Source organism: Poecile atricapillus, chromosome 4 (genome assembly GCF_030490865.1).
Source record: "Poecile atricapillus isolate bPoeAtr1 chromosome 4, bPoeAtr1.hap1, whole genome shotgun sequence".
Taxonomy (NCBI): Eukaryota; Metazoa; Chordata; class Aves; order Passeriformes; family Paridae; genus Poecile; species Poecile atricapillus.
In genome coordinates, this window is record NC_081252.1 from 53,315,552 (window position 1) to 53,429,554 (window position 114,003).

Below are 114,003 nucleotides of genomic sequence, written 5' to 3' on the forward strand. Positions count from 1 at the left end.
CTGAAACCTCAATGGCAACAATTTCTACAACTGATTGTTGAGGCTGCTTTCATCCCATCTCAGCTCTTGATAGATTCAGCATTTGGTGGTCAAGAAAAGATTTTCCTGAATTGCTACTGTCATTTGTGCTGAGAAAGTGCACTTAAGGAGCAACCTGGCAACATTACCTGTTATTTGATCTGGAATCTGTGAATCAGAATAAAGCACAAGCGATAAATAGTAGAGGTTTTCCACTATTGTTTTGCTGGCAGATGAGAAATGCAAAAATTGCTTTCCTCACCAAAGTCTGGAAGTCCATGAAATGGTTGTGAGCAGATGTGTCATGATTATCCCTACACCTGCAGGAGCATGCAGACAGAGGTGGTACCTTGCAGTCTCACCTGGGTCCATGGAAAGTGTCTCCTCACACAGAGGTGAGAAATAAGGAGTAGTTTAATTGCTGGATGAGCCACTGCCAGGCATTAGCTCTAACCAGACACCCCTAGTGCTGCCACACACTTCACCTGCAGCTGAACTGAACTAAGAAGTCAAACTCTTTCCTATCTTTGGTATCTTCCGAGGAAACCTGTTTGCATCCTGCACCAGAAAGGCATGAACTGCCTTTCAGAGACAAGACCCACAAGCACATGTGAAGAGTCAGTAGAACAGGCAGAGCTGCACTTTTAGCAGCATACCTTCAGATAATTGACTTTACCACACTGGTGCAACCGTGGCTTTTGGTAGTATACCTGTGTTCTGGACATGCAGGATAATGCACTCACATGTCTTTCCGTTTTCTGTACTATTTGTTATATTACAGAGACACTCATTTAGGAGTAACCTGTACATGTTGGCAGGGAACAACTTCTACCACTAATGCCAGTTTGCTCCTCTAAATGGAGCAAATGGAGCATAGGTTCTCTGCCTGAGATGGATTGCCTGAGAACTTTATTGGCAAACTTATCAGATGAGGACACTATGGGAAAGCCTCCCTTTGGGCAAATGGGTCATGAGTTTAAAGAAGAGTACTATAGAATACTAGAGAGGTTTTTGTACCATGAAACCCCTCCTTATTTACTATTCTGGACTATTTTTTCTTAAAGAATTCAACTGCAAAATATTTGCTGCTAATGCTGAATTCCCATTTTAATTCAAGTACTTTACGAAAATTTTTCCCATGATTATTTGCTCATTAACGCAGTTAAGTTCTGAAAGACTATTTTTATTCTTGATGCATTTGCTCAAACTAGAATCACATGCTTTTATCAACTTTTGAATTGTGATAGTTTGGAGAGAACACACTGATAACTTGAACTTTGCAACATTTAACTCAGCTTTACATATTATACCAATATAATATATTATATTATAAGTTTGATTCATCGGTTTCTGCCTGCAGCAAAATCCTATTAGGGAGTGAATGTGGATTTGCTTAGGTAAAACCTGTGAGATTTTTCTATACTTGAAAAAGAATACAATTAGAAAAATTATTGTTTAGAAGGACAAACTTCTACCCACCTCTAAACAAATATTTTAAAAATTAAGAATTAAGAAGAATTCTTAATTAAGAATTGCTAAGAATTAATTAAGAATAAAAAAAATTTAAAATTAGGAAGAATTATGAAAATCAACTTATTTCACTGTTTTTGAGCTCTAATATTATTATTATTTATTCTTTAAAGATTTAACTTGCAGAACTTCTAATCTGCTGTTGGGGGCTTGAACAGTCCAGTTATCCTAGATGAAGATCCTCTGTCTACTCACCAATTACAGATGTTAATTGGGGTGAGGGTCATGATACTAATCAGTTGCACAAATGACCTACATGGGGAAACAGATAGATGAATAATACCTCCAGATCACTACTAGTGGTAAACATTGCTCTGTTAAATATTTGCATATACATGATGGAACATTGCTTATTTGTTTGGGCATTTTGGTTGGTTAGTTGTTTGGGTTGGGTTTTTGCCCTCCAGAAAAAAACAAAACAAAACAAACAAAAAACACCCCCCCCCCAAAAAAAAAAACAACAAACCAACAACCTCCTGCATTTGAACAAACGTGATTGAAGGGAGAAGCAAAACCTTTTATTTTTTTTCTTTTTCCTTTTTCTGTTTCATGACAATGCTAGCAGGAATTACTACTTTAAAAAAAAAAAATAATCTGCTGGTGTGTGCTTCCTGTTCCAGTTTGTTTAGTCATAAGTCTGAGTTAGATCTCTCTGTTGGTTAGTTTCATTTACTATAAACAGGTCTTGTGCTTTGTCTCAATACATCAAAGCCCATATCCAGGCACAGACAGGTAAGGTAAAAGGGAATAAGAAAGTTTACAGTCTTGCTCCATTGTTTCTTTAAGCGTTCCAGACAACGGTCAGAGGGATCACACGGAGTTTAAAAGAAGGCTTGGTTATTGTTTTTTTCTATATAAACTGGTTTCTCTTTTGTTCCTTTTCTAGAAACCACATGTAACTTTAGGTCAGAAAAGTGTAAAATGTGGCACTTCTCAAACCAGCGTTACCGCTGCCTTGGGGTAACTGGATCAGGCAAAGGTGCAGGCTCCTCTCCCTGCTGTGCTGATGCCTGCTGCTGTCCTTCAGGTGAGTACCAGAGGTTTATTTTCTTTTCAAATATCCATCCACCTGAAGGAGGCAGATGGCTGAGAAGCATCTTTTCTCATGACTGACACTGCCAAAAAAGAAAAAGTTACTGTTTTAGCCCTTCAGAGATAAATGCGCATCACTCCCTCCCACAGTATTTTTAGTAAAACTGCTCTAAAAGTTTACTTCCTTCCAGCCCTCGCATCTTTCCAGGTTTTCTTCTCTGTTTTTTCTTTCCCCCCCCCCCCCCCCCACTTTTTTTTGTTTGGTTTTTTCGTGTTTTTCTTTTTTATTTTTGGGGGTTTTGTGTGTTTGGGGTTAGGTTTTTGTTTGTGGGATGTTGCTGGTGGTGTTTTTGAGGGGTTTTTGTTTGTTTTGTTTTTGTTTTTTTTTAATCTGCCTTCTTAAAACAACAGGAATGTTGGCTGGCCCTCAGCCAGCCAGAACTCAGCAAGCAGGGTAAAATTTCAGTTCAGATTTACGGGAAGGTGTTGGGAGTAAAAATCTGGTTTGGTGAGTTTAAGGCAGGGAGTAGTCCAGAGACAACCTTGCTACTGTGAGTGTGGAGAGAAAGAGAGGAGGGGGGGAGGAGGATAATAAAAACCACCCAGGCTGGAGATTAGAGCCCAATTTTTCCCCTGTCCGAGTTTCAGTGCGTGTTGCCGAGCTCCTGCAGCCTTATCGAGTTTGGGGGCAGAGAGCCGGGTCTGGGGGTGGAAGAGCTGCGCGGTGCCGGCAAAGAGCTCAGCGCCCCGCTCAGCGCCCTGGAATGTGCGGCTTAGGGCAGGGGCGAGCAGGGGCTTTGGCTTAGCTGGTACTAATTGCAAGTTTTAGTGCTGAAAAACTCTGTTAAAAAAAAAAAAAAAAAAAAAAAAGCGGCAAAGAAGCGAAGAGCCAAGAGAGGGGGTTAAGACTGGGAGAGCTGTTGCTCCAAGCAGCAGTGCAAGGAGTTGCTCAACTCTCACTTAGCAGTGCGGTAGGAAGGACAATGCATTAAGGTCGCTGCCCCAAAACGCTGCCGTGTCTGCGAATGGTGCTGGGCGCTGAGGTGGGCTCCAGGTAGGTAAAGTCGCTCTTCGGTTTGCTCTGCGCTTCCTGCGTCCTTCGCTGCGGATTGGGTTGTACTTACTCCTCTGTGATTGGGTTGACAATATAAGCGGCCAGAAGTTCACTCTGAAAATACATTTTAAAATATTTTTTACGTGGGAAAGGCAAACTGAGAGGACTTCAGAGGTTTTCGGTGGAGTTTTGATGACTCTTTCCAGATGGCAGATTTCTGATGATTCTGAAGAAAGATGACAGATGAGAGGCAGAGGCAGGTACTAAACAAGGACAGATTCAGAAGTGATTTGCAGATCTGAGAGTTTTAATTTAAAATACGTGTTTGTCCATGTCAAAGAAAAAGCACAGCGTGACTTGCCTAGTGCCTTTGGAGTCAATTTCGGAAGGAGTGTTTTGTTTTATGTCTGTTTCTTCTTTTTGAACACTTAAAATACTGTAGTTTGTACAGACCACAGAGCCGTGGCACAAGTGACAGGGAGGTGACAAGAGGGCTCTGAGTCTGCTGTCTGCCAATCTGTTATAGACATTAGCATAAGAATGGGATCTTATCTGTGAAAAGTTTCTGAAGACCGTGTAAAATACATGTATCCATCAGGAGGTCAAGCATCTTCTTCATGCTGAGATAAGCGTGATGAGATGAGAAATACTAGGGTCTCTTTATTCATGTTAAAAGAAAGAGCAGATTTTAAAAAATTTTTAGAGGTAAGGCTACACAGCTCATTTCTTCTTAGGAATTTAAAATAAAACTTTGAGCTAAAGCCAATCTATTATAATGGTTAAAGGTGGGCTGGGACCTTACAGGTCGCAAAATCCCTACTAAATTTTGTCGGCTCAACTGGGCTGACCTGGCAGAAGGCAGGAGCATTAGACGGGGCTGAAATGAGCCGCCTGAGGCTAACGCAAGCTGAGTATCGGTGCCCTTATGTGCCTCCCAGACTTCTCACACGATAATTTGGACAAGCCTGCAATTATTCTCCAGCAGCCGGGCCGAGCTCACATGATGCGAGCGGGGAGCCGCGCGTTTGGCGCAGGTGCCGGGCCCTGGGGCCAGAGGTCGCCCGCGGTGTTAAGCGGAGCCTGGTATACAGCTGGAAACTGGGAGGCAGCGCTCCCGGAGCTGGAGATAACGCCAGGAATGGGCCGCTGCTCGGTGTCCGGCAGGCTGGAGGCTGTCTGAGAGATAAACGGAGAGACAGACACTCCTTCTGCACATTCGTTCTCTGTCCCGCCACTCCCCTGCACATTCCCGTCCTGAGAGAGGCTGAAATCCTGGCTTGTTTCAAAGCTGTGCATCCTGCCCAGAGCTGAGGGCAGCTGTTCCCACCTCCTGAGCCCAGCTCCTTCTTCTGCTTTTGGGTTCCGACCTCTTCTGAGACAGGCTCCGGGCCCTAAGTGTTGTTAGGGAAATATTTGGAGGTGGCTGGCTTGTAAATAGGGTTGCTAATAATTTCCAAGTGTCCCTTCTGCAGCTAAGGGTGCAAAATCTTTGTTTGAAGTTTAAGAAAATAAAAGAATGTGCTGCCTTCGATACAACAGATTATTTAAAAGTTGAAAACATTGTAATAAAAATATTTAATATAAGCAGTGGAGATGCTAGAGCCTTCGGGGAGTACTGTTTCTATGTCAGTTTGGTCTGAACCCTTGATCTTGCCTCAGCAGAGCTATCCCTGGCACTGGGGTCTGCTTTTGCAGCTCCCCACATTTTGGAGTCTTGGCTTCCTCCACATGGCAGAGCCCCCTCACTTTGCTACCACTCTGTGAAATGCTACACCCTCTTCTGTGAAAGCTGTGACAACACCCAGCTAGAGAAGAGCAGGGGTTACTCTGGAGTGGTGTGAGAGTTCCAGTTGGGTTACCACAGGAGCTCACAGCACTGCTAGGGTGACAAACTCCAGCAGATGTTACACCACATTTATGGGTGAAACAAAAATGTAATCTTGGCTTTTTCATTCAAATGGCCCTGATCAATTGTGTGTAGTTTCCTGAATCAATATTGCTCTGATTTATTGAGAAATTTAGTAGGGGCAAGTATGTGCTCTTTGTGAAGAAACATTGTCAGATCCTGCTCCTGTTAAAAAAGTAAATCAATGATGAACATAAAGGTGAACATAAAGATCAGCAAACCTGTGCTTTGTAGCAAGGAAGCAGATCAAACAAATTAACTATAAAGAGACTATCTCTCATATGCATGCCTGCATATGGCTGTGTGTAATTGCCTGTTTTGTCATGAAGTTGAAATCTCCAAATTACTGGTGTTGTTAAACCAACAAGTCCTTCCTTATATTGTAGTCACTTTGAAATTTGTTTCATAAGGGGATTTTTACGTGAGATTTTGAAGTTTGTTAAATGGATCCTGTGAACAGGATATTTTTGTCTGCTCCCTTAGCAGAGGGAAGGACTCTGACCTTTATCTTTCCAGTATGAGGCCTAAAATAATATTTCTTTCTGCTGTAGTAATTTTTTTTTCAATAAAATGCTTCTGGGTACACCTAGCTCTTGCCAAGATCAGGAACATCTCAGTAGCCTTGCTGAGACAATGCAGGCTTTGTATAGCTATGGCTGGTAGAGCTTTGGTGACACAGTAAACTCAACAGAGGAAAGCAACTTTTTTAGTAACTGCAGAGCTGACTACCTGATACTTGAGGGCATTTTTGTCCTTTCCAGGCTTTCATTTGCCCTGATCCCAAGTAAGATTTTATTTGAAAAGAAGAAAGAGGTTTCTGATATTTTAAAGTGTGTTGTACAAAATATGCTTAGAGTCTGGATGTTATCTTTTGTTCAGATAGATCATAAAGCTGAGACTGAGTCAGCACAGATGGGCTTATTTGCTGTGAGATGGAAAGAAACTACAAAGGCATGAGAATCCTCAACCAACAATAACGTGACAACAGTAACTTTCATGTATTTCCAAAGGGGAACAGCTTAACTAGGCACTAGCAACTGAGAGGCTTTCTATCCTATTTGCCAACGTGAGAGCCATTGGGAGGTTTGCTCTGGAGAAGCTACACCCCAAGTGATGTAGCTCAGAGTTTGCATTCATGTTTTGGCCTTCTGAGTACCCAGTGGATGGGCTGGAGTTGTGCCTTAGAAATAAACTGAGATACTGCTTCTGCCTTTTTGTCTTTTATCAGAGAAACTTAGTAAACTCCACCACAAGTCAGGGTGTAGGCTGAGTTTCAGCAAGATGAGTTCCCAGTAACATTCAAGATGTCATTTGTGATTGCTGTGTCACAGACCTGGGATTCCTGACCTGGGTGTTTCTGCTGTGTGGAGCTGCTCATGCAGGCGGAGCGGAAGGGCTGTCACTGCCATGTGGGGTTTATGCATGAAATAGCTGGTGAGAGGCAAGAGATGGGATAGATGCAGGTGGAGCACGAGGAAATGGTGAGGGGTCAGCTGGGTACATAGTGAGAACAGCATGCCAGCAGACTGGCTGCTGTTGTACTGTCTCAGCAGCAAGGGAGAGATTTTAGAAGGAATTTAGGAGAGGTGAGCAAAGTTCATCCACAGTTGTGACCAGGGAGGTAGTCCCAGTGAGGAATTATGAAGGAAAACAGAAGGGCATATGATGGGAAGCATAAAGTGAGTGTTCATAAGCTGCAAAAGACGCCTGTTGTGCTATTCAGCTCTGCCTGCCTGAGCAAGTGTTGTGCATAAGGACACCTTTTATTTGATTTGTTAGAAGATGGAAAGAGGATCAACAGGAACACAGAAAATGCATTGCACATTCAAAGCTATGAAAATGACTCTTGAAGTAATATTTGGAAGATGAAACAGTGGATCAAGATTGTAGATCAGTAGTGGATCAAATTATGAAAGAGCAAAAAGGAATGTCACCATTAATGAGCTAATGTGAGGACAAGACTCCAGGGAAGTATTTACATTTTAAGGGCAGATATAATAGCCAATGTCTATGACATGCATGCAGAAAACATCAACAGGTCTTAGCTGTACCTTGAAAGAAAGGCTGCCCAAATAAAAACTGTGCCCTGCCTGCAAACAGAGCAGTAATGGACACTGTGGAAAGGAGAGAAAAGAGACTTTGGGTATTCCTTGAGAGAGGAGTAGTGTTAGAGACTCTGCTTTATCCACATATAACTGGAAGTGATGGCTGGGCTTTCAGCAGTCTTTCAACCTTTCTAGCAGAAGAAAGAACTGAGGGGTGTTAGTTGGGCTGGATATTATGGGGAAGAAAATCGAAGGAAATTGAAATGTAGGGAGAATTTTTCAATTTAACTTGGTATGGAGATAAGGGCTAAAAGCAAAGGAGAAGTCATGAGGGTTGATGGAGCAGAAATTGCAAAAAGGCTGAATAGTGGACATAATGGAGGAGGTTAATGGATGGTGTTGAATGGGACCACTTGTAGTTCAGTGCACCAAAAATACAGCCGTAGGTAGCCTCTGGACAGAGGCCGAATAAACAGTCTTTTTTAATGAGGAAAAGAAAAGGATCAGGGCAGCAGAGGAACAGAATTGGTAAAATGTACACAGCATGACAAAAGGGTGATACAGGTCATCAGCATAAATCAGCAACAATAAGAAGAGAAAAATGGAAAATCAAAACTCAAGGAGGAAGGTGATGGACTTGGGTGAAGGGGAGGCATTTGCAGGGCTGGGACGACAAGGAAAGGGAGAAAATGAGAAATGAGCAATCCTTGGAAAGAGGAGGAGGAGGAAGAGGAGGAGGAGGAAGAGGAGGAGGAGGAGGAGGAGGAGGAGGAGGAGGAGGAGGAGGAGGAGGAAGGAGACAGGGGAGGAAAAGGTCAGCTCACTGAGTCTGATCCCAATCGGGGAAATGCTGAGACAGAGGTGCTTCATTAGGGTTTGAAAGCTGTGCTCAAGATTTCAGGACCTGTAAGGGTGGAATTATGAAGAGACTGTGGTTAACAGATCTTTAAAGCTGGAAGTTGTGCTGGGTTGACAAACAGAGAGTATGAGGTCTGAGCAGTAAGCAGGGTACAACTGTGGGAGCTCTTATGTCTGGGGAGGGAGGAAGAGACAGAGCTGGGAAAAAAGCATGAAAGGCAAGGAGAGAAGATGGAGTCAAACACGATCATGCATGCAGAAACATGTCCTCTAGATGTTTTTGAACAAAAGAGCACGTTCCACTCACCTCAATTAAATATTAACATTGTTACCATGACTTAAGGCCATGTTTCTTGCAGTAAAATTTCTGTTGACTGTGTATGCTGAAATTTCACCACAGTTCATACACCACTCACATCCTAATGTGAGTGCTAGTCCCCACAGGAAGCATTTCACTGTCATTAGCATTTTCATTAAAAGCAGCACTAATATGGTACCTGAAGCTCACCAGAGCACAGTCACAGGTAAAGCTCCAAGCAAACCTAGACTTAATTGGTGAGTGTATTCAAACTTCTGGGACTGCAGTACGTTCTGTGGCTTTTGAAGATGGATTCTGCCTTTGGTTTCTTGGCCTCATGAAGCAGGCAAGAAAAGACACTACTTATCTGACTTACTGAGTGCACACATTCAATGAATGTGGAGGTGCCTCTGGCTCAGTCAGGAGATCTGAATGTGCTTGCTGCTGCTGCCATTTGTGGTGTCTTAGCCAGTGTTTACAAAGTAAATGGGATGAGAAGATGCTACTGACAAAGTCGTCTGCTCACCCTGGGCACCCAGGCCAATGGGTGGCTGCAGATGTACCCAGCGGCATTGCACAACCCCAGGGCCCAGAAGCAAGCTTCAACCTGGGCAGGGCTCAAACAGGCCACAGTTGTCCTGCATGGAAGGAAAAACATGTGATTTATATAGAGGATAATTGTATTGAGCAACAATAAACAAAAAGGCTTTTACGTGCTTCGTCCACGTATTGAAGTCCCAAGTCTCAACTTACCTATGTGAGCCACAGGTCAGACTGTATGCGTGCAGAATAAATCTTCCTAAGCACCACAGGGGTGGCAAGAGGTGTCTGGGATGTCAGCACAGTGCCCTGCCTCCTGCAGTGTGTAATCAGTGGGAACAGGGTCTGAGACAGGCAACAGCTCCTGACCACACCTGTCTGTGCTGCTCTGCTCCTCTCTGCCTTCCAGCCAGGAACCCTCCCTGATATTTTAAGGTCTGTTCTCTGGGCTGTGTTTTACCACAGGTGTTCGCAGGTCCTTGCTGGAGGTGCTGAGAAGATATCTTCCCATGGTCACTCTTTATTTCTCTTGGAAAGATCTGGTTTTTTGCAGGGAGTTGTCTGCAAGCTTACATTTTTGGTAGGCATCAAGACTGACTGGCAAACAATTTTAGTTTTCAATGTTTGCTAACCTTATGAGTAAGAAAATTCCCATGCAAATTCCTGCACAAATTCCTGGCCATTCCCATGGCCACCTGCCTCGGGGAAAGTTTATCAGGTACAATGTCTGGTTGATATACAGGGCACTGTATAAAACCTACAACTCTGAGGAATGTGGAATGAACTTCCAGGAGCCCTGAGTAAATACATCAAGTAGGCACTGGTGGCCTTGTCTGTTGGCTTTCGCATCAGAATGAGAAAAGCCCAGCAAGCATTTTGCTTACAGAAGAGTTTCAGGGCTCTTTTTCCATCCTCTGTCATTATCTGGAGTTTCAACAGTGGCTTTTTGATTCCTGTCATCTCCCAAAGATGGGTTTGTGGTGGTGTTCCAGTGGGAAGAAAGGCACCATTAAAAAACATCAGGGATTTGAGAGGTGTTACTAGTGATCCTGCTAGTCCCTGGGCTGTGGGGCTGCTGAGAGCAGGTTGTGGTGTCCATCCCATTGGCCTTTACCAAGGAGATTGAAATCTGAGTCAAATCCTAGCATTTCCATCTGTAGATCACTGAGGTTTTGGGTTGTTTGTTTTCAAAAGGAAAATACATTATTTATTTTTGTATATTTATATATATATATTTATATACATATATATATATATAAACAACATGTGCAGTGAAGGTATCAACACAAATCAGCCTCAGTGTTGGATTTTTAATTCCTAAAGCACTTTCAGTTACCATCTTTATCTCTGTTTTAGGGAGATGATCTTATGGGATCATTTTACCCACTGTGTCATATTTTTTTCCCTCTTCCTATATACCAGAAATACACTCTTGAGTGCCATAAGAGATGAGCTGTTAAAGAGTATACTACATATATAAAAGAGGTGAAGTATAAAACATCTCTGCCTCTGCATTTTCCAGCAGATACAAAGGGTTTTTTTAATAAGTAAGTTGTGTAAAAAATACAGGCTCTCTGAAGGAAATTTAAGCAAAATTGCTGACAATGTGGTCTACTTACCCATGGGCAGTGTAAGAATTTTATGGAAAATGCCATGTATTGTAAGGTGAAGTTCTCAATAAAGCTTCATGCTGCTAATAATGAAAATCAATTGAAGACCTCAACCCTCAGTGCATGCTGCCAGTACATGACATGGGCTGAACAGGGGGTTTGTAAGCTGTGGTATAAGTTTAAAGTATCTTTGGATGCACTTTCATGTTTTTAACACATAGGCAACTGTATGTTCTCTTTTTGGCTGTACTCCAAAGTAACCGAAAAGCATCCTGCTGCAGTTTGGGAGCTGTAGTTGTGTTACCACAGGTTGGATACAAGGTTATCTGTCCCCCGTGCCCTAGGAATACCCACAGGCAGGTCGGACAAACCCTTTGCAGGGCTGAGGCTGGTGCAAAGAGGATTAGATAAGCTTGTTGTTGTTGCTGTTGTTATGCAAGTTACTTTCAGAGTTCTGTTGTTCAAAGCTGGCTCACTGGTTACCCATCTTCAGAGGCTCACTTTTGCCTTCTGCCACTGGTGCCAGTTCCTGGGGCCTCCATGCTCTCCACATGCTCTGTCTGTGCCAGTCAGTGAGGCTGGCACTGTGGCCACAAGTCCTGGCACAGCATACGTGCTCTGAACTGGCTGGTGTGTGCCCTGGTGCTCCATAGAACACCCACTCTGCATCCTTGCAAACACTGGATGTAGAGATGTTGGAACCATGGAAAAGCAAAAGGGGTGAACCCCCTTCTGGCCAACATCAGGAGCTTTGAATAACAGGCAAGGTGGATGAACCAGACTTTCCTTTTCACTGTATTACAACATTGTTTGAATGTGAGTTTCAGCCACAATACCAAGACACTGAAAGGGCGTAGCTTCTGCCTGAGCTCTGATGAGGGGACACTGCTTTTGTGTCTTCTAAATCAAGCACCATAATATGAACAGTGTGAGATGAACGTAATTTTATCGGTCCTTCTGTAGGTCCAAACCACTATATCACATTTCCTCTTCATTTCTTTTGTGTTGCAATCCTTGCTGTGCTTCCCTATTTCCAAACCAAAGCACAATCTTTCTGAAAAAAACGCCTGAAAGCTGCCACCATTTTGAAACGTGGCCTTTTTCAAACAAAGAACATCAGGTAGTGGTTAAGACATTGGTTTGTTAATCCTTACCTGGAAAGTAACTGGTGCCAAAATCATTGCATTCTTAAAGCTCCTGCAAATGTCAATCACTATTAAATAAAGGTTTCTTCTGAGTTCGCACGTACTATTGTATGCATATGTGCAACAGGGTGTAGAACAAGCCAGGCAAGGAGCGAAAACTATACAAATGACTGGTTTTGCAGGAAAAGCACCAGTATAAAGCTGAGGAAACCTGGGTTCATGTCCCTGCCTTGCCATAGAAAATGGTATGCATGAGTTAACAACGGGACAGTCAAGTGGTTTTTGCAGATATCTGTTTTGTGGTTACTGGTCTCTGCTGGTAAAGCTGAACATCCCACCAGCTTGGGAGGTCTACTATGGCAAATCCATGGGGAATTCAGCAAATCTCAGGGATTTTTCTGTGTTTGGCTTATGCCTCCATTTTGATAGGGTTGGGCCGTTGTGCTGTGGAAGTCCTGGGGAAGGATGAGGGAAGGTGCCAATCACAGCTGGACACCTAACCCGAACCTCTGGCAGCCCCTGGGCTCCTTCCCTCAACTCCCCTTCAGCCCCGCAGCCCTGCGATGAGGGGGACTCCATGAAGCACTGCAATGGCACAAGTTGTCAAGGGATGGGAGGGGGCACTGCCAGCAGGCTGCATTTCATGATCCAGCTGTGTCCCCGTGAAGTGAGAGCAAGGTCCTGTTGACAGAGCAGTGAGCAACACTTGCTTTGGAACTCCGGAGACAAGAGAGAGCTGGGAGTCCCCAGGATGCTGGTGGGACAGGTCCCAGGTTTCTGCTTCAGATCACTGGTTTTGGAAAAGCAGTTTGAAATGTACTGCTAAAGTGCCTGTAGTTTTAGTGTTGATAAATAGATATAACTGTTGTAGCCCACTCTGGAAAAAGTGTACACACGATATAACCTACAGAGATCTGGGACAGTAACTGCTTCAAGTGCATGACATTTTGCACCAAAAGTTTCCATTGTACAAGCAGATGTAAAAGGAAGAAGACAGAACAACTCTGGTTAATAAGGATGTCCTGCATTTTCTATTAGGAGACTATTTTTATTTGCTCATAATTTTGCAAAGCTTTGCATTGCGTGGCAAGATGCCTGGGGCCTGTGAATTGCTCTGCATTTACCTGTATAGAGACCCAAGAGTCACTAGACTAAAAGTATTTGGCAATTTCTGAAAATCAAAGCTAGAGAATTTGGTTTTTTTCAAACTTTTGCAACTTCTTCCCAAGGTTTCCTAAGTACTTGACCTCAAGCAAGGAAGTGGCTCTTGTGCAGGGTCAAAGTAGGATATAAACCTTTGAAAACAGTTTCCATGTGTTTAGTGGAAACTTCAAGTTTTAACTTCCAAGTCCCCAAACCCACCGTTGACACTGCCTATGCCCTGTGAAAAACTTGAGTCAAAGTTCTAGCATGAGCCTGCTGGGTTCTCTGCCCTGAGTTCAAGAGCAGTCTATAGGACATCTAAAGATAAAAAAAAGCCAAGAAACAGGTACTGGGGCGTGGGGCTCCTGAAGAACAGGTTGAACCTAGCGGGAAGGGAAGAAAGAGAGAGATAAAGAGGAAGGAGAGGAAGACCACTGCCTGCCTTGAAAAGCCGATGAAGAGTCAGAAGGCTGATGGAGAAGGGGATTTGGTAACTCAAACAGAAATAACTGAGAAGTGGTGGCTGGGCAGGAAGACAGCACATTTGGGGACAAGGTCTGACATGGGGGGCCACAATCAGAGCCAGCCAGGCAGGGGTTCTCAGGGCTAGAGACAATGGCAGGAGGAAGGAAATGTGAGACTTTGAGGCACTGCTATTGGACAAGGGCAGGAGCAGAAGAAAGGGCAAGTCATCCAAGGAGACAACACAGCCCAAGCCAGAGCACTTCGGGATGTGAATCCAAGGGTTTTCACCAGCCCAACTTTTCCTCAAGAAGCTGTAAGGAGTCCCCCGCTCCTGTCTCTTCCCTTTTTCTCTGCTGCTGCCCTGCCTTTGTCATTTACTGTTCCTTTGTGAAAAAGAAGTCCAAGCTGTAAATATCATGTGCTACCCCTCTGGTGACACACGCGTCAGTAGGATGCCTCATGATGGAATTTGGGGTTGGGTTTCAGGTTGCATAAAAAAAAAAATACAGGGACGCTTAGGAAACCATGCACAGATACATCCTACTCATAAAAAATATGAAGTGCCAGATTTATAGTCTGCACAATCCTAGTTTGCCTTCTGTTATATACATTACTATAGTATGCTCCTGGTTTTTCCACACATTCAGTGCTGATGAGGTTTTTTGAAGGAGCCTTGCCATATGCCATCCATAAAAATAAGGGTAGACAATGAACTAACTTTAAATATTTAATGGGTTTTTTTCTCCTGCTGTTTGGGATGTAAATGGTTCATGCTCTTGAATTCCTTTGCTCTGAAGAGAGATTTATTACTCTTTGGCTTTTTAGTGGTGCTCCTTGCTATAACATTTAAATACTTACAAACAGTAATGAGATGATCTGCATAACAACCATTTGATATTTATTTACTAAAAAATAAGGACACAGGATATAAATTTAGAAGTTTGCCATAGTTTTGATTATACAGCTTAGGATGTTCACCATGCACAGGTGAACTTGCTTGGTTTAAGGTCATCTTCACTGAACAGTGTACTTGAGGGTAAACAAGCTATAGATATAGGCTTATGTCAAGAGGTTATTTTGGGTGATCAGAAATACATGTACACAAATAAGTTGAAGTGTTATTCCCATGTTTTCAAAATTATGAAATCACTTCTTTGTTTTTTTGCTTTAGAGTGAAATTTTATTTAGAAAATGTCACCAAATTTAACAATAGGAATGGGGTAAAGAATTCAGAAATTAAATGTTTGCCTTGAGGCAAAACAAATTGTCTCCTTTTCTTGTTTTATTTGCCCTTCAGCTACTAATGTAAGTCTAATATAACACTGCTCGCCTCATGACTCTACTTTCCAGAAAACTTAATTTTGCTTAAGATCCACATTTTCAAAATGCATTTCCCAAACAGTTCCCTTGCAGCTCTAAATGCTCATTGCTTCTGCAAGCAAATTGAAGTCCAGAAAATGTTCCCATCTGAAAACAAGGAACATGCCACTGGTCACCATCTGTACAAAGCTTGGTTTAAATGACTTGGCCAGTGATACACAGGATTCATGGGCAGACCAAAGGCAGAAAACTGTAATCAAGAACCTCTTTTTTTGCCTCAGTTGTGGATTCCCCTTTCCCGCAGTACATCAGGTGCTGTCACCTCCATTGTCACTGGCAGAATGGTGGGGACAGCTGCCCCCGTTGGTGTCTGAGCCCAGCTTCTCTTCAGGAGCAAGGCAGCCCTCTCTACTGCATGTCAAGCAGTGGAGGCCAGTGTCTCCTATGAGGGTCCAGAGCACTATAAGATCAAATTTTCAGCACCCACATTCCAAATATGAGGTTCTCCAGGGCAGCAGCACGTTGCACCACTCACTCCCCCATGCATGTATCTGCAAGATCCACCCAGACCCAGGCTGGCACCTTCACTTGGTGAAACATGGCAGTGAGGGAAATGGTACCACTTGTCAGGTTGGAGGGCACCCAAGGAAAGCCCTGCGATGCTTTTGTCCCTCCTGGGCTGTAGAGCTGTTTTGGAGTACACCAGAAATAAGTGGCTGAGCTGGGGAGATGCCAGCCCCCTGCCACTGCATAGTCAGGGACTATAGTCCACAGTCAATCACTTCTCCTGTGGGGCCAGGAGGAGTCACAAGTAGAGGTATCCTCATCACCAAGGGCTAATTAGGTATTGAGCTGGGAAAGGGGGATCCTGGGTAGTCATTTCTGTGCCATGGCCCCTTGCTGTGTTTTATCCACATCCCTGCATATTTGTGGGGTAAAAGAGGGAGGAACAAACTGTGGCTTCTCATGGGTGGGAGTCACTCACAGTCTGAAGTGTGCTGGCTTAGGGGCTGGTTTGAGGATGCAGTGGTCCCACATGGATCCTTCCTGGTCAGCTGGAGATCTGCTGAGACTGGCCAAGCAGGACAAGGACCAAAACCTTGCAGGGGGAGCCTCTTTCACTTACAGCATTGCAGCTGTAAAAATAGCTGGTAACATAAAAGAGGCTGATGTTCTCTGCATGGTAAGAAAAGATAGGAGGATAAAGAAGGAAGACATTATGGAAGACAAATAGTGAGGAGCATACTGAGGACTGGGATATTACACCATAATAGGTGTACTAGGGTTAGACACTTCCTTGCTTAGGGAATATGTTCAGCATGGCTCTGGCCACCACAGTGCCCCTCTTCTAGAGATCTGTTTATTAAAGTGGCCCGTAAAGTGGCAGAAGTCAAATGTAGCAATCCACACTGTGCTGTTGGGATGTTTTACTGTCTTTTTCCTGGTGGATAACAGTTACAAGTGGTAGCTGCTTGAAGTTAAGCTGTTTTCAGGTGAGGAACAGGAGACTGGTCAAAGACTGAGGTGCTGAGACTGTGGACTCAGGGTTGCCCACCGCACAGGGCGTGTTTCTGCTTTGCACCTCGCCTTTAGGCAGACTAGGGCTGAGGCACATCTGTACAATGGAGCTGCTTTCCCTCCCATCAAACCATCCCAGAAGCAGCTGTGACTCAAGAAAGGTGCAGGATCAGAGCAAGAATACATTATATTTCCTAGCCAGTGACTACTGGCAAAGCTTTGGTTCTTTTTAAAGCAGAAATGGACAACTGAGAAACGCTTGTTGTGATAGGTACCACAGATACCAGAGGGAAGGCTTCCTCTGGTCGACCAGCTTGAAATCCAGTCAGAAATTGAGAACGCAGGGCAACCTTCCTCATTCAGCAAATGGCTGAAGATAAGGATAAAAACTTCTGTCCTGGGTGGCCTGCAACATAGCAGATCATGCTACAGCTTTCATTGAGCAACCTGAGGTGTGAACATGTTTGTGGAAACTAATGGGTGAATGATTCACAAAGAGAGAAAAGGACCTCCCAAAGAAATAGAAGAATATGCACCTCTAATAGGGGACAAAGCAATTAAGCTCTTCTCCTAACCGTGGTGGTAGCAGCACACTCCCTTTCATGCACTTGTGCTCATCTGCACTTCCTTTGTTCTTCTGCAAGGCCACAGGCTCTGATGAGGACCTGCAATCCCTGGTGATTGCTTTGTAACACTATAGTAACTATCCAAAAGGTGCAGGACTGACATTATCATTTAATGTCTGTCCATTCCTCTGTTCATTTAATAGAATGATCATAGAGAATGCAAACCACCCTCTTTCCAAAGCTTTTTTTACAGGTCTGTAGGCTGGCCCAGCTGTGTTGGACAGATCATATGTAGTTCCTTCTTACCCTTCTTCTGTGTACTTCAGCCTTGCTTTCTCACACTGACAGTACTAGGGGCCATACTTGACCACCATACTAGGAAATGTTCCTCATCTACTGGCCAGATTTTACCTCTCTAGGCTGTATGTGAAGTGTGCTGATACAACAGAGGGAAAACACAGCCTGAACTCTGTGTGAGCCCAGGTAGCCTGCTGTAGTGACCATCAAGCAGCAGCTCACAGCTACCTGGACAGTCTAAGGCTAGCAAGGAGAGCCTGTGTCTGCACAGGTTATGCACACTTACTTGAAACTGGTGCAAATCAACATGTGGTTTTCTGTCTTTCAAAGCTGAATTTTTTTGTCAACCCCCCTGGAGATAACATGCATTATTACTGTTGTACTTGAGTGGGGTGGTTGGTTTTGTCGGTTTCTTTCCTTTGTATTCCCGCTCTATTCAGATTTTGATTTAATATTCCTTCTCTCACTCTGTTTTGGTTACTTTGTGTCTTAGAGCTTAGAGCTTTTCTGCCCGTATATTGAAAGTTTTTAATGAAGAATTTCAGCAACACTCTGAGTTACCAGTAAAAGCCCTCTGCAGATTTTGACAGAAGGAGTTATATGAAATTACTTCTAATCTCTTTATCCTTGTCACACCACTCTGCTATGCAGTAATACACCAAAGAATTTCCAGAAAGTGAAGGCTGGCAACTTACAATACCTACCCACTTGGTTGAAAAAATAATTAATAAAGGAATTGGGAGGTGAATTCAATCTACTGCTTTGTTAGCTGGGAGACAAAAGAGGGGGAAAATGGGGGGAGAAGACTGGAAAAAGTAAAGGTTTTCCCAGTTTATTTTTTTTTCCAAATAAAAACTTGAGGCCAAGCAAGCCATTTCCTTCAAAAGTTTAGATCATGTTCTGGAAGCTAAAAAATTAAGTGTTTTGGTTGACTTTATCATGGCAGCTATCAATGGCACGTGGTTAATCCCTGCTAGGTGCCAAAGCTGCAAAACAAGTAACATTATGTCCTTGAGTGCACCAGTTCTGTGCCTGACAGGTTTTCATTTTTCCCCCCGTTGCATAATGCTGGCACACACATCCGACACGTAGTGTATGAAACTGTCTAAGGAGGATTTGGTCCTGCCTCCATTCAAGTCAAGGCCAATACTCTTCCAATTCTCAACAGAGGCAAGGTCATGGCATGCGCTGGAGCTGACAGCAGCCCGATGGGGAAGCCATGCAGAAATATTTTGTAATAGGTCACCTGTCTCCTACTCTAGTCCAATTTTACCTGCACTTCTGTTAGGACTTAGTATTTGAAATTCCATGGCAGCCAAAGACTTTCTTAGCTTGTTTTCTCAGATTTATTTCTATGAAAACAAAAACAAGACAAAAGGGGGGAAATCCCCAGATATAATTTCCTCCTGAAATACACACGTACAGAAAACAACATTGATTTTCTTGTAGTTGGTGTCTGTCAATCTTAGCCAAACATTGTGTGTAGGTGTAATGTGATTAAAAAAAATAAGATGAAATGTGGGTGGGACTGAAAATGCAGTTGCTATTATTCATCTGTTTATGCCATCACACACATGTGATCAGGCTGTGATCCTGTGCAGCAGCCTAGGAACCTACAGATTGTTTGAATCATCTTCTGTAAGAGAGCCAGGAGATTTGTTATTTAATACTTCTGCTAGATCAGCAAGATCTGTACATATTACATTTGTATTTCATAGCTACGGCCAGCCTCAGCCCACACATGTGATGAAACATCACCATAGAAATCCATACCCATACTTTTTTTCCTCACAATATGCAAGCTCATCAGGATTCCAGCTAGGATAAAATTACGTGTAAACGGCTTACATACCTTTCAAAAGTGAAGATTTTGTAAAAATAAAACTATTTGTAAGTTTGGGTTGAGTTTGCAAAACAGACTGATCTGTATAAAAATTAAAATTCCAAGGAAAATATTTCCAGTTTTCAATTGTGACCACTTTATGTGGAAATTGAAGGAACCTCTAAAGTGCTGGGGAAAAAATTGACCTGAATTTGATTTTTTTATTTGGTTGAGAAAAGCAAGTAAAAAGAATTTTTCTTATTGCTGTTTCTGGGGTCAAATTGTGATATTAAAAAAAAAAAAAAAAAAGGCCACTTTGTTGTTTCTTCACCTTTAGTTTTGATACACCTCCTCAGAAGGAGTAAAAATGTGGCACTGGCACTTGCGTGCCAAGCCATCCTCAGCTGGATAGTGTAGGGATTTTTTCCATGGGAGTCCAGTCCTCAATGCTCCTTCAGCTCTTTGGAAACTTACCTGTGACGTATGCAGATCATCCAAAAATCTTAGGTACAGATCCCTTATCACGTTTTTTCAGGCTCAACCACATTCCTGCTTCCACAGAGAGCAGTTCTTCTAGCTGCAGGCAGTACAAACTTGCAGTGCTAATTATTTGATCATCTGCCTCAGTATTTCCAGATGTAAAAGATTTCTTTATTTTGCTTGTTAAATAAGGAGTTTGGTTTTCTATCTCTGTTCCCCATTAGCTGCATCTCTGCTAGTAAATCAAACGCGCCAGAATCGCTCTGTGGCACACAGGCTGGTTGCCTCCAGAGGAGGATGCTGTGTCACCTGCCAAAACCAAATGACTGCACCCACGCTGTGTGTAAGGTACAATCCAGAGCTCGCTCTGACCCTCGTTCTGTGCCTGGGAGAGTGATGATCTGCCCTCTGGTTTGGGCAAGTAACATTGAAATGACATGGCTTCAAAGTGTGTCAGCTGTTCTACACCTTAAAAGGTGCAATTAGTTTCCATTCCAGCACCCAGGAATGCTCACTGACGTGGTTTGACTCCACTTACTTCTGTGGAGGTAGTTCTTACATCTCTCTCCTCCTCACTGGCACTGATCAGATCAACAGGCTTCTTTCAGAGGCTCCAAAATCAGATGTATACTTATTATATCCCCAAGCAAACTACTTACATTCAAATAAAAGTATAATTAGTGCTATCAGCTTTAGCAGGTGTTCTAGAATGAGGCTGGTAGGGGAGAATGAAGCCATCAAGATAAAAACCTGGGATCCATGGGATGTCTGCCCAGGAAGGAGTGAAACAAGGCAAAATGACAGGTAGCAGCAGATGCTGATGGAGAGGGCTGCTGGCTGCTGGTGAATTGAACAGTTTCACTGGGAATAAAGTCAAGAACTTCTAAGCAAGCATAAGACATGAGTCTGTTTGCAGAGAGGGAGAAGGAGGAGTCTGGAGGCTCTAATGGCCTAGGTTTTTTGGTGGGGAGGAACCATTTGTTCAGCACAAATATGCTGTGGATCCAAGTTCAATTTTCCCTAATCTATTCATACTGGGGATGCAATTGCAGGCAGTTCCCTACTGGAAGAAAAAAACAGTTGACATCTGATTCCTATGAAAATGTAAAAGAAGCTGATTCTTTTTAACTGAGACCCCCCCTGGAAGGACAGGGTAGAAAGTCTTTGAGAGGCACTGACTTCCCAGCTGGTCAGTACAACAGGACTCGTCCAGTTTTTCAGTGTAGTAGCAGACTTTCTGGTCAAAGAGCAGAGCTGTGTTGTGCTTAACCAGCTCCTGGGGTTATTTGACCAGTTTAGTCGATGGGCTACAGTAGTAAACCTATAGAATAAAAGAAAATACCTACATGTCCTTTGCAAGAAGAATACAGACCAATTTTACTAAAGCTGGTTTTGCCACCTGTATGTAGAATAAATATATTCCCATTACATCGCAATATTGAATTTAAGGAAGCACTTTTTCTGATTGGATATACCTGTTATTTGAGACTTTTGTTTCACCTATTAATTTTGTTATCCACTCCTTTCACCCACACACAGTGGGGCAGCATTTTTAAGAATTAACAGCAGCAACTTTGTTTTCTCAGTTATGTCTAGTTTAACTAACATCTAATCTTCTTAGCTCTTATACCCTCACAAACAGGGATTTGTTTGGCTAAAAACTTTTAATTAGCCCAATCACATGGAGCAGGTATTTAACAACCCCAAGGCAAGCCCATTTCAGATATCAGAGGTGTCTCACCACCAGATTGGGAGAGCTAATTCTAGGAGCCTTTTGCTGCAGGCTGCAGAACTTGAATAACAGGGCTGGTGAGCGGCTGGCACCCAGTTTTTCTACATAAGTGGGCAGCATTCTTTAGTGGCAATTTGCTGGCCCCAAACAGCATTTCATGATCCTTCACTAACTCCTCATCTCTGCCCTCCCCTCAAAGCAGCCCCTCAAGTTTGCGCTTGCACAAGTCAAGCCAGCTCTGAGGAAAGGCAAGGATCTTCTCATGTCATTGTTAAGATCTGTGAAGACCTGGCAAGCTACTGGAACAAATAAACACATAAACAGACTGACTGAGGATAGAACCTGCTGAACTTTTGATCTTAGTAATTTGAATCCAGGAGAAACATAGCTTGAGCAGTATACAGGTCCTAACCCAGGAAGCACAGGGTCACTGCTGCAGGGCAGGCAAGGCTGGAGGGAGAATGCTGATGCCAATGGGACCTGTGCTCCTGTGGTGCGTGAAATCAGTGAGAAAAGGAGTGGCTATCACAAAGCAGAAGAATGGATACTTGTGAAAAAGCAGGAATAAATGCTTGCATAATATGCTAAACGTGCAGTTACTAACTTGAGACTAGTTCTGCCACAGAACCAGGGCCCTGGCTGTGCAAAGCCCACCCATGAGCCCATCCATTAGTGATTCTCAGGTCCAAGCTGTTCCTCCAGCAGTCTCTCTCAGCGGGACCCTGAGGGGCTATGAGAAGTATTTAGCAGGGCTCCTCCAGCAGGTCCCTTGGGAAACTAAAGCAACATTGTGATGGTTGAGAATGGAGGGAAAGACCATGAGTGGTGACTCACAGGGGTATCACTTCATTGCACTTTTGCAGCAGTATTGTCTTCCTCTGCTGTGTGTGCTGCCACTGTGGTGTTTTTGAAACACCTGTGCCAGTAGAAGTGATGCTGATCAAGTCACCCCCATTGAGTGTGCTTCCATGGGGTTATTTCTGGTTTATACTATCACCTTAAATTTGCTTTCAAAAATCACTAAACATAGTAAACATAAGTAAGTAAATAAGTGAATAATAATATCAGCATTGTCTACTTAAAGTTGCAGAGATGTAAGCTCTCTATATCTAGCACTTTCAGCCCTGAGTTTGCAATCTCATGAAAGCTTTCCTAGGCATTGGCTTTAATTGATTTGATACATTTGTCCTACAATTCTCCACATATTTGTTACTGGCTCCAGCTGCTCTTCTTTAGGATGCCAGTACCTACTCTCAGGGTGGCCCTGCTTCAGCAGGGGTGATGCCTGGAAGGTCTGCATAGTGAGCAGGACAGGATATGCTTTTGGGATGCTTCACAGACCTGTGAGGAATATGACTGCCCAAGCTGATTTTTACAGATGTGGCTATGATGAGCCGCTCCTATTGTAAATAATTTAAAATGCACTCCTGCCCCAGTATGGGAGGTAAACTAGGTAGCCATATGGTGCACATGTAAACATGGGGTACCCAGTTTAAACATATTTGCTTGTGTTCTAGTTAGACATAAAATCAGTTTTTAAAGCAAATTATTGTGATGAATGGATGTAAAATCAATTGAAGGTATGTTGCCTGAACAAGATCTGCTTGATCAGGCCAGATTTTCATTCCAACCCACTTAGAGAAGTTCAAATAGCAAAAACATGAAGCAGTAGAAATTGTACCTTAGAAAGCCAGCTTTTAAAAAACTGACTGAGCTCATTTTTGAATTTTTGAATTTTTGACTTCAGAGGCCAATTGAAAAACTTAGTAGCATCACATGCAGATATTTGCAGGCAGTGGTAAATACATGAGTTCTTGGAGTGTTGATGAATATTAAAAGTTCTGTTTTCTGGCTTACTTACAGCTAACTGAAAGAAAGCCATAGGCAAATCAAAATGTGGCAGAATGATGTGATGGAAGGGAAAAATTATGTCAGGTAATATAATTAAAAGCTACTGAGTGCACCTAAGTAATGAGGGAATCTTAGCTTTAATATCTCAGACTTAATACACCAGGTAAAGCAAAATCTTTGGTACTTTGCAGAGTACCATGAAGAGAACAATTCAGCTCTCACACTGGCAATTAAATATTTGAGACCAGTGGCCCACATCAAGCTTTACATGGCTCTTGTGCTCTGCATGCTCGATGTCCAACCAGTGGGTGAGGGAAGAAGTGTTGCCACAAGGATGTGCAGAGACCCTGGGCAACAAGAACATTTTAGTAAATTCACTAATCTCTTGGAAAAAAGCAGCCAAAAAACATGTGATAGTCAGCCTCTGGCTGAGTAGGCTCAGGCTCAGACAGAGACCACCACAGGGCTTTCTTTGATTCAGGTCTATAAAACCCAGGGTGGTGTGAAGTGGGTGGTTTGGGGTGAGCTGTTCAGTCTCTCACAATGCAAGGGGTAGTGACTGTTAGACAAAGATTTAGGAGCCAATATCAGAATAATAGAAAATATTTCTTCATGCAGCAAATACTGGATTGGTGAAACTCTTTACTGAAGGATATGACAGTTGCAGCAATTTTTTTCAGATACTAAAGGAAAGACTGGGAAAGTACTTGGAACAGAGGTCCACCACTGGGCAATCTAAGTCAGGCTGGAGGAGTCCCCTGAGCTGAAAATGGTTGGAGGCTGGGAGATGACTTGTAGAAAAGATCAGTTATGTTCATCCTATTGTTGCTTTTCTTCAGGGGCCTTTCGTCACTGCTGCAGACAGGTGACTGGGCTACATGAGTCCCAAAAATCTGAAATAATAACACTGTTCTTATATTTTCATTTGAATTGTGAGCCAATTGTATATCAGTTGCCTGATGCGTAGATGAATTTAAGGTGCTCTGTCTTCCCATCTGTGCCTGAGCTGGAGGGGAGAGCACTGCAGGGAGCAGTGGTGCCCCAGCACCTGTGGGAAGCAGGTCGTTCTGCCAGCTACACCATGGCTATAGGTACATGGGGACACACAGGAGTAGGGCTCAGTGGCACGGGCAGCACTGCATGATAGTGTATTTTGTCTGGGGTCCAGTAAGTTGCAGGCTATGCTTTGTGAAGCCATGTGTTATAGTGCTCCCATTTATTTACACTAGGATGGTATTTTAACCCTGTTAAACTAGCCTGACAAGATTGACCTAGACAAGAAGACCTTCTTCTCTGTCTCTTTTGTCCCACTTTCTCCCTTTTTTTGTGCATAGAAAGAACTGATATATGTGCTTTCTTTTATGAAACTAAAATAATTTTTGAAAAGTTTGTGGATTAACAAATGACCCCAAGTTCTTCCTTTGTCCTCTAAATAAGCAAAACAGACATCACAGCAATACAGCAAAACTTGGATTGCCCTTGTTCTTGAGAACATATAGCAAGAAACATCATACTCAGTAGTTTAAATTAACTTGCTTATCTTCAGACTACCAGAAAAAAAGAAGTATTATTTATCGCCTTCTCTTATACTGCAGCAAAGATAAGTACTTCGTTAAAATCATCAGTGCAATTCCATTGCCTTTAAGTCTGAAGCTGTGAGGAGGGGAAGCTCTGACAAGCTATTTCTGGCCCATTGTGTTTTGTGGGTTTATCATCTGAGTGTCAATGTGGCAAAATAAAACCATTATGTATTATGCAGAAAAAACCCCACTCTGATATTCCTATGGTTTAGTAATTGTAAAAACTTATTTAAAAAAATATTCTAAAAATGTTTAAATTATAATAAATGTTTTTATTTACAAATACTTTTTTTAAGAAGGATTACTGCCATTTTTGTGCACACATATATACACACAGAATCATGAGAATTGTGTCAAATGTGTGCATAGATGCAGGTTGTCACAAGATGGGAGCTTTTCTGTAGCTGCAGGGAGCTAAGGCATCTTTTTACATGGGCTTTTTTTTGTCATATGTACATATCTGTACTGCCTGGAATACAGGCTTTCATAAAATTTTTGTAAATTATTTATGCATTATTTAAGGTTTTATAAAAGCATTAACTGTTATAACACTTCCAGGTTATGTTTCAGAGGGGATAAAGCAACTTATTCCTGATATTATTCACATTGCTTGAAACTTTGTTGTGAAGCCCTCTGAAACAGTACCACTGTTTCCTTGACTCTAGTGGAACTGTACTAATTTGTTTCAATGAATGCAGACTCACTAGATTAAAAGAAGTTCTGTCAGCCCATGATCTGACTGACACATGATGAGCTGACTGACACGTGGCTGAGCATGGTTTTTTTATTCAGGTTAGAAATGCAGACATTTAACTTGAATACTCCTTCAATATCTTATTCACAAGGCAAAAAGGATCTTGGAGACACAGGTTTCTAAAAGAATGTCACCAAAATATGATAGGGCTGAAGCCTCTTTTTGAGTGACTGCCACTGCCCCACCTTTTCCTTCTTCACTCAACTGGAATGAAATAAATAGAAAATTTAGTTGCTAGAAATCAGTATCCCAGGAATGTGTTTTTGGATATTCCTCCCAGGAATGAGGCCATGAGAATTCCTCTCACCTGCTCCTTTATCATTTTTCTTTCTTTCCTTCCTTGCATATTCCACTTCACTTAGGCCTGCAGGTGGCAAGGGAGGGATTTTAGCAGAACTAAGACAATACATCCCCCTTGTCTCCATTTCCAGTTACTGTATAGAAGGAACAGAACTCTAGACATGGATTCCCTGTGTTGGCTTATCCCATACAACACTCAAGGGATGCTAACCCAGGGCATGGGGCATGCTAGACTGTTTTCTCACTAGAAATCAATTCCCACAGAATACTCACCAGCATCTCTAATGGCTGCAGAAGTCCAGAAGCTTGCAGGGCTCCTGACAGTCAGCAACATCATGAGTAGTGCAGAGATGGAGTGAGCTTTGTTTTAACAGTGGCAATTCCTTGGTACAGCTCTGGGGTTATAAATCCATCTCTCCTTTGCTTCTCCCCTCAGAGATACAGCATCACAGGTGAGAGATCTGCACTCCAAAGGAGCTACACACTACCATTTTATTTACTGTTCCTTAACAAAGAAAGCAATCAACAAGATGCTAACACCCAAAACATTGACCAACACACTGATGAGAATGAAGTTTTGACAAGACTTACTCCATATTTGTTTAAAGGATCACTAGAGGCTCTGCCACACAGTCCACAGACTGACTCACAGTCTGGAATTTCAGGCTCATACACAGCGTGATCCCACAAGCTTGTATTCATCGATGCCTTGTTCATGTTTTTAGTGGGTTTAGCACTGCAAGAAAATAAAGATTTTTACTGATGATTTACTTAACCACAAGCAAATGAAATTATATTCAACCTATCAATAAATTGACATCAGTGAAGAAGAAGACATGGCCTCAGTAACTTGGATTCCAGCAATAACCGAACCATGGCATGCATTGTAATAACATTAAAGTGTCAAATGTGCACGTGAAGAATAGCAGCAAATCCAAAAGCTGCAATTTTTCCTCCCTCTGTGCTTCTATTTGTTTATTTAGATTGGCTGAGTTGCCCTCACTTGTTTGTATCGAGGAGTGACGGTGTTCCAACACGCCGTCGCCTTCGTTCCTGAGAGGCCTCTTGTGAAGAAACACCTTACCTTTCCCCTGGATGTGCTGGGGTTACACCTCAGCCCAGGTGGGGTGGCGGGCACTCCCCAGCCCTGGCTGCTCTCCCAGCATCCTCGTGGCCGTGCTGGGAGCGAATGCCGGGGTGGAGGGAGGATCACAGGAGATCTGCCTGGCAGCAGGCTCTCAGGTCCAGCTCTTGAACCAGTGCCCCAGCCTAGAAGTGAGCTTGCAAAGAGGAGTGAGGCTGTTCAGAGCTGGGAGGGCAGGCTCACGCTGGCTACGTGCCGTATCTCTGCAAAGGATGCTCCAATGGCAGTTCTTACCTTGGATCAACCAGATTCAGTGTCTAGCAAGAAATAATCTATTTCTTCTAATAAAGCAAATAAAAGTGGCAAATAGGAAATTTTTAGCAGCCTTGGCTGGCCCCCAAAAAAACCACAGCAGAGATATTGCTCCTTATTGTGTTGGACTTGTTCTCGTGCTCTGCAATTCTCCGCTTTTGAGCACTCTGGTGTTCCCACTGCCAGCCCAAGCAATGGCTGAAGGTATGGAAACATTTTTCATGACCTGGAGCCACTTTCAGTTTTAATAACTAAATAGATGAGAGCATTCTGACTTTTCCTATGATGAATGGTGCTGGTACGTTTTGTCTGGAGACAGTATTGTCCTTCAGTAAGAAGAAAATATTTAGAAGTGGCTGAGACACTCAGTTTCCCAACCCTACATTTTTAACCAGTATCTGACTGACATGTGAGATCAGATAAATGGCTAGCTTATCACTCAAAATGGTCACAGTAAGGTTAGTGAAACTAATATTATGGTTAATTTAAATAATTTAATTTCTGACTTTAATAATTTCAGTGTTCTCCTTCAGAACTGACGGTATATTAAAGGAGCTGAAAGCACCATGTGAAAAACAAGTGAGCTGGGATTCCTTCAAGGGAAAGGCCAAGGAAATTTACACCATTAAGAGGATTTGAAAGCCCACAAGTACATAGCTGTAGCATGAAATACCAACTATCACTGCAGAATACTTCAGGATTATTCCAAACTACCAATCAAGTTTCAGTCTAGATTCAGGTGATAAATCACAAAAAAAAAAAAAGGAAAGTACAATCAATCATAAAAGAACCCCTTCTAACAGGTTTGTAGCACTGACCTCACACTTGGGGACAGGACACTAACAGTTTGGGTTCAGAATTTGATATTTTGATAGTAATAAATTTATTGACTTAGACTCTGCCTAGCAGTCTTTACTAAGGCATCTTCTAAGACCTTTCTCACAATCTGGTGGTGCTTGGAGTCTTAGTAATAATTAAAATATGATTAATCATCTCCCTTCTATGGGTCTATGGTCTATGATATTAGAATAGGATTAGGACTCTATGTATGTTATTTCTGAACAGCTGTTTTCATACATCTATTCTGTTGTTTAAAAAAGAGGAAAAAAATGTAGCTTGCCATGACTGATGTGAAACACCATAAAAATAACCATGCTAGGAGTCCACAACACAGGCAAAATTTCAGTGCTGGTCCTGGTGGAACAAATGGAGTTGTGTTGAGTCAAATTATATAATTTCAGGTGTTGAAATCCTCATTGCTTAGGGGACTGTTTTTAAAGCAAAAGGCAAAGAGTGCACTCTCAGCATATTTGCAGATGGCGCCAAGCTGAGTCACACAGTTCATATGCCTGAGGGATGGGATGCCATCCCTAGGGACCAGGATGAGCTCCAGAAGTGGGCCCATGGGAACCTCAGGAGGCACAGAAAGGCTAAGTGCAAGTGCTGCACCTGGGTAAGCCAGAGAAGCCCCTGGTATCAGGACAGGCTGGGGGATGAAGGAATTGAGAATGGCTCAGTGGAGAAGGGCTTGGGGGTGCTGGTGGGTGAGGGATTGGACATGAGCCAGCAATGTCCTCTCAAAGACCAACTACAGGCTGAGCTGCATCAAGAAATGTGGTCAACAGGCCAAGGGAGGTGATTCTCCCTCTCTACTCCACTCCTGTGAAACCACACCTGGAGTGCTTTGTTCAGCTCTGGAGGTCTCAGCACAGGAAGGACATGAACCTGTTGGAGCAAGTCCAGAGGAAGGCCATGAAAATGATCAGAGGGCTGGATCACCTCTCTGATGAGGAAAATCTGAGAGTTCAGGTTTTTGAGCCAGGAGAAGGTTCTGGGGAGGTCTTATAGCACCTTCCAGTAGCTAAAGGGAGAAAGATGTGGGCAGTTTTTTAGCAGGGGCTGTTGCAATAGGACAAGGGAAATGGTTTAAAGAGGGTAAATAAATATATCCATATCTACAGATACAATATGCAGAGTAGATATAAAGAAGAAATTTTTTTATGATGGTGGTGGTAAAATGCTGGAACATGTTAACAGAGAGACGTTAGATGCTTCACCCCTGCAAGTGTTCAAGTTAAGGTTGAACAGGGATCTGACTAACGTGATCAAACTGATGTATCTGTTCACTGAAGGGGCTGGACTAGATGTCCTTTAAAGGTCCCTTCCAACACTAATCATTCTATAATTCTATAATTCTAGTATCATAAGATCTTGACATAATACAGATGAAACTAAACTCAAATGCAAACTGGTATCCTCTGAGAAGGTTTGTCCTAAGCAGAAGACTTGCAAGAACAAGCTGGTCCTGAGAGTCCCTCCATCTTGTGTAAAGATTAGTGAGAGCACAATGTGTAATTCCAGTTCTAATATAAATTAAGTCCAAGCCTCAAATCTGAATTGTAGCCTGCAGCTAAGCTAGACTGAGACCCAGCCAACCACAAATATCTGTGACTGTGCTTATAAGTAGATAGCATATTTTTCACTGAAATACATGTACAGAATGGCTCCTGATTTCATAGTAGTAAGTAGAGCAGGGTTCTGTATGTCAGCTCTCAAAACACATCATCTGTCTAAGATGAAATATTATAAAGTGAATTTTGCATAATCTGGTGAAAGGTTTTTAAATTCTAAAATCTTAAGCAGGAACAAGATGAATTTTGTAACTTGGGAGTTTGAGTCATGATTTTCTCACTAGCCATGCTGTTTGCCTCAGGACAGCCAGATTGAAGATCTGAGCTTAGAAAATGCAACAATGTGCTTGCCAGAGTAGGCATTACAAACTTGCTTTTAAACAATTTCTTTGCATGGAAAAAGAAATCCACTTTCACTGTTACTGGAAGATTTAAAAAATAGAAATACCATAAAATTACTCTGGGGAACCGACAGATCGGCTAAATGCTGCAGTTTTCTGGTACAAAACATTGTGTTACTCAGCACATGTATGGGAACTCTACAAGCATAAATCATTACTGGTTGTTTGTGCATAGGAGTAAATGATATCTGGTTTTAGTCCTTACATAGAAAAAAAAAAAAAAAAACAAGTTTAACAACATATTTTGTTTGCACATGTGATGTAGCTATTGTAGAGAGGGCATCGCTGGTTCTCCTAGGCATGTTTTATATGAGTATTTTTAATTACTACGAAAATCTGCTTGAGGGTATTTTTATCATAAACAGGAAAATGATTCATTTTACATTTTTCTTCCTCAACTGTTACCCCTCCAGTTCCTGCTCCTCCTTTCACCCTGGCAGCAGGCAGACCTGCCCTTCCAAGCCCTCCCTGCTGCCTTGGCGGTGGCCCATCCCCAGCAGCAGCAGCCTCAGCCACAGTGCCCGCCCATTTCTGACACTGCACCACTGATTGTCTGCAAGGGTTAACAAGCTCAGGTCCCTGCAGCTTGCACCCAGCACTGCCTCTCTTTCCTCCCCCTGGTCAACCACCTGCAGACACACTGCTCCCCCTTGTTTTCCTCCCAAAATTTTGCACCTCAGGCTCTCTCCAGCTGCCTTGAAGATCTTTGATTTCTCAGCACAGTGATCATCATTCAGTGTCCCACGTCCCTGTTAGACTTCTACCTTCTCAGCCTCACTGCTTTGCTTGACTTTATGAAAGTGAAGCAAGACTTCACCCTGGTCACAAAAATGCTCCCTAACTGATCAGATCCCCATAGGCAGTTTGTTTTCTGATCTTTAAACCCCTGAGTGCTCATCACTTTGGTTTTCCCACCAGTCTCTCTTGAATAGTTTGCATCCTTCCAGCTTCACCACACAAGGAATTTTGTCCCTAATATCCCTGTTTTAATGTGGTTGGGCTCTGTTGCACTGCCTCCTCTGACCCTTTTCCATTTCTCTCTATAGATGGACTCCATTTCTTCAACTTATGAGCAGTATGGCTTCCAGCACCCCGCACAGTGGTGCCAGATGCATGGCTTGAAAGCACAATACCCACCAATTCTTCCTTCACTCAGGGATTAGATGTCCTTTTGGTTATGTTCTTCCAGTACACTATTATTTTACCTGACTCACAGGCACTCCTTCAGAGCCATCATCTGCACATCCTGTATTTACTGCTTCCTCTTTCCAATTCAGCTCTCATTTTCTCCCTTCTCACAAGCATTGCTATGTCTCATCAGCTGTCCCCCCAAAACAACATATTTCACTCTTGCAGCTGGGTTGCCCCATCCTATTTTTTTCCCTTCAGAAATGGTGGATTTCCTCTTATCTCTTCTACCCTCAAGATGCCTTCCAGCTCTATCCCACTTCCTCTGCATCTATCACTCACCATGTAAGCAGCTCCCAATATCCTGTTCCTCATGAACCTTGTCCGCTAATCTCCGTGATTTTCTCTTAACTTCCTTTCAGACCATTACCAAGCCACTCATTCTATCCTTGGCATCCTCAACTAACTCGTGTTTGTGTGGTAACCCATCTACCTCCAGCTGTGTGTTAGCCATTCTGCTATTTCTAGGTAGGAGCTCTTCATTGGGTTCCACCAAAAGAGAGAAGTGAGAGGCAGCCAGACACCTCCAGGCAGATGATAGGAAAACCACAAAGCAAGAGGCCCACAGTGTGGGTTCCAGCCTTCAGATCTTCATCCCACCCATCTACAAATGTTTTTACTTGTGCCTTGAATTTGATGATGAGGTGGATGCGCTGCAAAAGGCATCTGTGTAGTGAAGCTTTGGGATGTTTTGGGCTGCATGGAAATAATTAAGTAAATAATAGCTTCCAAATACGTAAGTACAGTCCTTAGGAACTGGCCTCACAGAGATCTGTATCAGTATCTCCTCTGAGATTTTGAGTAAAGCAAATAAGAATAAAAATATTTCATTCATCATCTTGGCAGTATGTTCTGGAAAGGCTGATTCAGACCCATTCTTTTCCATTCAGCTATAAAATCTCTGTATGTACTATCTTCTTAAGTGTTATTTTAAATTAGAAACATTATTTGTCTCCTGGGGTTAGTTCAAGGCAACTAGCTGCACCTGTGGAGTCTAATGAAGGTGCTTCATGTCATCAAATATTAGGAACTGAATTTGAGAGCAAATATTTGCCCAAATTTAACCTAAGGTGCTAAGAACAGTGTAAGAAGAATGCTCAATGCTAAAATGGCTACAGGCTAGTTCCAATTCCAATGTTAATGCCCAAGAAAGCAGGATTAAGGTATTGCTAGCAACACATGTATTCTCTTTTATTAGAAATTCTAACTTTCTAGAGCTTCACATGTCCAGTCAGCTCTTACAAAGCATTTTAAAACCTAATGTATCTTAACATAAGCACAGATAATAGATAATAAGTAAATTGATGTCATGGTCCCTACACACCAATGCCCCACAGACTTTGGGGCAGCCAGTGCCATCCCAGTGGCTGCCAGGGCAGGTGTGCCTGCCAGGCAGTCCTGGTGCCACAGGTGCTCCTGAAGGTGCCTCCTCCAGACCTGCCCATTTGCTCCTCTGCACCTGGTCTCCACAACTGGATACCAGGGTCCAGGGATAAGATGAGAACACTGTTAAAGTATCCAGACCACAAATTCCCCTCCCAGCTGTCCAGTGAGGATCCTAACTAAATCAACACCACCAAAGCCTGAGCCTGAGATTCTCCCTGTTTCCATAAAATTGCCCCATCAGCAAATCCCAGAAGCAGCTTAGCTGAGAGACTTTTGCATTAAAACCAAACCCATGGGGTATGTGCAGCTCTGATTTTAAAACATCAAGTTTCCCAAATCCTTTCCTAAGAGTGACTGTGGGCGGCATCACAAAATGCAGCAATACATGTAAAAGTGGTTTAACAGCTGTGTGTTCAGAGAAGGGAATATTTTGAAATACTTGTCCATGGTGTGAAGTTGCCAAATCACTAATGTAGTGTGGTCTTACAAAACAAGATGGAGTAAAAATAGGCAATAGTTCCTGAAAGCTTTGGATGATAATGTTTTGTAATACTATTTTTGGAAAAAAAAGCTGCAAATAAGGAAGTGAACAAGAAAGGTGGGATATTTTGGCTTGTTTTTTGGGAAAAAGCCTCTTTTTGTAGGGTGTTTTCTAGCCTGACATATGATTTTGTATCAGTGTTGCCCATTCTTTGCTAGGAGCTCTACAGAAACTGCTTGCAAATGTTCCTTCCCATCAACATTCGGTTTCTCTGTGAATCACAAGCAAGTTTTCTTACGCATCTTGTGTATATTGCAAGGTCTGCTCCCTCTAAGGGAATAGTGAGGACTGAAACTCCTATCCAGTGAAACCACAAGCCAAACAGCTCTGGGATCAGCTAGCAGCAATGTTTCAGTTTCCTTACCATCTCTTTTATCATCCAGAGGAGTACTTTGTCAAGTGCTGAGGACTCATTCTCCAACAGATTAATATCTACAGGGCATTTTGCTCCGAAAGCTCAGCACAAGATACTAAATTATGGACCAAAAGGATGAGTAGGTAGGGCAAGACTGTAGATCTTGCACTGCTGGCATGTCCAGGTAGGATTTCCAAAAGCCCAGACACCCAGTCAAACCCACAGCTGGAGAGGTGTCCTCACGTCCAGCATTCAGGCCACTGTTGAAAGCATTCTCAATTCATACTTCAGGTTCCTGCTGTTTTACTGTGATAAAGATCTTCTACAGCTCACAGCAATTATTTTTCCCCTCCCACCTGTTTTTTAGCAGCAGGTAGTTGCTAGTCCTTCTGCTCCAGAGAAGGGGATGTAGCTCCTGTCAGAGGAGATCAGTGCTGTACCAGTATTTCCTGGGGAGGTGGTTTCGACACGTTGCTTAGGGATGAGTCTAAACATATTCCTAATAGCCCCATGTGCTCAGATGCAGGCTCTTTATTGGGAATGGAAAGTTTTCAAAGCCTCTGCAGTAGCCCCTCTGGATCTGCCTATATTCTTTTCCAAAATAAGTGTTGCCCTGCAGGATGAAATAAAAATGCATCTGTTGAAAGAGAACTGGAACAAAATTAAACCTTATTTAAGATTCACAGAAATTTCCCCTCTGTTACTTGATACCCATATTTTAGTTTTATTGTTTGGTCTCTGTGTTGCCAAGGTTGTTAACAATTTGTAAGTAAATTGGTGCTTCACTGAAAGAGTTTTGTGAATTTTAGGTGCTTTCTCACTTTTAATATCCCTATGTATTAGTTGCTCCCAAGCCAGTATGAAGTTATAAGATGTCTGTATTAAATTAATGTTTGACTTTACAGTCTGTAAGCTGTCCAACCCAGCACCTCCTCCATTCACAGTAGGTAAATATGCAAGTGTTACATTGCCCTTGAAACCTGTGCTCTGTGACAAAGGTTAAGTGCTGAAAAGCGACTGAAATGCCAAGTCTCCACGGGCCCCAGTCCCTTCTGTGAGCCGTGTGTTAATCAGAAGCCCAGCCCCAGTGATCTGCAGTGCAACACACTTTATGTCACACTTTTGTGACACCAGGGCAGGCTTCACCGCCTCAGAAGCATCCACCTCTCTCTGAGCCCGTAGAAACTTCATCTCTGTGAGAGGAAAATGTGTGAATAAAAGAATGAGCTTTCTCAAGGTGATGGCTATACAGGGAAGGCATTTTTTTTATTTCTTGTGCAACAATGAAAAAAAAAAAGGTCTGGTTTCTGTTGCTTTACATCAGCTAATCTACAAGGGCAGATTTTGGGGAAGGACCCACCAAATTTTCCACTGCTCTGTTTGCCCAGGAGGACATGATACAACTTTAGATGTGCTGTAATAGAGACATCATTTTTCTGTGGCAGTTAAAACTGATAACTGAGTTTCTTCAAAGTCTTCTGGACTCCGAGTGTCAATACTACACACTATTCGACTCTCTTAGGCTTGTACCAGGCTAACATGATTTTTAGAAGTGTTAGTACTGTGGAAAATTGAGTATTTGTACGACCTTCCCGTAACAGGCAGTAACCTTGTCTATGCTGCCAGGCAAACTAAGTTTGAGCTGGCTCCATAACCCAAGTATCAGTGTGTTGCTCTTCTACTTCCAAATCTCACCACTGCAGCCTCAGTTTTCTACTTACCAAAGCCCAGACCATGGAACACATCAGTGACAAAAGCTATATCTGATGAAGATGTATGGCCAGGTCTCCTCCAGATCTTCTGCTGAAATGCTACTGCAACCAGGAAGCATCAAACTGACAGGAAAAAAAAAAAAAAAAAAAAAAAAAAAGAGCAAATCTTTTCACAGAAGCATGATCTTTTCCAATCAGGCTTTGTTGGGAAAATCTGAGACATCTTGAATGGGCTCCTTATCCAAAGTGCAGAGTGATACAGCTTGGCTGGACCTCTCCCCTTGCCTATCTAGTGCACCTCTCTGAGAGCAGCATTGGTTACCAGGTGGAGCAAGACTGCCCTGAGAAGTTCCTGCTCCCTGATTCTGGTTAGGCAGGGTCTTAAGCCCAGATAAGATCTTTCAGATAAATCCCCTCCTTCTGCCTGAGGGGTCTCAGAGGTGACAGCCACAGCTAATACTCCAAGCAGCTCTGTGGAATGGCAGGGTGTTCTTCCTTCTACTGGGGTATCAGCAAGGCACAAAGAGGCTAACATGGTGTGGCTTACAAGCGTGAGAAACTGCAGAAAAAGTGGGGTCTCTCCCTCCCCTGGACAATTACCACACTTTTCCTCACAGGCTGGGAGCAGATGCTGTAAAGCAGCTGTGGGGGATTTTCATCCAGCGGGTACAACAATTGATGTTGAGAATTCAGGAGGTTTATGCAAAAAATAAATTTATCAGTCTTGCAGGTTGTCCTACAGCAGCAGGATTGTGTCTAGCAGCTGTAAGGAAGTCCATGTGCCTTTTCTAATCATGCCAGTGTCCTGCCCATTCCCAGTAAAGAGCCATCCTAGCAGGCAGCTGCAGGCTGCTGCCATGGTGGCACAGTACCAAGTGCATGAGACATTCCCCTTCTGCTTCTCCTTTCCCAGGCAAAAGGGGAGGGGAGGTGAATGCAGACCGGCAGGAGGGAGCAACACACCTGAAAACACATAGAACAAATGGACCTTGGAGAGATGAGCAGACTTTTGTGTGCTGGCACACTGGGCATGTGGTATAGGCTGCAGCCACAGGGCCTGTGTTGCTGCAGCAAGTGCCCATGCATCAGCCCCTGCAGGCTTACCCTGGGCCCTGGGGACTCCTGGCTCGGGGAAGGTGCTCCCGATTCCAGTGACACATCCGCTCACGTCAAGCCACAACCCATTGCTGAAGCAACAGTGTCACATGTGCTCGCAAGCTGTTGGGCTGGATGGAGCTGTGCTGCTGGCCACCTGTGAATACACACACAGCAGTGCACCCAGCAGGCAGAGAGTGCCTCTCCAACCTGGCTGGACTCAGCTGGTGTCCCTCAGCCCAGCATCACTGGGTATGGACATCCCCTGCCCTGTGTAAGACTATACAGGATCCAGATCAGCAGCAACCCCATCACATGGACCCCATTACAATGATCATTGTTGCACCATGTAACAGGTCTTAGCAGCTAATCTGACTAGCTGGAGCAGCTGTGGTGTAGATTTGCTCCTTAACCTGTACATTAAAATGCATACTGTTCAAGTTTGGGGTCCCAATTAGACAAAATTAATTGCTCTTCCCCAGACCAGGATTGAAATCCCGTGACAGACAAGGCAGTATCACAAAAGCAGAACACACAACATACCCTAGATTTCCCCAGTGTTCCTCCATCTGTGTACCAGGTCCAGAAAATGTCTCCCACGTTGGGAGCAGCCACTCCATGTTGAGTGCCAGCCTCTGGGTGCTTCCCAAGTTCAGCAGCTACACTTTCCTCCTCAGGGAGCAGCAGTGTCACCTTATCAGTGCTGTGCTCAGTTGCCAGCCCATTTCGTCTGCCCTCTGCTTGTAATTGTTAACTTCCTGAGAACAGGAAACCTCTGTTTAGAACAGGTAGGGCTTTAACTCTGAGGCACTCCTCAAAAACCAAGACACAGGAGTAGAGCAAGGTGCTGCAGATTGCTTTGGCCATTTCTTTACCCTGTCTCCATGTTTAGGTTCCCTTTGCGTTATTTTGCAGTTCAGGTCTTTTCTTCATGATTTTGGAGTTTTAGCTGTCATTTAAATGAGCACTCTCTTATGCCAAAGGTTTACTTGCAAATTTATGTACTCCCACGAATTAAGCATTCCCTCTCAGCTCTCGGCAAGGCACGCCTAGGCTTGCCTGCAACCTTAGAACAATACAGAGAAAGGTTATCATGACTTACCTGCCACAAATTATCTATTAATAGCACCACTTGTCTACCTTTTTTTTTTTTTAGCCTTCATGACATGCATTCCCTTGATCCCCCTCTCAGCAGGTTTCCCTTTTCTTGAGTGTTTTGTTTTTCCCTGTGGAGAACAGGGCAGGTAGAAGAGGAGCGACCTTTCCAACGCTGGCTCTGCCTCCGTGGCCCCGGCACTGCCTTCTCCCGCAGATGTTTGCCAGGAGGGTGGGACAGAGCCTGGTAAAACATTGACCAGAGCAGGCAGACGAGGTGGTGGAAGCACAGGGCTGCCCAGGCAGGCAGGCAGGCAGCGAGAGCCCCACGGGAGCACACCAGCACCCACGGGAGCACACCAGCTTCTCCCCAGGTACCGTTCTCCACTTTCATTTTCCCAGCCTTGGCAGGCAGGAGGGTTATGGTGCTGGGGTACAGGGTTTGCCAAAGCTTGTCTCCCTGGAAGCAGGAACAGGAGTTAGCCCTGTTATTTTGCAGTTTGCTTTTATCGACTGTAGTTGGCTGAATGGTGTCATCTAGAGCACGGGTTGATTAACTCACGCTTGATCAACTAGTTGTTTGGATTTTGTTGTGTCTTCAAATAAACAAAATTAGTGCATAATTGCATTTGAAAACTTCGTTGTCTTCTAATAAAACTCAAACCTGGCTTCTGCTCATCTTCTAGATGAAGAGCAGGAACAAGAGTTGGAGTTTTTAATGAAAATGTGTAATCCAATTATTGCAACGGGGATGTGGGTAGTGACTCATGCTGAAAAATACTTGCTTATTTTTGACCAAGCTTAGCAAAAATAGGCAAAGTGACTAATTTTTTCAAGATTATTTCCATGTTCCTTGGAACATGGAACATGGACAGTAGACACAGAAAAAATACCAGGATTTAAGTTCCTAGTATGCATATGCCACTCAGAGAGGTGAAGATGAATAGATTCAAATAATTGTTTCAATTGTGTTCAGTGACTGAAAGTTTCTGCCAGCCAGTGGAAACTGACTCATTCATGCAGGAACAATCCTCCATGTGTGCTTTACTGGTCTGGATGTGTCTTTATAAAAGTACCTATCGTGACTCCTCAAAAAGTACTTTTTGCACCCCAGGCAACTGTCAAATAATCCTGAAGAGGGCTCAGTGTGAAGTGAATGACATGTTGTTCTTATTCATGATTTATTGTCAGCATGTTTTGTGTGCTAAACGAAATGCAAGAGATTCTTTTTTAAAAAAACTGTTGAACTGTTGCTTCAAGTTTATTAGTGTCTGGCCCTAACTGTGCTTCCTTCATGTTTAAATCCTCTGTGATGTGAGAGAGATTTTCTTGATGTGTTTGCTAACTGCGCTTGCACACAACATGATGTTAATGCTCAGTACATGCTCCGTGGTGTTAAGTTGCAGTGAAGTGTAGTAACACATTTACTTTATTAAAAGTAGTCTAACTGTGGCTCCAACTCCTAGCAGTACTAAAACTTCTAGTGCAAAGTGCAAGGAAAAGTTGCTGGAGAACAAAGCAACTGGATTCCCACAAATGGCTGCTTTAAAGGATTGACATATGATTCAATAAAAATTTTGGTAAAGGCTGCATCATAATTTCAGTCTGTTGGTGAATTTGTAGACATAAAGCATGACTATGATTAAGACCTGTGATTTTCATCTGTGTCACAGTGTTGTGGGATTCTTGTCCTCTCCTCCCAGGAACAGTGTTTGACAGTGAATTGTATATTCCAGTATCTGACTGTAAATTGGACTGATGTAAAAATTTCTTTTGCAGTAAAAAAAAAAAAAAAAGAAAAAAAAGAAAAAAAAAGTGGTAAAATCTTATCTGAGAGTTCAGAGATATTGAATTTTAAAAAATAAATATCTAAAACAAAAGACAGTGATGATAAAATTATCCTGTCTGGTTTCACACAAAGATAGGGTTCTAGCTGGTGACTATAAGGGAGTTTACTTGGCTTAAATGGAAGGGATAAGGATGTTGACAAAATCTGTTCAGTCTTTAAGGCCTGTTTGAGACAGCTTTCAGGATAAGGGAGCCATAACAATCTGTAAATTATGAACATTTTAAATTGTTTCAGTAAATAGTAGCATTCAGTAATAGTATCATTGCATGCTGAAATGAAGCAAACCGGTTTCATCCCCTGTGCTTGGTTTTCAGTGCAGCTGTTTACCAAGTTTCAGTTGGTTAAACCTGTGTACATAGACTGCAAGGAGAAAGGCTGCACAGGGATCACGAGAACAATCTGGTCTGCAAAATCTTTTTTTGGATATACAAGGCAAAAAAGACTGAGACTGGCGTTTAGACTGGTCTAGTTATAGAGTTGCAAGTCAAAAACAAGTCTCTCTGCACCCTGAAAGACAATTCCTGTGACACAGGCATGAATGCTAAACCTCTATGAAAAAAAATGTCCTGGATCCCACAAAGTTCACATAGTGATGCTCTTTTAAATTTTCAATTTATATTTGAACAAGAAATTACCATATTAAAGGGGTATATTAAATGGGAATGATCTCTTCAGATATTTTGGGAGTGATCCTATCAATGTAAGGGCCAGATATTCGAATAGCAAAAAAAGAAACCCTGACAAACAGAAACCCTCATGCAACCAGGATTGCAGAATGGGCATTGCAAAACTCCTGCTGTCTCCTCCCCGGAAAGTGTCAGGATTTCCCAGCTTGCCCATGCTTGCCAGGGCCTCACAAGGTGAGCAGTGCCCTTTTGGAGGTTGGAATAGCCTCGGTCCCTGCTCTCTGTGGGTGAGTGACAGGGCTGTCACTGGGAGGGTGCCAAGAGGAGCATCTGGGCCCTGTTTTCAGTGACCTCCTGCACTCGAGCACTCATTCCAGTGGCTTACATCTGCTTACTCTATTTGTTTGTGTAGCAGCTCTCACACCACTAGTGAGATTCCCCATTACAAAGATGTTGACAGCAAATCACCCAGATCAGATGGGTAACTTGTGTCTTGCTGTGCTGGACCTCTTTATTTAAGAACCTACCCCAAATGAGAACTTCATAGTTACTATTTTTACCCCTGACAGCCACATGGCCACTGATTGTGGCCATTGGGCTTTGGGCTTGAGGCAGAAGAGCAAGAGCTCCGTAGTCTCTTGCAGAAGACTCATTCCTTCTATGAAGAAAAGCTACTGGCTTTTCTTTCTAGGTATTGGACAATCTTTTCTATAGAAGTCTACTTGTACATCACCCACACGACCAGAAAAACTCTTTGTGTCACTTTGGGAACAATTTAAAACACTGGCACTTCAGTAGTTTATTTCCTGAAGGCAGAAGTGTAAATCTTAATGGGGGACACTTTCTTTTATAGGAGTAAGAGTTTTCTGAAGGAAGCTATTTACTTTTTCAGAGCCAATTGAAGAAGCATATTTTTGAGACAATAAGCTGACTTTCCTCTTTCTGTTGCAGTGAATTAAGTTATCAGGTAAAATACAAACATTAAAAGACATTGTGATTAGAGACAAGCAAACTTACACATTTCTACCTGAGCAGAAGTACTAGTGATGCATTGAAACCCCAGCTTTTCAATTTTGCTAAAATAACACAAAGTTAACCTATAAATTGCAGCTGAATGTGAAATATAATTTCCATAAAATTAAGTAACTTTAATTATTTTAATTGCAAAAATTATTTTGTGCTGTATGCATGTATATGTGGTTCCCAATGGTGCCAAAGAGAAATGAGTGCTTAGATCTTGATTTAGTTTTTCCGTCTTTGCAATGTGTACTTTCAGTGATAATATTTCTTTATGTATTTTGTGCTTCCTGTAATAACTTTCAGAACTTTTATTTTCTCTGAAGTCAGATGTTGCACAGGTCAGAGTGCAGTATATAGTTGATGATTAAGCATATCTATCCAGATGAATGGCAGTTCTGCCTTCCCCTCCCCGATGCTGGGTCACAATGTTTCCCTTTAATTGCAGCATTAAACAACTGTCAATATCAAACACCATTTGCTTGTACATTAGAAGGCAGAAGTAGAAGTAATAACAAAAAATTGTGCATAGATGGTTTTTAATGGTTGGACTAAACAAACACTTACTTCTCATACCACAGTATTCTGACTTGCAGATTTACCGCTCCTCTTCCCTGCAACTCCCAGGCCACGAGACTTAAAAGCAAAAAGACACTAAGCAGAAGTGCCATAGTGCCATTGAACCTTTGTATTTAGAAAGAAACAAGTTTGAGAGGTCAGCATATTGTATCTCTTGCATCTAATGAGTATTTAGATAAAAATGAAAACGCATTGTTCAAACCAGATCTTTTTGGTTTTTTGAATGAAGAGTCAGCCTCTACCAACTTCTCATCCCTTTTGAAGAACTGCAGAAACAGTCATTATTCCAGTCCTTCCTACCTCCTGCAAAGATATTATCAGATAAAATGCTGTGGTACTATAGCAACAATGTAGTTTTTAATGGTCTCCAGAAAAAATTGCACATCTTGCTCCTATCTTCTTTCCTCTGGGAAGTCTCTGTTACTGCAAGTGGAAGCAGCCCCCAAAACAGCCCTTGAACAAACTGTTAGCTGGGATCATGCTAAGCTTTGCTGAACAGAATGCTTTCCCCTGAAAAATTTGAGATGCTTGAAAAGGAACATTGCTATGTAAACATTCTGTAATGCACAGAAACAGCTTTTGACACACTGCTAATGCTTCTCCAAGTCATGGCCACTCTATCATGAAGCTCTTCCTTGAATGGCTCCCAGAGATGATCAAACCACACCTGTAGTTAGCTCTTTGTGGGCAGACAATTTTATAAACTTGAAACCAAGGGCTTTACAATAGAAAATTGGTGGATAGGCATCTTCAGGATGAATTTAACAGGATTACTTGGTCCATTGGTGTTAATCAACGGGAATAATAGATAAATTCTTGATTCTGCAAACCTTCCTCTATCTGGTAGCAGGTTTGTACCTGTTAATTTTATCCTGGGGGCCTACATTGCAATTGCATCCTACATAATGAAGGGGCTGTGGTTAGGAGTAAATCTGAAAGGGTTTGCCTTGCCTGGGTCACTGTATGGACATAATATCAAGGATACCTCTGAATGGATTTCCAGGGAAAAACAAGCTATATTACCAAAAAATCTGTAGTATGTGGCTATGGATCCCATTCCATATATTCCTATATTTTCATCTCCACAACATTTTTATTAAACCTTCTTGTCAATCAGTATAGCAGCGCAAAGGTTAACTCTGTGTCAGCAGTCACGTGGGAATCTCTCAACAGAGGGGACGCTGTTTGAAATTAAATAATGCTGTTGTTACCATATCACAGTGCCTGCAAAACCAGTATCATAGGGGAGAGTGGGAGATGACCAAGTACATCTATCAAATGAGCACCACTGATCCCAGAGATCTCTGTGGAGAACACTTGATACGGTGGTGGGCATGGGGGAACCCTGCTGCCCTTGGTTGTGAGAAGGCTGAAAGGCAGGAAAGGGGCTCTGGATGCCTGGTGTATCAGGACAACATTGAGAAAAATTCCATGGAAAGGAGCAATGTCACAGAAACAAACAGGGAGAGTGGTAGGAGAAGGGAACTGTAAGATGGGCTGCCTGGAGTGCAGAAGAGCTGCCTGTTTCAGTGGTGTATCACACCCCACAGCAGAAAGGTGTCATTTGGCTGGAAATCCAGGACTAGAATGCTGAGGAGCAATATAAAGTGCCTAAACAAGCCTGTCTTCTAGACAGCAGGCAACAGGGTCCTCCTTTTCACAATCTGGAGATAAGGGGAATAGTCAGTACATCCAGTGGAATTCTATTTTGACAGGCTCAACAGGCTACTGTCCTCTTCCTCAAAGCCGTGATGGGGTTTCGCCCTGAACTAAAGCCAACAAAGACCTTCCTGATCCATTTTGTGTTGTGTGGTTGCTCCAATAAGGCTAAAGAAAATTTCTTTCTGATCAGCCAGAGTGAAAACCACCACTGTGATTCTGTACTACCACCATAACTACAGGTAGCTGACAAAGCTAGAGTCATGTACAGCTGTTGAATATGGTACTGTTCTGTATGCTAAGTTTTTCACTCTAGTAGTACTCTATTTTGTGCTGCAGACTATTTTGATGTAAATGGGAAATTAGTGTTAATGTTGGATACAAATGCTATGATTTTTACTAACCAGAATAATGTACATGTTTGCAACTGAGCATTTTTCAAAGTGACTGCTTTCTGAACAGGTGTAAAGCATATATTTCAATGAAGAATGTGTTTCTTTTTAGTTGTTCTTAAAAATGGCAAATGGAAAGGTGAGCAGCCCTCTGAAAATAGAAATGGGATACATAGATTTATTTTAAACTTCATGATGACACATCTTCCCAACAGAAGAAAAGAGGGAAGGCATGAAAATTAAATCTGGTTAAGGCATTTCAATTTATGTTCATTCAACACTGTGGGCTCAGCTCTGCTCTTCATTTGCATTTAAACAAGGAAGTTTCAATAAAGGAATTGTTGAATTACTTGGGAGTGTCTTTAGGGTAGTGTGAAAAGACAGTGAAAACTCTTCTGTTCATTAACCACAGTGGTAGGAAGTTTACTGAGACTTCTGAGTGCATTTTGGGAGAGCAGGGAAGGTCCACCCCCAACGGCACATGTGTAGTTTTAGACACAGTTTAAAATTAATTGTGTTAGTTTTAAGGTGTGATGAGTTTTAAACTTCTTTCACTTGCTTAGATATTTTGCTGCATCAGGAGTCTAATCAGATTTTTGTTTTGTGGAAAACTAGAGAACTAGGTTAAAAACAGGTCAAGAAGGAATTACCTCAAAAGCATGCAAAATAATCATTCTTAGTCAAATTCTAGAACTTCTGATGGACAATGGCAAAACTAGTAAACTGGTTAATTTTTCCCTCTGTTTCTTTATGGTGATGAGCAGTCTTCTTAAACTCCTACCTAATGAAGTGAAGGGATTCTGTGCTAGCACCATGTAACAGAGCTTCACAGTGCAGATCTCCATTAGCCCTGGGTATGTAGGACACTCCAACGACCTCACTAGACTTTGTGTCCAGAGTCCATGATTGTTCTCCTTGGCAAGTTATTAACAGGCACTTAATTTTATAATAGTGCTGAACTTTGAGGCCTGATTGTTTTGTTCTGAGTATACCATAAAGTTATGTTTAAAAAAAAAAAAAAAAAAAAGTGGGGTGGGGAGGAGGAAGGTTATTTTCAAGAACTCACAACATTTTTACAAGTTTTTTAGTAAGTAAATTTTTGGAATACAGTTGTGCTAACATGCCAGGCTATGAGAGATAGGATCTGTGCCTTCTCTTTTTTCTTTTTTTTTTTTTTTCTGCTTGTCCAATCCAGTTCTAGGAATTTTACTGTTTTGTTTAAATTCAGGTTTTCCAGAGTTGTTATTATGTAAATCACTTAATGTTATGTTTTTGTGAGTGAACTACAAGCAGTTTAAAAAAGGCTTAGTGTGTCTTGTAGATTAGTTTCTGTGTCAAGACAGCAGAAACTGGGAACATCTCTGGTTTGAATCCTTCAGGCTGTTAGCAAGCAAGATCTGCAAGTTTTTGTGAGGGGGGCACACTCAAAGACCTGACAAATAGATGTGCAAGCAAGTTCCTCTACTCCTCCTTTTTAATCCCTCTGATATCCTTGACTCTGGAAGGCAGTTAATATTCAATACTCCTATAGCTACAGGTGGAGTTTTGGTATTTAGAGACGATGGCAATTCCTAACAGAAAAGTGATTGCACATAGTTCAGCAGCTGGCATTTGACCATTCCAGATCTAACCTTCACCTGATCAAAAAAGAAAAGAAATGCTTTTTTTTTTTTTTTAATTAAGCAACTTTGCAAATGTTTTTAGCTATGAGGGCAGCTTTTTGAGACTTCAGATTAGCGTATTACATTGGTGGTTTTCTTACATGCAATAGATTTTCCTGTTTGCTTATAACAATATCTGGGACTGGCAGTTTTTAGTCATAATTAATTCAAAATTCAGTTAATTCATAGTGTCTATAAGTCTCCTGTCAGTTCTATCAGTAAGAGATCAATAGGGTCATATATTTGGGTTTTGCTGCGGGTTCTTTTGAAAATTAATGTGGGATTGAGCAAAGAAGCTGGGAGGTGGTTTTTTTTTGAAAACCATGACCAAAACAAATGTGCCCACTTGGATCATCTCTTCAGCTTTCAAATAGGATTTATTTCTGATTCCTGAACATGGTCTATTTCTCATTTATTCTTCTGCTGCTCATGTGAAAAAGAACAGACACAAATGCCAGAAAGATGAGACCCCTTCCCCATCCATAAAAGCAAGGAATATACACAGGAAAGGACAGGAGAGCTGCAGCCCAGGTCACAGTCCCAGCTGCCTGGGGGGGCATGTGCATGGTGACTCCATACCCTGGCCCATGACCAGATAGATCCAGCGAGGAGAGAGCAGTTTTGCCTTGCTGTGGAGGACACAATGCACACCCATGCTGAATGCTGACTGGGCAGGTACTGAAGGGGGAAGACGTTCAACCCTTTTCAGCTTCTCAGATTGTTATACAGCGATTAAAATAGATCCCCCCATGTAAAAACATGCCATCAGATAACAGGACACTCTGACTCATTAAATGGACCCTTGCCAAAATTGCTTCTGGAGTGTTCCAGTTTCTTGCTTGGGTCATGATATTAAATCATTACTTGCACTCAAGTTCTATAAGCCAGCCACTTGCTGGTTGAATAGACTCATAAACACAGCTGTACTGGCAGCTACATTTTAAAAGATTTTCTCCAAGCATTGGGCTTGACTTTTAAAAATAGCCTGTTTCTTTTGCACAGCCTCTCACCTTCAAAGTATGACCCCCTTGCTGAAATCTGGTTGTGAAATACGACTTTCCCATTCACCTGCTAGCAGTGGGATGCTTTCTGTGCAAGCTGGGTGTAATGGCACAATATTTCATTCCTGTTTGGTGATTTAAGGCTCTCAGCAGCAGGCTGTGCTATGATGTGCCCCTCTCTCCTCTGCTTGCCTGTCTCTTCCCAGGGGAAGATGCTGTTTCCATTTGTGTACGGGTTTTTTTAACCACTTGTACTGCAAATGCCTGTGAGAAGGGGGCAGACATAGAGATGTTTGCAGCATCCTCAAAGTGGTCCAGTGATAGGTGCATATTTCTGCACATTTGTAAATGAAATAACCTTTTTTTTATAGGCCATTTAGACATTTCATAAAACTACTCCACTTCTGAGAAACCAGAAGAAAAATAAATTTTGCCTCACCTGACCCCAGGATAGGTTTCTTCTGGCAGATTTCAGTAGAATCACAGAAAGTCATTTGGAGATATGACACCAAACATGTGCAGCTTGCACCTCGGACTTCCGAATTTATTTTGCCTACTAGAAACTGTTTTTGTTTAGAATAACTTTTGTAACAAGCAGTTTTTATTTATATTTACTAAGTATGTTGTATTGCTTAAGGAAAATAAAAGTAGGTATCAGAAAGTTTATTAATTTAAATGAATATAAATTTAATATCTGTATCAGAAGCTGGGGGTGGCCTGCTAACCCCTCTGGAGCAGGCTGGCTCATCCATACAACAGGTGTCCCCTTTTGTGATGACCCTCCTAGTTCTGAGGCATAATAATAATTTCTCATATGCTTTTTGTTTGCTGTCAGCTACTGAAGTATAGTATATAGAGGGGTGTCATGAAACTGAAGGTGTGCATTTGACCAGAGCATAGGATCACCTGGGAGTGCAACAATATTCTTAGAAGATTCTGCTGCATCAGCCCAGGCAACCATTCCTGGCGCTAGCTGATCCATTTTGTCTGTCCCTGAAGCCACATTTGGACTTTGGTCAGGAAGAATTGGCAGTTTCCCTCAAAAAGAGGACCCAAAAGAGAGCAGAGGGTTTCAATGGCTGGGAATGGACAGGACACATCCCCTGCTGTCTCACAGGTCAAATGGAGGTGAAGCACAGGCAGTGGGCCAGTCCTTCCTCCACCAGGAATCTCCTCCTAGAAGTAAGTGATCCTTGTTCTGAGCGGAATTTCTGCAGCTCCTCCTCAAGAGATGAGAGCTAAATCCAGGTGATGTGCTTGTGCTATGGCCTGTTGAGATTTTTTTTAAGCTAAACAGTTTTTGTGCAGAGCATACATGATAAGAACCAAAAATGTTCTTTTAAGAACTCAGTTGCAATTGAACTTTCATGTCCAGAATGTAATTTATGGGCCAAACCAAGAGAAAGAAGTGCTGAAAAGCAGGGCAGAGAATCTATCTGAGTTGTAAGACCCCAGAAGTAACCTCTATCCCAGCTACAAAAGTTGGGGCTCTTGTGTGCCACTCTGCCCTGAAATGCAACACATTCCTCCATGCCACATCTCCAGTTGTTGGTTCCTTTTTCTGAGCTAGGAATTGACACCGAGTTTTATAAAACATTATTATCCCAGCTTGACAGGCACTTAGAGAAACTCCTAACAGGTTTTGATGCTATCATAAATTTGCCCCGCTTTCACACTGTTCCTTATTTTCCTTGATAATCCCAGTCTAAGTGTATAATAATATTCATTCTGGCTGTGCAGCTGAGGAAGCACTGACTTCCCTGTTCAGATGAGAAACAAGAGTATTGTTTGATATTAAACAGTGTGTTGTTTTGGTGCTTTTGCTGCTTTTGAGTGTAAGGACATCAGAAACAAAGCCCTATAATGGGATAATAAATAAACTGTGTTTTCCCTTTGCTGAAATAAAGGCACAGTAGTGTGCAGTACATTAGCTGTCACAGGTTTCCAAACCAACAGGCAGACAAGCAGTGGGATTGTTCCCTTATACATGCTTATCAGAAGATACCCTCTACTCTTCAGATTTCTACCTGTCCTCGGTGTTTCTTCCTTGTTTCATTATAAGGTCAGCTCTTCCGGAGTATGTTTCTCTAAGTCTAGTTTAATTTTAAAATGAAATAAAGTACAGCATAGTCTCAGAAAATTTTACTCAGGGTTAGAATGTAACTGTGTACTTTTTTTAACAAAGTTAGTGTGACCTGGGCAATATAGTGATTAAAGTTTGTGTTTGAAAGACAGAACTATTTTATGGGGTTTTTTATGTTTTTATGTGTTGTTGCTTTAAGACATGAGTAATTAAAGTCAGACTTCCCAAGCCCAGTATCTAGGCACCCATACAGTCTTCAAAGGCTCTTGAGCATGCTTAGTTCCTACTTATCTCAGTGTGAATTTGACAGACAAGGACTGGAGGATTTAAAATCATTGTAGCAGGCTGATCTATGACTAATACAACTTAGTACGTCTGCTTTCCTACAATACCACTATGGGAATTTAGAGCAATTCCAGCTTTAGTCCAGGTTCTCAGCAATTCCTATCCTGCCAGCCTTTGCCCTTCTCCCATGCCCCTCTCTGCAGCCTGTCCTGCAGGCTGTGTGGCTGCTGAGAGCCATGGATGCCACCAGCTGCATGTACAGCCCTGCTGGCCACTGCTTCCCCAAACAGCACTGGGGAAAAGCTCAGCTCTGGCTGCTTCTCCCTCAGCTTGTAATCTCAGAGTTAGTCCTGGCTTTCCCAAGGCTGCATGAGCTCTCTAAGACCTCTCTCCACCTGAGAGAGGTTTGACTGCACCTGGTGCAGAGATCCACAAGTGGGAATGTGGAGGTGAAGGACTGGCACACGTGTCACAAGTTTCTAGTCCCTGCAGGGGTAGAGTGTGTGACCATTTGTAGGAAACCAGGATGGGAACACCACATACTCAGCAAAAAGGAAGAGCATGCAAGTGCTAGGATGTGCAAACAGGGAAATTAACTCAGGCAAAGACAATGAGTCTATTATTGCCTGTTTGCTCAGTTACAGCAGCAAACATTGTTTGTCTTCTGTGCCAAAATGCGTTCTCTCCTCTTCCAAATTTTACAGTAGTTTCTATGTGTGTGCTTTCAGTGTCACAGCAGCTTTACTGCTAGAGCACCTGCCATTAGTCAGAGTGACTTTAGCCTTTTAACCATGAACTATTGCTGGACTTTGTTCGCTTTGACATGCTAACCTTTGGCCAGCTGAAGTAGGAGAGAAGCTGGCCACTCTGGCGAAGCACGGTCACAGTGTACCCAGGGAGGAACCTTTTGTAAAGTGCCCTTTAATCAGCTCCAGTCATCATTAGGGGTTGTAATGATTTAGGTTTCGTTGACAGTCTCAGGAGAAGAGCATCTGAAAGCACAAGGTCTGTCCTGCTGCTTCTCTGTGACCTCCTAAGTCCCTGGCTGAGGTCTCGAAGCAGTGGACGGCTGGGTGCTGGGGACGCAGCGCTGACGGAGGCACTGGGTGTGTGACGGCTTAGCAGGGCACGATCCTCCTTCTGCCAGCCAGCTGAGGAACGACCAATAGGTTAGTAACCATACCCCATGGCAATGTTGTGGTCATGGCTATATTTCCTGTGGTATTTAGAAGAGATTCAGGCTGTGTCAAAGGGAGCCTGGACAGTGAGAGACGTGTTTCAGTCTCTTGGGAAGTAGTACATGCCCTAAAACGCAATTTGCATTGAGGAGGTGGTTATGGAAAATCTTGTTTCAGAAATCTGTCTTCTTGGCCACTAAATGCAAGAGACTGTCTTATGCTTTAGGTAGGAAAGTCGATCCTTTGTGAAGCTAACTATGCTCTGAGCATGACTGAGAATCCCTGTTAGAAACAGGCAGTCATTGCAGAGGCTCCTGCTCTTCCAGATCACCAGTGTCCTGTGCCACAGCATGTACAGCAACTCTCATGCTGTGCTCCCCAAGTGATCTTTTAATGTTATGTTTCATCTTCTAAGGTGATCAATAGCACACCAAAAGTAAACTTTTCAAGTGTATAAAATGGTCTTTTCTGGAGTAAATACACAAAGACAAAATATTACATTTTTTCCTCTCTGAAATTATATAGCTCAGTAACTGCATAAAGAAATTACTTTTCCTTTGTTGGTTTCATCGAGGCAATTTTAATCCACTTACATACATTTCATTTCTAGAAATAATTGTTTCTAAAAGAATTGAGAGTTTCCAAAGAAAAGCAGTTTAAAGCCTCAGGATAACCTTATTACTCTTCATCGGTCTTATGATACATCTTCAGAAAATAACTTTGCTTCACTTTTCAAAGGCCAGACATTAGAACAAGGCAAACCTCACCATTTGATAGCTTTATTTGCATTTTCTGGAATGTCCTCTCTTGTACATACCACCACTTTCATACCATGAAACATGTAAGAAGTCAAATTAAAACCCTAATGTAACATAGTTCATGTCAAGCATGATGATGTGGCACCAAGAGTGTATTGGCTTCATTCAGATAAACTTATACACTGACAAAATTTCAACCACCTCTTCACATACACCCCTAAATATAAAGAGAACCAATACTTTCTTCTGCAGATAGAAAATTCAAACCTCAGAGGTCATGTGAAAGTCTAAGTATTTGGACAGATGACAATCTGGTGGTTGCCACATTAATCTATGTGCTAGATAGTAATATATTACATTTTACATTACATATTATAATATATTGCACTAATCTTTTGGAATATTCTCCAGTGAGGTAGACAGAAAGACAATGTCTTCCTCCTTTGGTTCTCTGAAGGTAGCACACAGCCCTACAAAGGTCACATTTCAACCATTTTAGCTTGTATGGAGACTGTCACAGCTCTTTCTCTGGATATATGGTAAAATGCTTACTTTGAAGATGTAACCTACACATATTCCCTCCAATTAAATGTGATTCCTTTAGGAGTGAGTTTACCTTGCTTGTTTTTAGGAAGGGCAAAATCACTGACCTTTTAAAGTTCCTGAGAAGATTTTTAATTTTTTTTTCCAAAGAAGTGGAGTATCTCTGCATACTTACTGCCATTTGTCACTCATTTAACACACTGACAAGCTGCAATTTCCTGTTTAATTGCAGATGCATCCTTGCAAACAGCTCATATCTCAGGTGCATGGTGAGCATTATTTCTGTCCCACAGCTGAGAACAGTTGATCACATAGGTTATAGGTTATATCTCTTCTAATAAATAAACAAATAAATGCTGGGGTGTTTTCCCTGAACCCAAAGACAACCTTTTAGATGAAGTCTTCTCCTTCCCCCCCAAAACAAGGTGGCCTCAACCACAGGGCAACACACAGCTTAGGCAGTCCAAGTGTCTACATCCACCCTGCAGAACAGAAGAAATCTGAGAGAGAAACACAGCAGAGCTGAGAGTGCAGATACTGCTCAGAAGAACTCATATTGTGGCTCCAGCCCCTCCTTTAGCCAAAGTAAAAGCATCTCCCTATCTCAGGACCATTTCATGTAGCTTCCAAGTCTGAACTTAAGGATTTAGTTACTGCCGATTTGGAAATGTCCTCTTGAAAATACAAACCTTCTCTTAGAGGTAGGAAGTGTGAGGCTTAGGTTCTTCCTGAATGAGACACATCTCCTGTTTAGGTGTTGTCAATGGCTCAAGAGTGGCAGATCCTGGATCATTGTAGAGATATTTTCTTTACTGAGAAAGGGAAAGAGCAATTTAGCTAGTGGCTTTAATAATTACAGCCATTCAGGCCGTTCTTTTCATTCCTAAGTATTTCAGCAATTATGGTCCTTGAAATCATAGACACTTTGCCCAGTTTGTCTTGTCAGATATCTATTGAGGTAAGTTATGTCAACAGCACTCTGAGATTTTTCTTTGAGAAAGAAGCATTTTATAGCAGAAGTGTAGTTCTGTAAAAAAAAATCACCTCCGTGTGGTTATTCAGAGCTGCCCATTAACACAGCCTTTGAGCACTTTCAAGTTTAATTAGGTGGGCTCTACCCCGCAGGGTGACCTGGGCAACTGTGGCAGAGAGGGGATGATGCTTGAGAGTCCCACACCAGCAGTGGGCCCCAGCTCAGGTGCAGCTGCAGAAGTGAAAGTGCCCTTTTACTATTTAAACATGTTTGGTTAAGGTGAGTGTTTTCACCACAAGGTTGCAAAGTTCCTATCAAGAGTCGCTTATGTTACACTTCTGTTTGTGTGCCATGCAAGTGGCTTGATATGGAAATAGCTCTAGGACTTGCCAGCGCTGTAGATAATGTTTGGTGGAACAACAAGCAAATCCATCCTGTTTCCTACACTGCAGAAGCACATCTTAGACTGGCAACATAGTTCAAGTCACCCCAAAACAGTATCTCAGGAACAGCATGCCTGCAGCTCGTTTCTGGAACAATGTTGGCTGCTGAGAAGAAAGCTCAGCTGGAGGCAGGTTTGCAGCCCCAGTCCTGCCTGCCCACAGGGAAGGTCAGCAGTGGAGAGGAGTAGACAGGATGCAGACACTGGCAGAGGAGGAGCCAGAATGCTGGGCTGAGGTTAGGTAAAGCAAGGGCATGTGACAGCATTGGTAAATCTGTGCTGGACCACATGGACAAAGTCTGCCTTGCGATGGGCCAAGAGGTGTGACCCCACTCCTGTCTCGTGGCAGCACCCACCACTGATGGGTGACTCGCTCATAACAAATTCTTTCCTTGTGAAATCCCATCACAGGTGTTCTAACAAGCATGGGGCCGGTATAAAGCTCAGTCTGCTTAATGCAGTCCTCTCTGGTAGTGATGCCTTTGCTGCACATGCCAGTTCAAACTCTGCCAACATCATCAAAGCTGCTTTTTATAATCCTGATAGTAAATCAGTTTTCTGAGAAATGGAAATTGTGGACATGTAGTAAAATATAAGAGATGCTGGAGTTAATGGATATTGTAAATTCCCCAGCAGATCATTCAGTCTCCTGAATGATTCAGTCTAAAATTTTCCTTCACGTTACTGGGAGGCAGAAAAATTAATTTGCCTTCCTAAAGGAAACTCTGTCAGTTTCCTTATTGGATAACCTCTTTTTATACACAATTTCCATGTGATGCTTATTGTTTCATTTTCAATAAAACATTAAGAATGAAAATAGAAAGGATTTTGCCCTGAACAAATATGATGTCAGTTGGCTGGAGGAAGAGTTCTTCCCTTAATATACTTATATTCTACTGCGAGCTGTAAAAAAGCAGAGCAATTACTGGAAGAGACTGTGTGTGCTAACCACACTCATTTTCATACCCTGATTCTGAAAGTCAGCTGTAAATATATGCTTGGAGACCTTTATTCTCCTTCTTGTGAACATGTATCACAAAACCCTGTGGTTTTCTTTGTAAAAAGGCCCTGGAAGGAACCAGCAAGAATGTTGTTTGCCAGTGACCTTTTGATTATCAAAACTGGTTGGTACATAGTTGGCTTGTGCTGGCTGGATATCCCTGCTAGCCACAGGAGGTGGCCACTGGGTGCTGTTCAGTGACCTATTGAGCTCACACTACTGTGCTGCCCCGCCTTCCTTGATTCCTCTGGGACCTTCAGCCTCTCAATAGCTGCATCTCATAGTGCTAAAATTCACCAGCTGCATACAAAGTTATAAAGACTTGCAATTTGCTACTCTGCTCTCTGGTCTCCCTGGTTCAGTGAGCTCATTGGTGTTACAGAAAGGCTGCCATTTACCCCACTGTGGAATCTCGCTGGCCTCCTCAGAGGAGGAGCTGTGCTGTGAAACTGGATTCAGCAGGTTTTAAATGAAGCCCTTCCCCTGTTTTCCCGTGCATTTGCTCAATGCTGGTGACCCGACAAATGCTTTAAGCCAGCAATGCTGGCAGAGGAACAGGTCCCACCTTCTTTTACCCCTCTGCCAGCACAGGTGGTGTGGGTGGGTGCATGGTGCAGCTGCACAAACGCTTGTGGCAGCACATGCAGAGGCTGCAGGAGGGATGGAGTGGGACCCTGCGTAGACAGCACCAGTTTAACACACTGGTGAAGCTGTGGTGTCTAAAAGTGGTCTGGAGCAGCCATATCAGGCCAGTGAGGGCAAAACCTTTTTCCTATGGAGTGTTTTATTTACCCTAGGACTGAAAGGCAATTATCATATTAACCTCCCTTGTAGATATGTCTATCCAGAACCCACCCTGTATTTATTTTAATGGAAAGCAAACATGCCACAGAAGTGTAATGGCTATGGCTATATAAAAAAACCCCAACTTTGTGTTTTGCTGGTTTCCTTCTGGTTTGTGTGCTAATTAAAATCTATTGCACTCCATGGGTTTGTTCGTTATCTGTTTCCTTACATTTTGGAACCTAAAGTCTGCTTTCAAGTTTAAATGAAAGCACAAAATTATACATGGGGAAACTGAGCCTGCTTGTTACAGTGATCCTCTGTGCTGACTTTCATTGCAGAATGACAGTAAAATAGATTTTTGCTAAAAATGGAACAAAACTTTTGCCTAGTGACCATAAAGGTTTTTATAGCAAATCCCACTGCCCATGAACCAAAGAAGCCTAAGACTAAAAAACAAAACAGGAAAGTCCAAGGTGTCCTTGGCCAAATTTCCCCCTGTTGCTAGGCACTCCACCATCAGGTGTGTGAGTTTGTCCTCTCCGTGGTGGGATAAAGCATGTGGCTGGCTGGCAGAGCAGATGGGGAGTCCATCTTTAAAAAGGCAATTCTCTGTGATGTGGCAAGGTAAGGATCAAAACACTGGCACAGGTTATGTGTAGAAGAAGTTTGGGTGTGAGAGAACTTGGAAAGCTGTGCCTGTAACAGAGTTTATGTTCTCTAAAGGATCTCCCCAGGTTTTGGTCTGCAATAGCTTAGGAAAGTCAGGAAATGACAAAATCTGCTGTATTAACTCACATTGTATAAGAACAAGTGTAAAATAACATGTTATTAATTTAAATAAAGTGGTGTTGTCCCTTTAAACATTCAAATAGGCAATAAAATTGTTCTATAAACATGGGGGAACCTGTTCTACCAAATACAGAGTGGCTTTGTTAAAAAGAGAAGGAAATGATAGAAAAGGAAAAAATATGCTGAAAAAAATTGTTACATTATGAGATCCCAATTTTTGTGGCTGAATTGTGACTGGGTTTATGTGTGAATATACTGATCAAGGCTTTCTGAGATTAAGATTAGAGACCTTGCCAGTCACTCTCAGATTCATGTGTCCTTTCAGTGAAATATTTTATGTGGTACATTCCCTTCTCATTGTACTGCAGTCTCTCAGTAGTTTTTGAAGACCAAATAAAAACATAAAGGCAAACCCATTGCTCACTCCTTACTCTCGCTTCTCATTTCACTTGCTCATGTGTTTGCACTGTCACATAATGCTAAGTTTCCATCATGAAATATCTCCTGAAAACCTATTTACTACCATAATCATCAAAAATACTCACTCTTATCTGGACAATGACATCTCTCCAATAAAATGATGAGCCTGTCGTCAGCCTCTGGATCTCCCAAAGCATTTGGGTTTGATCTTTCTAAAAATCTCAGAAAGCAGATACAGTGCTTCATTAGTGTTTGTCATCACACTGAGGAGCCTGGTGCACTCCATCTGTAAAGGCCAGTTGATTACCTACTTGTGGAAGAGAGACAGCTGAGGGGAAGCACACCAAATTGCTGGAAGTCTTTTCTGCACCAGGGAGAAGATCCCCATTCACAGGCATTACCTTATTCCAATGAATATCCCTTTTTTCTTTCAAATTTCCAGCCTTTTTATCACTATATTCAGGGTAATAACTATTTAGGAAAAATCTTTCCCCTGCAATTCCACTACAGGAAAGAATAAAAGGCAATAGAAGGTTTAAGGAAAACCTGGGCATGGATTGGTCTGGACTGTTCCCTTTCACATCACTTAGGATTTACTCCTGCTTCACTGTCAATAATTAAAATTAAATTAAATCAAAACAAAACAACTAAATATGTATGTTATTATTGTAACAGTGGGTGGGCTTTACTCATTGTAGCCAGCTGTACATTAGGAAAGAAGTGCTTATATTTTTACCCCAGAGCAATGGATGCTGTATGAAGAGAGGAATGTGTGGTGTATATACAGTCCATCCTCCTTGCTGCTTACCTGGCTCTGTCCTTAACACTTTTCCACTCTTCCTTATGTGCCATTATAAAGAGGTATATAAAGAGTGCAATCATTATGAATGCAGTGGTTTTGAAGTCAAAGGAAGCTAGGTGTCTAATGTCAGGGGAAGCTGGGAGACACGCTGCAGAATTCTGTCCAAACTTCTGAAGTTCCTTATAAAAGTACAGCCTGCAGGAAAAATTAATATGTTTTTTAATTCTGCCACTGGGAATGGTAACACCTCAAAATACCCTGCAACAGATGATCTGTTGATGATCCTTGTTTTAAACAATAATGGGAAAATAACTTGGAAACTAACAACAGGATGCAGCTAAATGAAATAGAAATTAATATGAAATATGAAATTAATATTTCATTTTCATATTAAATGAAAGGCTAAGGGTTCAAGAAGCCTCCCTACATGATCCTAACTGATACAGCATTTGAACAGCCTTCTAAAAATGAGCCCATCAACTCACTGGCTTTTACACTTACACCAGAATAGTCTTCTCTGGGCATTCAAGTACACACACAATTGTAGTTGATAGGATTCACTTTACAATACTTTTAGCTATAAGTTTGGTTTGTTTTCCAACAAAAAAAATATGAAGTAAGAGAAAGATACCAAATTTTTTAAATCAATTAATTTGACAGAGTTTTGCAAATCCATAATTGCCAGTTTTTTATACTCACCTTCTTACAGAGATCAGTGGGATTGAGGCATGGATCTTATTTTGGCAGAATCTCCTAGATTTTATCCTCAGTTTTGATACTTATTTTTTCCATAGTCTTGGGTAAACCATTTCAATTTCCTTGGTGCAGCTTACCTGTCTGCAGGGCAGTACCTGCTTCTCTGCAGCTCTTGTAGCTAATGGGTTAACATTTGTAGGGATGAATTCTGAAGATGAAAGACATGCACAGTAGACTTGGGCTGCCAGCATTCTGGGACCAGGATCCAGGCTCCAGGTGTGTTTGTACAGTGTCTAACACACCACAGCCCCAGTACAGTGGATAAACAAGCATAAAAATCCAGAATAGAGTGATTGCAATCACCCATTGGTTTGCAGTGTAAGTAGAACAGCTCTCCTTCCTGTTTGCTTTCAGAAACTGCCACAAAGATGCTTCTTTTGCCAGTCTTTACCATCCTCCACATTTTTCTCTCCAACTTGGAGCCTTCTAATATTAGAGCGCTTATCTCTGCACCCACTGACTCCCCTACCCCTCTTCCCTACTGACCAGCCTCTGACTTGGCAATATAAGGTTGTTTTTCAAGTTTTACATGCGCAGACTAAAGAACTCAGAGGACAAGAATAAACTATTATGTAGGACCATCTCAAACAAACTGACAGTGCTTCCTCTGCAGAATATACTTGTATTTATGGTTTGTCACTGAGAGGTTAAGACACTTTTCCTTGCACATGTGGATGCCCTGAGGTTGTTGCTTGTGTGTTGTTTGGATAGAGGCTTGGGCCAAGCTTTCTTTTTGGGGTGGGGAAAAACAGCAAAAAAGGAGAGAAAGAAGAAAGGAATGGTTATGCCGATAAAAAGCGCCTGGGAAAGGACAGAAAACTGTAGTTGTTTGCTACTGCAATATGCTTTTCACCTTCTTCAGGCTGTCTCCTTTCCCAGAAATCAGCCATCTCCCAACGTCTGCCCTGCTCCCTCTTCTCCCACTGGCTGGTTGTGCACACTGCTTGCCAGCCGGGCGAATCCATCATCCAAAGAGTGTTTCAGAGCAGTTCCTCCTCTTGGCTGCTTGAGAAGGTGTGTTGTTTGCTTTGCCTAAGTGCTCCCAGGGCCTAATGCTCCGTTGTTATGTACAGACCATTTCTACTGTCATGAATCATGTTTTACCACCCCTGTGCTTTTACTTCTGCACCAGGTGCTTTTTTTCCTTTTGAGCAAACACATTGGAGTTTCCGTGTTTACTGCTGACACAGTGCATGTCGGGTACATGGCACAGGTTGAGTTATTCCTACCGTCCCACCGCCGACATGATCAGTAAATCTGTTTCTCACTCCAGGAGCTGCAGATCCTTTGTTTTTCCTACAACCAAAGGTAAATTGATTCAGCGCGGCCTGAAATCATTTTGCCAGACGCACATAAAGAAAAAAAAAATATTTCACTGAAAAAGCCTTATGCAGTCAAGCAAAATATGCCCTTTTCTTATCTTATCTGTTGTGAGTAACCCAAGCTATTTGCACAACGCCTTGTGCTAGGAAGGAGTTGTTTGTACATGTTTCACTCCTTTTTTTCCAAGTTTTGAATTTTGAATGAAATCTTTCTCTTCAAATTCTTTTTACCTGTGAAAATGTTACAGTTTCTCTTTCCTATGCTTCCCTGAGGGTTGGACCCAGCCCTCCCTCCAAAGATCCCTTCCTTGCAGATAATTTTCTATTAATCTTCAAACCACTTTGGAGAGCTCTCTGCGTCTGGCAGCACTAACATCCCCTCTCCCTCCCGTCCCACCCACTTAGCCTCAGCCTAAGAGCCCTTAACAAATGACTCCCAAGGAATTTAAATGGCTAACGCTCGCTGGCCAATAAAGAGATGCATAAACTCTATAACCAGGTTGCACAGCTCTTGCCATTAGGAAGAAAGGCTGCTCAGGCAAAGGCGCAAGTCCTCTTAACCTGTTGCACTTCGATCGCAGAAGCAGAGAGGTAAGGGAAATCTTGTTTGCTCTGTAGGGCTTTTTATCTGGTTTTCATTTATCAGGGAGTTGAGACCAAATGTATGTCATCATCAAGGCATGGGTTCAGGGGTTTGCCTTCCTTTAGAGGGTCCTAAGGGGTTGTTTGAGAATTACGCAACTGCTTGTGCGATTGAACTGCGAGATCAACATGTGAATATCTAAAAGAATTTGCATAGTAAATACCAAATCGAATGTCAGAACAATGGACACTAAATCACTGACATTTTAGACAGTCTAAAATCATGGCTCAGAGATATCTTTTCTGCTGTCTTAAATTAATGAAGTAAAAGGTAGTCAGTTGCAACTGCTTGACATTGTGTTTTCAGTCAGTCTGTCTCTGCCATTGTTTGTGCCGCCTGGTATTTTGTTCTGCTTTTTCAGGAGATTGACATAAAAAAATCAAACTTTAAAAGTGGATTATCAGTTTTTGGTGCAGAATTTGGGGCTTGTAGGTTGAAGGTGGCTAGGAAGGTTTAAGTAAACAGGGTATGTATGCAAGTATTATTAATATAAATGAATCTCTATAGCTCAATTCACATACTGAAAACTTGATGGCGTTTAAAGAAAGTCAGCTTTGATATTATTCTACTCATATTCTACTTAAGTAGCATGTGAAATGTGTAGGACCTGTATGTGACATTGGACACGTGACGTAAATCTGTTCACCCTTATTTATTTAATTATTAATTTATTGTTTTATTGGGGTCAGTGCTGACAACACTAGTGAAGTTTGAACTTAAACCAGAAAAAAATGCAGTTGTTGAAAGTAAGGTTCAATTAAAACAAAAGACAAAAATGTCAATTTACGTGTGGATTAGATGCAGCAGATGTATAGAATGGTGTCCTGTCCTGAGCTAGGTGGAATTGAAACCATGATTCAAAATGTATCTAAAGCACTCCCTCTCCCTCTGCACATGCAGGCTTGCCATGGGTGACAGTCTGTGCTAAGAACATTTGAGGGATGTCATGGCAAATGTTACTGCTGTCCCCTGCAGTGCTCCATGGCCTGGCAGACGGGGTTGCAGAAGGGACATCTTATTCAATCGCATTATCACAGCTGATCTCCGAAGGTCTTCACACCCAATGCAGTCTGCAGCTGGTGTTAGCTGATGGTGCTGCACCAAAGATCTTGCCAGTGTGTATAAGAGTTCAGAGAGGTTTTTAATTAAATTGACACGGTTAATCCAACAGAACTTCAGAACGTGTCCTTTATGTTTGTCAAGACAAGGCCACATGACTGTCTGTCAAGAACTTGTTGTAATGTTGTTAGTTTGATTATTTTTCCATGGGTTTTTCATACAGCTTTGCACTGTATAACCAAGATTAGATAATACATTGCATAAAAATAAAGTTAACAAAGGAGTCACAATTTTGCTACTCTTTTTAATGATTTCCATTCAATTCTGTATTTCAGCTCCAGTCTTTGCTGAAAAAATTATATTGAATCAAATGACCCTTGTCTTCTTTCTTCAGCTTCTAATTAAAAAAAAAAAAAAATCTCATTTAAGGTCAACAAAAGGTGAATTTCAAAATATATCTGTCTCAAACCTCACTCCTTTCCTGGAGTGAACAGAAATTTCATTTAAAAATCACATGTATTTCCAAGTGAGCTGTAATTTCAGTAGACTTAAATTGTCTTGAATTAACCCGGTGCAGGAGAGTTGCCCCCTGAGAGCGTTCCTGTCTTGGTTAAACTTTTTTTTTAATTTATAATATTAACCCTGCGTGCAGGTAACGAGTGCTGAAAATCTCTTCCTTGTACTTGTAAACCTTGTTTCTCAATTCTTCAATCCAGCGTTCAAAGGTCTGTACAAACTTCTTAGATCAGAGGTCAGGTACAAATTGCTGCACTTTGCAGCTCCTTTCTGCCGATATGACAGAATTTCACAGGAAAGACGATTGACTTCCAGCCCCCACTCTTCCACGCACAGGCAGCACCAGGCAGTTAAAATGGTGATATGTACAAGTCAGCTATTGGTACCTGAGTTTAATTAATAACTAACTGGGTTTCTGTGGTGCAAGGTGCATATTATAAAAAGGGTCAAATGTCAGTGCACAAAGGAAAAAAGAAAAGGACAAAACCCCAGCCACTGACTAAGCCAAATGCTTTGAGTTTAATGTACTTTCAGCAGCGAACATTCACATCCCAACTGTGGTTTACTTTATGTTGATTTTCATTTCAGTGACCTGAGGGGGAGGGAACACGTTGAGCCACTTTCAGCTTTCCCTGGAATCTCTACCTCCTGCTGAAAGCAGGGTTGCAGGTTGGGCCCCCTGTTGCTGCAGTGCTCACGTGGTATACACAAAGCTTAGAATGTTGCAATAAAAATAGTGCATGGGATTAGGGTAAACTGAAAATTCTGAAGCTATTTTTATTGTAATAAATTTGACTACGTGAGTAGACTTTATATGAACAGGCAGGAATTCACTCTGGGCTCTCCAGGAGAGTTAGAGGAAAAACGTTTGATCAGAAAAGCTGAAAAGACAACTGTAGGTTATAAACTTTCTAAGATACTATTGGTTACACTGCAGAGTGGACCATATTACTGTAATATTTATGTAGACAGACAGATAGAGAAAGTGTCCTGTATTATAAAAACAAAGAAACATCTGCATACATATCCTTGCACCACAGAATTCAGCAAAGCCTTTGACAGACATTTTCAATGATTGAATTAAATCACCATGTTCGTATATAAGATTTTTCTTCAGAAGGACAAGAAGTGAAATAAGTGAATGTGTTATCTTTCCTGTGTAATGATTAACAGATGAGTCTAGTTGTGGTTTTGTTTTTCAGTTGTAGAACATTGCTTCTCCTGCCCTTCTTATGGCAAAAGCTTGTGAGCTTCTAGTCCATCCTGAATGACACTCTTCTCCCTTTCCAAGCAGAATGTTTTCTAAAGCAGACAGTTCATGAGGAGGACACATGTGTATCAGCATCTTTGCAGAGAACAGTGTTTAATCACATTTTTGGTAAAGAAACACTGCAAAAACTTTCCCATCAAGTACAGCTCATCCAGAATAGGAAAGACTACACTGAAACTTACATATCATGTATTTTCATGTCTGATCATGGTAATGATAGGCTTTATTGAATAGTTTGAAGTACGGGAATTTGGGGAGAGGGGAATGGTTGTGCTGTCTCCTGATTTAGACAGCCAGTAATAGTGATTACATGAACCATGTCTCATCTTCTCAGCTTTCCTCAACATACGGCTTCAATGTATTGCAGGGTAATAGCTTCAGCCATAACAAGTCCTATCAAAATAGGGGAGAGTTATGAATCAACTGGAGTGGGTGAAAGATGGAGCTGAGGCAAACAGGGTAACACAGGGGTTACACAGCTTGTTGGACAAAGTTCTGAATGACTTGCAGAAAAGTGCATTATAAAATAAGGGAGGAGACTGGGTTTTGCTTACCCAAATTTCCTTCAGAAGTGGTTTCATTTGAGGTGGCTGGTTTGGCACTGCAGTAGCACAAAACCACTCAAGAAACACACATTGCATTAACAGAATTCACATTGCAAAAGCCAGGTCATGTTAGTAGGATGCTCTAGGTGGTGGTGGTGGTGCTGTGATACATCGATAACTTTTTCATCAGCATGGGTTTGTTCTTTCCATGGTAAAACCATATATTCATGAACACATTTTGACTTGTGATCACCAAAAAGCCATGGCAGGACGCAAAGCTACACTCAGGAAAATTTTCTTACTTTATTATTTGAAATATCATTACTCACATCTCACTGAATATAAATTTTGCGGTTTTCAAGAACAAATTCAGGTCATTGAGGGATCTTCTTCCTGGGAATGTTCACTGCTAGATATGGATAGTGCTTACAGATAATGCAGATGGATCACAGACAAGATTAAGTACAACATAGAAAGATGCAGAGAGGGTTGATAACAGAACAGGCAGGACGTTTGCACAACACAAGACTGCTTTATTTTGTATGGGAATTGTAATTTTAGCTCAATTTTTAAAGTTGTACATAAAGTTGCTGTGAGGTAAGATTAACCTTCCCAGGCCAAGGGAACTGGTATAATATCGTTAAGGGAGTTAGGGCCATGATTGTTATTTTTCTAATGATAATGGTGAAAATTAGAAGTTTAACCTTTAAATCCTAGTTTGAAGCTGTAGCCAGCTGTTGACTGTACAAATTCCTTGTTGAATTATCTGATCAGAATTCAAGTTTTAACCTGGGAAATTCCAGGATGTTAATTTACAGAATAATTTCAGGTGTTTTTCTCCTAAAATGGAGCAAGAAGAAAAAGAGCTGATTTCTAGTAATTTTGTTGCAATTTTTTAAGCCAAATACATTGCTTTTGATTGGTGCCTGGAGAGCATAACCTGTCCCTGCAAGACTTTTAAAGCAGGATTTTCTGTAGTGCTCATCCCTATCTTAAATATATCCCTCTTGCAGCCATTAGCATCTCATAACTGATGTCAGAGGAGTCGTGCTAGATGTGAGTACTGTTAGAAATATCACACTTTATTTTCTGTTTCTTTCTTTGAACCTGACACAAGCAAAAGTCAAAGTAAACAGATTTTGGTGAGTTTTAAATGGAACCATCCATTTTTAACATGTTTAGCCACTTAGGATAGCTTTAAGCAACAGAAAACCATGCGCAGATCCTCTGCAGTAAATCCACCCTGAACACTGCTTTTCAGGCCCTGAACTTGCCCCATACAAAGTAAGCATAACTGACCGACCAAAATAGAACTGAAGTTTAAACATGAAATACGAACTCTTGCAATGAAATTAATGGTCAGAACTCTGATGATAGGCTATAGATTAGAATGCAAATTGTCACCATAGCAGAAGTAGGCTTTTCATAAAATCATAGAATCTTTAGGTTGGAAAAGACCTCTAAGATCGTTGAGTCCAACTATTAGCTGAATGCTGCCAAGTCCACCACTAAACCATGTCCCTAAGTGCCACATCTACATGTCCTTTAAATAACCCTGGAGATGCTGACTCAACCACACCCCTGAGCAGCCTGTTCCAATGCTTAACAGCCTTTCAATGAAGAAATCTCTCCTTCCTTGGTGCAACTTGAGGCTGCTTCCTTTTGTCCTAATTTCAGCAGCCAGCCTCAGGATTTAGTAGGCTGGTTTTATCCTACCTCTCAGGCACTGTTGCTCTCTGTATTTAAATATAGAACTTCCAGTGGGCAGAGAGCTTCTGCTTGTACGTGTTCTTGTCTGAACATACGTGGGAAATATGTGGTGCAGCAAATGCTGCTCCATGCACACCTCATTGTTGTTCTGTGCAGCACCTGAGCCAAAAAGCTCCTGACCCTGGCTGGAGAGGGACAAGTTCAATGACCCAACTAAGGCGTGCAGATGATGATGAGAATAAGCAGTTTTTTAGCGGTGCTGGCAGCAGGATAAATTGCACAGCATACAGACATGTCATTGTCAATGACCTCTGAGGCTACTTTCTTCCAAGCTGCTCATTACAAGCTACTCATCAAGTCTCTGGCCAGCCATTGTTCCTACCCTTTCAGGTCTGCTGATGCAGTTCACCACATTTTCCACAGTTTTGCCGAGATTGTCCACATTAAGAAAATCCACCTTTTCAAAATGTTTCACCTAACCTGGGGCAACTTCTTCCCTCAGTTCAGCTGCAGGAAAAGAAATGTGTCTGACACACTGCAGACATTGTCATGGCCCGTTGGCCTCAGGTGTTGCTTCTTGTAAAAGAGTGAAGGCACCATCCATCATCCATCCCATGTAACCTTCCCTTTCTGGCCTGAAAGACCTTCAGGAAGGGGCCTTGGCCAAAAAGCTGTGCTGAAATGCTGCACTCTCTTGCACTGACCCACCACAAGTTTCAGATCTGGACACCTGCATTTCATTAATGGCAGAATGTAGGAAACCAAGTGTGATCCAGTTCCTGTTGATCCCCACACTGTCCCTGGATCCTGCAGTTGGGCATGCAATGGTTCAGCTTCAGGAACAGTCTCAAAGACAACTGCTTTGTTCAGCTCATTTATGAAAATAATAGGAGGAAAAGACTGACAGCTCAAGAAAGAGCAAAGTGATGTGTAATGATACTGTAATTATCTTTAAACAGGGAGGTAACTTGCACATGACACTTGAAGCAATGCACAAGTCACTACCTTACTTTGAATTTATGAGGCCATTGAATTTTTCTGTTCAGCCAATAGATTTCTAAACAAGCAAACTGTGTTTTCAGCTGGAGCATTTCTGGGGTGTCTGATGTTTGTGATAAAATTACACAGTAGTTCTTAGCTGTTGTTTTCATATGCATTTTATGAATATAAAGTTGTCATGAGAATAGTCAGGATTTGCCATGCTTTTAGAGCTGCTGCCTATTATTATCATCATCAGGATCAACATTTTTCCTTATTATCTCAAGGAAAATACTAGGAAGGTCACATTTAAACTAGTCGCTGTTATTTCCCTCTGCGAACAGGGTGTATTTGAAATTTTAGCAACTGTCCTTCCCTTTGTGGTTTAAAATGCAAAACAGTGGCAGTTTCTTGAAGGAAGCAGTAGCTGTGCAGTGTCCATGACAACACACCCTGTCATCTCAGTGGGAGTTTGTACAGTACAGGGTCTGCAGGTGGGGCACAGGTGTCCCTATCCCTCCCCTGGACAGTTTTCACAGAGGCAGCACATCTCCCTGGTCTCTCCTGTGCCTGTGGTGGTGCTGGCACCTGTCTCCGGGCTTTGTGACTGCTGGCAGTTGTGTCACCCACAGAAGCACACATGATTCCACTAAATCTAGGTAACCCAAAACTGGAGGGATGAATTAAGTCCAAACATAAACAACCTCATTTTATAGGAGCATGTGAGTGAAGTGGACACAGAGTTACTGCTACAAGGACACTGGCTGTGTCCCTGTGTTTGTAAAAGCCTATTTGACCACACTAGGATCAACAGAGGAGAATGTGTCTACCTAACCCCACAGGGCACTGCCTAGTGCTGGACTAACCCAGGGATAAGTTGGTATGTGGACTTTGGGCATTGCTTTCTCACTGGGGCCCCAAGCTGCCTTTGCCCTGGGACAAGGGGCATCACCATTTGGCTCAGTTGTTGATCAAGGTGTGGTATTTCTACTTAATAAAATACCTGCCTCAATTAATCAGCCTGCTCATAGTATGCTTTAGGTCAGTCACTGCCAACACAGTAAGTTTGCCATTTAATATTCTGGGATGTGGGGAAAAAAAGTACTTTTAAAAAGAAGGCAATTAATGTTTAGGGCAAGAACTATTTACACTTTTCCTACTGGCAGCAGAGGAGTTTCATGAGCAAGGTGAAGTGAAATTTGAATGGTTCCAGTGCAACATACGTCTGAGAGTTCACCTGTGCAAGGAAAAGTCCTTGGAACAGAGATGCTGAACTGAGGGGCTCATAAGCCTCGCTCCTGGTAGGTAGCATCCATCTAACATGATGTTGAACAATCAAGCAGGATTTACCTTTTCCTAAAAAGAAGCCAAGGACTTGTTTCAGTCCTGATAATGAGTCATTTAAAACTTAGCTGTCTCCAAAACACAACCTTTCTTGTCAAAAACATTTTTGTCTGTCTCTCTTTTTTGAATCTGTGCTTTCAAGATCAGGTGTACCTTCCTCCTCAGAGTCTAGAAACCAAGCACTTCTATTTCACAAGACACTGCATTTTAATGGAGATTAAATTTTTTGCCTTTTCTAGCATGAACCTCACATACCAGATGCTGGAGATCAGCTTGGCTTTATTAAGGCCCCTAGACCCGTAGTACCAGCCCATGCCTTGATACCTGCAACACATGGTATCAAGTTTTCATGTCCAGTTTACTGTTGACTTAAAAAATGCACAAGCAGGTTTGAACACTTTGGAAACTGGTATTTTCAGAAACTGTTTTCTTCAGAGGGATTGCATTTCAGTCAGAAAAGGATTAGATTGTGTTGGTAGCTCACTTTGAAAGGCAGTAACAGCAGGATAGAAGAGCTCTCAGACCAGACAGCCTGTTCATTTTCCCATCAAGCTACAGATGATCACTGATGATAAATGTCCTGGTAACTGATACCTGTTCTTAGTCAAGGTGTTGATTGTATAACGTGGCAATGAACAAGTTTTTAGTGACAATGAACAAGTATTTAGTTACAACAATTAAGTCTATATGGGCTCTGTAACTTTCTTAGGTAGGATCTACTTATGAAACCCAGCTCTGTGTAGCTTCACAGGAAGAAAAAAAAACCCAAACCACATTTGATCATGAATCTTGATTCCAAATAAATTACATAGGGATAAATACATTTTAGCTTCACAAGGAATTTTTAATTATGCACTATCACAAATGGTCTACAGCAGTGTCTGCAGCAAAGATGATCAGCAGCAGCTTCACGTACAACTTGCAGTATGAGAAATCGTCCTGCTGGTGAAATGCAAAGTGCTGGAGAGCATGCAATCTCCTGCATGGCAATTGAATTACCAACTGGTTTCCAGGGGTCAGGGGAGTTTCTGTTTCATCTCCCCTCACTCCACAAACCCAGTGATCATCTGTAGCTTTCCAGCCCCAGACATAGAGCCCTGCAGATAACAGAGATATAGAGACTTATTTTGTAAGTTGACTTAAAACAGGTGGTTTGAATGGAATTGCTAATTTTTAAACTTTGCCAAACTTGGGGTGATAAGTACTTGACTTGCCAACAGATGGTGCATGTAAAGAATTATTATTTCCCACCAAAGTGTTTGTATAACTAGCTTTGCTTTTATTCCATGAAAGGTGAAGTTACACTTCCAGGAGCAAATTGTCAAGTGAAAAATGAAGTTGTTTTACTCTGTCTTAATTTTCTTAATTATTTCAAATAATTCCCAGGAATAAAATTAAAATCTCTGACTGTTAAAGGGTAATATTTGAATCTGAGAGAAACATGTATCACTAGCAGTTCAAGAAGCTATCCATGACCGACCTGGCTTCAGAGGAATTGTGTTTACTAAAGTATTATCTGAGCATCAGCATCACAATTACTTCCCTCCACTTTCTTTATCTTCATCTTCTCCTCTGCTCTCCATATTTTTAAATAAAAATGGCTCAGAAGCATCAGCATGCAACACTTACGGCCCAAAAACACATGCAGGATCAGGTCTTACTGCAGACCAAAGCTCAGAGGTCCGGTTTCCCCATCCCAAATGCATTTAGGAGATGAACCAGGCTCAGTAGTTTGCCCTGGCTCATGGATAGACATCACTGGGTATAGACCAGCGCAATTCCAGGAAGCTCAGGAGCTTTACTGAAAAAAAGTCTGAGTTGCTGAGGTTGCTAGGATTTAAATGGATTTTGTGAACCATACTAATCAGATCTTAGTGCCTAAAATTTGTACCAATTTTTTTGTGGACTTGGGCTTCCTGTACTGATGAAAGATCTTCCTGGTGGTAATCAATGCAGTGGCCCTATCATTCAGATGAAGAGTATATGTTTAAGTCTTTATGGGACAGAGAAAAACCTGTGTCTCACTGAATAAGACAACTATGTAGAATAAATAAATCTCTCTGAAGCTTCATCCTTTTTAAAAAAAAAAATATATAACCCTGTCACACCCACATATTGGGAGAATTTCATATGGTGGTTTGAAGTGTCCTACAAGGGTCAGTGTATTTTGACAGTTCCATCAACAGACTAGTGATGAATGCAAATCACGGCAAATAAATCAGTGAAGGAAAGACTGATGGAATTGTAAAACACAATGGGGAGGAGCCAATTGTGTAACATTCAGTAGGTGGGATCTACTCAAAAGGCAGTTGGGATAGGGCTGAATGCAAGGTTATGGCATTCAGGAGTAATAAACATAAGTCATGCCTGTTACATGGGACATAACCAGAGCAAGTGGTGCTTCTATAAAGGATTTGAGGTTAAAATTGAAAAAAAAACCCCACAACTCCATGTGACTTGCTAGTGGGAAGGTGTGAAGAAGCAGGCTTTGGCAAGACAGAGACATGGGGAGAAGAAGGGGGGCTGATCTTCATCCCTGTTTACAGCTAAGATGAAAAAGGCTGAAGCTCTGTCCAAAGACCAACAAACAAGAGTTTTAGATGAAAAAATTACTTATTGTGAGCTCAGCCTGCAAGTTTTATTCAAAAGATAGTGTCCTGCTTAAATGACTTAAATCACCACAAGACATAAGCAGAGGTCTTGAAAGGCTCTTTAGTCTATCTAATCCTATCTGGAAGCAAAAGCCAGGCAAATTCTCATGAGAAATACTCCATCTCATGATGGAGTGGTTAGCAAACAAGCCATACAGCATCCAGGATACACTATGCCTGCAATATCACTCTTCAGGCTGGCGTGGCTTGTTCCTCTGTTCTTCTGCAGCCTTCCTCCTAGTTTGAAAAACAAACTTGCAGAAGAACTACAGGAAAATGAAAGAGAGAGGTGGAATTCTGATGTAGTTAATAGCTTTTAACGAGTGTCCTCCTTCTTCATTTGCCCAGGTTTTATCACGCTGTGAATGAGTTTGACACCATGACCGCTGAGGATTCCACTGCAAGGATGAGCAATGACTCCACTAATGTGGCCACCACAAAAGTCCCTGAAGGTGTTGCTGGTGCGCCCAACGAGGCAGCTCTGCTGGCCCTCATGGCCCGCACTGGATACAGTATGATCCAGGAGAACGGGCAGCGCAAGTATGGAGGCCCTCCTCCTGGCTGGGAGGGCCTGCACCCTCCTCGTGGCTGCGAAGTCTTTGTGGGCAAAATCCCCCGCGATGTCTACGAAGATGAACTTGTCCCCGTCTTCGAGTCTGTTGGCCGCATCTACGAAATGCGCTTGATGATGGACTTTGATGGGAAGAACCGTGGCTATGCCTTCGTGATGTACACACAGAAGCATGAGGCGAAGCGTGCTGTCAGGGAGCTGAACAACTATGAAATCCGCCCCGGCAGGCTGCTGGGTGTGTGCTGCAGTGTGGATAACTGCCGGCTCTTCATCGGAGGCATTCCCAAAATGAAGAAGAGAGAGGAGATCCTGGAAGAGATTGCCAAGGTGACAGAAGGTGTGCTAGATGTCATCGTGTATGCCAGTGCAGCAGACAAAATGAAGAACAGAGGTTTTGCCTTTGTGGAGTATGAGAGCCATCGAGCAGCAGCCATGGCCAGGAGAAAACTCATGCCAGGAAGGATCCAACTGTGGGGACATCAAATTGCTGTTGACTGGGCAGAACCAGAGATCGATGTGGATGAAGATGTCATGGAGACTGTTAAAATCCTATATGTGAGGAATTTAATGATTGAGACCACAGAGGACACCATTAAAAAGGTGTTTGGTCAATTTAACCCCGGCTGTGTAGAGAGAGTGAAAAAAATACGTGATTACGCCTTTGTGCACTTTACAACCAGGGAAGATGCCATTCATGCCATGAACAACCTTAATGGTGTTGAACTAGAAGGCTCATGCCTGGAGGTTACTTTGGCCAAGCCGGTAGACAAGGAGCAATACACTCGCTACCAGAAAGCAGCAAAAGGAGGGGCAGCAGCAACCTCCGAAGTAACTCAGCAACCTAACTATGTTTACTCTTGTGATCCATACACACTAGCGTACTATGGATATCCATACAATGCCTTGATTGGGCCCAACAGAGATTACTTTGTGAAAGGTTAGTAAGCACAATTAGGGGATGTGATGGGCAGGTTTGATCTTAGGCTGATGTGAGAGGTCTGCCTCAACCAAAGGACAGCTAGTGCCATGCAATTTTTTCTCAATACTCTTTTATAAGCCTTTTTGTCATATTTTTGTTTGGACTTACTTTAGTCTATGACTACACAAAGTGTATTTATCTATAAATAATTGCTAATGTACAAGATAGTACGAAAGAGGATAAAATATATGGTTAACAATAGGTAAAAACCAAGCATGGGATGGGGAACAGAGGGATCTGGGTTTATGAGTGTTGTACTAAGTCTGAGCAAGTCTAAGGATTCAAGCTTCTGATGTTTCCTTTCAAAGAGCTGGATTCTATGACAGAGTGCTCTGGAGGCATGGGTATGGTGACCTATCCGAAGGGAGGGAGGTAGGGAAAACCTTAGTTAGGAACTTTCTTGGTGTCATTTCGCTTCCGCATTAAAATGACAGTAATGCTGTTCTTCATAAAGTCATTCGACAACTACAAGTAGAAGGAAGCACGAGTGAAAAATAATTATTTTATTGTGTATACTTTAATTAATTATCGGTTACTGTCATTAAAAATTAACCAAAAATCAGATATTCATAAAAAACCCTTACAGCTATAATTGGTATTATAATTACAATTATCCTGTACTTACAGGAATTAGTTTTCTGAAATTTGATGTGCATTTCCATAGAAGAAGCAATTTAGCATATTCTTAAAGCACTCACATAAACCAAGACATATTTTTAACCCTAGTTGCTCAAGAATTTCAGCTTCTTCTCAATTTCCAGATTTGTAATTGGAATGAACTATGACAGAGTTGAGTAAGAGTCTAAATATTCAATAAGATCATCATAAAGTACATCAATACAGCAGTGTTCAAAGTACTGTCATAATATTTGTAGAGTCACTAAGTGAATAAAGGCAATATTTTTGGAAATGGGTTATACGCACCTAATAAAATAGCAGAGAAAACAATTAAACAAAATAAGTCAAAATATATGAAGTGGTGGGACGAAGTTGGTTAAAGGGCAGGCATGATGTTGTGCCATCTTGGCAAGGTCCCACCGCAGCCAGTTGACAAGTTGGGTCTCCTCTGGAGGACAGCTGAAAGCAGAAGTTGTTCTTAATGCACAGAAATCACCCTGAGGATCCCCTTGCTCTCTACTGACTGCATTGAACGTGTAACACTTGCCACAAGAGTTCCATCAATATAAATGAGCAGTTAATATATGCTCACAAACATCAAAAGCTAAACAAGCTTAAGTTTACTGGATGCTTCTTAGGCACTTCTGTTTTCCTAACTAGAGCCACTAAGACTCAGTCACACTGACTTCAGCAGCCACATTTCTAAGCACAAGCCTCCGGATTTCAGCCTGGGGTCACTCGTGCTCCCCATGGGGCTGTCACTCTCCATTATTCACCATCTTCTGTGTTGTTATCATAAGCAGGCAGCATACGAGGCAGAGGGCGAGGTGCGGCTGGCAACAGAGCTCCAGGTCCCAGGGGTTCCTACCTGGGGGGATACTCCGCCGGCCGTGGAATCTACAGCAGGTACCATGAAGGCAAAGGAAAACAGCAAGAGAAAGGATATGAACTGGTTCCCAACTTGGAGTTACCTGCAGTCAATCCAGTGGCCATTAAGCCTGGTGCAGGTTAGTATGTGTAAGGGGAGCAAAGCAGGGGTGGTGGGTAGACCCCCACTCCAAGCCCTGTCTCAAGCAAGTGAGGACCCCTCCAGGGCCAGTCCATGACTGCAGCTGTGGCAATGGGGATGGCCCCAGTGTTGGGGCTCAGAGCTCCCTTGTGCTGGGTGCCTCCTGGCCCTGGCCAGACTTTCTTCACACAAGAGGCACATAGCGGGATAGGGGACATGAATATCTGGGACCTCTTCAGGCCAGAGAAAAAAAGGGCTAAAGTAATGCCCACTCCTCCTGTCCCCTTTTGCATTTGCTTAGGAGGAAGCAGACTTTCCTCTCCTCTAGTCATGTACACCAGAACATGGTGACTAAGAACAATCTTCTTCTAACATCTTCAATGCTAATTTCACCCTGGGAGATTCCTATCCTAGATTTCCAGCCAGGCTGGAGTCCTCCCCTGTTTAGTCTGTATTTCTCCAGGGATATGAGGCTGAGAAAAGGATCTGGGGCTTTCCCATTGCAGGAAGGTCCCTGGCTGAGGCAAGCTCCTCCATCTCCATGAGGAATGGGAAAAGAGCAAGGCAGCGAGGGGTCCATCTTTGCAGCAGTGCAGTGCCTATAGGAGTTCTCTCATCTCTGCTGGGCTCTGAGGAGCCAGTCCAAGGGCTGGGGCAGGGATTGGCCCCTTCTGCTGCTTTGTCAGCTGACTACCCAGCCCTTGCCATTCTCATGTGCACAAGATGAAAGCTGAAGCTCTGCAATTCCTCAAGATCCTGCTTGGAAAGATTTTTATTTGAAAAAGTAGCCTGAGGAAGAAGGTCCTTGAAGGTGATGGGGACCAGCCCTCTTGCAGGAGTCCTTCTCTCCATTTCTCTTTCCAAGTAAACTGTAATGGCAGGATGTAAGCATTGCCTAATAATAGAGCTACTGTGGTTTCCCAAAACATGTGTCATTTATGTCAGTGAAAATTACAGCTTGCATCTAATGAAGTCTGTGAAGAGTTCTTCATAATAGCTGGATGAGACAATGTCAGAAGAAGTCTAGAGACAGAGGAAGGCTGTTAAGACTAGAGTCACCACCAGAAAATATTACTGCTATGTGTGTTTGCAAAGTTACTTTAGGAATTCCAGGTATTACTAAAGGATGCTTGAAAAGTGAGCTCGGAAACGCATTCTTATTAGTGGTGCCTATATTTTATTCAACTGCCAAACAAAAGCCTGGAGCTCAAGTCATAATGTTTCTACACTTGAGGCATGTTGAGATTCAGGTTTTTTTTATCAGACCTTCCCCTATCATACGGTTCCAGCACAGCCTCTGAGCACAGAAGTACCTGGTCTGTTGTCTGCAGTCAGATCAGCTGATCTAATAAGAGGTACCACATGCAAGACTTACCTCTGTTATAAAGAGACTTTGAAAGCACATTACCAGAACAGAGGAGTAGAAATATACTGACTACAAAGTTTCCTGCCTACTGGTTAGATCAACCTGAAGGTTCATTTCTTTGCAAATAGTTGGAATACTCCTGTGAGGTCACCCCAATACCCCAAACACCTGCTACTATTTTTCTGCCAGAAGTTATTGCAGAATGGAGCATGTGAGCCCTTTGCCTTGGTGAGAAACTATCCCGGATATTTAAACCACAGATAAAACTGGTTTGACCTGACCAGGTAGACTTGGTGTAAAAGGAGAACTGGAAAACCTCATGAGTTGGGGGTCTCTGCTTAAGGAAACAGTGGTAGGCCTGAAAGATATCTGATCAGCTTCCTTGCTGCAGTCTCCAGGATCAGAGCAAGAGTACTGCTTTCTGTCCTTCCACCATGCATAGCTGCACACTTTAACATTGCAGAGTTTCATTGCACAGAAAGAAGCCTGTGTACATATTAGGCTTAATTCCTGGCATAGTGGATGCACCTCCCGTAAGTGCCAACATCACCTCTTAGCCAATCATCCATTATTTATTGATTACTTTGTTTTCCTTGTGAATAACCTTACTGCTAAAAAGCTTGCAAGCTGAATGCTGAAGTGCGCAATATGATGCAATGATGGAAATCATAGCATCACAGGATGGTTTCTATTGGAAGGGACCTTAAGGGTCATCGAATCCAATGCCCCTGTTATGGGCAGAGATGTCTTAAACAAGATCAGGTTGCTCAAAGGCCCATCCAACCTGAACTTGAACACTTCCAATAATGAGGCACACAAAACTTCTCTGGACAGCCAGTCCAGTGTCTCACCATCTTTGTTATAGAGTATTCCTTTCTTATGCCCAACCCTCCTTCAGTTTGAAACTGTTACCCCTTGTCCTATCCCTACAGGTCTTACCATAAAGTCTTTCTTATAGGCCCCCTTTAAGTACTGAAAAGCTGCAGTAGAGGTCTTTATCCCAGAGGCACCTTTTCTCCAGGCTGGACAACCCCAGCTCTCTCAGTCTGACTTAACAGCAGAGGTGCTCCATCTCATTTAACATCCTCTGAACCTGCTTCAACAGATTCACATCCTTCTAATATTGGGGGTCCCAGAACTGGACACAGCATTCCAGGTGGAGTCTCACCTGAGCAGAATAGAGGGGCAGAATCACCTCCCTCAACCTGCTGGCCCCACTGCTTTTGATACACCCAGAATACAGCTGTTTTTTCTGAGGTACAAGTGCACATTGCCAGGCCATGTGCAATGGTTGTGATTGTTGGGAATGTTCAGCAGAGAATGTTTCTTCCCTAAGCAAGCCATGAAACTCCACTTTGGACCATGTACAAACTCACCATCCTGAACACTGTTATTCTGACCAGTGTTCTCCCTTTGTCTGAAAGACCATGGCTCTAATTATATCATGTTGCCCAATTTTGGTCTGAGGAAGAATTCCCTAAAAACAAGTTCGGGGTTTTTTTAATGTCATTAAGTAGATTGATGCTGTAGCAGGCAGATGGGATAAAACATATTTAGCCAAGCTAGCCTTGGGAAATGCTGGTAAAAGCTGATATTTCACAGGGCTGGCCAAAGGATGGCATGTAAAGCAGATTGGTTGCTGCCTGCAACTTCTGCAGTACAAACCACAACTTTGTGTCCTGGAGCAGCTTTTCCTATGGCAGCTACGTATTCCTTGATGTCAACAGCTGGGGCAGGGACCTCACCGGAACATTACACACTCTTACCCCTTGTGTTCAGGCCACACTCTCGGCCAGTGGGAAGGACAGTGATCAGAAGGGGTTGTGTAAATCTGGGTCGCAGCTCCCAGTCCGCAGGAGGACTCTGGCCCTAAGGCACTCATGGCAGGAGCATGGGGGGACATGCTGGACCAAACAGCACTGAGCCTGTCACCGTGCATCAGCTGTGGTGCTCCCACACATGGGGAGGGCAGAGGTGCCCCAGGTCCCCTGCCTGCACACAAGGCTGCCTCCCCTGAAAAGAGCAGCACAGGATCACTGCTGGAGAGTTGGCGCAGCTGGGAGGGAGAACTCCTTGACAAGAGGTCCTGGAAACTCTCTCCCAATGTATCTGATATGTCTGGTCTCTCCTAGTGGCCATCCCCGCCATTGGTGCCCAGTACTCCATGTTTCAGGCCGCACCGCCAGCCAAGATGATGGAAGATGGCAAAATCCACACTGTTGAGCACATCATCAACCCTATAGCTGTCCAGCAGGACCCAGCTAGTGCAGCAGCTGCCGCAGCAGCTGCAGCCGCAGCTGTAATACCAGCTGTCTCAACACCTCCTCCCTTCCAGGTGAGTTTAGCACAGAAGTCCTACTTCCCATGCTTTCAGCTTCCCATACATCCTGCTATGCTTGCCCAGTGTTGGAAGAAAGCCTCTTGCCCTGCTTCCATTCAGGTCATGCTCTTGAGGATGTCACAGTGCCCAAGAGCGCTGCAGCTCATCTGACCTGCCTTAGACATCTGCACATTGGGCCATTGCTTTGCCCTGTATGGGGGACCCAAACTGTGAGGGAGAGAGCTGCCTCCCATGATAGCGTAACTCTCAATCAACAAGGCATGTACTGCCTACCCTCCCCTTTACCTCCTTCCCTTCTAAGGGCTCTGCCATTCAGGCCATGGAAGTGGGATGTTACAACAAAGTGCTTTTTTTGAGGTCTGAACCCTTTCCTTCCAGGGTCGTCCCATCACACCGGTGTACACCATGGCTCCCAATGTGCAGCGGATCCCTGCCGCCGGGATTTACGGGACAAGTTATGTGCCATTTGCAGCTCCTGCTGCGGCCACAGCAACAATAGCCACGCTACAGAAGAATGCTGCTGCCGCCGCCGCCGCCTATGGAGGATACGCCGGCTACCTCCCCCCGGCATTCCCAGCCGCCACCATCCAGGTGCCCATCCACGACGTCTACCAGACGTACTGAAACTGTCGGCAGAGGAGGGTGCTGGAGAGACACACACTGAAGGAACACTTTACTATTTATGAAGAAAGAACTGTCTGCAAAAGAGTAAACATTTGGGCTTGGTAAAACAATGCAGGAAGTGAAGAATGTCATAGAAAAACATGTTTGAAATATTTTCTATGCTTGAAGTTTTCACTAACTTTTTTAGGCTATTTTTAAAAATTTAACATGCCTGTATTCATACATTTCCAAAGGACCTTGGTGCATCCAACCCACCACTGACATGCATTTATAAGCATTGTCGTGGGATTGCATAGGGTCTTTTTTTTTTTTAGCAGTTATATTTTCAATATATTTGTGGTATGAAGGTTATTTTTTAGTAATTTCTGCACTCCAGAGATGTCTATTTTGTAGTGCCTTTAATAATATATCAGCTATATATTAAAAAGCACACCTGAGCAGCTAGGGAAAGTTTTAACAATATATTTTGAAGAGTATATTCAATATTTAAAGAATACATACCTTAGGTTTTTGTTTTGTTTTGTTTTTTAAGAAGAAAACAACACGTATCTTATTTAAAAATTATACTGGAAAGTGCAATTTGAAAAATGTGCAAGACCTCTGCATTTTTGTGCTGGCATTAATACAATCTTCTCATTCGAAATCACAAGTAACTAATATTGCCTGCTTGTAAGAAAGAGGAAAGAAAAAAAAAGCCTCTTCACACATACCTCTTCACAGTGTGATTTGTAGGCTTGTTTTTAGCTAAAGAAAGGCTCCGAGTTTTCCTTAGCAACTGGATTTTCTATTTATTGAAGCTACTTGTAGTTGGAGCATGTACAGAAACAAGTAGCTGATGTTTTGCGCGAGGTGTCTTGACTTAGATCTTCATCCAGTATAAAGCCAAGGCTTTTTTACAATGCTCTTCATTTTATTTTTTGAAGTATTTGTTGTAGTGACTGAGAACATATGCTGCTGTGGCAAGAGTAGCCACACACTCGCTGAGAGGATGTGCAGCATTACTTACCCATTGCTCCATCATGTTCCATGAGAAATTTCAAAGGTACTAGGGGTGGTAGTGATACTGGAATTAGTGAAACAGGGCTAGCCTCCCTCCCAGCCTCCCTTCCACTCTTAATTCCCTTTCTCCACAACTGGAGTTGTACATGCACATCAGGGGTGGGAGTGATTAGACCCAATGATTTTAAGACATAGAGCTTGTAAATATCTTTTAATATACATTTTTAAAGTCATTTTATGTTGCAAATTTGCATGGTATGTGGTTTGCCACAAAACAAAAACCTTTTATTGCAATGTTATAAAAAAGTTTGTTTTATTAAGAAGTAAATATATTATTGCAGTGTTTTGTGGCCTGTTTAAAGGCTTTTGTTTAGTAGTGCAGTGAATGTAAAATAGAGTAAAATGGTAAAAAAATCTTGCCCTTTGTATGAAGTGCATCAGCTCTGCAAACTGGTGACAAAAGGTAAGAAGCAGGGAGTCAGTAAACAATGTTCCTTTACTTTTTGTGGTATAAGTACATACCAAAGGGGTTTCACATTGGCCATATTTTGACAACTTAACCACTTCCAGACCGCGTCAAGCTCAGTTAAGTGACCTTTTTAATACACTTATTTTTCTTGCCTCAAAACTGAGCGGTTGTATTTCAGGTGCTCTTTCTCAGACAAGCTGAGCTCCCCTTGACTCTGTTGACCCATTAGCAAAAGCACTGTGAGGTTACCCATTAGGTTGGACTCTGCCCCTCCACACCCTTCCCAGGAAAATTTTATTGTCTGTACCTGCACATCTGAAAGCACACCCAGACCTCAGCCCCAAGGTCCTGCCCCCATGTAGGGAGAGACAGGAGGAGATCTGGGCAAAGCCTGAGGGGCAAACCCCCAGCCAGAGTCCAGCACTGCCTCGTCCAGTCCTCCAGTCTAAGGCCTTACAAAGCTCAACACTGAATGCCACCATGGGTCCCTGGGCCATGCACAAATGCCTCTGGGGCCAGGAAAAGGCACTCTGGCGGTCAGGGCCTCTGCTGGCCCACTTCCAGCCCCACGGTCATGGCTGACCCTCAGGTGATGGCTCCCTTCCCACTAATCCTCTCCCTGCCAACAGGACAAAGGACCTGCCACTCACAGAGAAGGGCAGGAAGAGAAAGGAGCCAATGAGGGAAAACCATGAGGTGCCCCCAGCCCCCCAGGGTAGTAGCCCCCCAGGGATGGAGGCAGGACCCAGGCATGCAGGCAGCCAGGCCATGCATGCCTCCTGCCCATCCCTGTCCTGCTTCTAAACCATTTCACGTACACTACTACTGAGGTAAGTCTAATAACTTGAAATGTGAACATCTTTAGGTTAAGAACAAACTATTCTAAGAAAAAAAAGTATATATTAAAAAAACAGAACTAGTGTGCCTTATTCTCAAAAGAGCTGATATTTTAGATATTTTATTGTATCTCTCTTCTCTGTATTGTCAGAAGTCTCTGAGTTTATTTAGTTCTTGCTCCATTTACGGTACATTTCTAGGATGTAGTGAATAAAGCATTCTTTAAAAACAGAGACTGTTACTTCATTGCAACATCCCACTCTGCCAAGGCTCTGCTCCCCTCCAAGCTGGGAAGAGGGTGTTTGGGGCAGGAGGGGAGCAGGGCACTGCAGCCAGCATCCCTGCAGGCTCCTGCAGGGAGTGAAGATGAACTGTTCCACTGACTCCTCTGTCCCACCACCCACAGAGAACAGTGACCTTCCCAGTACACTTATTGGGCATTCTTCCAGCATCCTCTGAACAACCTAAATCTCTCTTTGTATGCAGTTTAGAATCAGTGCTTAGATGTGGATGGAGCTGGAGCTAACATCCCTCTGTGCTTTCCATTCATCCTGTGCACAAATTCCTGTATCTCTGTGGTATGTCCTCACTGCCAGGCAGAAGCAGTGGGAACTGGTTCATCCTCTTCATTTCAGCATGCTCCATTCTTCAATCACACAGAAAGCTAAGCTGCACCTCATTTGAAGTGCTCTAGACTCCCTGGCTGTTTCCTTGGTGTAAATACACCTGGAGAAATTTTTCTGCTGCTGCATGTGGAAAAGAGCAGTCTGAGGAGTAGTTCTGGCTTAACCAGAAGGGTCCCAGTTGCTGGAAGATATCAAATCTGACAATTATGGAAACTGTCAGGAGCGACCCACTTAGCTGGTGAGGAAAAGGCTGTGGAAGCTAACTTTATTTTAGTAAAGCCTTGGACACTGTCTCTCATAATACTCTCCTGGAGAAACTGGCTTCCCATGGCATGAAGGAGCTTACCATTCACTGGGTAAAGAACTGTCTGAATAGCCAAGCCCAGACTTACATCCATGGATGGAGTTACATCCAGCTGACAACCAGTCAAGAGCAGTGCTCTCTGGGGCTCAGTATTGGGGCAGTCCTGTTAAACGTTTTAGTTGATTACCTGAACAAGGGGATTGAGTGCCCCTCAGCCAGGTGACAGATGACACCAAGCTGGGTGGGAGTGTTGATCTGCTGGTGGGCAGGAAGGCTCTGCAGAGGGATCTGGACAGGCTGGATCAATGGGCCAAGGCCCACAGTATGAGGTTCATCAAGGCCAAGTACCAGGTTCTGCACTTGGGTCACAACAAGCCCATGCAGTGCTGGAGGCTTGCAGCAGAGAGGTTGCAAAGCTGCCCAGTGGAAAAGGACCTGGGGGTGCTGGCTGAGAGCTGCTGATCATGAGCCAGCTGTGCCCGGGTGGCCAAGAAGGCCAATGGTGTCCTGGTCTGTGTCAGCAATGGTGTGGCCAGCAGGAGCAGGGCAGGGATTGTCCCCCTGTACCCAGCAGCAGGGAGGCCACACCTCAAATCCTATGTCCAGTTCTGGGCCCCTCACCACAGGAAGGACATTGAGGGGCTGGAGCGTGTCCAGAGAAGGGCAACAGAACTGGGGAAGGGTCTGGAGCACAAGGCTTGTGAGGAGCAGCTGAAGGAGCTGGGGGGGTTTAGCCTGGAGTAAAGGAGGCTCACAGGAGGTCTGATCGCTCTCTACAACTCCCTGAAAGGAGATTGTAACCAGGTGGGGGTTGGTCTCTTCTCCCAAGTAACAAGTAACAGAACAAGAGGAAATGGCCTGAAGATGTGCCAGGTGAGATTTAGATTGGATATTAAGAAAAAATTCCTCACTGAAAGGGTGGTCAAGCATTGGAAAGGCTGGCCAAGGAAGTGGTGGAATCACCGTTCCCTGGTAGCACTAAAGAGCATATGGGTGTGGCACCTGAGGACATGGTTTACTAGTGAACATGGCAGTGTTAGGTTAGCAGGATTTGATTATTTCAAAGATATTTTCCAACCCTAATGATTCTATAATTCACTTGGATGAGGAAGAAACCACCAACAAACCACAGCCCTTTATAGATGTTTAAACATGAGGCATGAACTTCACAAAAAGCAATGTTTTCCAAATGAGCTTAACTGTGTCACAGTTAACATATTTGAAATGTATTTCTGCTCTTTCCTTTTTCCCTTTACCCAAGCTACTCAAGATTAAAATTAATCTGCACAACTTTTTCTAAACATACACTTTACAAGATAATTTCTTTATTTTTCTAGACTGCTGGTTTCTCTCTTCAGTTCTGTAAGATCTTAATTAATGATTAACTCATTGTAAGGCTGAAATATGCAAGTCATTCTCAGGATATTAACATAAACAACGCCAGAGAAATGCAATTGTGCTTTCAAGATGACCTTGCTGCCTTGGGAATGTCAGGAGTTCTGCTGAGGCCTTGGGCACTGTGACAACTCAAAATGCTGCCAAGGTGATCCCATTCCCTTTTTGAATGTCTTTCTTCATAGTCTTGAAGAGCAGATGTACTCTTTCCTGGCTGGTATCATCCCAAAAACCATGCTAAAAACCAGCTTTAGCCTTCTTCAGGAAACACCATCCAGTAGCACAACTGCAATACAACAATTACATGAACAGATTTAGAAGAAACTCAAGTGCACCACTCTGATATGGTAACATCTCATTTATAAAAAGACTCAGAGTATACGCAAAATGCATTTTGCATACATACAAAAAGGTAGATGCAATACTTCATCTCCTTCTTTGTGGCTGGCGTTACACCCCTAACACTTCTGGTCTGAATGAGTCCTGAGCACTTACAGAACTCTCTGCTCCCCAGATGCCAATAAGCTGCAAAACTGGCCCATCATGCTGATCTGTAAAATAAATAAACACAAGACCCACATTGTAACAAGAGAAACTACCTCTGCCGTGCATCTAAAAGCCAGAAAAAGTCAGGTTTTATGCTCCAGTGTGTCAATTAAATGCTGAATCACACTTGACTGAGTTTTAGATCCAAGTCCTGCCTGGCAGCAAAATGGTTGGAACGGTGTTGCAGGGAGAAGTTGCAAGCTAGGGAATAAACAAAGGTAGTTTTGTGGCACCGAGTCCTTCCCTTTTGGCACAAAGACAGGCTGTGCCATGCAATTATGATTGTTCAGGTTGCCAAAGAGGGAAGAGACTATGGAAAGTTTTAGAAATTTGGTACTGTAGAAGTACTTCCACATGAAATATTTTCTGTCAAGGTGATGAATTAGATCAAATTTTTTTTTCCCTCCAGCCAGAATACAAAACTGGAGTTCATTTGCTTCCTAATCAAAGAAGATAGAAGTTCTGTCTCACAGTCCTCACTCAGGCAAAACTGCAAATCCTGGATGTGGGAGGTGACCAATCAAGGACTGTCTGCAGTAGAAAACTGCACAGGGAAAAATGCTCAGGTGTGCTCAGCTTTGTCCCACATGTACCAAATGCCTGTGTCTTCCCAACATAGTGTCAGATGTCTTTGTCTCTGTGTAAACAGGCTGTGTCAGTTGTCAGACACCTCCATCTTACAGACTTTGAAAACTCTGCCCCACAGTGGGCCCTGGGGCTCCACCTCCTCTGACCAGGGGTCCCCACAGCCACCTTTCCCCAGAGCATTTGGAGACATAGGATCACAAACCTGGGTTGTGGGCTGATGGCCACCCTGATTGTTCCTGCACCTCTGCATGCAGCTGGTTCCTGGGGTGGTGGCTGCCTGGGGGAAGCTGGGTCACTTATCACGTTTTGGCTGACACCATCATACTTTTACTGTGAAGAAAAATATGCTTTTGTTCTTTTTTTTTTTTTTCACCTCTTTCCAAACACACACATATAATTTTTGTCAGCCAGGTTGCGCTTTGAGAAAGTTTTACATGTTTTTGCAATGTCACAGAAACTCATCATTAGCTCAGCCACTGCCTGCAACCTGTGCACTGGTGGGAAGCAGGAAGCCACAGGTAAGCCCAAAGATCTTCATGAAGCATGAAATAAACCCCTGCAAACAGCCTCCACAACCCACAGAAGTGACCTCAAGCTAACCAGCAGAGAGAAAAATGCACTTAAGTCAGAGGCAAAACAGCCTATCCTTAGAGCAGGTCCTTTGCTCCAAAACTTTGAAGCAATAACTACAGTAAGCAATTCTCACTCCTGTAACAAATCCCATGGTTATGGACCAGGATGTCTTACAGTCACCCCAAAGGGCATGCAATGACAAGGGACTTACTAAACTTGTTATGCATGCACTGGCCATAGAGCATCCTTAGTTTCTCAATTCTTTGGCTTTTCAGATGTTGTCCCTTGCAGGAGGCTTTGCAGCCACATGGATAAGCTAAGTATTCCCTTAAAGCTTGGCTTCACTCCAGTAGATGGATCCCTTGACTCACCAGCCTTTGTGCAGGACACAGAGGGACACAATCCTAGTCAGCAGCTGTAATGCTGGCATCCAAGCAGCAGTAGGGCACCTAATGAGAGCTTGGCAGAGCACTGAAGCACTGAAGCTGCTTCCACCACAACAAACATAAGCTGCTGCTCATGGAAGTCTGCTAGAATTTGTAGCTGGGAAGAAAAACCGAGTCTTGTATGGCACTGTACTGTTTCTGAGTCCCAAATCCCTTTACACCCATCACCCTTAGGAGCCAAATTCCCAAATGCTGATTCAAACCTCCAGTTTCCTCACTGTCCTGACAAGCAGGTGTTGACCAGCTTCAGCCACATCACCTTTGCCTGAGCCCTCTGCCTGGGTGTGTAAACACCCCCAAAAACCAGGGACCTGCACTGCTCAGATCACAGAAGGCTACATGATGCATGAGGGTCTCACCTCACATTTCTGGACCCACTCCTTGCAGCTCCTGTGGGGTTTTGAGACACTCTCAGATTAAGTCAGACTTTGTTACACACTTTGGCTTTTGTACAAGATTTTTTCAGGTTGTTCCTTTTAGGTTTCAGACTAGGACAGCACCAAGGTCTAAAAGGATTAGATTTAAGGATAATAAATGGAACTTAAATTTACACGAAAAAAAAATCTGCCTCCTGAGAAAATGAACTTCCTTGTCTTTCTGTGACATCTTTTCGAGCGATAGGAGGGGAGAGAGAACACGGAAATGTACAACACTTGGCACTGGCTACACCTCAAACTAGTATTTCAACATTTTACAATCAACTTTGGCCATGTGACCTATGTGGAAAGATAAACTGAGATATTTAATCCTATTTTTCTTGTCTTTTTTTTTTTCAGCATAAGGAGGGGAATTTCATATAGTTGTGATCATTAAATTGCAGTAAGTTATTTGCCCAAAAGAGAGAAAAAAAACATTACAGAGCTGTTTAACATAGGTAAGTCTGGGACTGGGCATTTTATGACCAAATACTCTTTTCTACCTTGAAAATTCTTAGTTTCACTGTTTCTCCCTGGCTGTGGTATTTAGGGACATGTCAGCTCATTGCAGGTGAGGACTGCCCACCATTTTCTTTTGCAACCAGAGTATGAATAACAACTTCCCAAAAGCCAATTGTGTTTTGAGATAAAGCAGCAGCAATCCCTATAATTTCTGCATCATCTCCAGAATATCATAAACTGTTGAAATGACAGCTGGGTGTTTGGTGAGCTGCACACTGTTATACTGTGATAGGGAAAGCCAGTTCAGACCAACCAGAGGCACAGGTCTGCCACCACCCCGGATCAAGAGGATGCTCCAAGAATGTGTGGAGATCCCAGGGTACACTCAGCAATTGCCTCCTGATGGAGCATCCCCAGGGACCAACATGCAGCCCTGAAGTGACAAGGGCAGTCTTGGCCCCTGAGACACAGTAGGTGAGGTTGTGAGTAGGGGACCATCCTTGGCAAGGCAATGTTTAGTCAGCATTGTCAGCTGAGATGAGGACACGGGCTGGGAAAATATTTATGGGGGCAGAAGACATTCAAGAAACTCTGCAGACTGTGCCCATGACTTGCTCCAGTGCAGCCCAGAGGGTACACTCTGATTTTCCTGTTAGCACAGAGAACTGACCTCAAATGGCTGAGGGGTGCAATAGCAGCTGTCAGAGTGCCAGGCTCTGGAGATGGTCTTCTTTAGCACCAAGGGTGGTGTGCCTGATTTCTGAGAACTGTGGCTTTTTTGCTTTTGTTTTTTTTATTTTGGCTTCACTCCCATATCCTAACACATACCAATATATTCTTTAGGGCTACATTAGTCTCATCAGATTACTTAAACAGCTTTTTGTAGCAGTCTGCTCAATCCATGGAAATGTTGGCCTAAGCATGATAACAGCTAAAGATGAAAAGTGTCTTTGTAAAGGCACTGCTGCAATCTCCTGAAACCTGCCAGCTGGAGATCTGTACAGGGCTTTTCATCTCAGGTGTTATGAGAGAATGACATCCAGTTTTCCAGACTGGAGCTGGCTCACTTTGACCAGCCCAGAGCAGTGGCAGGTGAGGCACACACCTCAAGTACCTGTAACCATCTCCAGAGAACCGCAGCTGCCAGCCCCAGTCTGGCTCCACCAGCCCCCGCCGGCCAGAACGGACCAAAGGGAGGAGCGAGGGCTTGTGTCCAAGCAGGCTCAGCTCCCTGATGTGGTCTGCCACATCCCCACGGGAACCATTGCGCTGGCACAGGCAGAGGGGTGAGCTGTGCAGCCCAAGGCAGTTCTGCAGGATCAGCCCAGCATCTGCTCCGTCTCAGCCTGCCTGCATCCACGGGGCAATGGTGAGGGCACAGCAGCAGTAGCACACCTAGCAATGCCCTGGCAGGAAAGCATGGCACGGCAGAGCAATGTGAAAGCCCCACCTTTGGCACAGAAAACATCTTGTGTGTGAAATTGGGCAATGCCACAATGCACTGTGACTCTGTCTTTCAGGCTTCTTCTGATGCTCAGCTCAAATATTTTCTGCTAGGAGCTGTTTTTATTAACTGGCAGCTTTCCTGCTCCCATTTTTTCTTGTGAGTAGGTTTATTACTAAGATAATTCTTGGGTCCAACACAGCCCCCCATTCCCTGACAATTCACTCCACCAGGCTGCTCTCATCCCTTCTCCTGACTCTCTCACTGCTTGCACAATGGCATTACTCCTCAGGGCTTAGGAGGGGCCAGCAGCAAGAGCCATCAGTGAGAGAAGGACTGAGAAGCAATAGTTCTTCCACATGAGCGCTGCCCCAGCGGCTGCTCCCCCAGCTTACTCCTGCCATGGTCTCAGCATGCTGACGATGGCAGCGATCCCCTACACACCACAACCACCACTCACCTGCAAGAGGTTCACCTCCAGTTCACTTGAGAAATGGATTTTCATGTCTGCAAACAGGGAAAGCTGTGGGGACACCTGACCTGGCTGTCGTGACCCACAGAGGCTACGTTGCGTAAAAGGGAACAGACAAAAATATTAATGAAAAACAAAGGATGAACAGGCTTCCCTCAGCAGGTCTGATTTGCCTGGTAGATCAGACTGCACCTGCACAGAGGTATATTCTTCTCATCTTACCACAACTGTGGAAAATTCCTACCAAGAAGCATTTCAGGATTTGACTTTGACAGAACTTTGGAACACTTCGGAACAGACTGTACAAGATAAGGGATCACATGTAATATTCTTATACACACATAACTCAGTGACTTTGTATGTTTCATGACAAGTCTCTAAGAAGAGATTACTAAGATATCCTAGCACCACATGTTATGCTGGGAAAAAAAGAGAACATGCCTGCTAAAACAATGTTTCAGAACAGCTTTCTGGTATTTCAATTATAAAATTAAAAACATTATTATAAATTAAGTTTGACAGGTTTTCTAAGAGTCTTTCCATGTCTTCCCATTGTTGATTCCAGTTCTTACCAGTACAACCATTTTTTCTTTTTTTTAATTAGTTTTTCCTTGCTATTTATTAATTGGCCAATAAATAGGCCCCAAAACAAGTAGAAGAGGTGGAAGTATAGCCATCATCTGACAAAATCATATCTGTATGCTCTTCCAGAATGCTTTTCCTTGCAGTCTGACATCACAGCCTCAGTGTAATGAGCAGGACAATGTCAGGGGGTTGGATGGGACTTAGAGGTCTCAGGTATTGTTCCCATAAGTTTTCCTCTTTTATTGAGTTTGGTGTGAAAGCAACACAAAAGGACCAGCACATGAGTGTGCATGGAAACATACCCCTCCCAAAACAAAAGATGAAAGCTACTCTTTTAATGAAGTCAGAAGGAAAAGGAAAGAAGTGAAGGCACAGTGGAAAAACCTGCAAGAGGTCAACAAGGAAAACAAAGGGCAGCTTTATGCAAGCAGCTATTTCATTCCAGAAATGGCAGGGCAGGCTAAGGAGCTGCTACCCAGGGTTTTTAATATAGAAATTCAATGTAATTAGGGCTTTGCTTGTTCCAAGAAGATAATGGCAAACCAAAAGATAAGATTTAAGGGTAGATGAAGCTTAAGAGGGTGGATAAGAGAGAAAATAGACAAGGAATAAGGCTCTTCTCAAAAAACAGAGGAATGCTAAGGAAAATGGAGGTGATTCTCTACATTTTACTTTTTCACTTTGATCAGAAGGAACAAAAGCTTTTGATGACTGTTACAGGATCAAAGATAAAAAACAGGTCCAAATGAGCTAATATCTCTGATTGAAGGGTAAATATAGCAGATCACAATTTTCTAGTAAGAAGCAACTTTTGGACATCTAGCAGATGGCATAAGAGGCTCAAACTGATGAAAGCTAGAAATAGATACATTTAAACTGACATAAAAGGCTCAATAACAAGGATGAGCTGATACAGGAACTATGATACAAATGATAAAGCTGGGCAAATAATTGTAAAATTTCTGCCAAAAAGCTGTTCAGAGGCATCCACTTGAGCTGCATCCCAAACAGGACAGACACGTTGAGTGAGCAGTGCTGCATTGGGCAGCCGTAGCGGCAGCCCCCGTACTGCAGCCCTGACCCATCACTTCTGCTCCCATGGGTTTAAGCTGCCAACACCTCCCCACTTGGTAAAGAATTACCCTGGCAGCTTGCTAGATGACAGCTTGCTAGCAGGCTGTTGCCAAAGTGACTGCTCGTGTGAAATTTTGATTTCTGATTGGACATCCCCACTATAAGGAGCCTCATGCCATGGCTGTTCTGGTCCAGTGTACTATGGGGGCTCTCTGCCAGAACAGAGACAACTGTGACTATTTAAACTCTGATTTCTACATTTGCTCAGCTCCAACTGCAAAGCATTTTGAATTTACTCAACTTGCTTGCTATTGAAAGGAATGCTAAGACAGAAGATGGTATTTCAGAGTAGCCCAAGATGAATGGTGGAGAAGAAGCAGAGTGATGGGTTTGCTTCCACACCTTTTATAACCTAGGAGGAAATACATTAACTCCTCAGGAAGATCTTTCCATCTCTTTAGCAGCTGCACAGTTAGAATTTATGGGTATCTGTGCTGAGTCTGATGCAGGATCCATTTAGCCCAAGATTTAGTGTCCACTGTCAGAAGTCAATAACCAGGGAAGGGAAAGAACAGGACAAGTTTATCTACTGTTCCCCAGCATCACTTCAGCCTCCAGGCAGTTCCAGCTCAGGGGATTTCTGCATATGAACCCGTTTTCCGTTTATTTAGTATCTGCCAACACACAACTACTCTCCCTCTCAAATAAAATGGATGGAAACTCAACCAGACATCGTTCCTTTTTATTTTGCATAGGTACTTTTTACGGTCCCTTTGCCTTCCTGTCATTACTTCCATTTAAACTGTACATGACTTTCTTGGGCCTGAAATGCAGAAGGAGAATAATGTCTCATTGTGGGGAAGGTGGGAAGGAACATTCACATTTGGAGACTATGGTAGTTACTCTGACATGCTTACCCATCTAGCAGCATTTCCTCTGCAGTTCTAAGATTTAGCCCTCATTGTATCTTGGTTTTTGAGACACTAAACTCAGTTCAGAGCAATGTACCCTTGAAAATCTCATCTTGAGCATTTCTGAAAATGTTGGTATTTGCTATCATTGATTTTAAGGAAGGAGCTATGGATGAAAGAGCTACTTTCCACAAGGCAATTTGAAATAAGCAGATTGAGAAACAGCAGACCCACTCTGTCCACAGGATCAAATACAGCTTACAACAGCCCCAATATTGCAGAAAGCAATTTGTGTTGGCAGGTAGGTGGCAACTTCAGTGCCAGGGTTTGCCATAGGTGTTCAGGCTGTTCAGATTATGCCCAAACTGTACTGGTTGGGAATATAGCCTGACATCTGGCAGAACAGCAGCAGATGTAATGGGCATACTGGGCACAGTACTGCTAAGCTATCAAGTATATCCTGTGAGCAAGGGGCAACTCCAGCTGGGAATCTCAAGTATCCAAGATCAAGTACAGGGACATGCTACAAATGATTTCCAATTTGGAAAGCGGTAGAGCAGAGGAGCTGTGAAGTTGGGCTTCAGAAAAATGAAGTGCAAGGACTAAGTGAAAAAGGAGGAGACACATGGATTGGATGTTCTGGAAAGAGAAGGCAAATGCATCTTAAGAATAATTTTGAATGCTGCCTTTAGATCTTGCTTGGAGGGCCTCTTTTTTTAAAGCTGCCCTTACTTTCACTACAGTGAAGTGCCAGAAAAGCTGCTTCAAAAGTACATTTAATTATTGCATTCATAAATTCTGTGCTAAAACACAATCCAGCAAAGGCACTGGAAACAGCTGAAATCAGTTTTTCCCCAGTACAACAGGACACAGATGTTATAGTGTACATTTCTTCTCCAAATGCTCTGCAAAACCCCCAGAGATTTGGACTTGCATGGAGAGAAGCAGCTAGGGGTGGTCAGGCAGCTGCAGCACCCTGGCCCCAGCCCCTCTGCCTGAGCTGGGGCTCAGCACTGGGAATCAGATGAACAAGAGAGCTGGAGAGGGACTTTCCACAACGGCATGTAGTAACAGGAAAAGGGGCAATGGCTTTGAACTGAGAAAGGGTACATTTAAATAAGAAATAAATTCTTCACTATGAGGGTGGTGAGGCACTGGAACAGGTTGCCCAGAGAAATTGTGAATGATCCATCCCTGGAAATGTTCAAGGCCAGATTGGATAGGGACTTGAGCAACTTGGTCTAGTGGAAGGTACCTCTACCCACGGCTTGGAAGTAGATGATCTTTAATGTCATTTCCAACCCAAACCATTCTATAATTCTATAAATGCAATAATTATATCATTCTTTGTGATTTATATAGCCATATGTATACTTTATAGTCTAATTTTTAATTTATAATTTACATTTTAGAGGTACCACAGTGGCTTTGCTGCAACTGCCTGATCTTGGTAGGAAAGGTAAGGCTGCAGTGCTAGTCCATAGGGACCCCAGACCACAACGAGGAGATATTTGAGACATCCCTGGGTGGATTACTTCTGCAGGTAGTGGTCTTCTCTGCTGCACTGGTTCTGGGGAACTTTCTAAGCTTCAGTAAGTGTCAGGACATCACCACAATCAGCTATACTCCAACAGCTCCAGAAGAGCTGCAATGCCATCTCTGCAGTGCTGCACCTGGTGATAAAACACAGTAAGGACCACCTCAGCAAAGAAAAGCAGGAGCAGACAGCATGCAGAAGGGACAGGGGCATTTGCCTTTACACATCCTCCCCAACAGCTCACATAAAGGGCTATTCTGCATGATCTGGTGTTAACTCAGCTGTCCCCATCCTGCTGGACTCCAGCATGCAGCTGTCAGGAGCAGCAGCGGAGATGGCCCTGTGCATTTCAGTGCAAGAGAGCAAAGCTAACCAGGAGTGCTGGATGCAAGGAACAGAGAGACCAGCTTTCTATGACAGCATCCTAGTACTAGCTTGCCCCTGGTTCCCTCAAACAGGAATAGGTGAGTTTAGGGCACTGGATCCCCTGTGTGCACTCAGACATAGCTTTGGAAAGTGTTTCTTACGCTCAGAAGCACACACTGTCATGACTGAGTTTTCTGCAGGGGCTAGAGTGAATATTGAGTGCTGGTTTGTGTGGCTCTAGACAACACTGTTGTTTTATTCTCAGGCTTTGTTCCAGTTTCACCCAGAGATGCTCCTAGCAAAGGCAGAAAGATCAGAGGGAAAGCAGAAGCAGCAGCATGCCTCCCAGTCTTATGAATCAGAGGAAGGCATTTATGCAACACACAGCTCAGGATCAGGTTTATGTTTGACAAACATAAACTTTTCTACCATCTGATTGTGCTCCAGTAAAATCAGAGGTTCCTAACCCATCTATGAGATATGATGCGAAAATTTGATGTAAGTGAACTACAAAGGCAAAAGAGTTTTTCCTTATGATGAAACCTCAGAAGAGTAATTATTTTAATCAGCAGACTTCAACACTGCCTTTCATAACCTGAAATGTGCCAAGAGGTTAAGCTATGGAGGCCAAGTTATCTTTGTGACCTTTACCACCAGGAATATTTACAAATGGCAATTAGTAGATTCAGAGGCCAAAAAAATTAACCCAGACAGAGAGCATATAATAAACCTCTGGTATTTAACTCAGCAAGGTTGAAAGCAAAAAAGCCAAGACAGAAGCTAGGCTGTGCAACATCCACCAACAGCAGCAAAAGGAGTTAGCATTGACCTCAGAAGGGGTATGCAAAACATCAGTTGTTATATACTGAAGTCATAAAAGTAAACCCACTTATTTCACATGGGATCCACAGTTGTTGGACAGTATTTAAGGGAACAAAAGCAAACTACAAGTGATTGTATAGATCCTTGATAAGATACTTTTTCTCTTAGTTTTGCCATGAACCTTGGAACTTCTAGCTCCCTACCAGAGTAAAACCTTTTTCTTTCAATAGCATGCAATTAGGTGAATTACCTGGTATAGATAAAGCTGTTCTTTGGAGAGATCTCACTTACAGTGAGACAGCATGATCCATAGGAGCAATAAAAAGAGGGGAGGCTCACGTACCAGGAAAAAAGTCAGGAAATTCTGACAGACAAAGCTGTGTTTTGTTCAGCACATGCTCCCCATCACAGCTCTTCCTGGACTCAATGAAGTCTCTATTCCCTTTCCCTACAGATTTAATCCATTTTAGGAGAAATCATTATCTCTGTAATAGAAATTGCCTGTGTTTGTTTATTCAGCAATAATGCCTGGGTGCACCTGACAGGTTGACACTGAGAACTGTAGAGCTGTAGGAAAGCCTGCCACACTTATGGGATAATTCCAAGGTGGTGGTCCTGCTACCAGGGCACAAAGCACCTCAGCAGGACCCAGAGCTTAACCAAAGCAGCTATTCTAGCACAATGCTCTACTTCTACAAATGCCATCTCTAACCTTGTCAAGAGATGCTTAATTTTGAAAGAAAAAAAGCTACAGTCATTAAGTAAAAGGAATTGGGAAATCACTACCAATACACAGTGTCCTAACTAAGCACCCCCACTAAACACAGCGAAACAAGCAGTGAAAAAACAAACAGCATCATTCTCTTCTGTCTTGTATTTACCCACATCTAGAGCAATTTATTTGGGAAGGAATAAAGGAAAAAAGGAAAAACAAAGGTTGCTTGCTGATATACAAGCCACAAGAGCAGGCCTCAGTCACAGCAAGACAAGCAGCACCAGGACAATGGCCCAGAGCTATAATGATACGTTGCTGCCTCCTCTTTAAATAAGCATCTCATTAAAGCTGGGTGCCTCAGCACTGCAGATGTGCCTGTTGATTCTCTCCAGTCTGTGATAAAGCCTCATCATCTATGTGCAAAAGCTGCAATTTTAGGTCCCCCTGCATCCCCACAAGGTTTCCCTTTTTTGAGTCTATGGCTTGTAACTTTTATAATGTCCACTACAGACAGGAGTTTCTGAAATCAGTAATTGTACCATGTTCCTTCTCTATAGGCAGGGCTTTGTGTATTTCATGGATTTAAGACAACATTGATACAGGTCTGATTAACATTTACCTTGTTCCAGCTATTTTTACTGTTTGTGGGTTTTTTAAAGAAAATACAAGTTACAAAAGAACATTCTAACAGTCATAGTGGAAGTGAACAGTGACAGATGTTTTGTTGCTGCACAAGGTGAAGTCCTTCCCCCCAGACTGGTCATGTCACCCTTCAAGCAAGTACAACTAGACTGATGGCAGAGTCTGACAGTGTCTGCAGCCATTCTTCTCAGCAGCACTGCCTCCTCCCCTCTGCCATGTGCATGGAGAGCTTCAGGTATGAGTCCCTCTGGGATGCAGAGGGAAGAGGAAGGAGTCACCTGACTGGCTGAGCTCAAGAGGACCACCTACAAAGCACATAAGCAGGTACAATGGAAACAGTCTCATGGGGCAAGGTTAGAGCATAAACCAGGCCCAGGCAGCACTTAAAGTGCTCTGGGTCTCTTGAACTGGACCAAATTACCTCAAATACACTCTTGTTACATCTATTACAGGAGTAATTGCACAGTCTCTACACTCCAGGAACCCTCGAGAGGATGGTAATCTGATGCAACAGTGAAAGTTTAAGTTGGTACAGTGGGTTGACCCTCACTCACTGGACACCAGGTGCCCACGAAGTCACTCTTATTCCTCTCCTCAGCAGAACAGGGAAGGAGAAAATTAGATGGGAAAAACCCTCTCATGGATAGGATAAAGGCAGTTTCATAAATCAAAATAAAGCCTGTGCATGGAAGCAATGGGAACAAAAATATTTATTCTCTATTTTCCATCGAGAGATAATGTCCAGCTTCTTCCTGGGAAGTAGGGCTTCAGTACTCATAGCAGTTGCTATGGAGGAAAAATTCCCCTCCCCCTCCCTACCACCACCTTTCCTTCCTCCTCTCTCCTAGTTATTTTATAGATGATCAGACATCTTACACTATGGAATACCCTTTGATTAGTAGGTCAGCTGTCCTGGCTGTGTCCTTTCCCAAAATCATGCCCAGCTCCAGCCTTCTTGGCAAGGGGAATGTTGGAGAGACAGACTTGATGCAGTGAAGCACTGCTCAGCAGCAGCCAAAGCTCTGGGGTGTTAGCCACACTGTTCTAGCTACCAGGGCAAAGCAATGCAGCTTTCCGAGGGCTCTTATGGAGAAAAATACCTCCATAACCTGGCCAAGGGCTCAGGTTCCCCCTGTTACAGCTCCCAATGGCTCCAGCAGGCATTTTCTCTTGGTCCCAGCAAGTACACCAGACTATCCTGACCAAAGGTAGGGACCAACCTCCACTGCTCATGAAACCTTCAACCTGCAGTACCTCAAGGACTAGCAGCCTACCTCAACTCAGATCTATTGCTAAGACTGTTAGCCCCTGAATCACACTATAAATTAAAGCACAGCTTCTGAGGAAGTAATGAAGCAGCCTTTCAGAATAGCAATCCTTGTGCTTACCCATGGGATAGAATTCTTCATTTACTTAGTCCTTAATAAAGGATTAACAGGAGCAGCTGTGCTAACAAGGCTACATCACTAGTTGTGTCTTGGAGAAAATAGCATATTTAGGGTTAAGAGTGGCTTTTTTTTTTCTATAAAAAATTGCCTACAAGCATGGCCTTGAAGCACCCCATCAACTAGAACAGTACTTGTATGACCCCTAGAGGTGTCAGGATTTAGGTGAGGAGCTAACTCCTCAGAAGGAACTTTTGCAAAGTGGTTTCACAGCAGAGACACTTGGGCTCTGGACTTATTCTGAACCCCCAGCCTGGTTTGCTGCTGGTGCCTCAGGAATCTGGGGTCCCAGTATAATACTCCTAGAGACACAAAATTTGCTCCCTTGAAGCACTATTGAGAATTCAGTCAGCTGAAGGGTGCTGTCCCAAATAACACACTTATCCAGCCCAGTCCACTTTGAACCATGATGTGAAGAATGCTATTTTTAGCAGGTCAAACAGCCTCTGCAGGGTAGTGAACATGGCATTCCAAAGCAGAGCTGAGACACTGTATCTGAAGGTGACTAAGTTTTTCCCATACATGAGCAGCATACTCCTGAGGTCATTTGCACTTCACTACTGTTTCAGAGGGAGTAAGAAGCCAGTTCACCCTTGGGTTTGGGATATTAGTGTTAAGCCTTTTTCATAAAGTTTTCATAAACTCTCATCTTTTAACTGTGAGGAAAGAGATTATCTTGTGATCACCATTCTCTTTTCAGCTATGTTAAAAACACTACATAAAAGCAACAGAAGTTTCATTCACCACAGATATCTTGCTGGCATTCACCCAGAATATTAAAATGCTAATCAAAAGTAGGCACAACCTGCAGGACAGGAAAACATGCCTATAACAGCTATGAACCATGTCAGGCCCCCTGTGGAGGAAGCTACCAACTTTCTGTGAGAAAATGGGTGAGCTGGACAGAAAATTATTTGAGTAATCATGGTGCCAGAATGAATGCAATGCAATGCATTAGAATTAGTGCAATGAAGTAGCCCAGAGAAAGCCAACCTTTCAGACCGTGTAAGTGACAATCTGAAGACCACCAGACACTTTTGGGAACTGAGCAGAGAAACAAAGTGGAACTGCTTTACCAGTAGGTGATGACACTGTGTCCTCAGGGTCCCACCGATTCATCAAGCTAGTGAAGGCTTGGACACATTATCATGATTTGGGGTAAGCTGGCACCCTTGTCCTTGACCCCTTACCCCACAACAGACCCACTGCTGTGATGCAGCCCCTGGTTGCTGACAATCCGCCCCTGGACACAGGCTGGCCACTGAATGGGACATGTAAAATGGAAGTAGCTATCCCACAGCTTGAACATGCTCTTGTGAACTCACAGGTGCTGAACAATAGTCTCAGTAATTTTATATTTTTCACTTCACGTTTATTAAGCTTTTCCCATCTTTCCTCTTCTTCATTTTGTCATATTATATAGCATTAGTTTGCAACACAGCTGTGTCTGCTACCATCCTCTAACCAAGTAAGGTCCTATGGAAGCCAAGCCAACACTTGCGTCCCCCCTGAACACGGACTCCACATCCTAGCCAAGTGCTTTCTCTGTAAAGGTCTTTTCTAACTTCTGGAGACTACTCCAGATCACTTTACTGTCTATTTAACTTTATATTTAGGGTACACTTAAGCTGCAGTGAAAGGTTAACAAAAGGTACTCTTGTCACTGAAATGTCATGAGCAGCTTGGTAGTGCTCAGCTAGAACTGAAAATACAGAATGAATAAAAGAGACAGATCTATTACTTATCTATGGCACATTAATAACAGAAGCGTGCAGATGTGTGCATTAATGATAGTATTTTTTATTTGTTCCTATTATATTGTCTCAAAAATTTCCTGCTAACTTGTTGTTAAGAATGATGAAGAATTCAAAAGCAAAAAAACCTAGAATATTATGTGATTATACAGTATTTAAGATTGTTATTAATCAAGTTGTCTGCTAGTGGTGACAGACACATAGCAAGCAAATACCCAGTGAACCCAGTTTAATAATTTTATTCACTGAAATACTCCACTTACACTAAGCTGGGTTAGGTTTAAGTAATTTTTTTAAAAGCATGTGATTTTTTTGCTCCACTCTTCTTTTGCCATCTCTGTCATTGCATTTAAATTAATCAAAATTAGTGCATTCTTCAAACCAAGGTGAAATGTAGGAAAGACTGTGGTGTGCAGTCTCCCTAGCACTGCCAACACCTTAGATAAAATCTTGTTCATTTAAGAGTGATATGAATAAAAATAATGATGTATGAAAACTGTTTTAAGCTCTTTTAAAATAGAGATAAAGATTTATTGTGAGTAGCTGTATGAATGCCAAAACACAGAACATGATAATGGCAGAGGGAAAGAACAACCATACCTGCTCCCCAGAAAAATCCATAATCCTAGATGGGTTACTTGAAAGGTAGTACTGGATCACTTTTTAAATAAATGTCTTCAGAAAGTAGAATAAAAACCCCACTTGAAACTGCAGATGCCCTTTTTTAGTCTTGAACTGCATTTTCTGGATATTCACTAGATGGACTTCTACTCTGAAGCAGGAATACCCAAGAAGAGACCATAGCAATTCCAGATGCCAGTTTTTTCACAGACCTGATATGCTCCCCATAAGCTTACATCCCACCCTGTACAGTTAGATTTGTATTTCATCCTGACACAAAGGTACCTCTGACTTGCCTTCTAACCACAATGGCTAGAACTACACCTGACAGAACATGCAGTACTTCATGGCCACACAAAGCAACTCATGTGACTCAGGCATGGCTTAGTTCACCACCAAGGTCCATCCCTGCACCCCAGGTAACCAGAAGGCACCACCTGAGACACTCACCTTTGTGGTGCAGTGTATTCCTGGTGGCCCTGCAGATATTCAGTGGTCTGTGGCCTGCAGACTAAGAATCAAATGTACAAAAGTATTTAGAAAGACAGACATAAGGGCAAAACTGAGCTAGGTACTTGCTATCTCTCTTATTCCTTACTGCAAAGGTAAATGGAGTTCTTAAAAAGTGTCTGGAGACAATGAAGCCATAACTTACACAGCACAAACTAGATACAAACACCTCCACTACCTCTGGTCCCTTCCACAGAGTTGGACTTATCTCTAACAAAGAGGAAAGATTTCTCCTTTTTAGTAGACTTCAGAGAATAGTGAGAAAAGAGATGTTCAGCTTGCTCCCCTCTTTTAATTGAGCTCTAGGTCACTCACTCTGCCTGCAAGTACAAAGGAGGTGCCTGCACACAAACTACGGAGGCCACCTTTGTTCATATGTACTGTCACTGATGAAAAGATTTTAAGAAAGAAAACAAGAGTCAATATATTATTTTCTTCCATGAATAACAGAAGTTTGTAAGAAAAGATGGATTCTTCACACTTTTATAAACAGAATGAGAGGAGTTGCCTTTCACCCCATAGTCTCCTTTTCCTGTCTCCAAAACAATCATACTCAGGCCTTCAGCTTCTCATACTGGGACAGGTGCACAATCAGGAATTCTTGCCATGCTCCTGCATTTCTTGAGAAACTACTGTGATACACTTTTCATAATCCTGGCAGTGTCAGAGAGCCAAGCTTTGCTAACCAGTAGATGAAAGGTGCTTAGAATGTGACATCTGAATTCCAGAAACATAGGAAAAACCTCTTCTCCTTCAGAATGTCATTTATTGTTCAGGATGATCCTTCTATGTTTAGTCTGAACCCTCTTGCTTCAAATTCCATGAACACAAACAGATTTCCTAGGTTAGGAAAGGTCATCTTATACTTTTCTGCACTGTTGAAAATTCAACACCCCAACACCCCATTACACTTCAGCTCTGTAATTTTGCTTGTGAAAAGAGCAGTGAAGGCATGACAAGAGACAGTTTATATTTTTTCTCATTTCAACACTGCAGTGACTCAGTACAAGAAAGGAGAGTTGATCTCTCTGCCAAGAGATGGTACAACAAAAGAATCTGTCACCTCATCCCTCAAACAGCTCTGCAGCACACAGATCTAAAACAGTATTTTTACAGCATCATTGCCTTCCTCAGTAAATATAAAGTCACCTTAAATCATGGTAAACAGTTACTAAGTGCATAAATAGCTAATTTTCTGATACCATAATCATAGTTATTAATAATTTCTGGATTTCATCTTCCTTAAAGATTACTGGATCTAAGCATGAAGCACACAAAGGAAAGAGGAAGAGACCAAGACAGATAGAATTAAACAGTCCTGTCTCACTTAGCACTACAGCTCTCATGTACAGTTCTGCCTGCTAACACACAAGGCTGATTAAGAACAAGTTTCTTCTTGATGAAATTTCTTCATGGAAAGGGTTGTCAAGCATTGGCAAGAACTGCCCAGGGAGGTTGTGCAGTCACACTGTCTGGAGGTGTTCAAGAAACAACAGGACATTATACTTGGTGCTATGGTCTAGTTGACAAGGTTGGTGATCAGTCAAAGGCTGGAATCCATGATCTTAGAGGCCTTTTCCAACCTAAATGATTCTGTGATTCTGCAAACATTAAGACCTGAGCTCCTGTCTATACAGTTTAGCCGGAAACTCCTGAGCTAGCTTTAAACCAGGTAGCGTGGGCCTTGGGTCAGCCTTGGCTCAGCACCAGAATCAAGGCCATGCAGTGTCACGTCATGTTTTTACTTTGAACAATGATCAAGTCCAAAAACATGACACAAGGGTCTTAGCATCACAAAAATTCAGGGATCAGCTTCTACTAGCACTCATCATCTACTGCTCAAAATCTTTATCAAAATCAGGACTCTTATGAACTAAAAATTGAAGAGTTTTTCTTACAAGATCAAGAAAAATCACCATATGTAAATAAAAGGTGAAAAAAACACTTGAAAATGTCTGTCAATCCAAAGGATAACAGTTTAAAAGAAAAATTAATAGTTAATAGGTTCAAATCACTAGAACTATTTTTCAAATCATATTCTTGCAAGGAAGGTATTTCTTGGTGTGTTATACCATCACATTTTCACATAAAAACTACTAGGGAATTGCAAAACATTATTTCAACATCATCATTCAAGCATGCAGAGTACTGAAAAATCACCAGCATGATAGAGGCCCACAATCCACCTATGACTGCAAACTTTCACATGGAAACAGCTGCAGCTGTTTGCTTTGAACAGAGTGACATGGACAAAATCTGCATTTCTAAGAAAGATATTCTGAGTCAGACTAAAGGGCTGTCTAAATCTTGAAGCTGCCTCAAGTGGGTGCCACCAGTGGGATGAAGAGCACTGAAGAACATGTAGTCATGAATCCCTAAAATATTGCTCCTCCTTTAAATGCTTGGTGACTGTATTTAGAAGTATGCCAACAGATTTTTCTTTTATTTTTTCCCTTAAATCTTGAAATCCCTATAATCTTTTGGCATTCACCAGTCCTGTTGCAAAGAGCTCCTCAGCCTTATCACATGTTGTACAGACTCCTCCACTGCCACACACTGTGTACATTTCACGTACCCGGTTCCTGTATTGTAAGACTGTGAACAGTAGCTCTTTATGCCACCCATAAGCCTTAAATAAACCCTTGATCATCAGTTTTCCATGCTGAAGACTCATGTTCTGAATATTTTACCCTTATCTTTAAATACCTTACTCCCTCAGCTTTACAGACAGTATTTTTTTCCACAACAAAGAGCAAACCCGTTTCTTCGAGCAGGCAGTGTAAGTGCCAAACCCTGAACTACGTGGCAAATGGATGCAATCATTTTTCTGCACAGTGAATGAAAATGAACAGCTTGTCTTCTAAAGGAGCTACTCAAAGTTACCCCGGTTGAGTGGGAACTGGTTATACACAGGGAACACACTTGAGACTTTTTCCACATACTGAGTTTATTTTTGGCTAGACAGCCAGTTTAGCTTTACATTAAAACCTGGACTTTAAGGCTTGCATTATGTATGAGAATCCAGATAAGTTTACAGTGTTAATTATTCCACACAAAAGAAAACCTGCCATTCATTAGTAATTCAATGCATCATTTACATCGTCAAAATAAAAAGAACAATTCCCTTTCTTCTAATAAATTTGGACATAACAACTGCATCACTTTACCAGTTTAGCTCCTTGCTCTTAAGTTACTGATTCACAGGTATGCTCCTATTCAGTGCAATAATTATGAAAATTAGTTTTATCACATGAACTTTTGACTGGGATCCATTACAATGCCATTCTGCCTCTCCCAAGCATCTAGAATATCATGGTTTCAAAGTTCAAGGTGCTTTGCCAAAGCAATTTATTTGCCATGGGCATGCCCGGGGCACCAGTTTCTTATTTTATTACAAGAGACATCCTCCAGAGCTCTATCAGTCTGAAAGGGTTAACAGAAATTGACAAACAGAAGAGGGGGTTTTGGTGTTGTCAGCAACAAACATTTTCCCATACATGTAAGCATGAAAGTGTTGAGCAAGGAGTGTTGATTATGGCACTACTTTAATGAATCTGTAAGATCATGATTTTGTGCTAAGTAATGCACAGAGAAACCTTGGCATTCTTGTAAACTGTTTAAAATTTAAGTATTAAAGGGCTTGTAAGAGTGAGCAAGGGACACAAAGGGTGAACACTGGTAGGTAAATACAGTGAGAGAAGACAGAAGTCACAGCCTACTATTTTAGCAGTCTCAAGTAGCATTTAAAGGCACATCTTGCACTAATGCCCAGGGCAATGAGACATGTAGGAAGGACAGGAGAAGTTCTTCCTATTATTAGGCTCAAGAGAAAGAATTGAAAAGGGGTCCTCTGACTCAGTGGGGAAGAAACCCTGGGAATCTACCTTACTGGAGCCATGGTGACCATAGAGTAACATTCAGCAGCAGAAAATGATAAAGAGGAAGACCACTTTCAGTAAGCTCAACCATATTAAAAGCTAAAGGCATATAGACATGTAGAGCCTATGAAATGATAGGAACAGTGATCAGTGAGCTGTAACAAAAACCGTAAGTTTTCAAGTCAAGCTAAAATAAAAGGGAAAAGGGCAATGCCATGAAGGGATGATCTCCAGAAAATGTCATCATGTCACAAATACACTTTCTTTTTCCTCTGGAAGAGTGAAAGGGCTGATCAAATTACAGAGATACAGCCCTGTGAATACACAATTCCCTGCTAGCCTGTCTGCTCCACTGCTGCAATGCTCTGGCCCAGACAGCCTGAAGTCATGGCCACCACCCACCATGGCAGAACACTGACTGCTCATCCTGCAGCCTCCTCAGCACACCCAAACTAAAAGGCAAGGACAGTCACCAGCAAAGTCCTCAGTTATGCAATGTCTCAACTCACTGTCACTGTCACAGCCTACAGAATCAATTCGTTTATTGTTACAGAATTCAAGGCAATGATCTCAAAAGCACCCCTAAACACAGAACTCCTCCTAAACAAACAAACATAGACTATTCAGATTTACAAAAGGAACATATTCATTTTCAGTTAAGCAGCTTTTCCAATGATCAGCACACTCATAAAAAACACCATGATAAAGAAAATCCACATGAAAAACCTGTCCATCACTTTTGCAACTTTTTTCCACTCAATTCCTTTGGCCCGGTTTGCTTTATGGTCTCTAACACAATTAGCAATATACTCAATATTTTTAATCAGCGTTTTGTAACAAGAACAGCAATTAACAGTCTCCTTAACATTTTCACCATTTACCCCATAGCTTTTATTCCAGTTTCCATTGAGCTTTTCCTTGAGATTGCACTCATCATTCCTAGTGGAAAGAGAACTCCTTACCTCTTTGTGCCTCCTCTGACATCCATCATCCCCCTCAAACCTATATTCTTCTTCCTTCTCTCTTTTTGGACTTGTGCAATTTTCACCCACATCATAAACAAAAAAGATTTTTGACATATAGTCCAAAATAACCACTTTGGCCCACTGTGGAACAGGCTTTGCTTCTGAGCCACAATGATGGAGATTCATTATAATGATTGTCAATGCAGTGGAAGCTGTGATCATGGTCATAGTTGCTATGTAGTACTTTCCTAGAACACAAAATTGAATCATATTAAAGATGTTACTCTAATAAAAAAAAAAAAAATCAATGAGAAGAAACAATGTGACAACATAGTGTTAAGCATGAATGCAAATGAAACAAAGTTTTAATTACCTTAATTTCCTTAGATAACAATTCACCATTTAAAAACAAAGATAGAAGCAATTAAAATAAAATCTCCTACACATCACTGGCATGTCTTTATTAGATGAGTATATGACTACTGTATTAGCATGGTAAATATTTGTGTGCTAAAACCTCTGATTACTTGAAACATATCCATTCAGAAAAATGTTTCTCAAGAGCTTTGCTTTTTTCATAGTGTCTGCAAAATCCCCATGCCAATGGCTTCACACGGCACCTTGGAAATCCCACTTACTCATGTATTAACAACAGTGATGATAACCCCTAGTTTGAGCTGTGGGTGCACCCCACTCCAGCAGATCTATGCTTGTTGTAGTGCATCTAAAAATCTTGGTACCTCCCAAGGGTAAAACTCACCTCTGGTTTGTGTAATGTTAGTTCCTACCTGAAAACCTTCTTTCCCTTCCCCCTTCCCATTGGCTGTGACCTCCCTGCATCCCCTAATCACCCCTGCCCCCTGGTATAAGAGATAAGACCTGAGCATTTCGGTCTCTCTCTTGCCCCGGACGGAACACAGACAATAACCCCGGGATTATTCCACAAGTTTGAGCCTCCTGTGTCTAGATACTTTGAGTCCGTGTTGTATCCACTCCAGGACCCCCTCCGCCGCCTGTGCCCAGAGACGAGCAGGCTCGCACCACGAGGGGTGGGACAGAGGGGTCCCATCGGGAGGAAGGATTGCGACATATGCTTTCACACTCAAACATGTAAGTGAATGTGCAGACTTTGGTGGTATCCACAAGCAGTGTGCTGCCAGCTCAGAGGTCAGAGCACAGAGCTGAAGAGAATACAAGCTGTGCTCCTCTGCCCTTGTTTTTGGCAGCTGAAGAACACAGCTGACCACCCAAGCAACCTTTGCAGAGAGGCAGCTCCCAGCCCTGCTCTGCAGCAGGAAAAGCAAGGACTGACAGCAGTGACACAGGATGTGCCACAGACAGGTGTGACCTGAGCCCAGTTTCAAAGGGACTGGAAAGGATGGCAAGGGAGAGTGTGGGAATAGAGAAAACAGACTAAGCTACGTTCCTTTCATTGCACATGAACTTTTCTGAACTCCAGGATATAAATTAAATTTCAGCATAATGGATTCCCAGGAACTATAATCCAATGTAGCAATTATCAGATATTAAGTCAACTTCGAGTATGCCAGCCAGGCCATCCAACTATCTGGATCTGACAGAAACATATCTTGAAACAGACTCGCCTTGTGCTTATAGCTCTTGATTACACTTCATGTGTTAGTTCTAAAATTGTTTTCCATTAGTAGCTTTATTTCAAGATGTGATACCATAATTCTAAATAACTAACTATATTTAATAAATATAAAATAGCTAGCTAATGTATAATTTAAAATAAACACAAAATAACTTCTAAAAACTGCAGCATACCTATACAAATTCCTCACGTATTTTAAGTACTTCACCGTTGCAAAAATGTAGCAAATTTATCTTCTGAGAAATCACAAATTACTTAAAGATTCCCTGACATACAGCCCTGCTATTAATAAGTCATGCTTAAAGACAAAGTGTGTAAAACTCACCTATCAAAGGAACATTTTCAGATGGGGGCATGATCTCTGCAACCATCAGCTGGAACACAGTTAGAGCAAGAAGAACTGTAACACCCAGAGACACTTTCTCACCAGAGTCTGCAGGGAGATAGAATCCCAGTGGGGCCAGGAAGGAGATCAAAATGCAAGGAAGCAACAAATTAAATATGTAGAAAGAGGACTTCCTTTTCAAAATCAACGTGAAGGTCACATCTGGATAAGGTTCAGAGCAGCAGCCATAAGTGATAACATTCTTAACTGCTGGCATACCATGAATCTCCCATTCCACATCTTCTATGAAGTCAGAGAGGTCACCACTATCGAGAGAATTGATGATGTCTACCTGATTGCCATTATAGGTCCAGGACCCAAACGTAAGGTTGCACTGCTGGCTGTCAAAAGGAAAGTAAGACACATCCACTACACAAGAGCTCTTTGTGATGGCAGGTGCATCCCAGGTGATTTTTCCATCATATCTCAGCACTACATTAGTATTTACTGGTTCTGAAAAGTCATCATCAGCCCTAAAAGACAGAAAAATGACAATCAAGATTGACAGACAAGTGTGTTGGCCAGAGAAGGAGTGCAATGGAGAAGACCCTCCTTTCACACCATTAAAAGCATGCTTCTGAAATCATATTTACACTGAATTTTAGTATGAACTTACTCTTAACCATTATTTACAGGTATGAGTGCCCGTGTATGCCAAACATTAGTGCTGCTAAATGATGTTGTATTTGTTGGCCATAGTTTCCTCAAACTTGACCTCAAGCAGGACACAATAGGATATGAATCCATTAAAAGTTGAAAACAATCTGCAGGTCATTATTGGCCTAGGAGAGCAGACAAGGAGTGTTTGTGGACAATCTGCCAGGGTTCTCTAGGAGCCTCAGCAGAAAGCACCTCAGACAGCCGGGGTGTTCAATTCCCAGTGCAGAGAAATCCAGAAAAGCTTTGCTGTGTAGCACAATTTTCAGATCTTGTCTGTAGCTTTATTACAAAATATTTAGATTATCAACAACAAATGTTAAGACAACAAACATATCCCTTACTAAGGTAAGGTAGAGATGAAAGTTCTGTCTCTGTAGGCCGGTTACCCCTTTAACCCCCTCCCTCCCTCAAATGTGCAAGCTGATTTTCTCCAGCCACACTCACTTGTTATATAGGACAATATCTGGTCTCCAAACCAAATTGCTTGGAATCCTGATGGAATCCAACCCATCATATTTATCTTTGTCCCATCTGAGGTATGCATCATACCAGCTTTGTCGAATCCATAAGTAAGCTGACAAAATTTGGTTCCTTTCATCCTGCATAAAAATGTAGGAATATTTCTAGCTGAAGATGACAAAATCACATCTCAGACACAGACAGCATTTGTGATATGGCTTTGATCTAGTGCTCAAAACAGGCCAGAATACTGACAGGCCACAAAATAATTCTCTAGTTATTAGAGATGCCTAGAATTAGGCATCTAGCCCATACACTATGCAGGGAGATCATTGGTTTGGACTTTTGCTTGTGCAAACCTTCTTCTCTCAGCACCCTCTCTAGTTCTAATCACAGTGTCTAATTCTCCCAGTTCTTCCTAATTTCCTTTTGTGAGCTTCAGAATAGCAAATAGCTAACAGATTCAGGCTAAGAAATTCTTTGAGAGCTTGGCGAGGCCTTGAAATTATAATTCAGAAGTCACAAAAATAATCTTCCCTCCTCCTTCCAGACACATTTTCTTTTGCCTTAAAAGTGTATCTAAAAAAAAACCCATATTTATAAAAATTACTGAAGGCTAATTTTAGGGATTTTATGTAGAAATTAATTGTGTCTTAGAAAAAGCATTTGCTGTATTTAAAACTCAGCAAAAGTTGCCTGGAGGGGGTGATACCAACACCTAACTACAAAAGAAGTCTTAAAAATTCAGCAGCTCTAAATTTCCAGACTTAAAATGGAAGCCTTAAGAGTTGCAACCAGAGAAGAATGTACAAAAAACTGGAGAACAGGACACACCCCCACCCCCTCAGGCCACCCACTCTCTCCTCCTGTGAGGAAACATTTCTGAAGTTGTCACAACAAAATGAAGGTTGCTTTTCCTATTCCAAACAAAAGGCTTACAGCTAGTATATTCCTGTATCTTTTTAGAAAAACAGAACCGTGCTTTTACTCACCATGTCTTTAATTTGGGACAATGTGATCTGAAGGGTGACATTCAGTACTTTATCTGTGTCTTCCACTGGTCTTAGAGCATTGGAGTAGTCTTCAAACAGTTCATTGAACAGCATATGAGCATATTTTCCTTTGGCTGATTCTGCAGCTAGATGACACAGACTTGTTCAGTACATTAGATTAAGCACTAAGCAGCATCAGAAAACCCCCTCTTTCTATTTCTTCAGGCAGTATTTGCTATAATAATATTTATCATTCATATATGGTAGAATATCATTAGTTCAGGTACAGAAGTGTACCTGAAGAAGTTATTCAAATAAAGACAGCATTCACCTGGAGCAGATGAATAGCTAACTTAAGCTTTTCACACCCATTAAAAAACTCTCTGTATACAGTGATTCCCACATTTTTTGTAAGTAAATATAATTACTTTTCTTTTACCAAAGACTTTCACAGGCAGATATTATTGACTTCTAGTCAGCAAGGTCTGAAATCACACTTCCTCACAGGCTTTTGGTATGTTCCCAAATGCAGCACTGGTAAGATTCCTACTACTTCCAGAATTTGGTCTTCTTTCTTTTTAAGCTACCACCTGTAAAATGTCTGAGCTGCTTTTCTTCACAAGCTGGTAATTGCATAATGTGTGAATACATCTGGGCACCAACATATTTTCCAAACCATGTATTTGAAGATGCTTCTTGCTATCCAGATTTAAAGATTTATCTAAAAAAGAAATAATTTTAAATAATAATAAAAGTCTTTTTAAATTAAAGGTAATTGAATGAAACTTGAGGGTTTAAATTACACTTTGCTGTTTCATACTGTTTTGTACATCACAGTTTCTCTAGGCAACCTCTGTATCATCTTTATATAGATTCACAAATTTCTGGAAGCAAAGGGCAAGGACGAGAAAACCACTCTGTTACAACCCACCCCTGAAGGTGGTAACTGAGGTTCTTAATAGATCCCTTGGGATGGATAAGAGTGAAACAACATGGGTTATGTATAAATACGTATATTTATGTATGGCAGGTTTATTTTAGAATAATTTGATTGCAATGGTGTCACTGAAACTACAGGGGAAAATGGAAACTCTCCAAGGAAGTCTTTTCAATGTTAGAAAATTAGGCATCACTTTATTCTGGGCAGGATGGTATTCTGAGCAGGACATGCAATAGAAATTATTTCATCTACACATGCCCAGTTTCTGCAGTGAAAATCATTCCACCATACATAATTATTTACCAAACTTTTCACCTATTTATTCATAAAAACCACAAAGAAATTCACTTTCATTCAAATTGCACAATTCTTAGTGTTCAATCATCCATTGATTATTGATCCCTTCCTTCGATACTAATTAGGCCCTCATTCCTGGGTTTTCTTATCAATCTTTACCCAGACCAGGTGTCTCCGGAGGAGTAATGCCCTTTAATGTTTGTTTATTCCCTGTGTACCTTCTGGCTACTCCCCATCTGTAGATGTTAAACTCATCAGATGTCACACGGTGAACAGTCTTTTGAAGAGAAACTTCAATTCCCCTCCCCCTGGGCAAAGGCGAACAACCCCCTGACTAAAGCTACAAAAAAACTATGTTAAAAGCAGCATCAGTTCCAACAATGGGAAAGAGGTACGTGGTCGTACCCGTTATTATCTATAGAAATGAAACAATATAAAAGCATAAAAATTACATTCAAGAAAATACAGGAGGAAAAGAAAGAAAAAGAAGGAACAAGAGCAGATAATGGAGAGGACCGATTATCAGCATACATGATAAAGTATTATCCCATCTCACAGGTTCTGCTTCTTATCGGTCTTTTCCCTTATCTGTCTCAAAACATTGTTTATCTTCTTGCTAAAAAAAGGTTAATTAGTCGTGGTGATCTCTGGCGATGGGTGCTCACCCCTTTGTACCTGGCGTGTTCTTATGCAGGTTCAAAACCTCATCTTCGGTTGTGTGGTGCAAATCCAGCCTCATCAGAGCACCCGCTGCTTTTGCAAATGGCCAATTGTTTGAGTCATCACTTCAGCATTTCCATCGCTCACACACTCGCAAGACTTGCGCAAATGCCAGGTGGCAACATGTAGGGAACAAGTACTTCGGAGTATCTCTGGTGATTCACATCGACTTCCTGGACTAATTTAAGAGCTGAAAGCAAATCTTCCTGACTAAAAAGACATCCCAACAGATCATAGTTTCCTGAACAGCACTGCAGTTCTGGTTCCGTACATGATAATTTTGTTTATGCATCAGTGAGACAAAGTAAAACTAAACAGATTAAACACTTCTGGGGCTCTGCCACGTAGGGTACATCAGGTCACAAGATCCTATCTGAATAAAATAAACCTCAGTGTAACATTTTGCTAGCAAGCAGCATTCTCAGCATTCTCACCTTTGAGTATCACTGCTGTGAACAGCAACCACAGAGAGACGTAAAAGGAGGAGAGGCTCCTTATCTTCATTTCTGGACTTTAAATAAATAAAACTGCTCACCCGAGGGCACAAAAGGTGTTTACCACCATGCAAAACTATCCAAAGAGTAAATCAAGTTGTACAGTAGCATCAAGGTGCTGATACACTGACGAGCTTCTAGAAGCAATTGTGTGCTCCCTCAGCAGCCGGCAAGGTCCTGCAGCGATCATGGGCTCCCTCCCTCTCCTGGTAACCTGAGCGCTGCCTGCTCGCAGGCTGATGCTGAGACAGAAAACCAGCAGATTGGGTATCACTGTGAAAATTGTATTCCATTGCATTTATACCACAAATGTAAGATTTCGTCTAATTTATGACAAATCCTTTTACAGTTCTTTGGAGGGCTTTGTTTTACTGCACTTACGTTCTGCAATAGCCTGCTCAGAACCTGTTCTGTGGAATTTGTGGACCTTCACAAAAAGTGATCTGTCTCAGTACAGGAATAGTATCCCTGTACATCACACATCTAATATCAAACAGAAAAAATATCCCAATACCCACGGCCACAGCCTACTTACTTCCATGCTGATAAAACAAGGTTGCCATTACTAAAATATTGCTACGTGGAAGAGATGCAGTTGCTTGCACCAAAGTCAGAAAACACATCTAATATTTGCAGTAGCCCAATATCACTGTGCAAACAAGAACTTCAACAGGTGTAGACAACTTGGAGGCCAGTATTCAACACAGTAAATCAGGAGCAAAACCAGACTTTGCAGGTAAAATGCCATTTCCCTTATACAGTACAATTTTTCACAGGTGAACTTGACAAAAATTTACTGTTACTGGACCACACTTAACATTTAGCCAAAAGAGTTTCAGGAGAAAATATGAACATGAAACAATACCTCACCTGGCCTTCCATCTCACCCTGATGGCCAGAAGTTCAGTAGCTCTGTGTATATTTCTCATGTTGTCAAGTAAGCTTCCTAGTAATACAGACATTTTCTTTCAAGTTTCTCAGACAAGAAATTATTTTCTCCTATCTACAATCCAATCCATCCTTCCTGATAATATACTGCAGTCCATTTTGTCATTCTTTTAGAATAGAAAAGAGTCACTAGAACAGAAAGTGAAAATACAGAATGAGCTACCAGAAAAAAAAATTGGTCCGGGATAGTCCTGATCCACAGAAAACATAAAACACTGTTGCTTTACTCTTGCACAGTCTTTTGGCTAGAAGAAAATTATCCCTCCATAAACATAATTCTACACAGCAGCATTACAAGCAGCCACTGGCTAATGTTTGTGCTTTTGTGGGATTTATAAATCAATTACATTTATGGCCAGGTTTACTAGGTCAGCAATACATAATTTCAGTAAAAACTCCTATAATGAAATCCATCTCTGTAATTTCATTAGCTAAATTGTCAAAGGAGTAAACCAGTGGAAAATTGTTTAGAAGTCAAAAAAGTCAGAGCAGCCCCTAGGCAGTATGTAATGACCTGCATTCTCTGTGAGATGAAGGTATATGGTGCTACAGACAACAAAAATCATGGACAAAAGATGAAAGATTTTTGGATACAGTCGGATAAGTGCATTCCCAGGAGATCATTTTAGTCTGCAATACATTGCCATTCTATCAGCAAGGAGCTACTGCATGACATCTCTCGCTGTAATCACAGGAATGATCAGGGGTGCTACTTTAAGAGAGTTGCTGTAAACACTACTGGAAACAGAACTAGCCTTTCTCTACCGCAGGCTTGAGACAACCGTGTGACCTGTTACATCAGCAATACACACATGCCAAGCAGTGTGGACTGAGGTACTTTAATTTGCATAAGATATTGCATAATTTGCATAAGAACACATATTAAAGTACCATGCACATCTACTGTAACTAAGTCTTCTTGAAGGGAAACAGCAGGTTCGCCAAAAAAACATAGAGGATATTTATGTTGTTTACCCAATTTATTCTTATTTATGCACATACGATTCCATAATATTAATTATAATTTTGTAAAGGGATAGATCATAAGCTGGGATTTATAACCTATAATATTTTCAGTCATCACACTGGACATACAGATGGGTAAACATGAGCACACATATATTAGACATGTTTGTTATGTTTGAGATAATGCATTGATTGCACAGTGCTTGCAAAAGTGAACTAAAATACATCCAAAAGCCTTTTCAATATTGAAGACACAAGAAATTTAACAATGTTAGTATGACAGACCATTTGGTTTCTTTATGTTTGTTCACAAGAGATCTGATTTGTATTTTTAGTCAGAATATCTCTAATGTATTCATTTTGTATGAACGATGCCGAGCATTAACATTAATTTCTCGTTGATCGGAGAGATTCGTCTATAAACCCACACCTCCTCAGAACAGTTTTAACTTTTGGCACGATCTAAGGCAATACTAGCCCCAGATCAAACATCCCATTTAACTTTTGAATAGATCTTAAATATATAGGTAAAGACTTGTCTTTCTCTACAGTAAAAAGTTCTGCTACCAAGTCAGGAAGCAATACAAGATAAGAAGCCGCTGACAAAGACAATTTGAGTCACGGGTGCTCGGGAGCTCGAATGAAGCCATTAGCACTGCCAGAAGCAGGGTCGTTCCCAGCAGGATTCGCAGGGATGCAGTCGGAGTCTCTCTGCCAGCAGATGGCCCTGTCACCCAGCCCACTGATCCACCCCGAGGGACGGGGCGGAAAATCACACAAAAATCACAAGGCATTACAGCCTGCCTCCATCCGCTCCGCAGATCGTTTGCCTCACGCTTGATGTAAGACACGGTGAGACAAGATGTTCTTTTAAAGCGAAAGATGAGCAGAAGGAACAAAACCTTTTGGTGGCTGATCCGGGGTTTTTCCAGGCTTCCTTCTCGGCAGGACCCAGCGGAGACCGGTCGCGGGAGGGTTTCCAGGGAGCGAACACCAGCCATTGGCATCAGCTGTGAGTCCATACAACTCCGCATTTGGAGCACAGGCTGCTTCTGCTGATGCGGGGAGGGATTTAAGGCCCATGGCACAATATCCAGCCTGGCTCCCACATACTTTGTTCAAACGTTTGATTTCGTAGCAATGAGTATGGGATATTATCAGAGTAGAGCACTGTGTTCATGCGCACAGTGGGACAAGAGCGGACCATTCATTGGTGCACTGAGCTTGTACACCACTCGTAACACATGTAACTTTTCATGCTTCTAGACACACATACACTATTATGTGGATATCATTAAAAATCTGAATGCACTATACTATAAGGGAAGTTTGACTTTGACTGTGATCTGAGTACAGACTGAAGTGGAGATTACATAGGAGAGATCTCCTTCATATTAAAACTTCAAAAGTTAGGTATATATCTTAGCCAAACTATAAGCAATGTAGGTAAGAAGTGTAAAAACATATTTAGAATTTTGTTCTTTCAATCCTTCTTCTTCTGCCAAAAATAATAATTTGCTCTCGAGCCTAAGGTTTTTACATGTACATTTTAAGATTTTTTAATGGATTCTTACCCCTTTTTGCATAAAAACCATTAAGAGTTTTCAAGCCTTCAACTGGAAAAGCTGCAGATACTGTACTGTCACAGGCCTCAAGGCCGTCTGTACCATTTATAATCTATCCCTTCATCAGAGAACAATAAAAAAGAACAGATTGGTTTCTAAGCACAGTTTGTAAGAAATGTCTCACAGTCTGCTTCTACTTGCCTTCCTGCCAATTTTTCCCCACAGAAGCTGTTGCGTTCACTTTCTTCACAGCATTTGCTACTGAATATTATCTTGTGATAGGGTCAAGCAGCACACTAACTGTTCAGAGTCAGACTTCTCTCCTTAGACTAACTGGTCGTAACAGCATGGGTAAGGACAGCTCTTGCTGCCAGCAGAACAGCCTCACCGAGCCTGCTCTAGAGAACACAGCACTTCATTTAGATGCAACATGTTTCTCTCCACCTCATTTTTCTCACCCACCTACTGCCTCCTCCTTCCTTCTCTCTAAAAATCCCCTACCACCCAAAACCAACATACTCATTCATATTTTCTTCCACCCTGCTGTGCACATGGAAGATAGGAAATACATTAGGAAGCGTTCACAATTCTAGGTCATGAGATAATGTAGATAATGTGTTAGACACATTTTCCAGAGGTGGGAAATCCTCATTTGCATGCTACAGTTGTGAGGTTTTCTCAGTATAAATTATTTGGGTACACTTACACAGGCAGCTCTGCCAACCATCTCCCAGACCCAAAGAGAAACTTTCTGAACCTAGAGGTCTGCTATTACTTAATATGGTCTAACATGCAGTAGGTTACTCCTTTTCCACCACAATGCTTACAAGCTCATTAGTATTTTGTCCATCAGTATCTGGCAGGGTTAAGGACAAAGCTAGTTTATAACTGTAGGTATCAGAAAGCTATTTTACATACAGCTCTTTCTCACTGGGATAATTTCCAGCTTTGTAGCATGCCTTTGAATGGCCAATTGCAGAAGCTGTGCTCTAGGCAAAGACAGAGGCAACCTCTGGGCCTAGACACAAATCACAAATTTGCTCTGATCAGGCAGCCTGATGCTCCAAACCAAGCTGAATTAGAGAAAAATTCCTACACTGTTACAAGTGTGCTGACAGACTCAAACATCTTCCTCTTGATGATCACTCTTGAGCCATGGAAGGCAGCACACCACCTCAGCTTTTGGAGTAGAGGGAAGTCTTCCAGCTACCACTGCAGGCTGAAGACAGCTCTAGGTGCCCCAGCTTGTACACGTATCACAGAAAACCCCAGACATTAAACCAGTGTCTGAAGAGGTGAGATTGAAAGGCAACAGTTTAGACACTAACTCAAAACTAAAGTTTTGCTCTCTCCAAAATGTGGAGGTAGATAGGAACATCCCTTTAAAACACTACCAAAACTCATCACAACCACAGGAGTACCAGCACAGAGGGTTTAGCATTTCCTGAAAACCTATGTTTCCTGGTAAGCTCACATCCACCCTGCAACACAAAATATGGCACAACTACGTGGGGAAGGACACAACTCTAAATTACCACAATTCATTTAGGCCCAAACAAACCTCCCTGTGGGATAAAGCAAGCAGCAACTACTCATCCCTGAGGGAAAAGAACTTTTGATAAATCATGAGTTTAGCTACTGAAACATCTTATGGTACATGAGTACTGACATTCTTTAAAATGTCCTAGCATGAACACACCTTGTGGTGGACATTATGCTATAGTTTAAGCAAAAATATTTCCTCTTCAGCAAAACATTTTAGTAAACCTGCTGATTTATTCAAACTCTGCAGCTACACTCATTCTGGCACAAGAGAGTCATCTTATCTTGGAACATATCTTGGGAACAAAGCACCACCATTACAGTTGAATACAGCATCCCTTTTCTTAAGTATCTCTAAACACAATGGCTCAGTTAAGATAGGCTGTATTCACACTGTCAGTTTTCATCAGCAAAATTTCAAGCAATTGT

General features: G+C 42.4%; 2 protein-coding genes and 1 long non-coding RNA gene across 13 annotated transcripts; 1 reads left to right on the top strand and 2 right to left on the bottom strand.

Moving 5' to 3' along the window:
• The first annotated feature begins 2,170 nt into the window (after positions 1-2,170).
• On the top strand, positions 2,171-79,125 carry RBM47 (RNA binding motif protein 47). Of its 8 annotated transcripts, XM_058838247.1 has the most exons (6): positions 2,171-2,280; positions 2,435-2,575; positions 69,430-70,589; positions 72,050-72,256; positions 75,757-75,959; positions 76,344-79,125. In XM_058838247.1, exons 3-6 carry the CDS (start codon positions 69,461-69,463, stop codon positions 76,587-76,589), a joined length of 1,785 nt encoding a protein of 594 aa, XP_058694230.1. In that variant the 5' UTR covers positions 2,171-2,280; positions 2,435-2,575; positions 69,430-69,460; the 3' UTR covers positions 76,590-79,125. The 8 variants fall into 8 exon arrangements, with proteins under 8 accessions (XP_058694230.1, XP_058694232.1, XP_058694228.1 ...); XM_058838249.1 differs by lacking the exons at positions 2,171-2,280; positions 2,435-2,575 and adding an exon at positions 3,122-3,131; XM_058838245.1 differs by lacking the exons at positions 2,171-2,280; positions 2,435-2,575 and adding an exon at positions 3,217-3,634.
• LOC131578927 (uncharacterized) lies at positions 26,091-37,592 on the bottom strand. Of its 3 annotated transcripts, none has more exons than XR_009277607.1 (5): positions 36,893-37,588; positions 36,359-36,506; positions 35,264-35,377; positions 33,899-34,155; positions 26,091-26,600 (listed from the first exon to the last, which is right to left on the bottom strand). It is a non-coding gene; the product is annotated as an uncharacterized LOC131578927 (long non-coding RNA). The 3 variants fall into 3 exon arrangements; XR_009277609.1 differs by lacking the exon at positions 26,091-26,600 and adding an exon at positions 34,651-34,735 and having other exon boundaries at positions 32,478-34,155; positions 36,893-37,592; XR_009277608.1 differs by lacking the exon at positions 26,091-26,600 and having other exon boundaries at positions 32,478-34,155.
• A 21,976-nt stretch (positions 79,126-101,101) lies between the features above and the next one.
• On the bottom strand, positions 101,102-108,563 carry CHRNA9 (cholinergic receptor nicotinic alpha 9 subunit). 2 transcript variants are annotated; one of them, XM_058838337.1, is made up of 5 exons: positions 108,494-108,563; positions 106,103-106,248; positions 105,096-105,250; positions 103,932-104,464; positions 101,102-102,239 (listed from the first exon to the last, which is right to left on the bottom strand). In XM_058838337.1, exons 1-5 carry the CDS (start codon positions 108,561-108,563, stop codon positions 101,683-101,685), a joined length of 1,461 nt encoding a protein of 486 aa, XP_058694320.1. In that variant the 3' UTR covers positions 101,102-101,682. The 2 variants fall into 2 exon arrangements, with proteins under 2 accessions (XP_058694320.1, XP_058694321.1); XM_058838338.1 differs by lacking the exon at positions 108,494-108,563 and adding an exon at positions 108,015-108,115.
• Between the last annotated feature and the right edge of the window lie 5,440 nt (positions 108,564-114,003).

Bases quoted from the DNA above. Each gene is read 5' to 3' on its own strand.
- CHRNA9 (XM_058838337.1), bottom strand. From the start codon at position 108,563: ATGAAGATAAGGAGCCTCTCCTCCTTTTACGTCTCTCTGTGGTTGCTG. The intron at 106,249-108,493 runs GTGAGAATGCTG...TGTGTCATCTAG, and splicing joins CACAGCAGTGATACTCAAAG to CTGCAGAATCAGCCAAAGGA. The intron at 104,465-105,095 runs GTGAGTGTGGCT...TCTGTCTTTTAG, and splicing joins GATATTGTCCTATATAACAA to GGCTGATGATGACTTTTCAG.
- RBM47 (XM_058838242.1), top strand. From the start codon at position 58,844: ATGCATAAACTCTATAACCAGGTTGCACAGCTCTTGCCATTAGGAAGA. The intron at 58,957-69,429 runs GTAAGGGAAATC...TCATTTGCCCAG, and splicing joins TCGATCGCAGAAGCAGAGAG to GTTTTATCACGCTGTGAATG. The intron at 70,590-72,049 runs GTTAGTAAGCAC...TGTTATCATAAG, and splicing joins CAGAGATTACTTTGTGAAAG to CAGGCAGCATACGAGGCAGA.